This window comes from Ipomoea nil, unplaced genomic scaffold (assembly GCF_001879475.1).
Source record: "Ipomoea nil cultivar Tokyo-kokei standard unplaced genomic scaffold, Asagao_1.1 scaffold1509, whole genome shotgun sequence".
Lineage (NCBI taxonomy): Eukaryota > Viridiplantae > Streptophyta > Magnoliopsida > Solanales > Convolvulaceae > Ipomoea > Ipomoea nil.
The window spans coordinates 1,446,405-1,580,208 of record NW_017617937.1 but is presented as its reverse complement, the minus strand read 5'-3'; the positions used below and the strand labels follow the sequence as shown (position 1 = coordinate 1,580,208).

General features: G+C 33.4%; 12 protein-coding genes, 3 non-coding genes and 1 pseudogene across 22 annotated transcripts; 6 read left to right on the top strand and 10 right to left on the bottom strand.

Annotated features, from left to right (window-relative positions):
* Positions 1-4,986: 4,986 nt before the first annotated feature.
* On the top strand, positions 4,987-5,892 carry LOC109189121 (ethylene-responsive transcription factor RAP2-9-like). The gene has a single exon (XM_019339867.1). The coding sequence runs from the start codon at positions 5,189-5,191 to the stop codon at positions 5,699-5,701; it is 513 nt and encodes a 170-aa protein (XP_019195412.1). The 5' UTR covers positions 4,987-5,188; the 3' UTR covers positions 5,702-5,892.
* A 5,440-nt stretch (positions 5,893-11,332) lies between these two features.
* LOC109189120 (filament-like plant protein 7) lies at positions 11,333-16,520 on the top strand. Of its 3 annotated transcripts, XM_019339866.1 has the most exons (7): positions 11,333-11,469; positions 11,776-11,947; positions 12,599-12,743; positions 12,823-13,625; positions 13,686-15,271; positions 15,352-15,412; positions 15,775-16,520. In XM_019339866.1, exons 2-7 carry the CDS (start codon positions 11,849-11,851, stop codon positions 16,237-16,239), a joined length of 3,159 nt encoding a protein of 1,052 aa, XP_019195411.1. In that variant the 5' UTR covers positions 11,333-11,469; positions 11,776-11,848; the 3' UTR covers positions 16,240-16,520. The 3 variants fall into 3 exon arrangements, with proteins under 3 accessions (XP_019195411.1, XP_019195409.1, XP_019195410.1); XM_019339864.1 differs by having other exon boundaries at positions 12,823-15,271; XM_019339865.1 differs by having other exon boundaries at positions 11,769-11,947; positions 12,823-15,271.
* Positions 16,521-34,160: 17,640 nt separating this feature from the next.
* Positions 34,161-38,891, top strand: LOC109188818 (annotated as a pseudogene).
* A 1,080-nt stretch (positions 38,892-39,971) lies between these two features.
* Positions 39,972-41,428, bottom strand: LOC109189033 (caffeoyl-CoA O-methyltransferase). Its single transcript, XM_019339729.1, has 4 exons — positions 41,257-41,428; positions 41,061-41,140; positions 40,700-40,844; positions 39,972-40,585 (listed from the first exon to the last, which is right to left on the bottom strand). The coding sequence occupies exons 1-4, from the start codon at positions 41,332-41,334 to the stop codon at positions 40,160-40,162; spliced, it is 729 nt and encodes a 242-aa protein (XP_019195274.1). The 5' UTR covers positions 41,335-41,428; the 3' UTR covers positions 39,972-40,159.
* Positions 41,429-46,236: 4,808 nt separating this feature from the next.
* On the bottom strand, positions 46,237-56,240 carry LOC109189027 (DNA polymerase alpha catalytic subunit). Of its 2 annotated transcripts, XM_019339721.1 has the most exons (31): positions 54,939-56,237; positions 54,601-54,771; positions 54,436-54,519; positions 54,249-54,323; positions 53,982-54,046; positions 53,637-53,727; positions 53,359-53,541; positions 52,986-53,149; positions 52,742-52,856; positions 52,214-52,393; positions 52,011-52,124; positions 51,502-51,621; positions 51,083-51,406; positions 50,845-50,937; positions 50,254-50,372; positions 49,758-49,830; positions 49,605-49,661; positions 49,398-49,490; positions 49,159-49,281; positions 48,960-49,057; positions 48,831-48,876; positions 48,418-48,531; positions 48,239-48,322; positions 47,990-48,103; positions 47,816-47,905; positions 47,635-47,711; positions 47,277-47,496; positions 47,100-47,153; positions 46,890-47,009; positions 46,717-46,791; positions 46,237-46,497 (listed from the first exon to the last, which is right to left on the bottom strand). In XM_019339721.1, exons 1-31 carry the CDS (start codon positions 56,103-56,105, stop codon positions 46,348-46,350), a joined length of 4,653 nt encoding a protein of 1,550 aa, XP_019195266.1. In that variant the 5' UTR covers positions 56,106-56,237; the 3' UTR covers positions 46,237-46,347. The 2 variants fall into 2 exon arrangements, with proteins under 2 accessions (XP_019195266.1, XP_019195267.1); XM_019339722.1 differs by lacking the exons at positions 46,237-46,497; positions 46,717-46,791; positions 46,890-47,009; ... (1 more) ...; positions 47,277-47,496; positions 47,635-47,711 and having other exon boundaries at positions 47,825-47,905; positions 48,024-48,103; positions 54,939-56,240.
* Positions 56,241-58,566: 2,326 nt separating this feature from the next.
* Positions 58,567-61,622, bottom strand: LOC109189030 (PI-PLC X domain-containing protein At5g67130-like). The gene is made up of 9 exons (XM_019339725.1): positions 61,462-61,622; positions 61,311-61,391; positions 61,091-61,216; positions 60,868-61,005; positions 60,398-60,496; positions 59,985-60,288; positions 59,353-59,576; positions 59,115-59,201; positions 58,567-58,996 (listed from the first exon to the last, which is right to left on the bottom strand). The coding sequence occupies exons 1-9, from the start codon at positions 61,465-61,467 to the stop codon at positions 58,820-58,822; spliced, it is 1,242 nt and encodes a 413-aa protein (XP_019195270.1). The 5' UTR covers positions 61,468-61,622; the 3' UTR covers positions 58,567-58,819.
* A 4,584-nt stretch (positions 61,623-66,206) lies between these two features.
* LOC109189029 (zeaxanthin epoxidase, chloroplastic-like) lies at positions 66,207-72,568 on the top strand. Its single transcript, XM_019339724.1, has 9 exons — positions 66,207-66,739; positions 67,227-67,389; positions 67,949-68,023; positions 68,432-68,532; positions 68,957-69,284; positions 69,840-69,931; positions 70,953-71,067; positions 71,171-71,274; positions 72,461-72,568. The coding sequence occupies exons 1-9, from the start codon at positions 66,270-66,272 to the stop codon at positions 72,513-72,515; spliced, it is 1,503 nt and encodes a 500-aa protein (XP_019195269.1). The 5' UTR covers positions 66,207-66,269; the 3' UTR covers positions 72,516-72,568.
* Positions 72,569-74,715: 2,147 nt separating this feature from the next.
* LOC109189031 (mitogen-activated protein kinase kinase kinase NPK1-like) lies at positions 74,716-76,119 on the bottom strand. 3 transcript variants are annotated; one of them, XM_019339728.1, is made up of 2 exons: positions 75,180-76,119; positions 74,716-75,146 (listed from the first exon to the last, which is right to left on the bottom strand). In XM_019339728.1, the coding sequence occupies exons 1-2, from the start codon at positions 75,975-75,977 to the stop codon at positions 74,907-74,909; spliced, it is 1,038 nt and encodes a 345-aa protein (XP_019195273.1). In that variant the 5' UTR covers positions 75,978-76,119; the 3' UTR covers positions 74,716-74,906. The 3 variants fall into 3 exon arrangements, with proteins under 3 accessions (XP_019195273.1, XP_019195271.1, XP_019195272.1); XM_019339727.1 differs by having other exon boundaries at positions 74,818-75,156; positions 75,190-76,119; XM_019339726.1 differs by having other exon boundaries at positions 74,716-76,119.
* Positions 76,120-85,031: 8,912 nt separating this feature from the next.
* On the bottom strand, positions 85,032-85,654 carry LOC109189034 (protein RALF-like 34). The gene has a single exon (XM_019339730.1). The coding sequence runs from the start codon at positions 85,568-85,570 to the stop codon at positions 85,175-85,177; it is 396 nt and encodes a 131-aa protein (XP_019195275.1). The 5' UTR covers positions 85,571-85,654; the 3' UTR covers positions 85,032-85,174.
* A 1,458-nt stretch (positions 85,655-87,112) lies between these two features.
* LOC109188834 (uncharacterized mitochondrial protein AtMg00810-like) lies at positions 87,113-90,325 on the top strand. Its single transcript, XM_019339470.1, has 3 exons — positions 87,113-87,749; positions 87,813-87,996; positions 90,292-90,325. Exons 1-3 carry the CDS (start codon positions 87,113-87,115, stop codon positions 90,323-90,325), a joined length of 855 nt encoding a protein of 284 aa, XP_019195015.1.
* A 527-nt stretch (positions 90,326-90,852) lies between these two features.
* Positions 90,853-90,926, bottom strand: TRNAR-UCU. The gene has a single exon. It is a non-coding gene; the product is annotated as a tRNA-Arg (tRNA).
* A 68-nt stretch (positions 90,927-90,994) lies between these two features.
* Positions 90,995-91,067, bottom strand: TRNAR-UCU. Its single transcript has one exon. It is a non-coding gene; the product is annotated as a tRNA-Arg (tRNA).
* A 70-nt stretch (positions 91,068-91,137) lies between these two features.
* TRNAR-UCU lies at positions 91,138-91,210 on the bottom strand. Its single transcript has one exon. It is a non-coding gene; the product is annotated as a tRNA-Arg (tRNA).
* Positions 91,211-94,373: 3,163 nt separating this feature from the next.
* On the top strand, positions 94,374-99,201 carry LOC109189028 (zeaxanthin epoxidase, chloroplastic). Its single transcript, XM_019339723.1, has 16 exons — positions 94,374-95,129; positions 95,959-96,121; positions 96,329-96,403; positions 96,564-96,664; positions 96,758-96,873; positions 97,030-97,241; positions 97,353-97,444; positions 97,524-97,638; positions 97,727-97,830; positions 97,935-97,980; positions 98,083-98,147; positions 98,225-98,314; positions 98,411-98,465; positions 98,552-98,640; positions 98,791-98,878; positions 98,962-99,201. The coding sequence occupies exons 1-16, from the start codon at positions 94,609-94,611 to the stop codon at positions 99,046-99,048; spliced, it is 2,019 nt and encodes a 672-aa protein (XP_019195268.1). The 5' UTR covers positions 94,374-94,608; the 3' UTR covers positions 99,049-99,201.
* A 7,916-nt stretch (positions 99,202-107,117) lies between these two features.
* On the bottom strand, positions 107,118-108,825 carry LOC109188798. Its single transcript, XM_019339423.1, has one exon. It carries the CDS (start codon positions 108,640-108,642, stop codon positions 107,440-107,442), a length of 1,203 nt encoding a protein of 400 aa, XP_019194968.1. The 5' UTR covers positions 108,643-108,825; the 3' UTR covers positions 107,118-107,439.
* Positions 108,826-114,800: 5,975 nt separating this feature from the next.
* On the bottom strand, positions 114,801-119,186 carry LOC109189192 (CLK4-associating serine/arginine rich protein). Of its 3 annotated transcripts, none has more exons than XM_019339981.1 (13): positions 118,788-119,186; positions 118,175-118,213; positions 117,945-118,093; positions 117,662-117,737; positions 117,273-117,561; positions 117,088-117,197; positions 116,910-116,957; positions 116,624-116,827; positions 116,259-116,360; positions 115,992-116,122; positions 115,669-115,807; positions 115,184-115,342; positions 114,801-115,108 (listed from the first exon to the last, which is right to left on the bottom strand). In XM_019339981.1, exons 1-13 carry the CDS (start codon positions 118,982-118,984, stop codon positions 115,084-115,086), a joined length of 1,668 nt encoding a protein of 555 aa, XP_019195526.1. In that variant the 5' UTR covers positions 118,985-119,186; the 3' UTR covers positions 114,801-115,083. The 3 variants fall into 3 exon arrangements, with proteins under 3 accessions (XP_019195526.1, XP_019195527.1, XP_019195528.1); XM_019339982.1 differs by having other exon boundaries at positions 115,184-115,339; XM_019339983.1 differs by having other exon boundaries at positions 116,624-116,821.
* Between the last annotated feature and the right edge of the window lie 14,618 nt (positions 119,187-133,804).

Sequence of the window (133,804 nt, the reverse complement as noted above, 5' to 3'; positions counted from 1 at the left end):
AAAAATTAGAAAAATTGGTATGAAACGGCTGACAGTTACACGTCCAAATGCAACTAACGGAGCAATAGATGCGCTGCGCCGACATATGTATAATTAGGGTCCGCTGTTAACATGTGAACGTATGATTACAAAACTATCTTCTTTGCTTCCACCTCACCATTCATAAAACCCCTAATCATTCTTCATTAGTAGAGGATATTTTGGGAAATAATTTATGAATCAAAAATAAATAAATTAATAAATAATAGATTTTAAGAATTACGACTTACGAGTCAGACAAACGCGTAAACCAATTTGGGTTTGACTTTTCCTTTATCTCCGTAGACAAATATTTCCTCCGTATATTTCCTTTAACAATCAATACATTGTGGATTAGGAAGCACTATATACATTATAGACTTTAATCCAAAATATGTATATAAAATTAAAATATCATATATTTTTAGTTAATAAATTATGTATATTTAATTATTATGTAATTTTTTTTGAATGCAGTTATTATGTAATTTAGTTGATTATAAATTGTGTATAGGTAGTTATATGATCCACAATGCGCATGGTCTATGATTCACGATAAAAATTGGGTTCATTTTGTGTCAAGATTTATTAACGGGGCTTTGATCCACAAAATAAGTTGTTTCATTTTATCTGTCTAATTTGACTAACGAGTCTTAATTAAAATTATTTACAATATAATTTTTTCATTATAAAGTTTAGTATCAGTATATGAAATTTATATATTTAGAATATTATTAAACACAATAAAATAATTTTATAACTAATGAATAATAAATAAAATAAATAAAATGTGAAAGATTGAGAACGTATTTTTTCCACAAATGTATAGGTGTAGACACATATGTAGTGAATTCAAAGGGGTAGCTCAAGTTGTAAAGAAATTTTTTTGTGTGGACGATTATAGGGGTAACTTGAGTTTAATTTTCACAAGTAACGATTCTCCGCGGGCCAGTCTCAATGACCCGGATTGTAGATAGACAGAGAAAAATCTGAAAAATCTCGTTTGAAAAAAAAAAAAAAAAAAAAAAAAAAACAGAAAAAACGACACGTATGTAGTCGCCTAGTCGTGTAGCCAGCAACGAATTTTTTTTTGGCTTTTCTCTTTTGTTAGCTAGCTAATCATACTTTTTGCATTTGATCATGTTGTCTTGTATACTTGTATCACTCTATTATTTATTTTGAATGTTATTTATATGTTAATATTTATAATAATTTAAGGAGTTAATTTCAATTTTAATTCATTGACAATTTTATATATATTGTACTTTGACAAATTCAAAAACTCAATGTACAATAAATAAAAACAATATATATATATATATATATATATATATATATATATATATATATATATATATATATATATATATATATATATATACATATATATATAATCGACCAACTTTTTAATTTTTATTATTTAAAGTGTGTCATGTAAAGACTAAAAGTTACACACTTTTAATAGTTGAAGAACCAAGTATAATATATTTAAATTTGAGTATTAAATGTCCCTAATTAATTGACCATTTTGATCCGTGTAATCAAAAGGATCACACATTTTTAAAATTCTCATAAGGATATTGTTCTCAATTCCCGTCGTTCAGAACCTGACTTTTCAACTCATATTGATGGAATAATCACGGAGCGGATCTTGGAGCGGCGCAATACGGAGCGGGTCGGACCCGGCCTCCGTGGGCAACCCACGACGCGTGGCGAACCACCCCGGGGGTCGGCCCAGCGTGGGGTCGGCTTGCCGTCAAGCCAACCCCCACGGGCTCGGCCTCGGGCCCCATGGGCTCGGCCACGTGGGCTCCGCCGAGCCCGTGGCCGGCACCTTGGCCGAGCTCCGTGCTCGGCCAAGGACCAGGTCCTCGCGTGGAGCGAGTCCCGCGGCTCCTCTCGCGCGACCCGGGCCTGGTCCGGCGGGGGTATAAAAATACCCCACGGTTTCCTATTCAAGCATCTTCTACTTTTCTTACAACACTTGTATTGTTATTACACGTCCCGAACCTCTGTAATAACACTATACACTCAATTAATACAATATTTATCATTTTATTATTCGTTCGTCATATTCGATCATATATACGGGTTGTATAATTCGGACCCCCGGTTCATATAACCCATCACATACATAATTTATGACAAATAGCCCACAACAATGAATCTCGCACCAAACTTATAAACAAAGTCATTAAGTCATTCACCCTGTTCATCTTGTATAACTACACCTCTTCTCATGGAATCACTTAGTTGTCCAAAAGTACCATCATCCACATCAATTTTAACATAGTAGGTGAATGTTTTTTCTAATCAATCAAAACCAATAATTTATGTTGTAAGTAATAATTGAATAAAAAAATATGTTAAATCTCTCAATTCCATTCCTCTATTTACGTAGCTCGAACCAAATATTTTGTTCTAGTTTAAAAAATAACAACAATATTATCATTAAATGAAACCAAAAAAAAAAAAAAAAAAAAAAAAGCCATGAAAGTGAAAGCAATACAAACAGAAGCAGCTAAGAAGAGGAAGAATATATACATACATCTCAATCCTTAATTGATTACAAATTTGAAAGTTTCAAAATTGTGAACATATATGTGGGCGTGTCTGCATGACTGAGTATAAGCAATAAGCAGTTCCAAATAGTAAGTAGGACATGGCAACAATTATGCAAAATCGTGTAAGAAATCTATGTGTCGGTCCATCCGGAGACCGCTATCCCACTATCCCCCGCCTTCATTTACTTACATTTCAAAACAAACAAACCAAAATAAAAAAAAAAGTAAGATTGCAATTAATTATCATAATCCACTTTGGGTATAGTGTATACATGAAGATAATATATATAGAGGATATAGGATTTGAATTAAATAAATATTGTCGGAGAGACGCAGAGAGAACTAATAATCGCTCTTAATCGTCCATCTATGAAGATTTAAAGGCTTTAAAATAAATCGGGAGAGAAAAATACAGTGATTTGTATAAATAACTTAAACTTTAAAGTGCAATTAATAAACTAATAATACCATAGAGTGCGTCCCGAATATGTAAGTGTAGTGAACATATTCACTTTGTAATTATATTCAATACCATATAGTGTTTACAATTGCACTTTATAGTGTTACTAATTACATTTTAAGGTTCGAGTTATTTGTAAATTTGTCACTACATTTTTCAAGAAATGCTTCTATAGCTTTGCTTAATAGCATTTCATATAGTGTTACTAGTTAGTACTTTAAAATTTGAGTTATTTACATAAATGTCACCATATTTTTTTTCTTCTTTAATTGTTACAAATCTATTAGATATTTTCATATTAACGACCTCTCTGTAGTGTTGCTAAATGCATTTTAAAGTTTGAATTATTTATTAAAACACCACTACATTATTCATTCTCATTGCTTCAAAGTCATTAGGTATTTCCAAATAAATTAAATGAATGAGATTGATTTTATTTATTTATTTATTTGAGAACACGTGAAAAATTCTATCAAGCCGATTGAGAGCAATGTCGACTAAAACATAGTAACATTTGTGTAATATAATACCTGATTGTATATGGTAAAATTGAAAATCATTTTTAATAATGACAAGTACAATCCGTAATTAAACTATGGTATTATAGAAAGCTATTTTTATTAATATTGAGTATTTGAGTACAACATATTTTTCCAACCTAGTACTATTAGAAAGTATTTCAATCATATTTATATTGTACCCAATACTATTAAAAATTGTCTCCAATAATACTTGGTATTATTGGAAAACATTTCAATCATGGCTTTCTAATTTATTATATGAATGAAAATGTCACTGGTACTATAATATTTGTATTAAAAAAAATACAATTGAATGTAGTTGGTTATATGTGTCATTATTTGTCATGATTGCCCATGCATTAGTTAATTTCAAATGTAATTATCGAGTAATAATTATATTTTATCTTCGATATTAATAACACTTCTAATTTTAGCCCTTAAATACTAATTTCATATCATATTCATATTCATGAAGTCCTGAGTCAGGTTTAAAAGTAAATTAATGCATTATTAGCGATTAACGTACGTCTTCAATTCCAACTTTGTTTTAGTAATCAGATTTGGACAAGATGCTCACCAACTAAATTCTCACCAAACAATTTATATAGAATTGAAGAACAAATTAATAACATAATAAATCTACCACGAGAGTATAGTTGAACTTTTGGTTGTTCACTTTTGTAAAAAATTATACTCCATATAAAATTAGTAGCGAAGAACTAAATTTGAAATTGTCATTAATAATTGAAAATAAAATTTGATCGAGCTATTATTTAAGGATTAAATGTAGAAATATTCTTCTATTAACAAAAAAAAAATAGGAAATTATTTTTCTATAAATATGGAAAATTAAAAGAATGAAAAACTGAAGAATGAATCAAACTTGTTTACTAAAATTATTTTTAAAACTAAAAAATTTTAAAATTTGGAGAATTCATTTTACTAATTCTCCAAATTGGAGAAATGGAGGAGAAATGGAGAAAGATAGATAAATAGTAGATCCACGCTTCAATGAAACATTGAAGAAATGAAAAACTGGAAAATAAAAACAAAAAATCATCAACAGTAGGTTGGAAAATATAAAATCATTTTTTCTAATGATGCGAAAAACTCACAGTCACCTCTCGAGAGTACGCACTAGATAAAATCTCGCCATTTACAAGGATGTAAACTAACTTATGTTACTCATAACTGGCTCAAATAAAAAAGATTGAAATTTGAACTTGTGCTTTTATAATTACAAGTTTATATAATTAGTTATTTTCACTGGAATTCCCCTATAAAATTCCTTTTTATTACCGAAAAAAGGCGGATTTAAGAAAATTCAAAATAAAATGATTGTAGAGGGAGAAAACTAGAAAAGGAGTTATTTTTGTCTAGGTGCTTTATATATATATATTATTTATTTTTCATTCTCCGCATATAAAACCTGAGTAGCTTAACAAAGAAAATGCGTTAGGGAGCGACAGAAACACTGGAGCTGCTTAACAAAGCCAAAATTTCATGGGTGTTCTTTCTCTCTCTAAAATTCCTCCAATCGTGGCTTTAGATTACAGGGAAAGATAGGATTTAGATACAATCAGTTTATCAGTCGATATATATAGGCAGATTCACAGCGCATAATTATGAATTTGAAGGGCGAGAAGATGGAGATGGAAGGGGAAGTTGTGGGGTCGTGTTGTTCAGAGAAGAGGAAGAACGAGAGACCTTATAAAGGAATCAGGATGAGGAAGTGGGGTAAATGGGTGGCCGAAATCAGGGAGCCGAACAAGCGGTCCAGGATATGGTTAGGATCCTATTCGACGCCGGTAGCGGCGGCGAGAGCCTACGACACCGCCGTCTACTACCTCCGCGGGCCGTCGGCGCGGTTGAACTTCCCGGAGCTGCTGGTTAGCGACGGCGCCGGACTCAGCGACTTGTCCGCCGCTTCGATTCGGAAGAGAGCGGTCGAAGTCGGCGCCAGAGTGGACGCAATCCAAACCTCCCTCGGCGGCCACGACCACCGCCCCTACAAGCAGCGCGACGGCGAGCGTGAAAGCCCTTGCGCGACTCGACTGAAGCCGTGTTGGTTTCAGGAGAAGCCCGACTTGAACGAGAAACCCGAACCCGAAGACCCGGATAGCGGAGATTACTGGTGACTGGTGAGCAATAAATAAATAAATAACAAAAAAAAAATAAAAATTAATTGTACTTTTGTTAGGTTGCGCTGGTAAACAAGCGCCCAGTAGTTTCTTCTTTCATCTGGTAAATTAAACTAGCTAGCCAAGCTACCTTGTTTTATCTTCTTCATTTTATAAATATTATTTACCCTAGTTTTTTACTGTTATAATCTCTTTTTTTCTTCAATTTCCTATATTTATTGTGATATATGAACTGGAATTATTGTTTGCATTAATTTTGATACGAGTAAGCGTGGGCGGTGGTTACCGGACGGTTATTTAGCAGCTCCTCCGTTGTGTATCCGGCGAGGTGGCGGACCCGCCGGAGGGGATGAGGACAGGGGGAACAATGGTGTGCCGCTAAAGTAGGCGCAACTGTTTTTTTTTTTTTTTTTTAAATTTTTATTTAAATAATATTTTAATGAGTGCAAGTGGGATAGTATTTGCTTTCAAGGGCAAAAACGTATATTAGGTTGATAGGATAATTTAGATTAATTCGGAATTATATTTTATTTTGAGAGTAATTTAGAATCTTTTTTTATTTTTTGGTCAAAACCACGAGGTGTGAGCAGGTCCTAACGATATGAGATATCTTTAAGTCTGTACCATACATAGATTAATTTCTGTTCGCATCTAATTAGTCCAATTAAGAGGTAAAATGCTGGTGAGATTGGTAATTATTTCAATCTCAAACAAAGTCTTAATCTCTAATTGGTAATATTTTCAATCTGGAAAGAAAGTTTTAATCTCTATTTCGTAACGATTCAAAGAGAGTGAATAGAACTGCAGCAAAGAATTCTATCATTTTGAAAGTATATATGTAGATCATAGAGACGCGTTTTATGATTTATTTTTTTAATAAAATTTTAGAATAAAATATATCAGACTTAAAATTGGGGTGTAAATTTTTTTGTTGACGAGAAATATTTGTAATTATTATTATTATTGAGAGTATATATTAAATAAATTTTAATTGCGGGAGAGGGTGTCAAATCAAGACCTAAGTCTTTATGATAGTAGAAAACGACGGGCGTATTAATTAAAGAGGAAGGCAGCCACTGAGCAGGCCTGCAGGCATTATGGCTGTTTAACAATCTGGGCTAGTGGATAGTGGATTGGATCTTAGTTTGGAGGGTTATGATTTTTATTTTTATTTTTAAATTAAAAAGTTTTTAGATATTCATGATTGTCTTCATAAGATAGTTGTCGTTGTGTAAAAACGCGAAAGTTATGTCAATAATAATTAGTTAGTTATATGTTATAATAAGAACTCAATTGTAATTTTTTTTTTTTTTTGAAAGACTAATCAGGAACTGATCCTTCCATATTTGGTAGACTATGCAACTTAAATCAACTAATCACTTAAAAGGATTAGTTAGTTGACAAGCGTCTGGTGGTTCGCTCAATTGTTCGACTGGATGGTGTAATGGTGTATTATTAAACAATTATTTATTCAAAAAAAAAAAAAAAACATTAGTTTTTCATCAGCCATCCACCTAAAGGTTGTTCCATCAACCATAATTATAAATACATAGAATAGGAGCGGAGTCAGAAATTTCATCCAATTGCAGGAAGATTTGACGTCTTGACATATATATATATATATATATATATATATATATATATATATATATATATATATATATTCAAGGGGTGAGATGGGGCCGGGGAGGGGGCAACTGCCCCTACTGCCCTATACTGGTTTCGCCCATGATATAGAGCAAATGCCCCAAAATGAGTGGTTAAGGGTGTAGAGCATGATTCTCGTACCTAAAAATAGTGAGTTCGATTCTTGCTAACATACAAGTTGATTGATCAATATGATAATTGGGAGAAACATACGAGCATTACTCTTTTATTATATTTGGTTAACGAAACTTATGAAAAGTTGAAAATGTAAAGGAATGCCATGTTTCATACAAGCATTTATGAAAAACTTAGACAAATATAATGAGACAGACAGATTAAAGTTAATGAATTAATCGTAGACTTAATTGTGATTCTTTGGTTGGTTTTATGGAAATTACCGGCCTCTCAGATTCACAGAATCAAGAAGCTCTCATGAGCTCCCTTCACTGTAAGGGGAATCAAGTTGCCGACAGACAGGCAAATTAAATCTGGGAATTCAAATGCCACACAACATATGATGATGGAGTACTATAATTCCATGACATTATAATTGCCCCACAATATATGTTAATGCATGGCTTTCTTCACCTTAATGAACAACCTACGGGCGCAGGTTTGCTGCCAAACAAATGTGGTCTATTATATTCCGGGAATATTCTCAAATAATAACGATAAATTTTTTTTATCATCCAATTTTTTTTTTTTTTTTTTATACGTAATGTTATGAAATGCCTAAACTTATCCAAATTGACTGGATAATTTGACCATTTCGGGTCAGCAGTCAGCACACCTAATAGGACCAAAAATAGCTAGGCAAAAATTCATTAATTGCAAAACTGTTGCACCCTAATATCGAGTGTCCCATCACTCATATCGTGAAGCTTAATTCCGTGGAAGAAATAAATTGTTAAAAAACGTATGAATTGTTTACAAAGTTATTCAAAATGCTTTCTCTCACAACTATCAACAAAGCAAAATTGTAATTTTATAAACTATTTTTAGATTGATCAACTAGTTAAACTGTTTCTCTGGATAACATTTCATTAATTGCACCGTAATATCGAGATGTAAATTGCTAAACATGTCTCAACAGTTTACACGTTTCTTAAAGTATGTGCATACTCTTGCAACTATCAACTAAACAAAACTATATAAACTCTTTTAATTTTAGATGGAATAAGGGTCAAACAGGTCATCAAACTACACACTAAAATGCAATTAGACCATTGAACTCAAAAAACATGTAATTCGATCCCTAAACTAACCAATTTCATGCCATTACTCCAATTTGCAAGTCTTTCCGGTTTCTAACAGGTCACCTCAAATTTAAAATATTTTTTAAAACTAATTATTTAAAACTTAAAAAAAAAAAAAAGTATCCGGTCACAGAGACGAAGAAACCTTCAATTCCTTGTCTCCGGCATGGAGATTTTTTATTTTTTATTTTAGTTTTAAATAATTATTTTTAAAAAATATTTTAAATTTAGGATGACCTGTTAAAAACTGAAAAACTACAAATTGGACTAATTACATGAAATTAGTTAATTTAGGGACTCAATTGCATGTTTTTTTTTTTAATTCAATGATCTAATTACTTTTTGATGTGTAATTCAAAGATCTATTTGACCCTTATTCCATTTTAAATTGATCAACTAGTTGAGCTGTTTCTCGCAACAATAGTGCATTAATCACATAGGCAAAGGGATTGGCAGCAGTTGGTTGACTAAGACAGGAGGTTGAGGGTGTACATATAGGATACCAAAATTTTTTCCAAAGATGGGTAACCAACCTCCACGACAAAATGGATAAATCAAGTGACTTTGTTGTTTAACAACCTGGTGGCGAATTTACACAGATTCATGCGAGCAACAATGTCTACGCAATGGGTTCCACAACATTATTAAATATTAATGGGAATTAATTAAAAAGCTAAGAAACAACAGTAGACCAAGTGACCAACATAATCTCAGTATCCCACACCACATGTTCATTCCAATTATTGTCAAAAAGTTGGACTTTTTCTCATCTTAGGTCCTCTAATTATTCGTTAGTCTTTAGATATTATCTCCCCCTGTATCAATGGATGATGTAAGTTCCACCAAATGCTTAGCATATCAGTTGATGATTAAGTATAATAAGTAACAACCAACTACTTGTATCAACTTATTTAATTAAACACATGATAAAAATTGTAAGATATACTTAATTTTAATAGCCAATTTTTGTCAACTCATCAAGATACTTGTATTCTTTTAATTAGAAGGAAGTCAGAGAGCACCCTAAAACCTTATATAGTTATTGGTTGTTTAGAATAATTTCAATATAAATTTTCTGTAAAAACAAGTATAATAATAGAATAATTGTGGATCGGAGAATCAAACTTCAGTACAATATGAAAAAATAACTACTATTTATATGATTAATATGATTAATTTAGTCTTGATTCATTTGGTGTTAACTACACACAGACAACACATGTGGTTGATTGACAAGATTTTAGGATCCAACAACAAGGATTGGACTGGCCCTCTTTCTCGGATAAAACACCAGGGCTTATGGGTCGGATCCGGTTCAATAGGCCCATATGGTAAATGGGCAATTATTATAGCAGTTTATATTCACCTATAACTTTTCTCTTGTTGGGTGAAAGTGGTTACAGTTGGGACATTGGACCGGAATGGACATAAAACCCATATTAATTATCTAACGTTATTATTTGTCGCAGTAAACACATTAACTATGTTCAGAACAATTTTACCAACTATTTGGAGCTATGATATATGCATTCAAGTCAATCACTCAATTATAGATTAAATTTATCATATAGTCTAGTGCGCTTCTGAGTTTTTAATGTGTCTAATAAATTAAAATTTACATTTTTGCTAATATTTTTGAAGTATTTTGTATGTCTTATATGTGTAATGAAATATGACATGCTTTGTCACTCAGCTACGTTCTAATACTTGTCTCTAGGGTTTGATGAATGGGTTGGGGTTCGGAGGTAACACCTCCATGGTATAGTATATGAGTAATTTTGTAAATGTACCGTATGTTAGGTTACATACAAATATAATATTTGTAATTCTGAATGAAATTATCATTATAATTAATAATAATAAAAAAAAACTGTTTTGCTCTATTAAATATAGGCACATTATTGAATCACATAAATCTTATGTTATGTTCTTTAATTTCTATAAAAATATTACACTTAATAATTCTTAAAATATTATTACATTTTTGTTATAAAAATGACATATTTGATATTCTTTTAACGTAAACCAATATCACACAAAATTTTTTATATGTATAATTAATATATAATATAGCTGCTAACCATTATTATGTCTCTATTGTTTAATACTGCATTTAATAAGCTTTTAATGAATCAAATCGAGTTAGTGCTTAAGCCTAACACCCGAGTCTCAATTGCCCAACAACTCAATTCCACAATCCACATTATAGGTAAAAAAAATTGAAAAAATAATATTATTTTCTGGCATAATATGAATTTATTATGTTAGATCATTTAATATTGGGATTAAAAAATTGGTAAAATGGAGCTAGCAGACAAAGACACTTCACTCGACTTCGCAATTCACACACGAACCGTGACCTGTCGACGCTGACACTCCCACTCACACTGTCCGTCGGGTCAAAGCAACCCGGGATTCTTTATCAGATCTTACTCTTTACATATAAGTGTTTCAGAAATTCACAATTACTATTTAAAAGTGTGAATAAAGTAAATTATACATTGTGACTTAGTTTAAATAAAATGAAGATAAATCAATTTAAATTATTTATAACTAATTGACAAATTAAGGAATTCAATAAATTTTTTAATTAGAGTCGAACTTATAACATAATTCCGGGTCATCACCGACCCGTGTTGGTTTCAAATCCAGACCCGTTTATTCTCTCTCCTGGCAGTCTTCCACTTTTTACTCTCCCTCCTTCCCCCCGTATGCAACTCCCTTCAACTGTGGGCAAAGCTCAAAGCTTTTTCTCCCTCTCTCTCTCTCTCTCTCTCTTCATTCATAGTGGAGAGAAACTCCGCAACTGATCATTCTCTGCTCATCTTCACCTTCAGCTCAAACTTGCTTTGCCAAATGCTTGTAAGTTGAATCCTATAATGGCAGTATTAAGATATATTTATGTAATGTGTATTTTATTTTTCTTTTGTGTGTGTGTGTGTGTTTAAAATTTGAACTTACAATATCATTACAATGTTTGCCTTCCTTGCTTTCACCAGCAGTTCTCCATCTCTGCATTTAATTTTTTTTTTTTTCTAAAATTTTTAGAATCTTAATATCTGTTTCTTTCTACTGATTTTCCCCCTTCAGTTTAAGTGTATTTCATTATAGATCGATTTTGTTTAACTTCTTTTTTGGTGTGGATTTATATTCGATTGTGGAGTCCAGATAGTGAGCAAACGTACGAGATTTTGGTGAAATGAGAGGGAGAGCGTGTTTTTGAAGTTATCCGGGGGCGGAAATGGATCACAAGTCGTGGCTATGGAAGAAGAAGCCTTCAGAAAAGAATGTAGTTGATGGTGAGACCAGAAGGCTTTCCTTTAGCAGGAATGAAGAGGAGGTAAGCCCCAGGGGTATCCTTTTCTGGTTACTATTCACTTTCAATAATCGTCTTTTTTCAACTGCCAGCTCTGTAGGGTTTTGCTTTGTTTTTATGTCATTGTCATGAATCTAAAGCACAATGGATGCATTTCACATGTTTTTTCATGTTTCTGGTCCCATAGGTTAATGCTTTAATGGGTCCTTGTCATGTTTCCAACCTATCCAAATTGGGGGAGCCACTGGGACTATATCCATTATCCAATCTGGGAATGGCCTTGGAACTATACCCAAACATGGAAAAAAAGGAACTAGTTAGTTTAATGGATGCTGAAGCTTTAGTGGCCATGAGACATTATTGGTTTATTGGATGGTAATCATTAATGTGTGTGGTGTTGCCTCTAATAGGAAGAAGTTGTATAGTGTATAATTGTATATATTTCCCGCTTCAATTGACAGATCTGTGTGTTAAAATTCTGAGTTTTTTTTTGAAAATGTGGATCTGTTTTGGCACCTATTAACCATTCCGACAGGACTAACTGTTTATCCTTTGATTGAGTTGGAAGAGAATTTTCTTAAAAAAAATAAATAAAAATGCACCTATGGATGGAATCAGATCGGGCTATACTCGTTTTTCATGATAGTAAACCGTTCTTATCATCTGTTTCCATAGGTACATATGCTTTTGAATGGTAAAGCAGAATTGGAGAGAGAGATAAAGGATTTGAATGATAAACTTTCTTCTGCTCTCTCCGAGTGTAATGAGAAGGATGATTTTGCACAGAGACAGGCAAACATTGCCCAGGAAGCAATTGCAGGTAACATTTATGCATATGACTTTTTTTTTGGTCAGATGCATCTTCTTGCACTTGTCTTGATCAAAAATGATTTATATAGGTTGGGAGAAGGCAGAGGCAGAAGCAATATTCGTGAAACAAGAACTCGAAAAAGCTCTTTATGAGATAGAAGCTGGCGATGAGAGGTTAGTTAATTTGGATGGAGCGCTAAAGGAATGTATGCAGCAGTTGCGTTCTGTGCGAGGAGAGCAGGAGAAGAGGATCCATGATGCGGTGTTTGAAACATCCAAAGAATTCGAGAAAACAAGGATTGTGTTGGAGGAAAAATTAGCAGAGGCCGGCAACAGGCTTGCAAAATTAGGGGCTGAAAATACTCAACTCAGTAAGGCTCTCTTGGCGAAGGAAAAGGTTATTGAAAATTTAAGTGCTCAAAGGGCTCAGGCAGAAAGAGAATTCAATTCTCTGATGACTAGACTTGACACTTTAGAGAAGGAGAATGCTTCTCTAAAGTATGAGGTTCGTGTCATTGAGAAGGATCTTGAGATCCGAAATGAGGAGCGAGAATTTAATCGTAGAACAGCCGATGCTTCACACAAGCAACACCTGGAGAGTGTAAAAAGAATTGCAAAATTGGAATCTGAATGCCAAAGGCTGCGGCTTCTTGTTAGGAAGAGGTTGCCAGGCCCTGCTGCCATGGCCAAAATGAAGAATGAAGTTGAAATGCTGGGAAGAGATCAAGGTGAAACAAGGAGAAGGAAGTCAAATCCTTCTCCATTTGGCTCAATGGACTTCACAGGAGATGTGGCTCCTGATACACCCAACAAAAAAATCGACTTGCTGACTGAGAAATTGTGCATGATGGAAGAAGAAAATAGGCATCTCAGAGAAGCCCTTGATAGAAAGGCAGATGAATTCCAACTCTCCAAAGATATGTATGCTCATGCTGTTTCCAAATCATCACAGGCTGAAGGGCAGTTCAATAAAATCCCAACAAATTGCTTATCTGTGGAAGCAGAGAAACATCTACAATCTGCCCAAGAACACTCTGTTATGTCATTGTCTGATATGGGCAGCGATGATAAAGCAAGTTGTGCCGAGTCCTGGGCCTCTGCTTTGATATCAGAGCTGGAGCATTTTAAGAATGAGAAGCAGACAGGAACTCCGTCTTATAAAAACATTGGAGCTTCTGACATGAATCTGATGGATGACTTTGTAGAGATGGAAAAGTTAGCTGTGGAGATCGTAGATAACTCTACTGCAACTCGTTCTTCCACTTTACATAAAGATTGTGCAGTTGACGGGGTCCAATCCCAGCCTAGTGGACATTCTGTAGATGCAGCTGACAGAGAGCAAGCTCCAGTGAGTGACTGTCTATTAGAGCATTCGGCATCTACCCAGAATTTTCATTCTGAAGACGTATCAAATAATCATGTTTCTAGTTTACTTGAAGTGCTCCTTGAGCAATCCCGCACAATGCAAAGAAATCCTAATGATATACTAGAAGACATCAAAATTGCTTTGGCACATAAATCTTCTTCAGATCTGAAGTTTCTAGGTGCCAAGGAAAGCTCAATTTATTGTGATACACTGTATCCTCCTCCTAAAGTTGGTGAGTTTGTTTCTTTGGGATCTCCAGATGAGTCTAGAAGGGGAGATTCACCACATAAAGCAACCAGGGATAATTTGTCGGCAGCAAATAAGAGCAACCATGAGATCCAGTCACATATAGGTCCATCAATTACCAAAGTAATTGAAATCATAGAAGGGGTTTTACCGTATAGGGATTCAGAGGCACAAACTGGCTTCACGGTTCGTCATTTCCAGTGGAAAACTTCTGAGCTCTCTGTGATTTTGCGAGAATTTGTCCAAATTTGCCACAACTTATTGGATGGGAATGCTGACTTTGAGAAATTTGCCAAGCAGTTAACTTGTACCTTGGAATGGATTGTCAACCATTGTTTTTCCCTTCAGGATGTTTCAAGCATGAAAGATGCAATCAAAAATCATTTTGACTGGGATGACTTGCAAAGCGAGTGTGAGTTGGAACCTGGGATGATTAATCACATATCAGAAGTAAAGAAAGTTCATGTCTGTGGAGAACCATCACCAGACTTGATAGTTGCTTCTTGTGATCATGAAGGATCTGCACAAGTGAAAGAAATTCCAGTAGTTGTAAATGATGGATGTAGAATATATAATAATGAATTTGCACAAGAGGAAACCATGAAGGAGGATCTAGAAAGGAAACTGCAATCAAAGACTGTTGAGACTGAATCGTTGATGATTCAGCTTCAAGAATCAGAAAACATAATCAAAAGCCTGCGACTAGAAGTAGAAAATCTTAGGGATTTAAAGTTGATGATTGAGGAACAAGCTGAAAAAGACAAGTTTATGAAAGAAGACCTTGAGATGGAGCTCACAGAAACCAAACTGGAATTAAATGAAGCTTGCCAGAAATATTCTGATCTAGAAAAGGAAATGGAGAGCAGAAAAAGCTCATCTAGAGAGCCTGGGTCTGCACATGATGAACTCCAGTTCTATGAAGAAAGGTATGCTCTGTGCTATTATCAAGTTTGAATGCTAATATCCCAGGGGCCTTCATTTTTTCTAAAGCACATAATATTTTCAGCATCTCAAACAAAGAAATTCCTCAGCATGACGTGGACAATGAAGAAAGGATACTCCAACATGTAAGTTCCTCAAGAATCCTGTTGAATTCAAGTTGCAATGCTAGGGAGGCCATTGAATTTCATTCATAAATCATAAGTGATAGATGATATATTTTATACGATTCTCAATCTGTTACAGATTAAATCTTACACAGACTAAAATACATCTTAAAACAGAATCTATCCTCACTCTTTGCTTCAATTTTCACTCAAATTGCTCACAGAGAATGCCTGGACATTGTGATAAGACACTAATTTTTTAAATAAGCTATCAGATGTCTTGTGATGAACCTGTCGTTCTGTATAACATTTTGACATGACGTATTTGTGTATCTAGATTGTAATGTGTTCTGACAATGCATAACTATTGGTTAACTTGGTAGGACCGGGATATCACAGCAGCTTCGGAAAAGTTGGCAGAGTGCCAGGAAACTATTTTAAACCTGGGAAAGCAATTGAAGGCATTGGCTACACCGAGGGATGCAGCCCTTTTTGATAGTGTCATCCCTGTCACCGCCTATAGCAGCACTGATACAGTGACAAATCCTAACAAGAACCTGGGGCGTCGCACATCTCTTCTCGACAAAATGATAGACGAGGACAATGATAGTCGAGGTCGTAAGGCTCCTAGTACCAAGGAACTTATTTTGAATGGCAATCCCCATCCTGCTTCTGGTGTCAACAATGCAATAGAACACCCAGAAGAGGTTAGATCTTCAAACGCAGCAGATGAAGATCTTGTTGCTGTTGGCTCCTTAGCTATTGTTCCCAGTAAGAAAAAGAATGGAGGATTGTTGAAAAAGATATTTTCCAGGAAGAAACATTGTTGCAAAACGACCCTCCCATAAGCCTCAAAGTGGTAAGACTAAGACCAATCATCTGAATGAATCTGAGTGTGCTGACAGAAAATTTAATTTGTTTGACTTTCACTCCTATCTTGCTTGCAGTGGGGAGTAAATTTTGTGTGCCCTTTTCAGCTTTTACCCCCTCCCATAATATTTTGTAAAGTATGTTTATTCTGCTTGTAGCAGTTTCTGCACTCCTTTTGTGTGCATATATGCAGAAACATGTACAAAGATAACTACATTCAGAACCCCGCTTGATAATGAAGTTCAGCTTGTCTCCGTTACTTAAACTGTTGTCCTTGTGCACAGCTAAATTTTACTCTATCATGTAATCATGCACTATAGTGCAGTTTATAATCCATTTGTTAAATGATCAACTTCTTAATTAAAGCACAAGTGCCATTTCACGCATCCTAGCTTGATTATTATACTCTGTCTCTTTTATTGTTAATGGGATTTAATTTCCTGATTGCTGAATTTGATAGGAGTACGTACTTGTGTACATGATTTGTGAATCTTGGCAATGTACTGCACTTATCTCCCATGCATGCAAGTTGAAGGTTACGTTGTTGCTCAAAACAAATTAAAGGATTTAGCAAGATATATTTGATCATTCACTTGCCTAGCTAGTGATTGAAAGAGGATCCAACACTTATATATTTTGAGTACCCGACAGTTCATAAGGGATTAATCTTTACTATTTTTAGAACATCATGGATAGGAGTACAGTTAATGTTTTTGTTATTTAACTTGAGTTGTTTTTTAATTTGGTGCATTAATACAAACGTACTTAACACACAATCAATTAATGCTTTGACTTCAAGACAATAGATGTGGCAATGTAGACCAATTTCATTATTGTATTATGGCCTTGTTGGTAAAGAACGGTTAGTTGTTTGTTGATTGGGTTAATTAGAGGATATAATTAGTTGATAATATTAGCGGATTGTAGAAAGATGTTTAGTAAAATTAGTTGTTAGCTAATTGCTGTTTGGTATAATTTCTTTTCTTAAGTAACTTTTTGAGTTTTATCATTTTAGAGTTACAAAAAGCTAATTAACCAAACATATATATTGATTTTTAACCAAGTCAAATAATTAATAGTGGTCAAATAAGTCAAAATTGATTGATAGGCTAACTATTTTACTATATCTTTTTATTAAATTATCGTGCAATTTATAATAGAATTCACTAATTAACAATCAACTAAGGAAAATAAATAGTTTTTATTAAATTATCGTGCAATATAGGCTCCTAGTACCATAAATAATTAACTAATCACCATATACTTAGTATTATTAATTTTGGTAACAAGTATACTTAGTATATTTCAATATTAGATATTTACACTATAAAAACACTTTATCATATATCTGAACTAGGCTCCTAGTACCATAAATAATTAACTAATCACCATATACTTAGTATTATTAATTTTGGTAACAAGTATACTTAGTATATTTCAATATTAGATATTTACACTATAAAAACACTTTATCATATATCTGAACTATTATATTATTGCCAAGTGCTCAGATAGCATGTAGTGACTCTTGCATATGAAAGGTCATGAGATCGGTACTATCTTTGTGTTTCAACAGGTTGAGAAAGTATAAATGAATAGGTATGTAGTATCTGTTTATATACTTTCTCAATCTACTGAAACACAAAGAACCAGACTTGAACTCACAACCTTTTAAATAGAAGTCTAACCCAAGTACCATTAGACCACATAGTCTTGGTACACAATCAATTCAAATAAACTTCGTGAATCATTCAATTTAAAAAAATATATGTAAAAGGTTTAAATGTCTAATAATTGATTAATTTTTCGTTTTGAACGGCCAATTAGTTATATAAAAATCTAAATTTACTAAAATCTCTTATTATAATAAAGAGAGGGGATTTTGCCAATGAGATTGCCCCATTCTCCCGCTCAGAGTTTTGGAACTTTATTTCCTTTTTCGATTTTTTTAAGGGAAAATGACACTTTTCACCCCTGAGTTATATACTTATAGCATTTTTCCCCTCTGAATTATTGAAGTGACTATTTTTCCCCCTGAAATGTTAAATAGACATATTTACCCTTAAAATAAATATTTCATTTTTTTTCTCCAACAAATTATGACCATAAGTTGGTTCAAACCAAACAAACACTATAGCAACCAAACCGAAATATTCCAATTACAATTTAGAATCGAAACCCGATATTTAGAGTTTATTAAAATCGTGAACCGGAACGGACGGTTCATGTTCCGAACTGAAAAAAATAAAATACATTTATTGTTGAATTTAGACTATTTTAAAATAAAAATAAAAATTTTAAAATAAAGACAGTTCAAAATCGCGAACCGGATCCGAAACCGCCGGTTTACGGTTCAAGATTCAAATTTTTTATACATAATTTTAATAAATTGACATCTAAATATTGGGTTCTAGATCTGAATCATAACCGGAAACTTTTAATTCGGTTGCTTTAGTGTCCGGTTCAGTTCAAACCGAACCGTGGTCATCCCTACGTATACGCAATAATTTGTTGGAGAAGTAAAATAAATAAAATGTTTACTTTAAGGATAGAAATGTCAATTTAATATTTCAAGGAGAAAAAACACCACTTTTAGAATAATTGAGGGAGCTAATGTGCTTACCTAAATAATTGAGGGGGAAAAAATGCTATAAGTATATAACTCAGGGTAAAAAGTGTCATTTTCCCTTTTTTTAATTAAAAATTAATGTCTTTAAAAGTTACTAATTTTCAATGTGGGAGATTTTACTTCCCAATGACAGTGACAGGTAATTAATTGGTTACACTTAACAATGTGTAACTTTTACAAGTTACAATAAAAACAAGTATGCTACAAATTATGTACACCACGAGAAAGCTTACAAAAATATAATAATTACATATTTTTGAAACTCAATTTTTATGAAATACTGGCTATAAATACTAGATGTTTCACCATGGTGAAACGCCACATTTACACTGCAGAACATGAGAAAGATCAAGAAAGAAGAGGTGATATTTTTCTTTCTATTATTTTAAATGAGCTCCATCTCACAAAACTTCCTGTTTTTAAAAATTTATACAGTGACGCTCATTTGAGTTGAGGAAAGGGGAACCGGGAGAGGCAAAGCCCTGCATAGAAAAAACGTTAGAACCCATTTTTTGAAGGGAATCAACAACATACTAAGGATTCTCATATTGATACCTGAAGTCAAGAGGTAATTTACAGTATGCACTTCTCCCATTTTTTACATTTACCATATGATCAAACTTCCTCCATTTTTAATATTTATGCAGTATAGAAGCTCTTCTTAAAAGGGAGGACTGGGAAAGGCAAAGCTTAGTATGGACACACATTTAGAAACACTTTATCGAAGTCTCAACAGCAGCATACCAAGCAACATGTAATCCTGCATTACCAAGGGATTTCTATGCCATTGAGACCCAAAAACATCAAAACAAAAAAAACAAAAAAAGTAGGATCATCATAGCAAAAGCTCTTTTGTCAAACCTGTGGGGAACCAAGGGTTAGATATGAGTAAGAAAATCAAAATACAGAGCACAAAAATGAGTAAAGTTGGAAAAAGGAAGCAATTGTAATCTTGCTCAAGTGGATTATGGTGGAAAAGAAGAGATATTTACATATTCAATATGAGACCTGTTGCCTCAACCAATGTTATGGTTCAGAAAATCCTTCCTTTGGATAATTGAACCACTTCATCACTTACAAAATCATGTAGCTGTGCTACAAACTACACCCCACCAACAATAACAGAACGAAGCATTCTATGCTTCTCTTCATCACTGAGGTTGCAAATTGCAATGTCTTAATCAGAGAAGCTAAACTGGCTGTCACCAAAGTAAATGCAATTTCCAGTGCAAAGAAAAGATACAATGTAACCAATTCTTAGCTCACAAGCAATGCTCATATATTTTGATAAATATAAATGTTGTCATTAAGTTACAACCTGAATGTATTAGAATAGTAACAAGAAATCAAACAGCAAAAGATAAGCACAAGCCGGCTACCCTCTGCGGTAGGGACTAGGGAGCATCACATCTCCAAAGAGACGTAAAATAAAATGTACTCAAGAATATTGCTTGAGATCGAATTCGAATAATACCTCCAACACCGCCCCAACCCAACAGGTAGGACCTCCAGTGGCAAGTCAACGGCACTTTTTGGCCGGCTACGGAACAGTCGTCGCCGGAAAGCTAACACCCCCGAAAGATTTTTCCCGACGTCGACCTTGGTGGACTCACTCCGACGCAACCGGACAAATATCGACCCCCACTCAGCCGAGTCTTCGTCAATCTGCACCAGAAAAAACGGGCCAAGAGAGGACAAACAAATAAACAACGAAATCGAAAGGAGGACGATGTAACCTGTCTAGATCCGGCAGAAACAGCCGCATGCAATAAGAAACGCTCTTTCTATGTGTCTTCCCGGAGAACGAGCGGATGAGAAGATCAGAGGGCGGTCACCCAAGCCTTTAACCAACTGGATGCCATGGATCTCAACACAGGCCGGATCTTCTTCAAACCTCGGCCAGAGGCGATGGACTCAACGCCAGAAATCTCGCCAAGACGATAGGGTGAAGAATTAATAACGATCACACTATTCCTAAAAAAAAAAAAATAACGATTACACTCCTTCAGTCCTTCCCTTATTAATGTTGGAGAGTGTAATCGTTACTTTCTAGAATCTCATGGGCGTTTACTAACTGGAAATTTCTGGGAATTTTCGGAAACTGAAAAATAGAAAACAGAAAACATGTTTATTAACACAGTTTCCATTTTCAAAACTGAAAATAATTTCTGAAAATTTCTAAAAAACTGAAACACACTTAAAAACTGTTTTCAAAATAGAAAACAGAATCATCTATCATCTATTTAGTTATATGTCACTATAATAACCACATTACTATGATTACATTCATTATCATATTATTTTACTTATCACATATATTAGAATTCAAAGTAAAAGTTATATATTCATATACATGTCATTCAAATGTATATATCCAAAAAAAACATTTTAAATATTAGCTCAAAAATATTAATATTATCTAAACTAAATTTTAGGTGAAAACTAAAAAATTAGAAAACAGAAAATAGATAACAGTTTTATGTTAGTAAACAAGTTTTCTAAACAAAAAAACAGAGAATGAAAACTGAAAAATTAAAAAACGAAAACAGAGAATAGTTTTCTGTTAGTAAACGATGTCTAGAAAATCTAATACTTCGTAATTTAGTGTGGGCAAAGCATTTTTCATGGGTTGAATTTACAAGTCAGACATGGTTATTATTATTTTATATATCTAATATCTAATTTATATTTGTAAAATTAATTATGGGAAAATGGCACTTTTTACCCCTGAGTTATATACTTATAGCACTTTTTCCCCCTCAATTATTTAGGTAAGCACATTAGCCCCCTCAATTATTCTAAAAGTGGTGCTTTTTCCCCCCTGATATATTAAATTGACATTTATACCCTTAAAGTAAACATTTTATTTATTTTACTACTCCAACAAATTATTGCGTATACGTAGGGATGACCACGGTTCGATTTGAATTGAACCGGATACTAAAGCAATCGAATTAATAGTTTACGGTTATAATTCAGATCTAGAACCCAATATTTAAATGTCAATTTATTAAAATTATGTATCAAAAAATTGAATCTTGAACCGTGAACCGGCGGTTCCGGATCTGATTCGCGGTTTTGAACCGTCTTTATTTTAAAATTTTATTTTTTATTTTAAAATAGTCTAAATTCAACAATAAATGTATTTTATTTTTTTTCGGAACATGAACCGTCTGTTCCGGTTCACGATTTTAATAAACTCTAAATATCGAATTTCGATTCTAAATTGTAATTGGAATATTTCGGTTTGGTTGCTATAGTGTTTGTTTAGTTTGAACCAAATTATGGTCATAATTTGTTGGAGAAAAAAATAAATTAAATATTTAGTTTAAGGGTAAATATGTCCATTTAACATTTCAGGGGGAAAAACAGCCACTTCAATAACTTAGGGGGAAAAAATGCTATAGGTATATAACTCAGGGGGAAAAAGTGCCATTTTCCCATTAATTATTTTGTAATGATGTAGGTTTAACCATATTAAATAGGGCTAATTTGTAATTATTTTAGGAAATTTTGTATTATAACTATAATAGTTGTTAATTTAATTATAAATAAATATACAATCGAATTTATTATTTGGTTAAAACAGATTGAATGTATGTGAAATTATTATTAGTTGTTCATATTAAATATATCATAATCATAATAATATACTAAATACTGAATTATAATTAAAATAGTTATTAAACGAAAATTTAGTTTTAACAATTGAATAAAAGTGACATCACGCTAGAATTGTATTTTTTATGCAATTACTACACAATTGTTTTTTTAAATTTATGCATCCATAAAATTAGTGGTGAATTATTAATTACTTAACTAAAATAATAATTTTCAAAAAATTATAGTCATTTTATGTATAATTTTAATTATATAATATGATTAATATTAATTTATATGATATGCAATTTATATCAAATTTTTATTCTTTATTCGTATCAAGTATACTGGAATATAATGAAATATAATTTGACTACTTTTGAAATGAATAATTGGTGCTATTTTAATTATTAATGAATATGAATTATAAATTATTTATTTACATTTAGGATTTTCTTTGGGTTATGGCATATAATGCAATAAATGTATTTAAATTTTAAGAGATTTTGATGTTAATATATCTAAAAAAAAAAAAAAACATTATGTGTAATATTTTATATAATTTGATATTAATTGTATATGTTTTATGAAATATTGTTGTGCATCACACGGTGACAATATATTACACATTTATAATAAAAACCTATACTTACAGATATTATTTCATTTACAATAAATATTAATATTAACACATAATTATTCATTTTCACTAAATGTTGTATAATTTTAAGAGAAAATATCATTTTCAGTCCCTTAACTATAATACATGTATCAATTTTAGACCTTGACTATTAAAATTTTCAAATTAATTATATGACTATTTAATTTGTATCACATTTGATTCTTGACTATTAAAATTTTTAAATTAGGTGCATGAATATTTAATATGTATCACATTTGGTGATACCGTTAAATTTTCCGACCAAGTTACCGTTGACTGGCTAATTTATTAAATTTTTATTTTAAAAAGTATTTTAATAAATTTTAAATTAAAAAAAAAAACTAAAATAAAAACGCCGGTCACCCCCACCCTCCTCCTCCGTCTCCGCCAGAGGGCGGAGACGTAGGAGAAGGGGGTTGCCGGCGTTCTCTTCCCCCACTCCCTCATTCTTCGTCTCCGCCGGAGACGTAGGAAGAAAGGAGGGCTCCCTTCCTCCTTCGTTTCCGCCAAAGACGAAAATTTAACGACAGGACCAAATGTGATACATATTGAATAGTCATACACCTAATTTGAAAATGTTAATAGTGAAGGACCAAATGTGATACAAATTGAATAGTCATGCACCTAAATTAAAAATTTTAATAGTCAAGGACTAAAATTGATGTATGTATTATAGTTGGGGGACTAAACATGATATTTTCTCTAATTTTAATTATTTAATATTAATTTATATCAAATTTTTATTTTTAATTCGTATAAAGTATAATGGAATATAATGAACTATAATTTGACTACTTTTGCAATGAATAATTGGTGCTATTTTAATTTTTAATGAATATGAATTATAAATTATTTATTTAAATTTAGGGTTTTCTTTGGGTTATGGCATATAATGCAATAAATGTATTTAAAATTTAAGATATTTTTATGTTAATATATCTAAAAAATAAACATTATGTGTAATATATTACACATTTATAATAAAAACCTATAATTATAGATATTATTTCATGTTTTATAAATATATACGTAATAAATATTAATATTAACAAATAATTATTCACAATGTTGTATAAAAATACTATAATTATAGATATTAATTTAATAAATGTTGTATTAAACTTTTAATTTACTTGCTTTCAAAAAAAAAACTTTTAATTTACTTTTTATTTGTACTAAGAGTTAATACCATTTGAGGTCCTCCGATTATAATAGTTCTGTAGCGTTTAGTCTTAAATTTTTAAATCCAGCATATGATGCTATTTTTTTAAATTGTCATTATTGATTATTTTACAAAAATTGGAGGGAACGATGAATCAATGATAGCTTAAGTGTAGGAAATAATGTGTATACATTCCCATAAATATCATTATCCACCTTAAATTATGAATTCTTATTTTAATTGTAAATATTTATGTTCATAATTTTATGGAAAAATGACACTTTTTCCCCCTATGTTATATGCTTATAGCACTTTTTCCCCCTGAGTTATTCATGCATCCACATTTGCCCCCTCAATTATTATAAAAGTGGCGGTTTTTCCCCCTGATAATATTAAATAGACATTTTTACCCTTAAATACATATTTTATTTATTTCTCTTGTTCAACAAATTATTGTTTATACGTAGGGATGGCCACGGTTCGGTTCGAACTGAACCGAACACTATAGCAATCAAATAAAAAAAAATTCGATTATGATTCATAACATAACCCAATATTTGGGTTTCCGTTTATTAAAATTGTGAAGTGGAAAAAAATAGATTCTGAACCGTGAACCAGAGGTTCAAATCGGAACAACTACTAGCAATAGCTTAAAATTAGAATTATAATATTTGCAAATAGTGTATGTTTTTTTCGCATTTATATTGACTCTCACATATAAGTATATATAATCGCGATTTGGTTTTTATTTTGAATCGTTGTTTCACAATTTCGGATCCAATTTGAACTGTTGGTTCAAACATTATTTTAAAATTTTATTTTTTTATTTTTAAAGTATTCTAAATTCAACAATTAATGTATTTTATTTTTTCAAATTGTGGTTATAATTTGTTGGAGAAGTAAAATAAAGGAAATATTTATTTTAAGGGTAAATATGTCCATTTAATATATCAGGGGGGAAAATTGCCACTTAAATAATATAGGGGGAAAAAGTGCTATAAGTATATAACACAGGGGGAAAAAGTGCCATTTTCCCTAATTTTATTATAGCAAATCAACATATAATTATTAAATAAAAAAAATTTAAAAAATAATCAATTTCATATTGCTTTTTATATATAAAATTTAATAAAATTAATAATTTTTAATAATATAACATGATTTAAATATTTCAAATATTTAATCCGTGCATCGCACGGGTGGCATACTAGTATTCATAGTGGTACATGAACGTACTACCTAAATAACCCGCTATTAGCAAACGGCGAATCACATGTAATTTAAATGGGTAAAATATGATTTTTATGCTTAACTTAATTTTAAATTTTATTAATTAAATTAATTATATTAAATCTTTCGAATACAATTTATCTTTTATATATAATTTATGAATTATTATATAAAAATAAGATTTACTGTCTAAACTTTAAAATAATTACCGTCCCTCGTAAAAAAGCAAAAAACAAAACAAAAAGAAAAAAAAAAAAACAAAAGCAAACATCCTGTTATTCTTATTTCAACTTTCTGCAAATAATTATTCTTTTTATGTGCAATACTATGCTTTTTGTCCTACTAGTATTTGCACCCGTGCGATGCACGGAATGAATATGTTGTAATATATTAAGAATATATGAATCGATATATAATTATTTAAATTAGAACATTAAATATTATATAGCGCACTTAAAGATATGATTTGAATCGTTTATATATTTTGATGTTATCATTGCTTGAATTTGTGCAAATAATTGCTTAAATTAATAGCTAATGTCTAGATGTACGGATGCGGTCCTATAATTTTGAAGATTTTATTTATCATTGTTTAGTATTTTCATACATTAGGTAAATGTGCTCGTTCTCTAACAACTCAGTTATAGAAATGAATTGCTATCCATATTCATTTGTATGGAAGATATATTTTTTTGCCTAGATATATAGCAATTTTTTCATTTAAAAAAAAATAATATCACCGATTATATTTACACATTATTGAAACCTCTTTGTAGACGACATTGGTAGTGACAACACAATCTTGTTCATCTTCGTCTAGAGCTAACATCTTCTCCATCAGGACGGGTTACTTGGGTGAAAATATAGGTAGAATATCACTCAATTAGTTATCCTTTTATATTTTCAGTCAATTCGTAATATCAGATTCATTTTCAGCCAATTATTCTTTTTTATTTTCAATCAATTAGAATATCAAATGCAGTGCTATTTTTACCTAATTTCCGTTCCATTTTTAATTGATGATGTAGATATTATTATTGAAATATTTTCGTTCAATTTTTAATTTACCTTTACTATTGTTTAAAATATGTATTTACTATTGATAATGTAGAATAATATTATTGGAATATTTTCCTCCAATTTTTAATATTCGTTCCATTTTTAATTAAAATGCAATGATCTTACCATTTTTTAGTCAATTATAGATCATTTTTTATTTGCAGTCAATTATTAATATTCATTTCCTTTTATATTTTCAGTCAATTAGTAATATTAGATTCATTTTCAGTTAATTATTCTTTTTTATTTTCCATCAATCAGTCAATTAGAATATAGATGCAGTGATATTTTTACCTAATTTTCGTTCCATTTTAATTTGATGATGTAAAATATTATTAATGAAATATTTTCGTTCCATTTTTTCTTTACTATTTTTTAAAATATGTCTTTACTATTTGATGATGTAAAATATTATTATTAAAATATTTCCTTTTCATTTTTAAATTTCCTTTACTTCAAACCAAAAAAAAAAAAAAAAAAAGACTTTGGACTTCTCAATACTTGCCCACATTGATTTTTTTTTTTTTTTGGTAAACCCAGGGTTTCCACCGTTGGACACAGTGACTAATCCCCTCGCTAAATTGTAAGCACCTCTTTTGGGTGGGACAACTGGCTTAGAGATTTAAGGCTGCTCCATTCCCAAATCCAAGGATCGAACTCTTGATCTTTGGTTAAGGATGGATGAGTCCCTTACACTCAACCACACCCTTCAGGTTACTTGCCTACATTGATGGGCAAGCAATTATGTTTGTAAGAGGAGCATTGCTCCTCTTTCCAAACATTTTCAATGTGAGATCAAAATGATCCCACATCATTTACAAAGGGAGCCCGTGACTCCCTTTTGTCTTCTCCTTATTTTTTTTTTTAAATTTTAATTTTATTTTGTATATCGTTTTGTTTGGATTATTATTATTATTATTATTATTATTAATATTATTATTATTATTAATATTATTATTATTATTATTATTGACAAATTCGTCATTTTAACAATTTATCTTTACTCAAAACACCAAAAATATTATTTAATAACTAAGTAATTTGCTCCAAACTGCTAAAATCTAAAACAACACATATATTTTTAGTTAATATTTCCTAACCCCCAATAATAAATACCAAATAATAAATAAATAAAACTAAAATAAGAAGACAAAGCTAAGGTTTCTTAAATAAGAACCTTTTGACTTCTTAATACTCGCCACATCGATGAGCAAACAATTATGTTTGTACCTCTTATATAGAAGAGCTCAGGAGCTCATCTTTTCAAACATTTTCAATTTGGGATGAAAATGAACCCACATCATTTACAAAGGGAGCATGTGGCTCCCCTTTGCCTTTTTTTTTTTTTTTTTTTTTTTTTTTTTTTTTACTTAGCAATTTGCTCCAAACTGCTAAAAACTAAAACAACACATACATTTTGGGTTAATCTATCCAAACCCCCACTAATAATAAATAAATAAATAAATAAAAACTAAAATAAGAAGACAACGCTAAAACTTCTTAAATAAGAACCTTTTGACTTCTCAATACTTGTCCACATTGATGTGCAAGTAATTATGTTTGTAAGAGGAGTTTTGCTCCTCTTATATAAATAAGCTCTCTCGTTCCAAACATTTTCAATGTGTGATCAAAATTATCCCAGATCATTTACAAAATGAGTCTGTGACTCCTCTTTGTTTTTTCTTGTTTTTTTTTTTTAATTTTAATTTTATTTTGTATATAGTTTTGTTTGGATTATTATTATTATTATTATTATTATTATTATTATTGTTGTTGTTGTTGTTGTTATTGTTATTGTTATTGTTATTGTTATTGTTATTGTTATTGTTATTGTTGTTATTGTTGTTATTGTAATTTGATAATTTGGAGAATTCTCCAAAATTTTAAAAAATTCGCTTGTTTAACATTTTATATTTAATCAAAACATCAAAAATATTATTTAATAACTTAACAATTTGCTCCAAACTGCTAAAAACAACACATATACATTTTGGGTTAATCTTAGCCAAACCCCCTAATAAATTAAAAAAAAAAAAAACTAAAATAAGAAGCCATTAAAATAAGGTTTCTTAAATAAGAGCCTTTTGAAACGTTGGGCTTCAATAGGTTGAGTAAGTCTATATGAACAGATACTACATGTAACACGGTGAATCGAATAGTTATGCTGTGGAACCGTGTCCACTTTGCAAGGTGGACACAGTTCTATGTTCATAATTACTGAACTATATGTTCATAATTATAAAGCTAAATATTCAGAATCTTTGAACTTCATATTCATAATTATTGAACTCTATATTCACAATTACAAAACTCTATATCATAATTACTAAACTATATGTTCATAATTATAAAGCTATATATTCATAATTTTTAAACTTCATATTCACAATTATTGACTCTCTATATTCATAATTACATAACTATATGTTCATAATTATATTCACAACACTATATTCATAATTTTAGAACTATATATTCATAATTTTTGAATTATATATATAATTATGAGCAATTTTAGAACCGTGTCTACCTTGCTAGGTGGACACGATTCCACAACATAATTTGACGTGTCAATAGTACTCAAAAAATAAAATATTTGCCTTTGGACTTCTCAATACTTGTTGATGGACAAATAATTATATTTGTAAGAAGAGCATTGCTCCTCTTATATAGAGGAGAGAGCTCCTTTTCCAAACATTTTCAATGTGGGATCAAAATGATCCAACATTATTTACAAAGGGGAGCCTGGCTCCTTTTTGTTTTTTTTTTTTTTTTTTTTTTTTTAATTTTAATTTTAATTTTATTTTGTATATCGTTTTGTTTGGATGATGATGATGTTTGTATATCGTTTTGTTTGGATATATATATTCATAATTTTTGAATTTCATATTCACAATTATTAAATCTCTATATTCATAATTACATAACTATATGTTTATAATAATGTTCACAACACTATGTTTATAATTATAGAACTATATATTCAAATTATAGAACTATATATTCATAATTATGAACAATTTTTGAACTGTGTCTACTTTGCAAGGTGGACACGGTGCCACATCATAATTTGTCGAGTCAATAATACTAAAAAAAAAGTCTTTGGACTTCTCAATACTGGCCCACATTGATGGGCAAACAATTATATGTTTGTAAAAGGAGCAATGATCCTCTTATATAGAGGAGCTCAAGAGCTCCTCTTTCCAAACATTTTCAATGTGGGATCAAAATGATCCCACATCATTTACAAAGGGGAGTCACCTTTGTCTTCTTCTTATTTTTTTTTTAATTTTAATTTTAATTTGTATATAGTTTTGTTTGGATTATTATTATTATTATTATTATTATTATTATTATTATTATTATTATTATTATTATTATTATTATTATTATTATTATTATTATTTACGAATTAATAGATTTTATTTAATTTCCATTTGAGATTTACTTATCAAATAAGCTTTACTACAAAAGTTTGGGGGGGGGGAGGGGGGGGGGGGTGGGAAATGAATTAGGATGATTTTGTTTTTAATTATATATAGATAAATTGATTCTATTTCATTTTTTAAGCAAAATCTTCCTTAAAGATTAATAGTAAAATAAAGCTAACTTATTAATAATCGATTCTATTACATTTTTTTACGCAGAATTTTTCTTAAAGATTAATAGTAAAATAAGGCTAAATTATTAATAACCAATTCTATTCAATTTTTTATGCAAAATCTTTCCTAAAAAGACTAATAGTATCTTAATGATTCTTTTTCTTATACTGCTTATTGATTCTTTTCTATTTTTCTGAGTGTAGAAAAAATTCACATCCTAACATTTTCTTCCATTCATTTCTATTTTCCCATATTATTATTAATTTCATTCCCAATATTATTCTATATTGTTTTAGCGTACGGCTTCGTTCCATTCATTTCTATTTTTTCATATTATTATTAATTGTTTAGCCGAGAACTTGTAAATGAGGATATTATTTTATTAATTAATATAGAATATAGATTACCAATTAAACTTAAAGTTTTTATTATAATTGAACAATAATATTACCAATTATTATTTGAAGATTTTGTAAAACTGTAAGTAAAATTGTATTACGGATAGGAAAATATATGTACTTTAATTTTAATTTAAATTATTAATAATTAATTCTATTTTATTTTTTAACAAAATCTTCCTTAAAAATTAATAGTAAAATAAAGCTAAATTATTAATAACCGATTCTATTATATTTTTTATGCATAATTTTTCTTAAAGATTAATATAGTAAAATTAAGCTAAATTATTAATAACCGATTTTATTACATTTTTTTACGCATAATTTTTTTATAAAGATTAATAGTAAAATAAGACTAAATTAGTAATAACCAATTCATTTTCTATTTTTTTACGCAAAATCTTCCGTAAAAGATTAATAGTAAAATATCTTAATGATTATTTTCCTTATACTGCTTATTGATTCTTTTTCATTTTTCAGAGTGTAGAAAATATTCACATGAATAATATTTCCTTTCATTATTTTCCATACTTTCATATTATTATTAATTTTCTTTCCAATATTATTATTAATTGTTTGGGGGTACGGCTTCCTTCCATTCTTTTTCATTTTTTCATATTACTATTAATTGTTTAGGCTGGAGCTTGTAAAGGATGATTTTTTTTTATTAATTAATATAGAATATAAATATAGATTAATATAGAATATACATTACCAATTAAAATAAGTTTTTTTTTTAAAAATATTATATTGAACAATAATATTACCAATTATTATTATTATTATTATTATTATTATTATTATTATTATTATTATTATTATTATTGGTTCACATAGTTGAATTATTTGTTTTTTTTATTTAATTATTATAAACATAAATGATATTTTACTAATTAATTTATGATATTTATCAAATTGTATTTTTTAAATATAGTGTTTTATTCATGCATTGCACGGAATTTTATTTTTGTTATTATGAATTTAAAATAAAAATAAAAAAAATAAAAAGATGTTTAAATGTACAATATAATAATATAGTTGGACTTTTATACATTTAGTCAAGTATCTATTTCATAACATACAAAATTAAAATTTAAATTTTGTATGGTTAATATATTCTCTAATCATGTACATATTTAGATAAATTTATAAAAAAAATTCATATAATTAAGTTGATTTATTCCAAATTGTATTTCATATCTATATATGAAATTTAAAAATATGAATAATAAAAACTAAGAGAATTGTACTTAGAAATCAATAAAAAAAATGTAAATTCTAAATTTTGTATGAATAAATAAATATTCTAATTGGACGCATATCCTTATATGATTGTATAATACTTTGTATATACACATAATATTTATTAATATGTATATAGGAAAGTCCTATAATATAATTTCATTAATTATAATTTATATTGATAGATTTATACTTAAAAAATTATATTTAGAAATTTAAAGAGTATATGTATGTATATTTAAAAAAATTATAAATATTTATGTTTTGTTAATTTTAAATTGCATTTCTTTAATTATATTTCAAATTTTATTAATTATAATGTAATGAAATTGTCACGAATATGTCTACGGAAGAAATCATATATTTCTCAATTTCATTAATTATATTAATTATAATTACCAAATATTGTGGCAATTATCACAATAATTTCATTAATTATAAATTTTTTTCTTCCAATATTTAAATACATTAACATAAAATTACCATAATAATAACACAAAAGAAAGAAAGAAAAATTATGAGAATAATATATATATATATATATATATATATATATATATATATATATATATATATATATAATTAAAAGTAAAATCCTCCTAACCAAGTTTATCCCCAAAACTTAGGGGCATATATATATAAATTGCATATTTACCATATATTGCATATTTTGTGTTTATATAGTATAATTTTTGGTATCAAACATTTGAATGGTAATAAACGGGGAAAAATGTCAATATACAAATGATAATTAATTCTTTCATTACTATACTAATTTTAATGGTAATTCATTAATTATTATATTTCACGATGAGTCAGCCTGTTCATGCCCATCATTTTTCAAGAAACATAGAAATGAAATAGTCAATTATTAAAATTGTTTATGATTTCGTTTTTAATTTTTGTCTAAAGTTAAAGATATATATTTTTGGCGATTATAACATTTTGTGTATTAACTAAAAATTTGAAAGTTTTACCTTTTTTGAGATCTCTTACCATTTTATAATTTCAATATTGTGCTATTTTGAACTCATCCATGGTGTATAAATACACTCTATATGATCATACAAAATCCATTGAGGAGACATTTGTACTCAAGAGTAAACTTCTCCTTAAACTAAATTCGGGTGTCAAGAAAATCTCCGTTTTCATTCATAATGATATTCCTATTTCTGAGTCTCTCATCACCGTTCGGTACATCAATGATGTCTGGATTTCTGGGTCTTCCATTGTTCCCTTTGATCCTTATGATTGTGCCTTTGCCAATATTTTTTTATTTGGGTTCAGTACAACGTGGATTTTTTTGAGAGGTTTCTCTAATTAAATTTTTGGTTAAAAATTTATATTTCCTTTGTATTTTATTTTATTACTTTTTTATTTATTTATACTAATATGTGAATGGAGTAACACAAAATCTAAAATTGTATTCGTTATTTATTTCTTCTTTTTAAATAATCATTATTTTTGTGTTTTACAAAAATTTAGAAAAAATCAAATATAGCGAGATTTTTAATAGGTTAAACAAACACTCTACTCAAGTTGTGATATATATATATATATATATATATATATATATATATATATATATATATATATATATATATATATATATATATATATATATATATATATATATATATATAAATTATAAAAATGCTGTAAAATGAACTATGCTTGGTAAAAAAAATCATAGAAACTTGAATGGCATGTACAAATCTCGAAGTCAACATACTAACTCTAAGTTTCAGAAAATCTTACAAAATTATCAAAATTACCGTCTTTATCATCCTCGATCGCATCTCTACAATCTTTCATAAAAACTAAACCAATAGGGTTCTGTTACAAATGCTCTTCCTCCTCAATTTCCTTTTGTTGAAGCAGAGCCTCCTTAAGTATCTTCAAACTCATACCAGATGATATAAACTGCAAAACATATTGAAGTACATGAGAATATAGTTAGAAAAATGTAGAAAATTCATACAAAAAGAAAGCAGAGAGATGAGTCTGGGATTCTTTGATTGAAGAAGCCATTGTATTTATAGGTAGAAAATACTAATTCAAAAGGAAAGTATAATAATTTATTTATTTAAGGAAAAGTATAATAATTTATTTATTTAAGGTAATAACATTATTATTATTATTATTATTATTATTATTATTATTATTATTTATTTATTTATTTATTTATTTTCCATTTGACATTTACTTACCAAATAAGTTTTACTACAAAAGTTTTGGGGGAAAAATTTGTTAGGAGGATTTTACTATAGATAGATTATTACACTCCATTTCCCCTGTTGTCTGTTTCGCGCAAAGTTCAAAGTTCCACGCCGATGGGTGGTTGCATGCAGTGGCTCATCCACATGGTGCTTCATGATTCCTCTCTGTGTTTGGTAAGTTACCGGAATAGGGAGAAGAACAGAGTTCCAATGTTGGTCCGGGATCACAAACTCACAGTACAAAGCTCCATCTTGGTTGAAACCATATGGAATATATTTAGGGTTCGTTCCCTGTTGTGTTTCTGGATTGGGACCTCAGTCACCTCACTAATTTCAATGTTTCTTTGTGACAGGAAGAGTATATGTTGTTTTTAACTGATCAAACACATTTCTATTGTCTTTGCTTTTGAGCATGCATTGTTATGTAATGTAATAGTCTAATTTTCTTCAAAAAACTTGTTGTGTACTGGCCACAAAGAAAAATAAAAGCTACATCTCATTCTCCTTTAGCCTCTCTGATCTATCTCGCGCGGCGCCACCACACCAAAAACTCCAATCTAGGCGTTTCAGATCTGATCGCCTCATTTAATTTCTCTCAGAAACTCTTTATTGGATTGAATTTTATATGACTTGATCTTTAATTCCTTATTCAGAGCATTGTTGCCAGATTGAACTTTTCACCACAGCACATGCTTCATTACTGGCATGTCAAAGCTGGAGGCACCTCCTTCAAATCCCCACTTGGATCCCTCCACTGGCCCTCCGCTAACGGGTTTAGTATGGATACAGTCTTCACCTTTTGTATTTAGTTGTTGATAGTGAAATATCTTCTATAATTGACCTAGACTTATAGTGGCACGGACAATTTTAGGTTGGTGATGGAAGTGCAGATCTGCTCGCAAAGAGGCAGACGGATGCTTTTGATTTGCAAAACAGCATTGGTACTGGCAGTGGAAATAAAATCTGTAGCTCTCAAGAAGATGGTTATGCATCCTCAGATCTACGATCCAGCATTGTTCTCAAGAATGCTGTTTGCCCCATTAAACTCCCAAAATTGGAAAAAATACCTCCATACACTACATGGGCTTTTCTACATAGGTGTGTTATAATATGCGGTGCTTTTTTGTGTTTCAATCTGAACACCTATATCTTGAATGTATTTAGCTCCACTGAAAAAGATATATCCCCTTGCTAAAACAAATATGTTCTTTTTAACTGTAGATGTAATTTAGTAGTAGTCATTCATTACTAGGCTTGCTTGAGTTAGAAGAGATGGTATAATGCCTGTCTATATTGGTTGTGTACTTAGAGTTTTTCAGTCAAGGCCTTAAACTGGTTAGCTGTTAGCCATGGATCCTTCCCAATAGGTTTGTAACTTGCATACATGTTTGTTTAAAACATAGTTGAACCATGATTGCACTCTATATCCCTTTTTGTTATTGCATGAAAAGCACATGAGAGAGCCTGGTTTTTTATTGAATAATTTGTTATTGCCTTTCGTTTTGGACTGAGAAATAATACCCCTCTTACTGGGAATTTTTCAGAAACCAAAAGATGCCTGAGGATCAATCAGTGATAGGCCGCAGAAGAATCTATTATGATATGAATAGTGGTGAAGCCCTAATTTGCAGCGATAGTGATGAAGAAATAATTGAAGAGGAAGGAGAAAATGAGTTTGCAGAGTCTGAAGACTATATTCTGCGGTTTGTTTAATTATGTGCTTGAAATGTTACAGAACTCGATCTATACCCCTAGATATATTTTCTGCTTCTGCCTTAGCAAATACTTTGTATGGTATTTTCTTCTCATTAAAGACTTTGTATGAACTTTCTCCATGTAAAAAATAACAGCATTTTGCTTGACATAAACAAGCATCTGAGCATGCTTTATTGCCATGCCAGGAGTAGACATACAACACCATGTATCTATCATACATTAAACAGTGTCATAATAATTATTTCTTGCTCTTATCCTTTTGATTCACTAGGATGACTATTGAAAAGGTTGGATTGTATGATATGGTGTTGGATTTGTTGGCCAATCATTTCTCTAGAAAACCTAGTGAAGTAAAGGTATAAACTTTTTCTTCTTGATTTTGTAATGTTTTCTTACTCTGTAGTCCTTGTCTAATAAAAACTGGTCACGTTGAGAACTTTAGTCCTCCTGTTTTTATTTTCTCCATTTGATTTATTGCCAGAATTACAGATATAAACTACATCAAACATCTTATACAGGCAAGATATAAAGATCTCATCAAGGAAGGGGCTACTTCTAAGAATGAAAACACTGAAGTCACCATAAATTCATATTTAGACGAAGATCTTGATGCAGCTCTGAGTTCATTTGACAATTTATTTTGCCAGCGATGTTTTGTAAGCAACAAATATTGATGATTTCTTTACTTGCATAGTGGAAAGTGATGATTTCTTTATCCTAAATCTAGTTCTTTTCCATCTGGTTGTAGGTCTTTAATTGTCAATTGCATGGATGCTCACAGGATCTTATTATTCTGAAGCAAATACGTGTGAGGGAGGAACTTTGTGCACACTATACTCCGTGTAATTGTTAACCTCACTGTGGAAAGAAGTGTCCTTGTGTTGTAAAATCAATCTACTGTGAAAAATTCTGTGGGTAGGTGACTACTGCCCATTTTTTAATTTGAACAATTATTGGAATCTGAGGTGGATTAGTCCTTTAAATCCATAACCCAAGCAACACATTTTTTGTTCTCCTGTCCCCCATCCTCTTTTGCTTCCTTTTGTGTTTGTGTTTCTTTTCAAGTTCATCCAGTATCTTTATTAGTGTTAACTGATGGTGTGCAATTGCCTTCTTTTTCTATTGCCTAGATGCCCATTGAATTGCAAGATATGATTTCAAGGTTGTCACTGTACCAAAAATGAGTGTGCAACCAATTATTGTCCATGCTATGCATCTGGAAGAGAATGTGATCCTGATGTTTGTTGCTTTTGTTGGGTCAGGTGAGCTTTCATGGTGATAACATTTCCAATTATGGTATTCGGCTTTTGATTTTTTCCACTTTTAATGTTTGACTTCAAAAGATGTTCCACTTTTGGTCCTTCTGATAGTATTTCTGTGGCATGCCAAATATCTCGTCGGAATGATCAAAAGTGGAACACATTTTAAAGTCAAGTACAAAAAGTAAAATAAAAGTTGAATACAGTAGGTGGGGATGCCACTATAGTGATGGACCAAAATTGGAATAAATTTGCGTAATACTCCTTTCATCCCATAAATTAATACATCCCAAAAGTATGAACTCTGGTATTGCACATCTCTTCAGATTTCTGTTTCAAACTATTTATGCTGGTTTATTTGGCTTTGCAGTTGCGGTGATGGTTCTATTGGGATTCCTCCTGACAAAGTCTCAAACCACAAATGCCAGAATATGAAGTTACTTCTTGGACACCAGCAAAAGGTAATTATGCTTGATATTTGTGCACGCTTAACTAAGCTATTCAAATTAGTATAATGTCATAGTAAACACATTATTTTTTTGAGTACTATTACAGTGTAGTATTTGTTCAATATACTTTCTCAATTTTCTATACTGGAGTATATTTGTTATGTTTCTCTTTGTTTTGTTTCCCTTTTCTCTCAGCCTATTTGCTAGTGTAGTAATCAAGTGAAAAGTTTTCACAATATTGCTTGCATGTTACATTTTGCAGCCTTTTGTCTTCAATTTGTTTTGTTTATTTGTTACATTTTGTATTCTACGTTCAGGTTCTTCTTGGAAGATCTGATATTGCTGGATGGGGAGCTTTCTTAAAGGTAATACGTGAACGTGATTCTCCTGCTTTTTAAATCAAATAGTTGTAATCTTAGATGTGTGTTTGGATGCATGATTCAGAATTGTGTGATTTGTGTCTCAAAGAATGAATTCATTGGGGGGTACACTGGTGAATTAATCTCACACTTTGAAGCTGATAAGCATGGCAAGGTCTATGATCGTCAAAACTGTTCGTTCCTCTTCAATCTAAATGATCAGGTAGGACAAACAACTTGCACCCCACCCACTATATATATATTGACCCCATTCTTTTGTTTGTATATAGCTCGTGATTGATGCTTATAGAAGGGGTAACAAACTGAAGTTCATCAATCATTCTCCTGATCCTAATTGCTTTGCAAAGGTAAACTGCTCCCTTTCTCCGTGTCTGCTTCAGTGTTTTCAACTAATAGTAGCCGGTGGGTCATTTTCGATAGATCATCGTAGTGGGCGGAGATCACAGGCTGGGCATATTTGCGTTAAAAGATATGAATGCTGGAGATGAACTGTTGTATGATTATCAATATGACCCAGACACATGTCCTGCCTGGGCAAAGGATCTGCAATCAAGTTCTAAGAAGCTTACATAACTACACATTCTTTCTATCATTTTTTTCCCTGGACAGAAACATCATTTTCAAAGGAAAATTAGGAGGGACCATCTCATTTTACCATGGACAATGATCCACATTTCAATGAACTTGTATTAGGAGTCAAAATCGTGCAATGTGGATCATTGTTCATGGTATAATTTGTTGCATTATATTATATCATGGATTAAGATTCATTTGTGTTTAGGTGACATGATATGTTATTATTTGTTAATAGATACGGATCAGAGTATAATATAGTCACATGTGAAGTGTGATAGTTTGTTAAAGAGTATTTGTTACTATCAAGTTTACGTAGCGTGGCGTATTGAACCTTGTAATATAACAATTAGTTGTAGCTGCATAACCTATAATTGGGTGTTGGTTTGATAGGTTTAAGGTGCATGTTAGGTTGGGAATTTAACGCTTAGCCTAGCTAAGAGGTAAAGTGGTTGCATTTTGGAAAGACAAATATGATATATTTACGAGAAAACTTTTTTAACTTTATAATATTTATGTCGAGAATCATGTTCATCCACTCAATTATCTTTTCTAATACTATAAAGGTGTGGTTTTGTTTGTTTTTTTTTTTTTTGAAAATCAAAGGACTTTTAACATTAAAGCAAATGTTCAATACATAAAGGTGTGGTTTAGTTGTAGAAAACGAGTATGTATTCATGTTACACATCCATAATCAATTGACATTAAGGAATTTTTTATTTTTTTTTAAAGGAAAAATAACGATTTATTCATTACCACTATTTTTTTTAAATGACATTTTAAAAAATACAGAATAAAATGAGACTTAAAAGTTTGCCATAATTTGCTATAAAAAATTATGGAATTAAATTATTGCATTCTTGGTCTGAGAATCTGCCATAATTTGCTATAAAAAATCATGGAATTAAATTATTGCATTCTTGGCCTGAGAATGTGCCCATAATAGAATGTCATAATTGTTAAGGAAATATTGTACGTCCTATATATATAGAGGCGGGTTCAGGTGCGGCAGTGTCTTACGGTGCGGTTATTTCTTGCGGTGCGGCAACACCAATAGTTCACCAAATATGCACCATCAACGTTAGGAAATACACCACACAAAACAGAGTAAACAGAGCCCTGAATCACCAAACACACACCATTAGGTGTGAGTAAAAACACCATACACTGTTCGGAAATACACCATTGGGGGTGGTGAGTTATATGGTGTGTTTTTTTGAGTCTGTGGTGTATTTTGTGATGTTTTATTACATTTCATTGGGGTGTGTTTTTATTATACTGTTGGTGCATATTGTTAACACTGTTGGTGTATTCTGGAATTTGACCGCACCGCCGCACCGTAAGACCCCGCCGCATATGAGCGCTCTTCTATATATATATATATATATATATATATATATATATATATATATATATATATATATATATATATATATATATATATAATCTTGTGTGTTATTGTTGTTTAGTTTATACTTACTACTATTAAAAAAGAAGGAAAAAAAAAAAAAAGAGTTGGTGACCAATAAAATAAGCAAAATGAAAAATGCAATTTATTCACAAAAGTCAACAATTTTATGGGCTGTTTTTTCAGAACCCCCTCCTCCCTCTAACCAACATTTAAAATATTGAGAATTACAATGGGAAATTCATAAAAACGTTCAAAAAAAAACACCAAAGGGAAATTGTGGTCATCGGCAAGAATGTGTATATATATATTTAGCTGACACGGCGGCAGAGGGTGATCCCATCGCCCACCGGAAGCTGGCAAATCTCAATCCGGTCGTCGGCGGCCAACGCCTTGTTGAGCTCCAACACGAAATCCCGGTAGTACCTGACGTACTTCCTGAGCGGCGCGTCCGGCGGCGCCACCACGGACCCGTTCCACAGGGTGTTGTCGTAGCCGATGAGTCCCCCAACCTTAACCAGATCAATCAACCTCTTGTGGTAGTTAATGTAGTTGTCCTTGTCGGCGTCCACGAAAATGAAATCAAATGTCCCATGATACTTTCCGTCCTCGATCATCTGGTCAAGAACCGGGAGCGCCGGCCCTTCTCTGAAATCAATCTTGTGTGCAACGCCGGCCTTTTCGATCACCGGAAGACCCAAATCGTAGTTTTCCCGGTTAATGTCCATGGCCAAAATCTGCTTGCAGAAACATACAACATTTATTACCCGACTTTATATATAATCTGTGATCATCATATGGATGGATGGTTTGGAGGCGGAAAAGATTGGATTTTGATTTGATTATATTACCTTGCCGTCATCTGGAAGAGCGAGGGCGGTGGCGAGGAGAGAGTAGCCAGTGAAAACGCCAATCTCCATGGTGTTCTTGGCATTGATTAGCTTGAGAAGCATGTTCAAGAATTGCCCTTCATCAGCTGAGGTTGTCATGATGTTCCTGAAATTCATTAATTTATCAGAAACCTTTTATTGGTCTTCTTGATTTCAACTCTGGACAATTTCTTTGTCAGCTAGAGTCACAAAGGGTGGTTTACTTCTTTGTGATTAGAACCACAAGTTGAGGTTTAACCAGTATACACACTCTGGATAGTGACTGCGAGTTTTCTTCATCACTCAAATTTTTATAAAAAAAAATTAGTGATATGATGATTACCATGGGTGTTTTGCTGTTATCTCTCTGAGCTCCTTCATGGATTCTGGCTCTCTTGGGTACACACTTGTTTCAAGAATATACTGAAACAAAACAAACACACATACATTCATTCATCCATTCATACAAATTAAGTAAATTAAACTGGCATATATATATATATATATATATATATATATATATAGATGAGATAGAATACCTGGTAAAGAGCATCACTCTGCAAGAGACTCTTGTGGCCAACTTCTTGGTGTCTGCCAGCATCTCCATCGGTTGCCATTTGGATGGGTTGTGAACTGTGAAGGCCGGCCGCCGGGGAATCGGAGATTGTTGTTGTATAGTAAGCAGATAGGTAGGTAGAATATTGAAGTGATGATGGAAGATGAGTAGTGGTTTAGCAGTATATATAATAGGGAAGGGAAGGGAAGGTGGGAGGAATATAGATAGGTTAGCGTTTGGATTAGTTCTCTGTTCAAAAGTTGGTGACCCGACCTTTTTCCTTCATACACACAACAAACAGGGGGGAAACGTGCAAACTTCGCTTGCGTCAAAATTAGCACAATCACCAAACTCCAATTTTGACTATTTTTTCCCACCAACTCCTTCAAATAAAAAATAAAATTAAAAAAAAGCTTGTCAAGGCTACCAAAAAATGCATTATTTGAGGTGAAGTTCGCCTGCAACCTTAGGTCGGAAAGGATTACGAGAAGATAAATCAGCATAAGTTACATGTAGTTAAACTTGAAACCTCATAGTTACCAAATCAAATACTCGAGCAATTTTATTTCTTTGTTTATTTAATAAAATGTACTTTATTTTGCAAATAATAGTGACCAAATTTCATTAGAAAATGGTAGAAATAATTTATCTCCAACAGTCTTAATAATAGTAGAATTGATTTTCTTATATTGATTGTAACCATGTAACCCCGTGTTCTTGTTAAGGCTATGGATCGGACTCTCAATTTGGTAAGGGAGTTTGAAACCGTTTTTTCTCTTTATATTTGTGATTTGTTCTTTTACTCAGTAATGGTACTTGATGTTTTTTTTTTTTTTTTTTTTAAAAAAAAAAATATTAGTTTTGTATGTGGCGATAATTTGATATTTAAAAAGTGATGAAATTTATCTTTTAATATGAAACACTAATTATCTGTTGAGGGATTGATTGAATTAAGACATTCTAATGTCAATAATTAACGGAATAGTTTAGCTTAAAATGTGGCTCGAGGAATCTAAAGACAATAATTAGCTGGGGGTTGGTGGCATGACAAAATTATGGTAATATTATTGGCAAAACTTGCCCACAAAAGCAAAATCTTTAGTGCCAAGTTTCACACTCTGACCTAACATGATAATAGACGGATAATTTATAATGATTTAAATATTTAACAGTCACTAGTATAAAAAATATCAATAAAATCGAATAATATGCGTCTAAAGTTTAAACTTTGGACTAGTATCTGATACTCATAAAGAGCTCAATCCCCACATTAAATATAACTTTCACATTACAATTGTCGAGTTTCAATCATATGTCTTGCCTAACAACTAGTCAAGTAGTATATTATAATTGGTAAAACTATAAGTATGATTAAGACATAAGAGGAAGATTCATAAGCACATGGTGGCAAAGGCATATTTGAGAGGGTGAGGTCAGGGTTGGTGTGCCAGCGAGACTTTTGGAGGATGCAAATGCATGCATGTTAGTTGACCAGACCCGGCGCTACGTAAAGTGACAAACTGACAACAGTTAATAATAAAATTTTTCGTTTTTGGGTTGATAGTTTCAGCCCATTTCAAATGGGCTTTAAGAGCCCATAATAAAAAATATTTCAAAGTTTACTCCACCTCCTCAGTTGAATTTCAAATCAATGCATATACCTAAGCTTTAAAAAAAAAATAAAAAAAAAAATCAAATAGATCAGTCAGCTGCGCACTAAATTATAATTGGGTCATCGAATTAAAAAAGAATACAATTGGATCTCTGAACAACGTAAATTCATGCAATTCAATCCAAATTGACTTGTGTACCTGAAAGGCGGTTACCGAATTTAAAAATATTTATTAATAATTATAAATATAAAATAAATAAATAAATAAATAAATAAATAAACCTTTGTCTCCGCCGCTTCTTCGTCTCCGGCGGAGACGAAGGGGTGGCGACCAGGGAGACTGTCTGAGACGAAGATCCCTTCGTCTCTACCGGAGACGAAGAAGACTTCTTCGTCTCCGGCGAAGATGACGTACTTTTTTATTTTTATTTTTTAAATTTTAGATGTTTTTATTTAACATTATTTTTTAAAAAATAAATAAATAAATTCGGTAACCGTCTTTACAGGTAAATAGGTCATTTTTGGAATGAATTGCATGAGTTTGCGTTATTCAGAGACTCAATTGCATTCTTTTTTAGTTTGATGGCCTAATTGCAATTGAGTAGCCTATTTGACCCTTATTCTTTAAAAAATAAAATAAAAAAAAATCAATGCATATTCTAATGTGATTCACACTCTAATATAAACTATGTTTTAAGATCCACTTTTAAGGTTAACCTGGAAACAAATTACATCATTAATTGTGATTCACATTCTAATATAAACTATGTTTTAAGATCCACTTTTAAGGTTAACCTGGAAACAAATTACATCATTAATCGTGATTCACATTTTAATATAAACTACTCCGTAGTATTTTCACATGTGCATTACACGAAATGGATTTGATATACTATTTTAAGAATATTTAGATTGATATTATAACAACGAATATTATATAGTGCAATTGACGAAATGTGTTGTATCGATTATGGATTTTTTTTTTTATGTTATCCTTGTTTGAATTTGATCAAATAATTGCACAATTACCTGTGCAATGTACCGATGAATTTTTTTATTATATATATTTATATAATAAAATTAAAACCAAGCATGTAGTGACCTCTCTCATATGAGGTCATGAGATTGAGCCTCAGAGCATCCACATTAGTTGGGAAGAATGTGGGGATAATGTAAGAGTGATTAGGAAAGAGAATGGGGGAGGGGAGAGAAAAAAAAATAGAAAATTGATTTTAAAAAAAAAAATTAATGCTGTCAGGCGCGCCTGACGCACCACCGCCACGTGCCCGGCTTTTGCCCAGGCTGTGCGCGTCTTCTTCTTTTATTTTTTTATTAAATATTTTTGACATTATGCCTTCATTTGCAGGAGAATTATTTTTGAATTATCCCCACCCCACATTAGCTATTAACTCTAGTTGGAAAGAATTCAAACTGAAATAACTCCATATTATCCACTAGTGTGGATGCTCTAGTAGAAGTATTGTTGACCTCTTTGTACTTTAATTGGTTTAGAACTTTACTAAAAATCCTCTTTGTACTTTAATTGGTTTAGAACTTTACTAAAAATCAGAGGTCTGACCGTCTGAGCTACATCGGCTGGAAAAAGAGGAGATATTGAATTGGCGGAACCAGTACTTGTTAAGGGCAGGGCGTGAGGTGCTTCTAAAAACAATGCTCCAAAGTTTACCGAATTATGCTATGAATGTTTTCCTCCTTCCGAAGGGGTTGTGTATTGAGATTGAACGCCTTATGAATTCCTTTTGGTGGGGTTGTGAGCGTAGGGAACGAGGGGGAATAAGGTGGAGTACTTGGGGGGACTTATGTAGGCCAAAGCAACTTGGGGGAATGGGTTTCCGTAGTGTCCGGGAAATGAATATGGCTATGTTGGGAAAGCAAGGGTGGAAGTTTATGACAAACCCAAATGCTTTGGTCACTCGTGTCTTTAAAGCAAAGTATTTCCCGGTTTGCTCTTTCCTTGAAGCATGTTTGGGCTCAAACCCCTCTTTTGTATGGTCTAGTATTTGGGAAACTAGGAGCTTATTGGGTAAGGGAGTGAGGTGGCGAGTTGGAGATGGAAACACTATTCGTGTATGGGGGGACCCTTGTAATCAGGTTCGGGTGTTGAACAAAACCCTGCTGTCCATTCTCTCTTTAGGTTGGGGTCAAAGTCGTGGGATCATGAGCTATTATGTGACATTTTTTTGTGAGCGGGATGTGTATCAAATAATGAGCGTCCCAATTCCTACTTTGAGTGCTCATGATTCTATTTTCTGGAGGGGAGATGAGAGAGGGGAATATTCGGTAAAGAGCGCATATAGGATAGCCTCGGGTGAGATGGGGGAGGCTAGTACGGTGTGGTTGGTTCTGTGGAAATTGAATATCCCACCAAAAATGAAATGTTTTTTCTGGAGCCTATGCACCTTACCGGCTTCCTACAAAAGATGCTTTGTCAGCCAAAAGGGTTCCTTGTGATCTTGTGTGTCCTCTATGTGGCCTGGAAAACGAAAGTATTATTCATCTCTTTGCTAACTGTGTCTTTGCTCGTTAGTGTTGGCATGTTGTCAATGACCAATGGGCTCTATCTTATGCTGATACGCTTGAGGGGTGGCTCGAGGAAATGTGGACGAGTCTGGCCAAGAAAACGCTTGAACGAGTCGTACCGATATGCTATGCGCTTTGGGAGAACAGGAACTCAATGGTTTGGCAACAACAAATGATACCTCCAGTAGCTTTGGTACAGCAAACTATGTCTTTCCTATCCAACTGGAAGGATGTCCGCAAGCACCCAAACAGTCCCTCTCAAAGCACGATGGCCACTGCAGATCACCTACTCCCCCAGGGGGCTGTGCGAATTTCTGTTGATGCTGCCTTAGTGTGATAATATATGCTAAGGACGGTCTGTATGTTGTGCGCGAAGCTGAAGCGTTAGCCGCTCGAGAAACTCTTAGCTGGTTAAAGGAACATGGATGGCAGCGATTTGTGCTTGAGACGGATGCCCAAACAGTAACGAGAGCCGCCAATGCTGGTCCAACAAAGACGCCGTTTGGATTCATTGTTGAAGAGATCTGCACTTTGCTTCGTCTTATGCCCTTTACGGTATTTCATTTTGTGCCTCGAGCCCATAATATGATTCACTCTTTAGCTAAACATGCTTTACCGTATAAGGGGATGACGTGTTTGAATCTTTTGACTATGTTCCCCGCTTTATTTCTACTCATTGTGTTTGAACTGGGATTTTTTAATATATTCTGATTGTTTTTGGGTTTCAAAAAAAAAAAAAAAAAAAAAAAAAAAAAAGGTGTAAACCCATGAATCAAGCACACCCTTAGTTAAAATGTATCTACTCTAAGGTAATAAAAAAAATTGCAATTCTTATGATTAGTTTTTGTTGAGCCAAGGTAACCATTTAATATGGAGGTGTTACAAACGTCAATATATATATACATGCACACTATACACAGATCAAATATCCACCGTCAAGCTCTTCAGCTGCACCCATCCATAAGCGCACCTGTCGCGCAACTTCTCCACTGTAGATGCTGCTACCTCAACCAGAGGCCGGATATTAGCTACTTCCTTCTCCACTTGCATTTTCATGTTAATATCCACCACCTGCATCTCCACATACCATCCACATTAATATTTAATCATCTGACTATCACTCATTTTCAATTAGTCATCAACTTTTAAAGCTACAAAATTTAATATTTAAGTATTGAATCATTTCTAATTGTAATTCATCGTTAGCTTTTCCCTCTCTGTGTGAATCGTTAAAATATGACAAAATTTGATACTTTAAAAGTAAAAGACTAAATTAGAAAGGAGTAAGACCTTATTGATGCATCGCTCAGTGTCCAAAATGTGGCAGAAATATGAAAGCTGTTTGTACAGATCACCTTCTGTATACTGGGAAGCAATGCATTTTACATATTTCATCAGTAATGGTAGATTGGTAGGGGCATTCAAAATGAAAGCTTGATAGTAAATAAGGTTTCCAAGAATACCTTTCTTAGGAGATGCCCTTCGCAACGAGGATAGTTTGGACAAACAGTTCCAGGCTCTGAGCCGCCAATTACACGCAGGTTCAGGCTGCGGCTAGTGTAGTTGCAGGTTTCATCGTCGCACTGATATAATTCAGTGTTAGGATGGATTGCTACCTTCAAATGGCAATTTTAATATAAAGATTGAATTTTTTTAAGGTAGAAAGTGCATACCAACATTATTCCTTTGTAATATGTTGAAACAAACCTCTCAGCTTGCCTCTTCACCTGCCAGAATCAAGTAAATAAAGAAACTCATGCCCACATTTCTTAGCAGTGGAGTAGTGTAGTCCAGTGTATGTCCGTTTCTGAGTTTTTTATAGGGAGGGGAGTGCAGTAAAAGATTTTTACCTGGTTTGCTAATAAAGCAGACGACAGTTTACCCACAGCAGCCTCCTCTGGGCATTTAGGGCAGGTTAATTTGTGCCAAAACTCAATGGAGGGTCTTTCTGCTTGCGGGTCTGTTGGCTTCTGACTTATGGACGAACATATGGAGTTAAATATGGGCGGACATTCAAGGGAAGAAGAGCAGCCAGGGCATGCCAAGACCAACGGTTCACAACCTCGATATCTGCAAGTTTGATCATGAAAGGCATGTGTCAATACTTGCACCAAAACAATTTTCTTTGTTCAACTAAAAAATCGTATAGAAATGTTCATGCTGTCTGTTGAGTTGCATAAAATACTTTGTAGGCAATAAATTGATTACCTTTCCTCATCATCTACTGCACTCAAGAGTGAACTTGAAGGATCATCTTTGACATCATTGCTTGATTTGTTTTGGAACTGAAAAAGATCCCACAAGTTATGATATAGTATAAGTGGAAAACAAATACAGAAATGATAACAAGCCATAAACCAATGGTTTTGGAAGAAAAATAGTGATTTACCTTGGATGGATCAAGACCTAAGCAATCAGCCAAATGAGCAGGGCTGGTTCCCTGAACTGATGCACAGAGACGTGATACCACAGGATGTATCTGCAATATTGACGGTTTCAGTATGGAAACCAGGAGAATGCATTATGTAAAGAACCAAGTGAAATGCCTCATTAGTATAAACACCTGTTGTGCAAGGTAATAATCAATGTCAACTATCCATTTCTCATTGTCATTCTTCAGCTCATCAGGATGCCTTGCCCGCTGAGCAATCCCCACAGAGCTACCCGAATGATTTCCCTATTGACATAAAGTAGAAGCCAACATTCAAGAATTGTACATAACAGGAATCCAACAAAGCTGGAGTTCACTGTAAATGGCACTGACAAGAAAAAATATAGGAAAAAAGGATAACAGCAGTTGCGTGTGGCAAACCTGCTCACAGCAGATGATATATGGTACAGTATCACCAGCAGAGCAGCCAGTAATATAACCACTTTTCTTCAACCTAAGTGCTACCTATAGACAATACAAGAAAGAAAATGTATAAAATTGAAAGTCAGGCTATATGTATGAAAAGTCTTGGAAAAATAGATAGGCATTAACAGACTTACTTCAACATGAGGTTGATTCTTTGAATCAGGATATGCTTCAGGTGGTTTAGTTAATGATTTGGTGATTATATACTTCTCCAGTTCTATTTGCCCATTCCTCATATCCTCTTGTACCTGAAATGCAAGTACTGAATCTATTAGATTTAATATTACAAAGCCTGGCCATTACGCCAAAATAGAAATGGACTATAGGCCTCCCTGATGCTGGAATTTGGTAAAGTGACCTATTAAAACAGTTAAATGGGACAAATAAAATGTGGGTGGAGTACAAGTTTCCACTAATCATTGCCATATTCATCTTCTCATGAGATTTTGTTTGTTGGAACAAGATTTAGACCGAATAATGCAAAAACTTGTAATTACAACTTAGAGAATCCCCGTGTTTAATTCTGATATTTCACATACAACATTACCTTAATTAAAGCATTATGAATTGACTCAACAACATCTTCACAAGATCTGCAAGCAGTAAATCACCAGATCATCTTTTGTAACTGAAGACTGAAAGACAGAAGAGTTCAGTAGTTCACAAAGATATGTACCCTCCAGATAGTATTTGACTGAGACAGAAGTCTCCCAATTCCTTTGATAGCAAGCTCCAGTCACGACGAACCATATCAAGACCTTTCTTTTCAATTACCTGTGGATGGCATAGCAATATAGTGACAAGCTGGTAGTTGTAATTAATTCCAACAAGCATAGTGTTAACTTAATAAAAATGTATTCAAGTATAATTGCTACCTCATAAGGTGTTCCATCCTTAAATTGTACTTTTACAGCAGCATATTTCTTTTTCTTGAGTAGCAGCATCCTTTTGTACAAACCATCAAGATCAATTTCCAAACATTTATATTTCTTGTTAACCTACAAAAGAAAAGTGATTCACATATCACAAAAAGGCTGAGAACAAATTTAAACAAAAACCCAAATTTACCAAGAAAATGAATGTCATCTCAAAAATCAAGACTAACAGAACATGCCTTTTCAATGACTTTCCTTGCTATTGATTTTGCTTTTGGAATATCATCAAGCCCACTATTAATCATAATTGAATCTGTATCACCGTAAATAACCTGAACAATTGGAAAAAACAAAACAAAACAAAAAAAAAAAAAAAAAAAAAAAAAAGATGTTCAGGGAATAATGCTAACAGAATTTTTATTTTTTTTTAAACCACTAAATGTTACCTCTAAGTTCAGTATATTCTGGACAAGGTCAACCGTACTCTGCAGTATCTCTCTTCCCTACAGAAAAGCAGGGTCAGTCAACCTCACAGACAGCAATATTTACTACTGGAATATATAAGCAAATAGAAGGTTGGCAAAGCACATATTTCTTGCCTGTTGTGTTATCATCTCTGCTAGAGGCTTAGCATAAAATCTAGAATTGGAGAACCCAAGGCAACCATACATGCTGCATCAGAAATGGTTAAGTCAGAGAACTGAAACTCCAAGACAACTATGATGGCAAGTGAACTAAGCATTAAACAAATAATTCACTCTAAGGATAAATTTCAATTTGGTTCGTTGAGCATGATTTGTGTTAGGATTGTGAGATTAGGCTTGGAAAGTCTTGGTCTCAAATTCATAGGGAAGGTTTGGCTTAAATGTATAGTTAGTTTACATACTTGCATAGGTAGAATTGAGTTGTTTTTTTATTTCTTAAAACTAGAAGGAACTTCAGATAATTTATTAATCCAGTTCTCAAATCATACTGAATAACTGATTTATTATGTCATTGGACTCCTGCTCAAAATTTGAGCTCGAATCAAAACACAGCTCAAATAAAGCCTAAAGATGAGAGGTTAACCTTGAGGCAAAATGACCAGACAAATACCTGTTTGCTGTCAATTTGAGTGCTTGTTGTTGTATGTCAAACCGCTGGGCTTGAAGGCCTGATGCTGTTTTCAATGATGCTTTTGCCTGTCTTCTCCTCTCAACTAAGTTTTTAAGCAACTAAATACATGCAGAAAAAAGGTTCAGAAAGAGAAAGAAGGAAACCTTTTTTTTCAACAAAATACTCAAGAATGAAGTAGAACAGGGTTTTCTTTAATATTTTGGTGGGATGGTACATTATCCAAATCACAGGTTATACACATTACAAGATATGACCAAATCTACACCAAAATCAGTAGATCACCCCTAAGGTTTCCTTTAGGTGCAGCAAAATAAAGACAATCTTGAAATGCATGTTTATTGCAAAAAGTTCAATAATATTTAGTCCTTGCTCACACACTTGTTTAGAGTTTCCAGTATTACATATGATATCAGACAGTCGGTGCACATACACATCACATCATTAGACTCCATAAAAGAAATAACTCAAATCACACAGATATCTTCAATAAAGGACTTTGGTATCATATTTTTCAGATTCAAATCTCCATTTCTCAAGTATAAATACCAATAGCAATACCAGGTGCTTTACCTTTGGTAGGACTCCAGTTTCTTTACTGGATGGTAAAGAAGGAACCAATCCATCATGAGATCTTTCAACAGTGGTGAAACAAATATTGTATTCCTGAAAGAAAAGAGAGTGAGATTCTTACACCACCTTTTCAACCAGGGAATGGAGATCCAGGAGTACTTATCTTTTCAGAAGAAAAGAGATTAGGAGGGATTAAATAGAGAAATGGGGTGGGGGAGACCAATGAATATAAGGTTACCTGAATAATAGATGGGTACAGACTGTTGAAGTCCAGTAACAATATGTATTTATCGTATAACCCTCGTTTTGGCTCCAAAACCAAACCTCCTGAGTAGGCAGGTCCCTTTTTGGTTTTCCCAGTCTCAATCTCTGGGGGCTCATTTCCAAAACTTGGGTCCTCAATGTTGATTTCATCAGTTTCTATTCCATCACCACCATGGTTTTGTTTACGCTTTGTCAACTTTAATTCCTTTGTTTTAGAATAAAACTTGTCTGGCACTATGAATTTCTTACTGTGGAATTCATGCAACAATAAATATTCCACTCTTTGGGCCCTAGCCCCCTGAAATTTTATAAATATTTGTTAATTAACTATGATGTATACATGGATGTTCATTTGAGAAGAGCTACAGTTGAAAGGGTGATACAATGATTCACCTGGAGAGTTTTACACCAAAGGTTACCACTAATATTAGTTAGCTGACGAGTGAGTGGAAGAACACTCAAATGAAACATGAGTTCCATTGACAGCCATGCATCTGTTTCTCCATATTCAATCTGCAAAATCACATAAGCTGTAAGGCACAATGAAATTCTCAGCAAAAAGTTATATTATTATGACAAAATTGAGCATTCTAAATAGAAAACATCCGGCTCATCCCTGTGACATGAAACTAGATACGTACTCCACTATCTCAGTTAAAGGGCTACTTCATGCATAATACTTCAAATTCTCAAAATTAATAGGCTCCTTATACTTGTTAACACTATCACCAGGGACCTCATGCAATAGTGAGCAACATTAAAAGCTAGCCTACAAATTAGGCAATCAAGAGATGGTCCAAGTAGGCTCACTTTTCTCTCTCTTGATAATGCAGTCAAACAAGATCTCTTGTGCTGATTCAGAAAGATAACCACAAATGCATCAAACAGAAATGAGAACTCACTAGTTTCATAAGCGAGTCAGAAGCCTGAAACATTTGAGGAACATCATGTGGAGAAATTTCCTTGCGATCTTTATTTAGCAGATTCTTTGTGAGATGTGTCAAGGAATAGCTAACCTGAAAGCAAGTATTATATAATAGTTACACACTATAATAAATATCAAAACATAGCAAGAAACAAATAATTTAGTTTATAGAAATCCTACCTCTCTTAATAAGTCACGAGAACATAAAAATGTATCACACAGGATACGCCCTGAAATACAAGACATGATCCCTGGACTTGCTCCAGAGCCAAAAATGTTACTTCCTTTAGTAAGCTTAGGCATGGCAGAACGTTTAAGACGGCCAACTTTTGACCACATGTTGCTTGGTACTCTGCATGCCTGCATGATAATGTAAGAAATTCTGAGCATCCTAGCATAACGCTTTGGAAAGATCCATAAATATACAATGGTAAAAATATGCCTGCAATAGCATCAGCCCCTTTAATTAGATAACATCAGACTTTGGAAAAGGTTTAAAGTGTGTCAAAGCATTTTTGTCATGGGTGACAGACAATGCACCAATGGCCCCATGCATCAATAAACAATTTGGAACAGAATCCATTTCGTGAGTAAAAAGGAAATTTTTTTGAAAATGAAATACTCTTGTTTTTTCTTGCAATCAAACCTTATCTATTTATAACAGGAATCAGTATGCAGTAAATTTGAGCATTTAAGGCATACACAAACCTGAACTCTATGAAGCAGTACATCCAGATCAAACCCAGATATATTGTGCCCAACAAGCACATCACTATCCAATTTGTGTAACTCAATCATCAAACGGTTCAACAAAGCTCTTTCACTGGTATTTCAAAGAGAATCCATAGTCAAGAACTTAAATTACAACAGCAGGAAAGACTAGAGAGAATATGGAAACATAGATATAAAAGCTTGTCAATAGAAAATAATTCTATCTGTAGGCTGAACTTGCCTGCTTTCAAAACTAATAATATTAGTTCCAGCTTTTGTATTTCTATCTGTTGCTTCCTTGGTAAATCCCATTGGAAATATGCTTCCCTCGAGCTTCCGCACAACAGTAAAATGAGAAAGCATCCCCAGTCTTGTTAATTCAGAGGTTAAAGTTGGAGCATCAATCTGAAAGGGATATGGTGAATGCATTCAGTTGCCTTTAGCAAAATTCAACTTAATTCTTACAGTTTGCAGTAAACCGCAGAAGTGGTTATGACCTATGTACTAGCACTACTATGCAAACATAAATTATAAGTGGGGAAAAAACAAAAATATGTAGCTAGTTTGATTCATCATAATCAGAAGAAGCAAGTAACAAGTAAAATAGATTGTACCTTGGCCTTGTGACAACAGACAACAGATGCAGATACAATTTCATTGACATTTTGTTTTTCATTGATAACAGTCTTCACATTTATTGCTGCAACAACCACTGGAGGAATCTCTGGAATGTTCTCTTTGAGGACTTGGATGTCCTTTGGACTATCCAAAGTAACCTCAAATTTACACCAGCTTACCTGTGCAGATTGTAAAACATATATTTACTTATATAGCCTGTGAAAACTACAATTCAATAACATAAATGGGGGATAAGTAGCTTTTGAGGCCTCACACGTTGAGGGGTTGGACAGCTAGCAAACTTTGAAATTGATAACCAGGAAGGACCCTTGATTTCCCTCTTCACAAGAAAGAGCTCGAGTGCACTGCAAATAGTGAAAATACATTGGAGTCAAGCAGCAGAGGATAGTCGACACACATACAGAACATTTTACAGATACAGGCATTCATTCCTAATCTGGGAGCAGATAAACAATCCAAATTTCAAGGCAAGAAATTTTTATAGCATACTTTGCATATCAATCTTTTCCAAAGATTAATGCAGGCATGAGATGCTAGAATAAAGAGAGATGCTGATAGAAAAGTTTCAATCTCTGGCATATTTGCACAAACCAAGTACCTGCTATGGGTGCCAAGTAAAGCACAAAAGTTTTCTCCCTTGAGATCTGGTGGAAGTGGTGGGTCCTGGAATAAGAAAGTTCAAATATGGTCATGCATACCCGAACATAACTACTGCTAACTACTAGAAAAGCCAGACTTTGTCAATTTCTTTTGAGATTTGTCAGAACTAAGAGCAGGCTTCATTGTTTTAAATCAAGCCAAGTTCTGCTCTGATAACCACTGAAAAATATAGCAAATATAGCAAATATGAGACTTATATATATACCTTGAATGGATAGTTAATCTTAAGGACATAATTCTCCCCGTGAGGTATGTCAGACCTTTCAAATGCATAATTTCGCTGCAAAATGATAGTAGTAGAACAAAGTAAATAGCCAGCAAAACACTACAACAGGATGAGGATATTGTAATTGTCACAAAGTATCAGATTTGCAAGTTGTGTCCTCAAAAACCTTAACAGGTGCCATGCTAAAACTCGAGACATTGCGTTCCACCAACTGTTTCGTCAATTCTGTTTTCAGTTCTGATGCCATCTCCTAACAGCAAGAAAATATACAATTAGCAAGAAGTACAAGAACTGAGCATACAAGGAAAAGCATGTCATTTGATGTAATTACATGAAGCTGGCTACGAAAAGTGGCAGCAGAAATTTGAGATTCTTTAACATCGCTCTCTAGCTTCAAGATTGCATCTTTGGGAAATAAAGTGCTACTTGGGATTGCATAAACACATCTATGCATGTTCCTTACAATCACACAACAACTGTGATATCTACCTCCTGCTTTAACCTGAAAAACAATGACAGTTCAGATGTCAGCTACCAAGATACTAAGTTTGTATGGAAAATATCATAACCTAATTTAGTAACAAAATAATATAGCCATCAATTATTCAGGAGTAAACCACTGCAAAATGTGGAGTTGCTTCCAAAGCAAAAAGGAAGTCTCAAATGTACCTTCCCAAATAGATAAAGAATGCCTGAATTGGCTCCATAAAGCTCCTCATAAGCATCAAGTATGAAGAAAGGAAATGATCCATCAGATTCCAATTCCAAGTCTGAGGTTTCTTCAGCATTGACATGATTTAACCCAGAGCACTTTCCGGAACTCCTCACTGCTTGCCACTCTACGTTTGCACTTAAAGCAGAATCACTTTCCGCTTTAATTTTTGCATTGAGTGTAAACACCTTATCCTCCTGCATTGGATCTACCTTCACTTCAGCTTCACTTAACACATTCTCGTTGTCCCCAATTCCATTCACTGCAAAGTCACATGTTTCTACTCCTTTCTTCTCTTTCAAGTCGACATCGGAAGTGCTTACATTCTCAATTTTCTCCGGCAGAGTTTTTGGGTCACCCAAATGGGTGTTTTGCACATCATTCATCATAGACTCGCCAATTCTAACGCTCTCAACAATTGGCTGAACTTTCCTAGCTTCATCATTCACAATCGAATTTACACTGTCTATGATCGGCTTCTCAATTTTGGTAGGCAAAGGATTTGTATTCACTTTAATTGAACTAGCCGAATTCAAAGATAAAATAGAACTTCCCCTCCGTCTTTTTTCCCTATCAGCCTCGTCAGGAGCAAATTCAGCTATTACATCATCTACAATGCTATCACATGACAAATTTTTCGATGCATCATCTCTACTTTTCTTAAAAACTGAAGAAGTAAACATATTCGAAATCCGTTGCCTACCCATCAACGCTGCGGCAGCTGACAGTGCGGCCGATGGCTTTTTCGTAGGCTGCTCCTTCTTCTCTGATGTCTTCTTCTTCTTCCGCCTTTCTGTCTCTCCTTCGGAATCGTCAGAAGATTCAGGGAGCCCAGCAATAGACCAGTCCTCTTCCTGACCTTCATCCCCGTACCCTAGGCCATTATCATCGACGATGAACCCCCGAGCCTCTTCGCCCCGCTTCGCAACTAGGGCTTTGTACTCATCATCGTCAACTACGTCGTAGATCGGGTCCTCCATTTTGACTTGGAGCTCGACAGCCTCTCGGGAGCAGCGTTCGCCATTACGGATTGCTCTGAGACGCTCCAGCGCGCTAGCCCTCGCCGTCCCATTGCTTCCCCGGCTCCTCCGCCTTCCGGCTACAACTGAAGGATCGTCCGACATTCTCTCTCCCTCTCTCTAAACGCTTTGGGGCAATTTTCCACCTCGCTATTCCAAAAGCTCAGTCTCCAGATCTGAGTAGCAGAAATGTGGAATTGGCGGGCTAATGTAATGGCGGGAAGAAGTATTTTGGCGCCAAATGACGAAGCCCTAGCCCCCGCGTCGTAGTTCAAATTATTAATGGTTTATCAATTAAAATGCGCTCCCAAAATAATAATAATTGTAGTTGTCTATTACGGACTAATGTAAACTCAAATATTTATTAGTCTGATGATGAGAACGGTATAAATTGTATTAGATAAATAGTGATTTGTACAGATTGAGAGAAAATCATAGAAATATTAGGATTAGGAGTTATATGACTCAAATACAAAGAGTCTTAATACTCCCCTCAAACATATTTAATTGTTTCAATCCCAATAAAGAAATGAGGTTCACTAAAATCTCTAATCTTAAACGCAGCAGATAGCTCTTTTATCAAACGAATCACAAGATCATAATCACTTCCCATCACAAGTATATCATCAACATAGATAATATATATATATATATATATATATATATATATATATATATATATATATATATATATACACATACATACATTAGCAGAGTCCTGTGAATAGTATAATCGAGACATATCTGTTTTTTATGCTTGAAACCAACAAAAAGTAAAAACGTTTGAAAACAATTAAACCAAGCTATATGAGCCTGTTTTAAGCCATACAAAGAACGCTTAAGCAAGCAAACATGATTGGGTGAGTATCAATATAACCAGGTAGTTGTTTCAAATAAACAGTTCCAGACAAATTTCCATTTAATAAAGCATTATGAACATCAAGTTGTCTGATAACCCAACCTGAAGATAAAGCCAAAGAAAGAAGCGACTTGACAGTAGTGGATTTTACCACTGGACTGAGCGTATCAGAGAAATCCTGTACATGGACCTGGTTGAATCTTTTTGCTACCAATCTTGGCATGTGTCTCTCAATAGAACCATCTGCCTTTCGTTTAGTGCGGAATACCCACTTATATCCGATAACAGTCATATATGCCCGAGAGTGTACAAGACACCACGTTTGATTTTGTAGAAGAATATTGAATTCCTGGTCCATAGTCTGATAGTCTCATGCCACTCTAGATATTTTATTGCCCGAGTGTAACAAACAAGATATGGGGGACAAATCTGAGCACTCAAAGTTGTGGTGGTGCCTGAGATCTACTGCGAGTCTCCATAGTGTGTGTCGGAGTGGTAGATTTTACTGGCTTTCCTCGCGAACACCCCCTGGTCGAGTGACGACAGTATCTGAAGTGCGTCAATCTGCTGCCCAGTAGTACCTGTGGGCAGGTATGGCGGGAGTTCGCCTCCCGCGTGATGGTCCCGTGCGGTACTCGCGGGCTGGTCTGGTAGGAGCTCCCCTCCCGCCAGTTATTATTGCGGATGCGCCGACAGACTATGTTGTATGATGGATTCTGCCCATGGAGTGATTTGAGGAGCATGTGGTGGCTGCAAAACATTCCTAGTAGTTTGTAAGTCAATGCACCTATAATCCCGAAATGACTCAGGATAATGTAGAAAGACACACATAGAAGATCTATAGGACATTTTATGACAATTATTTGACCGTAAATAAAGAAAATTTCGACACCCGAAAACACGAAGAAAATAGTAGGATGGAGAAGATTTATACAAAATATTTTACACAAAAATTAAAGAAAATGTTCTACACGCAAATTAAAAGCAAATTCTAGAGTTTATAATTCACAAATAAATTGAATTTCAATATCCAACTAAAAATTCATTTGATCAATTTGTTTACAAATCATATTTGTATTGAAAAGTTTAACTTATTAACCCCATTATTGGACTTTTTATTATAATCAACATTTTCCGGTTTCGCGTGGATTACGCATGAACTCACCCCTAAACCTATAATGATGTAAAATGAATTAATTTAGTGTTGAGACTCATCAATATTAAATTGTACATTTATACATGCACTGAGCACATTTCAAACTCAAACCTCTAAGAACAATCTCGATAATTGAAATTTTTTCTTCAATTCTTTTTTGTGCTTGAATGGTTGTTATTTTTCCTTTTTGAGTTTTTGCGCGCCTTCTACACACCAATAGACACATAAAAGGATATGGTTCATTTTTTTTTTTTTTCTTTACTCTATTTCCTTCTCTATTTCCTTATTGACAGTATTGATATTAAATTTTTTTAGCAAAAATTAATATTGTTGGAGTTACTCTTATGAGAAAGGAAAAAAAAATTCCATATATCATATTTAAGGTATTCTAAAATTATCAAAATATTCAAACTTTTTTGGGTATCTAATACCATGTAGTTTCAACTAAATTAATGTTAGTCGATATACTAACACTAAATTAAATATTACCAAGAAAATCACATTATACAATTTAATCATGTCTAGTTAAACAAACCCAACATATAAAATGAACCAAAAAGAAAGATAATGTCACAACAAGATCTAAAAAAGTATATCACTTCCACTATCAATACTTAATATGTACTGTTTCTAATTATATTCAATACATTACACAGGCCATAAACATACAACAGTGAGTTTGTGAGAACAACAAAAATCTAACAAGTGAATACCAAAGAATGTGTGACTTTCCTGCTTTGATGCAGCTCAACGTGTATAACTGTATAGACTTCCATGGTTGGTGGCAAGTAAAACCACTGCAATTTACGACCCCAGTAAGAGAGTTACAGCGAAAATCGTCACAATCAACCACTGAAGCTGCAGCGATCTGCATATTGGAGAATCGTTGATGGGATTTGTCGATGTTGATTCAGGCGTTAACTGTGCCGGTGGGGGAGGAAAGAGCTCAGGCATTTCACATGTGGTAGATGAACCATTTGACTGTTTACAATGGACAAAATTCACGTCAATACTGAAAGATGTGTTTCGTTTCAACTAAAAGTTTAAGCTGATAGTAGAATTGCGCATTTATTATGATCAACAAGGTGTATTAACAAACCTTGCAATATGCAATACTCTCACAGTTACAAGTCAAACGGCCATTTACTCGATCCACAGCTTCTGCCACACCACCACCATCATTCCTCTGCAAAAGTATGGATATAACATTAGGGAAAGTTTTTCTTTTTTTCGGGTTTTTTCTTACCCTCGATAGCCACAAATAACATCATACTCGTTCCTGAGAAAAGTCACCCAACAAAGAAAAGGAAGAGCATGCACTTCTATTGGCCTTATACCATGTAAAAATCGACTGCAACGAAATTTGGCCAACGGTTTCCAGCTGCTTCATAACAGATATCCATCGTACTAAGTAGTGCAGCAGAATTGTCAACACATGATGCTGTCACATTGGGGTTGTCTGGAAAATAGTTCTGAAGAACCAATGATATTGTTTGTGTATTCATAGGAAGCGATTCGGAACGGCTTGGACAGGAACCGGATCGCATTCCATCGTTTCCATCTGCAATGCATACAAATATGGTGTTAAAACGTCAAAAAACCAAATAGTAATTAGCATTAGAAGCTCGATCTACATGCTTGAAATGTGCATATACCTTCGTCTAAAATGGCAATCATAAAAATGTATATCAATCATATAAAAAGAGAGTTCAAACTAGGACATTGTTTGCCCACATTCCCCCAAAGAATTTGCCTAGACAGGCATTTGAGAAACCACGGCTGGAAATTATGGAATTTCCGACCACCTGAAAGTGATCTTAAATCAAGTCGAAAGCCTTGTTCCGACCACTTTTGGTATCCGGAAAAAACCTTTATTGCTATTTCCGACCACTCAAGAACACTTTCAGGTGGTCAGAAATTCCATAATTTCCAGTAGTGAAGCAAAATGTTATATTGGCGTGAAACTCACACTGGTTTTCCACTACGTATCTCCATTCGTAAGCAATACCCTCAGAAACCTCCTTAGCCTCTTTAGATGTAAAGACCACGAGCCGCTGATTCTGCTCGACCATATCATCCACCAAAGGCCAATCCTCGCCCTTTTGGGGCATTTGAGACACTGGAAACCAGTACTCGCTAAGACCAGACGCATCAAAAACCTTTGTCAATCCTTGTGGAGATGTCACATAGTCCTCGATGAAGATAGTGACAATTTCAGACGGGTTTTCTTCAAGAAACACTTGAATTTCTTTCAGCACGATAATAGCAGGTTGCTGGAATGAACAAGGTAAGAACGAAAGAACAAGGAAAAGGCAATGAGAAAAACATTTGTTCGTTTGTATTTCGGTAAATAAATGCTACTAAGACCATCAACAAACTTACAAATGATGTAACGTTGAGGCATTTCCCTCCAAATGAGTGACACAACCAGATGTCATCGTTGAAGTCGTACATATCAAGCATAAGTCCTCGAACCCCATTCTACAAACGCAAAAAAATGGAGCACTTCAGTTAAGTGGCATTTTTTCTTCAAAATAAAATATGATAGTATAGTATAATTTAGATGTTAGATAACAATATAACATAAACAAATTTGAAACCACCCCTTCCCCTTCCCCCTCCTTATATCCCACAAACACTAGATAAAGGAGTGTTTAGTAAATAGTTGTTAGCTAATTGGGCTAGTAGGTTTGATTAGTTGATAACATTAGCTGATTGTAGAAAGATATTTGGTAAATTAATTATTAGTAATGTTGAAAAAATCATTGACGGACCAAGTTGATAACACAAATCTCATCAAATCCAAGTAAACACCTTAAATAAGATATTATATGAATTAAATATTGACGGACCTCGAGCTGAGCGGTGACGGTATCCTCTTGGTTGGTCGGAGTAATAATATCAGACCCGAGCTCTGACTTCGACCCGGACAACGCGAACGAATTGTGAGTCGTCAACCATGAATACTTGTTGAATGGCAGCCCTTTGACCTTTTCAACCCAAACCCAGAAGAAAAATCAAATCAAAATCCCAGAAAATGGAAGAAATTTAACCCAAAAAAAAAAAAAAAACTACCTTTGAGGTGGGATTGGTGGGTTGAACGCGAGAGCATCTGGGACGGGTATTTCCATTTGCAGGGCAGGTGGAACAGATAAAGCCTTCATTGCAGTTATTGCTTGAAGTCGAACACGTTTCTCCAATCTGGTATATATTCCAAAAGCAAAAAAATATTAATCTCGCCTCAATTTCGGCAGGAATTGCATGGGGAACAGAAAGAAAGGAAATTTAAAGAGACCGTGAGAGAAGAAGATGATCGGAGTAAAGAAACGGCGATGAAGGGGAGAAGTTCTATCAGAACAAAAATGGCCGCCTGCCCCTGCAACCAATTTTGTTATGAGTTGAGAGGAAAGAAAAAGAAACAGCGAGAAAGAGAATTGCATGCCTACCTGCATAACTTATTACGCTCTCTCGCACCCTCTGCACGAATAAAGAGAGAAAGATACGTAAATGCGAATTTTGGTTCCTGTCTCTGTTTTCGCCTAAAATTGGATTCTCGTACCTCTCAATTCTCATCAAGAAAATATTTACTTTTGGGATGAAATGTTTGACTATGTATGGGGAAGGATGTTTGAATGAAACTACTTATTATCACCCTCTCTTACACAATAAACTTATATTCTTCCTCCAAATAGTGTGCATAGTGAACCATCAAGTTAAATACGTACCGATAATCATAAATTTATATTCAGATTTTAAAATTAATGAATCATAATTTTCGTGTTAAAAAGTTATGAATTTGATTTCTATTATATTCTCTTAATCGATTTTGTTGTACAAGATACCTCTCTTGTATGATGAGACGTTGCACACAATACATCTTGCATGTAAAATGTGAAATTAATGTGCACCATTGAATAGTAGTGGTATTTATATTATGTGAGAAATGTTGCACATGATACTTTTCCTATATTAAGACTTTGGAAGGAAGGCCTATGACTATATGACACATATCATTAAATAGTGAATGTGGATTTACCATGCTATTAACGAACCAAACTAAAAGTCGATTAAATCCAACCCAAGTTTGACTAAATGAATCTTATCTCACCAAATATATTTATACAAATAATGATGACTAAAATATAACACAATGAGTCAAGACCTTGTGGTCTAATTATTATTGTTCACACAAGTTGTATGGACTATATTTTGTATATTATAAAATAATGTACATTTAGTACACAAATAATGTACTTTGTTTTCAGAAAAAATATATTATTATATATAATGTTCATTCAGTATACAAATAATGTATTTTTAGTACATTAAAAATGTACTTTCTTTTATGGTCTATACAATATTATGTGGACCATGGTCTATACAATAATTTGTCTTATGGGTCTAATGGCACCAAGTTGGACTCCCATATAGAAGGTGTTTCGAGCCTCAGTAGAAGCAGTATTGACTATTTGTGCTTCAGTAAGTTGAGAAAGTAGTTATGAACAGATAGTGCATCCAATGAGAACGTGAGAACAAACGTGTGCATCCATATAATATTTTGTAATGGTCTATATTAGATTAAGTGTATATTTTGTAGTGGTCTAGATTAGATTAAGTGTGTGCGAATGCGAATTAAATGTGTTCAAACACACTTAATCGCGTTTGCACACATTTAATTCGCGTTCGCACACACTTAATCTAATCTAGACCATTAAAAAATATTAATTAGATGAATGCACACGATTTGTTCTCACATTCTCACTTAAGCAAGTGTTCTCATATTATCCTAAATCTATATCTATAACTATATCTATATCTATACATCTATATATATAACACAATGAGAACATTAAAAATGGTATAATATGTTATATTTAATTTATTGTTTGAACATTCAAGAATTATAACTATTCGCCTCTTTTGAACAGATCAACTCTTATGTGTTAGTTGTGAATTGAGCCTTCAAATTTTTACTATTCCACCATCTTATTGCTACTAGAGATTTTCTCTAACGTCATACTATCTAAAAAATAATTATTATATTTAAGATATTTTGCTCATTAGACTATTTATTTCTTTTCCATTTGTCTAAAACTCACCAAATAATAAAGGAATGTTTCGCAAATAGTTGTTAATTGATAGTTATTAGTTGATTAGGTTAGTGAGTTTGACTAGTTGATAGCATTAGTGGATTGTAGAAAGATGTTTGAAAAATTAACTCTTAGCTGATAACTGCTACATATAAAATGACTTTATCAAAAAGTGTATCGAAACAACTGTTTTGAACATCTTTTCAAATTTTAGTGTTTTGTACAATAAAAATTGTTACAAAAACTATTTAATCAAAACTGACTGATAGACAAACTATAATTTTCTTGCCACGGGTACAGACTATAGTGGAGTGAGAGTGATACACATCAGATTATTACTTTTTCCTGTTAAAGCACAAAAAATCAACATCACCTCTACTGAGGCTCGATCTCATGACATCTCATATGAAAGATTCACTATATGCTTTCTGAGCACAAAATGCTTGACAGATTATTAATTAGTTGCGAGAAAGTAAAATGTTTAGAGGCTCCATAGGATTCGTAATAAACAATGCAATAGAGAGTTATGCTATGATTAGGACATCTATGTGAGTCAACCAAACACCATGATTCCCATAGTGTGTAAACTCATGAACCAAACACACTCTTAATAATTATTTGCTAACAACTTTTTAAAATACAATTATAGAATTTAATTACCCATTCAATTAAAAACTCTATTCCCTAATTAAAAATAGGCATCATTCCATCTTATTGGTAATTGATTTAATTTTTAAGTTTGGATTAGTGCTTTTAGATTTGTTGTTTGTTCATATTAGTGCTTTGGATGTCATTGTATTAGAATCAATTGTCTTAATTTTTTTTTTTGTATTTTTAAAACATTTATTCATTTTATAGGGTTATACATAACCAAACATCAATATTGGTAATCATTTAAATTCTACCATACTACCAAACATGCAAAATATTTTTATCAAAACCAATTACCATTGCCAACTATGTATTTAATTATCATTCTGATTTCGTTTCCCTTTGTGCGAACCAAACATACCCTAAGGGGGCGTTTGGTTCGGGTCATCTTAGATTACCTAGGTAATCTGGGTCTGGTAATGTTATATTGGTTCAAGTTATGAGATTACCAGGTAATGTCATATTACCTCAAAGCTGATGTGGCGGTAATGTGATTACCTCCATTTTTTTAGGTAATCTTAGATTACCTTGAATTATTCCAACTTTGCCCTTGTTAACTAATAATAATAATAATAATAATAATAATAATAATAATAATAATAATATAATAATAATAATAATAATAATAATAATAATGAAATTAATATATATTTATATAATCAAATACACATATGTGTATATTTATATATTTAATTTTTTTAATATTTAAGCTTTGATATATACATTCATAGATATAAATAAATACACGGACATTATATATATATATATATATATATATATATATATATATATATATATATATATATATATATATATATATATATATTACTGAGGACATTATTGTAAATTGATTCATATAATCTAAAATATAACCCTGAACCAAACAAGGTAATATTATATTACACCATCCAAACCAAACACATAAGATAATCTTACATTCCCAAAATCTCACATTACCTTACAGGAGGTAATCCTATTACCTGGGGTAATCCAAGATTTCGTGAACCAAACGCCCCCTAAGAGTCAACAGAAAAAATGATTAAGGCAACGTAACCTCTCATCTCTCGTGTGATGGCGGTAGTTTCAGTGTTAATCTAACAACGTAACAACTCTTGTTAAGACTCATCTTCTTCCAAAAGGTTGAATTCTCAACCCTAAAAGTGTTAAGACTCATCTTGTTTTGAGGCTTGAGTGATATGGATGTCATGATTATTACGAATTATAATTTTTTTTCTATATGCAATGGGAGAGGAAAAGTAAAAGAGAATAAAAAACTAAAAACATTGGTATAGTAGATGATAAGTTTCACTTAAAATTTTCTTTCAACGGTAATGTGAGAGTTTGATTGCTGTCACGAATATTAAAGGTTTGGATTGAGAGTCTTTTTACGCATAAATATATAATTTGACATTAAATTTTGAAATTAATTTGACTTTATTTATCTCCTCATAAATCATGACTTGGAATATATATATTTAAAAAAAAAAAAAAAGAGAAAAGAAAAAGATAAGACTTTAGGCCGATAATTTACAACAACGTGATCAATGAGCAAAACTCCCGTGACGGGACGTCAAAAACATTTTCAGTATGTTATTGACTATTGAGCAGTACTTTTTGTCTGTAGCTGTCAAATTATTGTGTGGATCGTGGTTCACATAGTTATGTGGATCGTTGTTTAAAATGATGTTGATAAATTTTATGAGTTTGAATAATGTACGTTACGAGTTAGAATAATGTATTTTATGTGTTAGAATAATATACATCATGTGTTAGAATAATGTACTTTATGTGTTAAAATAATGTACATTATGTGTGAGAATAATGAAACTTTTGGAGTAAGATAATATACTTTATGAGTTAGGATAATGTACATTATGAGTTATAAAAATATATATTATAGTGGATTGCGTGAAAAAAATTACACAAAATAATGTCATTTTTGAACCGTGATCCACACAGTTATTGTCCGTAGCCATACACGATATGGTTATATATCGCTTTGACACGTCAATTTTTTGTATCAGATCACTATTTTTTTTTATAACTCAATATTTTCAATTTTGCTGGATTGTATATTGAATCTCATTAAACATGTCACAGATCAATGAAAAGGTAAATTGAGTTAATCTAATTTCAAGACTCAATGCGCAGAAGAACCCAATCCAAGCCTAATATACCAATGTTCTCGATAATAACCAAACTTCCACAATACCGCAATAAGCAAGTATTAATTGATACTTTTAATCCATTAGACGTGGAATTCAGTCATTAGATGATTATTCAAGAAAAAAATTATGCTTTTAGTATTTGAGTAATATGGTAAATGTAATTCATAATTAACATGGACTGCAATAATATCTTTTAATTAGTCACAAATATGGCTTATTTAATTTTTCTTGGATGCTATTATTTTGGACGAAAACCTAAAAAAAGTATTCTTGAACTCACTGACCCTCAGAGCATTTATACACGGGAAAGATCGAAACTTGGGCTTTCTTTTTTCCAGGAAAAAAATGAATTCATCTGTGTTGTACACTTCAATTCATACCCCAAGTGCATTGTTTTGGAGAACCCAGTTTCCTTTTTTGGTGCATAGAGAATCCGAAGCAGAGTTTTGTTCTTGTTTGCGCAGTGGCTGCAGTTTGAGAAGCCATGAAAATGGGCTGACAAGAGTGAAGGCTTCTTCTGGGGACTCTAAAGCTGCATCAAAGAGGAAGCTGAAGATACTGGTGGCTGGTGGGGGGGTTGGAGGTCTGGTTTTCGCGTTGGCGGCGAAGAAGAAGGGGTTTGAGGTGGTGGTTTTTGAGAAGGATTTGAGTGCTATCAGAGGGGAGGGTGAGTTCCGAGGTCCAATTCAGCTACAGAGCAATGCTTTGGCTGCTTTGGAGGCCATTGATATGGACGTTGCTGAGGAGATCATCACTGCTGGCTGCATCACTGGTGACAGAGTTAATGGTTTGGTTGATGGCGTTTCTGGAAACTGGTGAGCTGATTAGACGACTTGTTTACACCTTTAGATTTTCTGTGCTTTTTCTGCAACACAAAATAGTTATTACAAGTTTAACTCTTTTTCAGCTGGTTTATTATTTTTATAGGCGTGTTTAGTAAATGGCGGTTAGCTAGAGCTGATAGCTGATTGGGTTAATTAGGAGTATAACTAGTTGATAACATTAGCTGATTATAGAAAAGTACTTGGTAAATTAGTTGTTAGCTGCTTGGTATAATTATTTTTTTTCAAAAAGCTAATTGAAAAAGTTGCTTTGAGAAGCTTTTTTTTTTTTAATTTTAGCATTTTAAAATTACAGAAAGCTAATTAACCAATTAATAGTGGTCAAATAAGTAAAAAATCAACTAACTATTTTATCAAACATGGCCATAGTCTTTACTAGTTAGGATCAGAAAATGACAAAGATACATAATGATTGTGGATTTTTCTCGTTAAACATATTATAATGATTGTTGTTTATCAGGTATGTGAAGCTTGATATATTCAGTCCTGCAGCCGAACGGGGACTTCCAGTGACAAGAGTTATCAGCCGCATGGCTTTGCAACAGATCTTCGCATGTGCCATAGGAGAGGATACTATCATGAATACAAGTAATGTGGTCAACTTCAAGGATGAAGGAAATAAGGTACCATCAAACTTTAATTAAATATAAAACATTTGTCTCTCCAAACCATTGCGAAATATTATAACACTTTAACAAAAATTGTCTCTATCAACACTTTTTATATGCATACTATTTTGTATTTTGAATATTTTTGTTGCAGATTGAAATTTTTTGGAAGTATATTAATTTATAAGTGATTTTTTTTTAACTCTCAATAATTTGTTAGGTTTATTTATTAATGTTTGTATATAGTAAGAATATGTTAGATATTTAAAAAAAAAAAAAAAATCTTAGGAAAGCTCAATCGAACCAAACATCTTATTTAATTTTCTAGATAATTTAATTCTTTTTTTTTTTTATAGTAACATCAAACATGTTAATTAATTTTTTCCGTAAAATTATTCTCATCAAATGCATTCATTGAAAATATTTTCTTAAAAATTTAATTGATAAGAAAGTACCTCTCTTAAAAATTTTCTTTGAGTGATCGAGCTAGTTTCATGTCTCACGAATTTTTATCCATGAAGCAATGAGATTTTACCTTTTTCTTCAATCGAGTTTAATTTCATTTGTTGTTTAGGTTACTGTTGTTCTTGAGAATGGGCAGCAACACGAAGGTGATCTTCTAGTTGGTGCTGATGGAATATGGTCTAAGGTATTGTATCTTTCACCGATTTTTTTTTTTTTTTTTATGACAAAATTTACAATCATTAATATAATTGACCAATTCAAGATAAAAAGTCAATATATAATTTTCTTATGGAGTCAAACTCGGGAGTGGATTGCCCAACATTATGTGAAATTATACTATAGACCACGAATAAATGTTCATTTTTAGTATATTGAAGATTCATTTTTAATATACTGAAAGTTATTTTTTGTTGTAATATAAAGATGAACATTCAGTACACAAAAAATGAAGATTCAGTATACTAATAATAAACCTTATATTAATGGTCCAAAGTATAATGATTGATTTTGTAATTATTAAGTCAACTGTGAGACTAATTCGGTTCGATTATCCCGTTTCACTGAATTTCTTGATTGTACAAATTAATACTAGGTGAGAGCTAATCTGTTTGGGCATAAGGACGCCACTTACTCAGGCTATACATGTTACACCGGAATCACAGATTTTGTTCCTGCTGATATTCAAACTGTGGGGTACATTCTGATCTCCTTACTGTAACATTCTCTCCTCATTTCTTTTGTTAGTTTTATTTAGTCACCCGTAATCTTTTATACGTCATGAAACCAAATATAATACCTAATTTACCAAATATCTTTTTACAATCAATTAATTTATGTTATCAACTAGTCAAACTTACAAACCCAATGATTCCCGGTATCAATTTATGTTGTGTCAACACGTGTACCTTGAGACATGTCGTGTGTCCAGTCATGTCAACTTATTACAAATTTGTATTTGTGTTTGTGTATAGCCTAAACTTTTTAATTCCTTACCTAGCCAGATCAAGAAAATATATAGACACCAACATGTGCTGCATGAAACACGAATTGTCATCATGTCTAGTTTTCTTAAGTAATTTTGGGGAAAAAAAGGTTAATTTAAATTTATCTTGTGAAGGTACCGAGTGTTTCTAGGCCACAAACAATATTTTGTTTCTTGCGATGTGGGTGGAGGGAAAATGCAGTGGTATGCTTTTCACTATGAACCAGCTGGTGGTGTAGATTTGGCAAATGGTAAAAAAGAAAGATTGCTAAAAATGTTCGAAGGTTGGTGTGACAATGTCATAAATTTATTAGTTGTTACGGATGAAGATGCTATTTTTCGACGCGACATTTATGATAGAACACCATCCTTGACTTGGAGCAAGGGTCGTGTTACCTTACTTGGGGACTCAATCCATGCGGTGCAGCCAAATTTGGGTCAAGGTGGATGCATGGCCGTAGAGGTAATAAGTCCATATATAACTTCGTTTTATCTTATGCTGATATGATATATCCTCTTCCTTTAGTTATTTAGTTTCTTGGATCAATTCATGCACAATTGTTATGCTGTGGAACTGTGTCCACCTGGACACGATTCTATGTTCATAATTACTGAACTGTATGTTCATAATTATAAAGTTATATATATTCATAATTATTGAACTCTATATTCATATTTACAGAATTCAATGTTCATAATTACTGAATTATATATTCATAATTTTTGAACTTCATATTCACAATTATTGAATCTCTATATTCATAATTACAAAACTATATGTTCATAATTATATTCACAACTCTATGTTCATAATTATAGAACTATACGTTCATACTTTTTGAACTATATATTCATAATTATGAACATTTTTGGAACCGTGTCCACCCTGCAAGGTGGACACGGTTCCCACAACAACATAATTTGCCATTCACGCATGCCTCTTGTTGGGCTAGATTTTGATTAGAGAAGTAGTGAATTGAAGGGGTTTTAAACTTTAGTCTGTATAATTAAATTGCAGGATGGGTATCAACTAGCTCTTGAGCTTGACAAAGCTTGGAGGCAAAGTGTTGAGTCAGGAATTCCTATAGATATCACCTCTTCATTAAAAAGGTAAATTAGATTTCCTAATTTTGTTGACTATATATACATATAGAGAGAGAGAAAGAGATGTGAGTTCAAATGAGAACAACCCTTCAGGTAAAAAGTGAAGACAGATCACAGTGTATATTAGAGTTTATTAATAATTGAGGGTTTTATTAAAAAAAAAATACGGGATTAATTTTGACTTGTTTGACTTGGTTAAACCATGAGTATTTGGTTAATAGGCTATGTTTGGAAACCCGGAAAATGACTTCTGAAAGTCATTTTCCGAGTTTTTGGTGTTTGGCTACACCTGGAAAATTCAGTCAACGGAAAACATTTTCCGTTGACTGGGGAAAATGAGCCCAATTTGGCGGAAAATGACTTCCGCCAAATTTGGGCGGAAGTCGTTTTCCGCCTTTCTCTTTCGTTATTTTTTTTTTTTTTTTTTTTTTTTTAAAATCTGGCGGAACCCAAGCCGGAAACCATGGCTATGGTTTCTGGCGGAACCCAAGCCGGAAACCATGGCTATGGTTTTCGGCGAACCCAACTGGGTTCCGCCGGAAACCATAGCTATGGTTTCCGGCGAACCCAGTTGGGTTCCACCGGAAGCCAATTTTTTTTTTTTTTTTTTTTTGTTTTAAAAATATAAAATGAATTTTTAATTCAAAATAAAATATTTAATTATACTATTCTACTCATTTTTCAGAAAATGAACCAAACACACCAAAACAGTTTTCCAAATGCAACCAAACACTGGAATAGGAAAATGTTTTCTGGAAAATGACTCATTTTCCAGAAACCATTTTCCAGAAGTCATTTTCCTGCTTTCCAAACGGACCCTAAATGCTAAAATTCAAAAAGCTGTTCAAAACAAATATATACCCAAATGTCATTTTGCATGTAATCAGCTATTAACATAACTAACACCTAATTAATTTACCAAACATGCATATTTCTACAACTAGCTATCAACTAGTCAAACTGATTAACCTTTATTTGTCAAACACCCCAAATATATAATTTCTCCTTCTCTTCGTGTTTTCCCCAGTTATGAAAAAGCAAGAAGACTGAGAGTTGGAATCATTCATGGGGTGGCCCGAATGGCTGCAATTATGGCAACAATTTACAAGACATACTTAGATGTAGGACATGGTTCATTATCGGTACGAAATCCTTCACCTTTCTTCTTCAATTCTTTTATATTCTTATAGTTTTTTTAATAGGGAGTTTTCATGCACTTATAATGAACTATTGTTTGTCTTGCAGTTCTTAACCAACTTTAGAATACCACATCCTGGAACAGTTGGTGGGAGATTTTTTTTAGACATTGCGATGCCTTTATTGCTTAATTGGATCCTAGTAGGCAATGGGTAGGATCTATATATGAATATCTTGGTATTTTAAAGTCTCAATTTGCATTAACAAAGACTAGGGAAAGAATGAAAGATTGATGGCCTTAATGGTGTGGTCACTGGTCAATTACGTATAGATAGAGTATATGACTATCATATATATTTGAATGGTAATGATGATACGATACCACGTCAGCTCCACAAAAGATTGTGGAGTGGTACTTAAGTTGGTGTCAAACTTCTACTCATGAGCTTGCTTTTGTGGTGCAGTTAAGGTCTTGGCTTGAGTACCATTATTGTCAACATACATCCTTTTGTCAAACTCTTGTTTGTGGTTTATAGATTATTACGCATGAATTGCATTTTTTAGTCCAATTATTCCATGCTAGTCATTTAAGGTTTTTTTTTTTTTTTTTTTTTGGTTTTGTTTTGTTTTGTTTTGTTTTTTTTGTTTTGTTTTGTTTTGTTTTGTTGTTGTTGTTATTGTTCTAGTATTCCTTCTAAATTTCCAAATAAGTTGCAATTTTAGTCGTAGGAGCAATAGAGGTGGGATCGGAAAAGGTGGGTCCCTTATCAAGGCGTCATAGGTTAACCCAATGAGCTTATTTTTTTATTGGATTGATTTTTTTAGAATTTTAGCTCTGCAATTTTTAGGACTTATTGGGCCAGCCCATTGGTTCAGGGCTAAATTGACATCCCTAGTCGTAGCACTTACAACTTGGCCTAATTTGGGTTTGCCTAATTGTCCTAGCCTGACTTGTTTAGTAAAAAAGCTAGATCTAAGCTTATATGATTAGGGCATGTCATGTGTGTGTATAAATTGAAGAAGGTATAAGAAGGTATGAATAAAAAAAAAAATTATGAAATACTGAAGTACTAAGTAAGTAAATTATTAATGTAGTTTAATGATTCTATTGTTTCATAGACTAAATTTGCAACTTATTTAAAAATTTATGGGGTATCGTAAACTTAATGACAATAATTGATGGACTAAAATGATTATTATCATATAATAATTAAGAGATTAAAAATGTAATTTCACCTACTTGGATGTAACACCACTAAGCATATTTTAATGCATAGTGGGTTACGTTGTTAGCTTTCTCCAATCTCCGTACAGTGCCATATGATATATACTTACACTTCTAGTAGAGAAATTATTGACTTTTTTTTTTTTTTTTTTTTTTTTGTCAATCATTTGCAGAACAAAACTTGAAGGCAGGTCGCCGCATTGCAGGTTGTCTGATAAGGTATGTTGAATAGCAACTAAATACTTTGATTTACAAAAGACCTGCTGTCGCTATTGAGGGTGCAGTGGCTCACACCAGTCTAGCTAGGTTGCCCTGGGCAGTTTTTACGGAGAGTTAATTCAATTTGAAAGTTTGTAATTATCAAACTAGTTGTCTAATCAACTTAGTTGAGATTGTCTGGACAAACTAAATACTTATCACCTTGTTAAAAGTATGAACTAGATTTTGTGTCTATTCAAAAAGGTTATAATAGGGGTAACCCCATCCAAATTGGCTAACTACTGTTAAGAACTTCTTGATTTGACCATGTTAGCTATGGCAACCTAAGCTAGGTACTAGGGTTTATTTGATCTTGTGATTTGATAGCATTACTATTACCATTTTAAATCAAAGGTCACAAGTTCGAATGGTAAAAAAAAAAAAAAAAGAAGTATCAATTTAGGAAAATTATGATGTGGAATCGTGAACTGTTCATAATTATGAATATATAACTAAAAAATTATGAACATATAGTTCTGTAATTATGAATATAGAGATTCAATAATTGTGAATATGAAGTTCTAAAATTATGAATATATAGCTTTATAATTATAAACATATAGTCGTTCAGTAATTATAAACATAAAATCATGTCCACCTTGCAAGGTGGGTATGGTTCCACCGCATAACGATTGATCAATTTACACTGGCTGGCTTTCAATTCAGTTGAAAAAGGGTGAATAGGGCCTAACATTGTAAATATGAATCCCGGCCCATTAGGCACTTGCAACTTGCACTTTACTGTGCTTTGGTTGTGGACAGTGGCAATTGGATGACACATCTGGAACATTCAACGACAGCAACATTGAGAGTTGAGACCAGATCGGAACCTACGGAATTCCCAAGTTGATCATCAATCAACTTGCTGCATTGCTCATGGGGTAATAACTCCCCCTACTTGAACGTCAATTTGTCAACGTTATTGTTTCTACCCAAACAAGACTTTTACTAGTCTCATAACTCATAATTGCTTCCCCTCAAGATTGTTTCAAGAAGCTTTTGGTCAAACAACTCAACACCAAATTAGTAAAACACACAATATTACTAACAAGCTTTTGGTCTCTAAGACTTTGGCTAGCCTTAGAGCATCTTCAATAATAGTGTTTTTTTTTTTTTTTTTTTGGTGTGGTTTTTGAGGCACTAATTAGGAGAGAGAGGAGGGAGAGAAAAGGAAAAAGAGAGAAAAAAAAAATTAAAAAAACAGGTCAGACGCAAAAAAATAAAAATAAAAAATGGGCGTGCCCGCGTGCACTGCACGTGCTCGTCTGGGCATGGTCTGTGCAGGCCACGCACGCTGGTGCGCCTCTCTTTTCTCTTTTCTCTCCCCTAGCTCCCACAAAAAAATCATTATTGTAGGAAGACCCAAATCTTCTCTCTCCTCCACACAAGTCATGTTCTTTTCAAAAATTATGAAAAAAACCACATATGAAGATGCTCGTAGTTTACAAATTCAGACTATGAAACTTTCCTAAATCAAGTTTGGTTTTTCTTTCTAAAACATGAAATCTTTTTTTTTTTTAAGAAGATGAAATCCAAACAAATTTAGTAACAGATCTTCTAATATCTCAGAATGTCCTTTTAAATCTTATTGTGCCCGATAATCCTTTGGCATTTCCATGATTGATCGACTACTTCACCCCTGTTTGGGCGGACTGAGTACACTTAAAAAAAAAGTTGATGTGTTGAAGGAAAGAAGAGAGAGGGTTGTGGTTGTTAGGTTATTTAAAAGATTTTGTCAGAATTTTAGAGAATTTTGGAGAATTTTTGAGGGTTTTTTTTCATCCATTTCTCTTTCCTAATCACACTTAATTTAGGAATCCATCAAAACAAGGTATATTCCGTAATGCTCTGTATAATTCTATAAGTACATGCACCGCAAATCTTTAAAAAAGAAAAACAACATATAAAAGACAGCGCCGTTATTTAACGGGAGTTGCAACTTTTACCGAAAGGGAAGTACTCGTTATCTCTTCACTTATCTGCTTACGAGTTGCAACCCCCCTTTCCAATGATATTTTTATTGGTGTTTGAGCCGTGATTTTATGGTCGTTGCAACTTGCAATAATAAGAGTGGTTTTCTGAATGTCATCCTCACTTCATCACCCCAACATTATTAAAAAAAAAAAAAAAAAAAGAAATCATAGAAATTGCCTAGATTGCAAGTCTCATGTTTCCCAAGAATTCGATTCATTCACTTCTGTCATCATTAAACTAACATTGTACAGTTGGAACTTTGGGGATTCCCAAAGTATATTCCCCTCATATTTACATCAAAGATTTAAAAATTTCTCCAATTAATAAGCGAAATGCTAATACAATTGGAATAATTGGTGAAAAAAATTTTAATCTCCACCAATGGGATCACCTAATGCTTACCCACCCGTCAGCAACTTCAGACCAATTGGGTGAGTGGTCACTGAATAGTCCCCGCAGCCTTGTCGCCGGCGAAGATGGCCGGGAATATTCTGATTCCGGCAAGGATGTAATTGAGCATGTAACGGAGGATTGCCGGGACTCTGTTTCCGACGTCCAATCCGGGAAATCGAACGGGCATCGAGGGGAAGTGAAGGGAACCGGAGATTTGTCTTTCAATGTAACAGTGTCGGCGGCGCAGAATTCTTCGCCGTCATTCTCGGCGGCGGCCACGAAAGGATGATTTAGAAGCATCTCCGCCGTCCATCTTTTCCTCGGGTCCTTGAGAAAACACTTCCCCAGAAAATCTTGACCTTCCGATGACAACTCCCCCGGAATTTCAGGGACTTCTTCGCCGACCCCGATTCTCATAAGCAGCGCCGCCACGTTAGAGCAATTCCACGCCGGCGCTCCGGTAGCCATCTCCGCCACCACGCACCCAAGTGCCCATATATCCGCCGCCGGCCCCTGCTCGCCGCTGGCCACCATTTCCGGCGACATGTACATTGGCGTACCCCTCAACTCACACCCTAAACTCTCCCCTCCTCCTCCATATCTCTTAGCCAATCCAAAATCCGCAATCCTAATCCGACCATCCTCGCCCAACAGAATATTATCAAGCTTAACGTCACAGTGAACATAACCCGTTTCATGAATAAACCTCAGCCCGCGAAGCAGAGCCTTGGTATACCTGCGAGTCTCAAATTCCGGCAACCTATAATCCCCCGAATCCTTAATCTTATCCCCTAATGATCCCCGAGAAGCGAATTCCAACAGCACATTGTAGATCTTCTCGCCCTTCTCGAAACTATAACTGTCTCCGAAGCACCGAACAATCTCCGGGCAACCCTGAAGCTCATCCAGTATCCGTTTCTCGTTCAACAGGGAAGCCGCGCGCGACGCCGAGCAAGACTTGACCACCATCGCCGGCGAAAATCCGACGCCGCCATTTCTCGCCGTGGCCATGCTTACTTTCCCGAAACTCCCGTGCCCTACCGTCTGACCACGAACCCAATCCATGGAAAATGATCGATCGATCTGTTAAGGCAAAACCCTAACACTTAATAGGTTTCTTGTGAAGAAAGAATTAGAGAGACGGGGAAGAAGAAGAAACAGAGGATATTTTTTACTTGGAGATCACGACTAACAATGACTTATAGCACAGAGCCACTGGGGTATATATTGGGGTGGAGAATCTAATTTCTAAATTTCCAATTTTTTGTTTTAGGAAAGTACTAAAGAAAAATTTGCATACACGGTGACGCCAAGTCGCGAACGTGCGTGTGAGAATTTAGCAGCGGTCGTAGGAGCACGTGATAAGGAAAGGCATGTTTATTTTGATTTTGATTTTGATTTTGTTTTCATAATTTGGAGTCAAATAGCGTAGTCCACCAGTTTTTTTAAAAAACGTGGTGGTGGGTTCATACCCAAAATTACAAAGATATTTCTTCATATTTTCAATTACTTCTTTTGTAGTTTTGTATGTGAAGGATACTCTGATAGGATACCCAGTCATGTATATAATTAGGTAATCAGGATGTACAGTTCGACTACTTGCTTAGAGAGCAGACGGACTCTAATAGTCTAGCCCCGGTTCACTTATGTACTTTGTTGGCCGGCTTGGTTGAGCAACTAGATTAGGCAGTACAAGGGGTCCCGATTGAGTGCTGTGCTCAGAGGCGATGACCGAAGATTTGGCTCAATTTTGGCGCAGAATTTTACTTTTATCATATTAGGAAGTTGACCTAGCAGTGTGAAAGCTTTTCTAAATTCAATTTTATTAGTTTCTTACTTTCTTTCTTCTTTCCTTTTTCAAGACCCATATATCTTGTATAAATACCTCATGCATGGGATCACATCGTAAAGGGTTCTAGATTGAATACAATTACAATTACTCTATCAATTTTTTCTCTTAAATTTTTCTTAGCATTTTACGGTAGTGTTGGCTCACTGTCCGGCTACCTCGTGACTGTAAAACCAACTGTATGATTTAAGAGATCTTATAAAAAATTTATCAACTCATAATTTTATAACACAAAATAGCAATTGCATCAATATATACACACAGGGTGCGACAATGACAATCCGCTCTACAAGTATTTATATGAACCATTTTTTTGTAACGATGAAACCTCGCAATTATTACATGAAGGTGTGTACCAGATAAATTCAATCGTTATATAATAATTCATAAATCGCATAAATGATGCAAATTCCACTAAAAAGACACATTTGCGACAGACTCAACTATATTTTAAACAATAGGGATGACTTTGACAACTCCTCCAAATTATCTCCGGCCAATAGATCGAACGTACCAAATACTTTTCCATTTAACTATCTTTTGAACAGGCCAATAATATTTTGACCCATTGGCTTCAAGAAGTCCTCATCAAAGGAGAAACTAAGGGACCCCCCAAGTTGGAAGGGGAAAAAAGAGCGGTGATAAATGAATTGTATACATAACATAAGCCAATATGTCACCATTAAATATGCAGGCACGGACTACACATAGTTAATAATTAATGATGCGAGTGGAGACTGCGGCTGATGGACCGGTCCAAGAGTTGCGGCACTATCATTGGCTTATGCAAAGCCATGATTTTTAGCCACACGCCCCTCCTCATGGTGCCTGCATATATGCGCCCCGCCGGCCGGTGGCTAGTGCCTAGGGCAAATTATAATGTGGACAGCGGTCCAGAATGCATTGTGGTTCAGGCATCAAATATGTACTGTAAATTGCAGTTTTATTTCAACCCAACTACAATATATCATTTTGATATAAATACTGTTTAGGTGGACAATATACACTCAAATATATGAAATTGTTATTCAGTTTCATTTTTTATACACTGCAGGTTCATATCAACACAATTACAGTTTCATTTCAATTTAATTGCAGTTTCATTTGATAATATGATAAAAATAATACGTGAGACAGTGTCAGTTTAGATACACTATAATGTTTGTCGTTTTGGACCATGGTCCGCAGTATAATTGCTGTATTGCCTAGTGGCTACCATTGGTGGTTTAATTTCATGGTTATCCAGTTTGACTTTGCAATTTTGTAATCGAGTATTATATGTGCTGGATGGGAGATTGCTAATTGATTGCACAAAAAGTGGTGTGCCAACGTAAGACAATAGATTGGAATAAAATAAAGTATGGTCAAACTGGATGGATAGATGCATGGAATTGAAGTTTCTTTAATTTAACTGCAATGGAAATGATGTTCATTTGAGCCATTTCACACCTGCAAAGGGTCACCCTTGATCATGTCAAATGTGTTCTTTGGAGGAGAATTATTGCTCTACAGGAGAAGTAATCGGGGAGAGTGTGATTGTCGAGTTAATGCAAGATAATTGACCTAAGTCATTCCAACACACAATTTCGAATCAAATTTTCCCCAAATCTCTTTTTTAAGATTTTTTAGTCCTATAGGTTATTTGGTGGTCTATTGCCCTATTGGGGAGTGGATCGATACTCCATAATAATCCGTATAAGGAGGGATATGTGAAAGGGGGACACAATCAGTGGATCAAAAGGCAAATTGATGAGGCACAGAATATGAAAAGAGAAGATTCATGTAATTGTGTGAAATAAAAGAAATCCCACATTTTACTTTCTTCAAGTAAAAGTAAAGCAATGAAGACCAGGATCTGCCCCCACTGTAGCAACGGAGAATGCAATTAAAGACTGGGTTTGATTTATTGTGAATGAAACTAAAGAAATTAACTATTACTTAACTAAATAAACTATAAACATTTATAACATTAGGATAGCGTTATTAAGCCAACATGTGGCTAGGATAATATTCAATTATTCTTTGTTCTATTTATGCTCCTATAGACTAGTTATGATTGAATAGTGGTCACAACTTTTCACTATTTGCTCTTCTTTTATGTACTATATATATTACATATATATGCTATATTTCACATCAATAATCACAACTGATTAATGCTCACATAGCCTTTACATGGTATCAGAGCCAACTATATCCTACGAAAGTTATTATTATTTTTTTTATCCCTTTCTTCGTATCATCGTGACGGAAGTTGGGTACTTATGTAATGTATAGAAAAGTGACCGTGAAATTAACATGTATCCATAACAACATATACTTGATCTTATGGTTTGGGATGTGCAAATTTGGGTTAACTGACTAAACCGAAGAATTTCGGTTAATGGTTAAAGATTTTGTAAAATTTCAGTTTACGATTAATTTGGTTTGAAACTATTAAATTAACCGAATGGTTAATCAAAATTTTAAATATATAAATAAATACATAATGTAAAATCTCTAAAATTAAAATGAAATCCCTATGGATTAGGGATGTTTTGTCTTTGAATTTTGGATTGAAATTATGGATTTATTATTACAGATATTGAAGTAATTGAATTTATTATCTATATATTATTATATGTGTGTATCATCAAAATAGTGACTAGAACTGAATCCGTGATATTAAACAAATTTGTTAATGTTAAGAATAACTTTATCCTTTCTCGATTAAAATATAGTATTCGAAGGTGTCAAACAAAAGACTAGCACTACTTTTGGATGGAGCAAGTAGATGCTGGCATATAATATAATACTAATTTATGGACAAGTTGAAGAGTAGGATACTGTGAACTGTGAAGTTGGAAAAGGTGTTAATTAATGTGAGGAATAAATTAAAGATTCCTCAACTTTGCGGCGCACAGGCAAACGCAGCTGAACACCCACAAGGCCACAATCACTTCCGCAAACTCTGCCTGCCCTTTCAATCCCTAATTGCGCTGCCGATTTGGGGAAGTGAAATGCAATCCAATATATAATAGATGAAAGATTGCACAGAATGCTAGGGTTATTTTATATCCCTTCTAGCTGCCCATTAAATAATCACCCAATTTTTGTCCCGCAAATCAGCATAAATATCAATTACTTGTAATATGATCAGTCGATCAATTTATGAATAATTAATAAATATAAAAATATTATTGTGATTATCATGTTGGGAGATATGAACCATAATAGGTCTCCCAACACGACAATATATAAGGTCGGATCAAGTCTAAGAGGGCAAAGGAGATTGGGATGGGACATTGGCCAGACATGTAAGGGAGGCCAACAACTCCACTCCCCTACCTTCCCCATTCACCCATCAAGAGTGAACAATCTCCATCAATCATATGGCTAACTCTCACCCTTTTTCCTACATAAAAGAAGTAAATTGTGTTGTACTAAGAACACCTTTTTCCTACATAGAAGAAGTAAATTGTGTTGTACTAAGAACATATTAGTGACAACGGGAAGGAAGAGACTTGGCCGATTATCCCTCCATCCCTTTAGAGACCACATGAGAAGTACGTAAACCGCATACATTAAGAAGACTTTGTGCAATGGGCTCGACCGAGATGGTGATATTGTGACATAAAAATCATGTTTCACACACTCAGACACCCTTTTAATGACAATCAATGTTCTTAGAGCATCCCAAAAAGGGAACTTTGGACTAGATTTTAAGAAATGTGGGGTGAGGTGGAGGAAAGAGAGGGAAGAGAGAGAGAGAAATGGGAGTTGGTCATGCAAAAAATGGGGATTTTGCAGGTGAGTGGGTCCCACCAATGGAAAAGGAGAGTTGCGCCTCACGCATCGCGCCCACCTGGGCGCGTAATTCTTTTATTTATTTTTTTATTTTCAAATTTTAGTTTTGTTTTGTTTTGTTATTCTTTTTTCTCTGCTTCCATTTTCGTTTTTCTAATCACACCTGTAAAATCTCCTCAAAATCTTCACACTATTGAGGATGCCCTTACCAATTAAATTACTTTAACTTTTTTTTTTCAAGGGTTACTATTATTTTGGTTTATGAGAAAACTTGTAGCTGCTACTTAAATGTGCATTATGCGTGAAACATGCATTGTGATTCTAGTCGACAAAAGACCACGAGTAGGTAAACTAGTTTGAATTACACATAAGTGACAAGTTCAAATCGAAAATGTCAATAAACGGTTCTCACCCGGGGTTAAATTAACTATATTGTCAGGCTATTATTATTGAATATACTCTCAGACACATTTTTCTTATTTAAGAGATTTTCTATTCAATTATCACCTTTTATTTTGCCCCATCACTCGCAAACTATGGTTTCCCATAGTAATAACACCTTTCATTTTGCAACGGGATTTGCCCTCTTTGTTAGCCATATCTAATTAGATTCATAAAAGAGTTAATTATATGTTTTGTAGTAGATTTATATATGAGATCATTTTTTTTCAAAACATTTACTTTTGGTCATAGTATTATTGTGGCATGATCATTTTTTGTTCTTTATCAACAAATAATTTAAATTTCGTTAAATATAAAGATATCGTGGTCTTTAATTATTAATTTTTTTCAAAAAAATATATAAAAAAATAGTGGCTCAACCGATTTTTTATAAAAAAAAATTAAAATATCCTTATATTTAACTGTATTTCTACTATTTTGTTGACGAATGACAAAAAATAATCATGCCACAATAATACTATAATCAAATGAGGATGTTCTGATAAAAAAAAAACAAAAAGTAAACATATACTAATAAATCAATGACAAAAAATAGAATTAACTCTACATAGAAATAAGCAAATCCTTTTCCTTTTTTTTTTTTTTTATTCCAAGGGAAATTGAAAACAATATATAAGGTAGTAAAGTTAGTGATGAACTTATTACTTACTGTACAAAAAAAGAGAGAAAACATGTAGTCCCAAAATGAACCAAACGTGAACTGCAACAGGGCAAGTGCATTGAAGCAATTCAAAAGGGAGTTGGTACGGCCGGTACACTGTACAGTATTTTATTACAACAGAGCCAAAGAGCGGTTTAGATGCTTTGAACCGCCACAACCGGTACCCCACGACAGGTCAAAACCCCATCGCCATCACCCCACGTGAGAGGCAACGATCCTGGTTTTCTTTATGAACCGGCCCGCATCTGGTCGGCCGTAGGAGCTACCTGCTCCGGTCCAACCGGTCATTACTTGTGTGCGACTCACCTTCCTCGAATCTGTAGTTTGGTGGCGGGCCATTGTTGAACCCTTGAACGGGTTCGTTTGGACCCGGCCTAGCTAGACCGCCCCTTTTCAGACACCCTTCTTTGATTGAGCCTTCTCACCATAACCTACCCGTTACACCTAGAATTTGTTTTAAAATGCAATGACATTACATGATTATTATTAAAATATAACGGGAATATCTATGGTGTTGTTCCACACCATCAATTTTATATAGGTTGATTTTATGACTTATACAGTTTATCGTCAATCAATTTAATTGACTGAAAAAAAATACTTCGTAACAAATTTGTTAGAAAAAACTTAAAATGGTTGTAGAAAAGTGTTTATTGCTTTCAGTAAAATTAGAATTAAACTTTACGAGCATAGCAAAATTTAGAATTAAATTTTACTTTTGGTCACAATATAGACTACAAAATAATAATTTTATATCATCCATAAATTCAACACTGTTTTACATTCATCCAACATGTTTAAAATGGCCATAGCCATAGTAGAGTTTTTTGGAATTTGTGTATATCAAAAATTAAACGTGTCAAATTAAAAGTCATAACTAAACTTATTAATTGGAACTATGCTGAAAATCCAAATGTAAATATGTCAAATTGAAATTAGTCAAAAGTAAAAGTCATAAATAAACTTAAAAATTGTCACTATATTCCAAAGACTAAAAATCAAGACCATTCATAGAATTTTTTTTTAGTATTATTGACTTTATTATAAGATAGTATGTGTGCAATCCTAAGAGTCAATATCTTACAATCGAGATTAGATCATATGACCTTCCCTCAACGAGAGTCACAGAGGTGTCATTGAGCACAAGGTACTTGGCATAATTCATAAAGTTTTAAACACCAAACTTCTTACTACTATTATGTTTACTATTCTTTGTTCAAACCAACACTCTATTCTTTTCTTGTTTTTGTTAATATTTTTAAATTTAATTTTATTATGTTTAATAGTTCTTTTAATGTTGTTCATAAATATATAAAATTTATATACCAACACTATTTTTTAAAGAGAAATACTACTATACTAATACTAATTGAATTGTTAATAGATTTAATCGAATTTCGTTAATTAAATCAGACATATAAAATGAGAATAATGAAGTGTATATATAGCCTTTTAAGGGGAATCTTAGATCTTTTTGGGCCTGGCTATTTTTATGGATCTTCATATAGGCCTCAATTTCTCCCTCTATATTGCACTCTAGTTTTTGCGGGCTAAGATCTGTGTCATCTTTCCTTATTTACAATACGGAGAACTAATAAGCTTAATAGCCAAATATTGGCCCATACTTGATTAACTTTTTTTTTTTTTTTTTTTTTTTTTAAATAAAAGTTAAATAAACTCTTGAATTATTTATTAGGGTTTTTCTAATTCTCTCTCGTCGCTGGTATTCTATACAGCCGTCCGATTGTTTTCCTCTGGTGTCATCTCCACAGTCAGCATCCGCCTTCATCGTTTTCTCATCCATCTCTACCGCTACCGGTCGTTACTCTCTTATTTTCGCAATGCTGTTTCTTTTTGCTTTGTTTTACAGGTTTTAATTTTGTCTGCAGTTTCTGTGTTTTTCCTCTCGCTGTTTTGACGAGTTTCTTCATCTCGTTTACTTGGCGAGTTCTTTTTCATAAAGTGTGAAATGATAAAACTGGTCATGGCGTATGTAAATCTCATCCTGGTGACAAACATAACAATGAAAAAAAGACTTTTCTGAACTATGATATATAGTTCAGCTCGATGGAGATATTGTCAATTGATAGAAAAATGAAAATAGATACCCAGGTGGTGTTCAAGACTATTCAACTAGTGTTGGTCTTGGATATGTTTGACTAAATCATTAAAGAACTTTAAGTTCTTCCAAAAAATTCAGCTTCAAATTTGTAAAATGGTCTGCGAATCAAGTTTTTCCTAGTGTTGCCAGGGAAGTTGTTTCTATGTCTGACTGTAAGGAATGTTGGACCATTCCATGGATTGTTATTATAAACGTTTCAGCCTATGATTAATGTATTAGCTTCTTTATTTTCAAAATAAAAAATAAAAAAATTGAACTATTTATGAAAGTGTAATTAAACTCTCGAATTAAAAGAAATTTTCAATTAGATACCTGAACTTAGAATAAAATACAATTAACTCCATTTAACATCTCATTGCAGGTAACTTCCAAATTAGGTGATTGGAATGTTACATCTATATGTTTTGATGACTTGGACGCCCAAATAATAATAATATAATATATTAAAATTAATTAGCTATCAATAGTTTCTCATGTGAAGCAAAACATGGATTTCGATTATACATGTCGATCTACAAAATTCTCAAAGCCTGTTCGTTCCTAGCCACAACTTTTTTTTTTTTTTTTTCCAAGTTTGAAAAGGCAATGACAAGAAACACATTTGACAAATGAGCTTTGCCTATTTTTATCCAACTTTCAAATACCTCATATTTTTGTCAAACTTCTTTATTTTTACCTATTTCAATATTTGACCCATAATAAGCTAATAGTGATACACCAACCAACTATCATGAATTATAAAACGCCATTCAAAGAATTGTATGACTAACAAGATAATCATCTAATTACTCAATTTATCGTGTTTTACATGTTATGTTTATTATTCATTAGTCAATCAAACTCTTTTTTTTTTCTTTATTTATTTTTTTAGTATTTTTTTGTGTGTGTTTAATAGTGATGTAATCTATAATTATATATAAATTTTATATACTAATACTAAAATAACATTATAAAAATTAAATTAAAAATGACTTCAGTCAAATCTCATTACTTGAATCATATACATAAAATGAGACAGAAGATGGGTGTCTAAGATAACACATTTGCCAATAATTATATATATATATATATATATATATATATATATATATATATATATATATATATACCATTTACCATGGCCTACCAAGTGTTTTTTCTTTCTTCTATCATCATACTAAATAAGGCAACTATATTACCAAGCAACTAAACATTTGCAATAACCTAGTTAAGTTTATCCATAATTAATTTGATAAACACAAATCGAATATTAATTAAGAATAATGTTTTAACAGTGGACCAGCAGGCAATGAGTCTGCAAAATTTTCAAAGAAATTAAAAAGCACGCAGATTACATATACATGCAACCCATATAACGTAACGTACTGTAGTTATACAGGTGTTCACCTCCGGCAGCGCGTGATGGCGGAGCAACCTCGGAAGTAAGGGCGGACGGGGCCGGTAGCCAGGTGGCAGTTGTGGGTGTAGTAAGACCTGCCGGAACGGGGAGGGCAAGGGATCCGGTTGGCCGAGAGTGCGCCGTAGGAGATGTAGTACCTCATTGTGCGCCAGAAGAGAGATCTCCGGCTACCCGCCGCCGCTGCCGCGGATTCTTCTCCTTCCAGCTCCTCCTCTTCAGCATCGCCGAAGTCGCCGCCGTACAATGACATCCCCATTGGCATCTCCGTTCTTTCGCCGACGACTTTCACGGCGGATTCTTCAACTTGGGCTCCTACGCTTGCGTTGTTGGTGACAAGAAGCAAGAAGACGACGAAGAAGAAGGGTTTTGGAGCATCCATGGCATGTGAGAGTGTCTATCAGACTATGAAAGGGGAGAGAGAATGTATGAAGGAAGTAATAATAAAAGTGGGTACGTACGTAACAGTTCTTTAATGAACCGGAGCTGCCCTTTTTTTGTTTTTAGTGAAAAACAAAACGATTTCATTAAATCAAATCAAAGAGTATAACACATTACAAATGATAAAAGGAGGGTGTGTAAATCATTCCGAGCAATACTTTGCCAACAGATAATTGCCTGTTTCGCAGATTGTTTAGTGAAAGATAAAAACAAAAGTTTCTTTGAGTTAGGGAGAAAGTCTGCAATCACTACACAAATATTATTCTGAGTGAAGTTCGGTTTATAATTTTACTGTACAAGTAAACAAGGGAGGAGCGCGTGGTGTACAAATGGATCTATCTCACACCGTTGTGTTTCTTATAAATAGAATGCCAACACCTATTCTTAATAATATTTCTCCATACCAAATGTTATTCCATAAAGTCCCTAGTTATGATAAAATAAAATGTTTTGGGTGCCTATGTTATCCATGGCTTCGACCTTATGCTTCTTCGAAATTAAAACCACGGTCGGCACCATGTGTGTTTATTGGTTATTCTGTTTCTCAATCTGCATATAAGTGTCTAGAGCCAATTACAAATCGTATTTATATTTCATGCCATGTCACATTTGTTGAGTCTGAATTCCCTTACAAGAAAATACTTATGTCCCATGCAAATAACCAGTTTCTTGCAGCTTCCTCCAGTAGCACACAAATTTTTATTCCACATAATCTCCCTGCGATACAGACCTCAACTTCTGTTCCATCTACTCCTGCTAATTGTGATATAGAATCCCACAATAACTCAGTTGCGCCTGTGAGTCCAATAATTTTACAGGATAATATTCCATCAACTGGGGATCATGCACACTCTGAATCTGCATCTTCCCGAGATCATGTACAATCGGGTTCCTCATCGACTGAGTCTGCGGATTCTGTTCCTGGCATGCCTCAGGTGAGTAATCTGTCAGTCGAGGCTGCTCCTGGTTCATCCCAAATCAGTGACCAACCGACAGCATCCACTCGAACCGTGTCGCATGCCAGTGATCGTCCAAAAAGAACCCGACGGCCTAATCCGAAATATTTTAATGATGCATTTGTTAATGTGACTTCGGCTCACTCTATGCCTAGTGCAGTCGAACCATCTACGGTTGCGCAGGCTCTGAAGCAACCACTTTGGCGTAAGGCAATGGAGGTTGAATTTACAGCGTTGATCCATAATCGAACATGGGAGCTGGTGCCGAATGTTGGATAGAAAATTATTGGATGTAAATGGGTGTTTCGGGTCAAACGGCATGCTGACGGTACTATTGACAAGTTCAAGGCTCGTTTAGTCGCTAAGGGGTTTTTACAGGAGTCTGGCTATGATTACTTTGAGACCTTCAGTCCGGTTATGAAACCAGTAACTATCCGGGTTGTTCTGACAATTGCATTGTCTCGAGGGTGGTCCACACGGCAGCTTGACATGCCTTTTTAAATGGGACGTTAAGTGAAGAGGTCTTTATGGAGCAACCTCCGGGGTTTATTGACTCTACTCAGCCTAACTACATTTGCAAGTTAAAAAAGGCCTTGTATGGCCTGAAGCAAGCTCCGCGAGCTTGGTACCTGGAGTTATCATATTTTCTGATCAATTTTGGCTTTAAGAAAACCATCAGTGATGCTTCTTTGTTTGTGTATGCTGCTCGTGGAATGCTTGTTTATTTTATGGTTTACGTGGATGATATAATTGTCACTGGAAACAATGATGTTTTTCTTGACCGATTCATAAAATTATTATCACAAAAATTTGCTTTGAAGGACTTAGGCACACTACACCATTTTCTTGGTGTTGAGGTTGTACCTATTTCTGGTGGTTATTTTCTTTCCCAGAGTAGGTACGTTGCAGATATTCTGGCTCGATATAACATGGATGGCGCAAAGCCTGTTTCTACTCCGATGTCTACTATGACGTCCGTGTCTATTCACGAGGGGGAACCTGTGGTTGATGTGACTGATTTTCGTAGGTTGATTGGAATGCTGCAGTACCTATCGGTCACTAGACCTGACGTTGCTTATGTTGTTAATTCCTTATCGCAATGCATGCACTCGCCAAAGGCATATCATTGGGGTGTCGTTAAACGGTTACTTCGGTATATGAAAGGTACTTTATTTCATGGTTTATTATTATGTGCGTGCCCCAGTTTGTTGCTGACAGCCTTTTCAGACTCTGATTGGGGTGGTAGTAGAGATGATGGTCGTTCTACCACTGGTTTTGTTATTTGTCTTGGTTCAAATGTTGTCTCGTGGAAGTCTGTTCGTCAGAAAACTGTCTCACGGTCTTCAACCGATGCTGAGTATCGTGCTTTGGCGAGTTCGGCTGCTGAGGTAATCTGGGTACAGAATCTTTTGTCTGAGCTGGGTATAGTATTACCGCATTCACCACTGTTGTATTGCGATAATATGGGAGCCACGTATGTTGCAAAGAACCCGGTGTTCCATTCGAGGATGAAGCATCTTGCGCTGGACTATTTTTTTGTTCGAGAGCGTGTCATGGACGGCACTTTGGGTGTTCGTCATATTAGCTCAAAGGATCAGATTGCTGACGTACTTACCAAACCGCTAGGTCGTGACTTCGTTTTGCGGTTTCGTTCCAAGATTGGAGTTTCCGACGGCTCCTCCATCTTGCGGGGGCGTGTTAAGGATTAATGATTTAATGTATTATTAAATTTTGTTGCTTAGTTTCATCCTGTATAATAGTTCCTTATTGTTTGTTTTGTTACCTACTTTATCTCTCTGTACTTGTATAAATAGCTTACTGCTCTAGCTTAATAATACAAGCCTTTTCACAATCTCTACATCATGGTGGTCTATAATAGACCACGGAGGGATATCAGAAAAGTGTTATATGAGATTGAGCGTGGGGTCTTCAAGATTCGAAGGTCTCCATGATGAACATGTTAATGTTACAACAGGGTTTATATGACTAAAAAAACTAATTATGACCTTAAAGCAATAGATAATAATATACCACCTTTGAATTGGTAATAGTGATCAATTTTTGTCTCTTTAGTAACCTCAATCAAGAGTTTAGATTTAATATGACCTCAGGTTTATTAAATGGTTGAACTTGAACAACTTAAGTATATCAAAAACTATTCATTCATGCCAATAAAACATTAGTAATAACCCTAACAGTAATTTAATTATTTAAATTAAGATGCATAATGGAAGTTGTTGTACTCATAAGTACAAGTGGGGACAAAGAGTGAGATGCATGATGCATAATAAGTGGTAAAAGGTGGTTGGTTTCCAGCTAGGCATGTTATGACACATTGTTTGGTTTGGTGCTCTCATTTATATTGGAGTTGCGGACCATTATTGTACCCCCTCAGTCCTGTCACTCGTTTTTTTTTTTTTTTTTTTTGGTTAAATAAATTTGAACCCTACTAGTCTGATCCACTCTCTGTAGAGCTGTCAATACGAGTCAAGCGGACATATACGAACTGACCAGCCTCGAGTTTATCCATAAACAGACTGAATTGGCCTATTTTTACAAAAGTTGAGAAAATCTCAACACAATCCATAGTTGGACGGGCTAACGAACTAGCTCGTCAGCCCATACTAAAATTTTTAAAAATATTTATTAAAATTTAGAATTACTAAATGGCTTAAAAGCCTTAAATGCACACTATCACACTTACAAATTGTAATTTTGTAAAATAATAATATTGTTGTAAATTTTAATGATTGTGGACATTATGTAGTAACCTAATATTCTAATTTATACCAAAATAATAATATAATAATTTATATCAATTATCAAACAAAATTAGTAGTTTTGAGGAAACAAAATTAGTAGTTAGTACATTAAATTAATAAATTCTACACAAATTAAATATTTACACAATTGAACAAAAATGACAAAATTAGTACATAAACAATTAAGATATGGATGTCCCATTCCTTCCAAGTTTCAACACAACATAAAACATTCAATTCAAATTTTAAAGCTTTCAACGTACACAATCATACAATACTCAACAATCAACATTCAAAGTTTTAAAGTTCCACTTAATCAAAAGTCCAAAACAAGCCAAACACTCAAACATAATTTAGATCCAAAAGTCCATAAACATTAGTAACTACAATTCAACAAAACAATTCTTCATTCGCATTCATCATTTCCCAATAGTAAAACTAACAATAAATCGATAATTGAATATACAAATCTTAAAAATTTAAACTCTAAAATACCTTTAAACTTGAAAGTACAATCAACATTCCCAAAAACATTAGAAGCGTTGTTATCAATTGATTCATCGATATCAATATCTTCATCATCTCCATAAATTTATAAAATAAATCATTAGAAATGTAATTCATATTAACTAATAAATAAGGATTAAATAATAATAATACATTAATACCTTCATACGCAAATCCTTGCAACCAATATTGCGAGAGCAAATGAATGCTTGAACATTTTTTGAGAGGAGGGAGCATCTATACTTGGTCAAAACTATTGAGCCAATGCTAAATGAACTTTCACTAGCAATTGTAGTGATTGGAGTACTCAATACATTACAAGCGGTCATTTTGGATCGACATGAAAGTCTAACTTGATGTTCTTTCCAATGTTGTAAAAACATCTAAGTTCATGTGAGACTTAGGGTCTAGCTCCCCTCTTCTAAATATATATCTAGCTCAAATTTTTTAATAGCACAATCATTTCACTAAAAAAAAAAAAAAAATCAGTATACTCCTATACAATTGCACAAGTCACAATTAAAACACAAAAGCATATTCAATAAAATTTAAAATACTTACACCAAAGTAATTGATTTGACGTGCTTAAACATGTGAAGAAGATGCATTCATTGACATACTTGAAGTTGTAGTTGAACTTGCCTCATAGTAAAAAAATAGCTCATATATCTTATTCTTTACCACATCCAAATTATGAACATAATAGTTTATGAGTTGGTTGAGTCCATCCCACATATCATTTATTGACTTGTAAAATGAACATAATAGTTCTTAAATTTTTGTCAAAATTTACTAAGTGCAATCTCAATGTCACATTTGTTAAACCTGGTCCACGGTGCCACAATTTGTCGTCTTGCTTGCTTGATATAGGCTGGGGCTTCGATTACGGCATTGTTGGGCTGGGTTGGCTGAAATTTTAGAGGTGTTATTTTCAACAGAGACAAAGGCCCAAAAACAAACAAATAGTGGGGTAGAACAGGCTTGGGAAAACAAAAAATCACGCCCAGTGAGACTCGAACCCACAATTCACTTGATTAGAAGTCAAGCGCCTTATCCATTAGGCCATGGGCGCTGATTGATAACTTTAGCAAACAAAAATTTATATCTTAAAATATATGTATTTGGCAGCAAAAAAGGTAACACGCCCAGTGGGACTCGAACCCACAATCGCTTGATTAGAAGTCAAGCGCCTTATCCATTAGGCCATGGGCGCTGATTGATAATTTTAGCAAACAAAATTTTATATCTTAAAATATATGTAAGTTTGGCAGCAAAAAAGGTAACACGCCCAGTGGGACTCGAACCCACAATCGCTTGATTAGAAGTCAAGCGCCTTATCCATTAGGCCATGGGCGCTGATTGTTTATGCTTAGCAAACAAATGTTATTTATCATTGTAATATTGTATTAGGTTTGATAAAGTATAGATAAATGATTAATTTAATATTTATATTATAAAGTTTTTTAATAAAAAATATTATAAGTCATCTATAATTTTTTTCCTAATTAAATATATTTCATGTGATGGAGGAATGTGGTATGAGCCTAGAGTTAATAAGGTCGGGAAGTGGAGATTGATTAGTAGCTATCGACCGTGATTTGGGGTGAGATACCTAGGGTGGTCTTGCCCCTAGTCCAATCGACTAGTCACTAGCCAAGCTTAGTGAAGCATAGTTGACCTTGACCGATCACAGTCGATCGCAAGAAAGTTGGAAAGGGACATTTGGCAATTGATGGGTTTTTGAGTTTTGTTTTGTAATGTGGTATGCAGTTAGTGACTTAGCGGGATACTCTAGCGACTAACAAGAACATGTGTGTGTTTGGAACCTCGTAAGCATCATGGTCCATTAATTAGCCATGACTTGCAACCTCACAAACAATATAAAAGGGATGGTCTTCTCAATTTAATACTCGTCACCTTTACTTATAATAGTTATTCATAAATTAGTCTTTTTCATATAACTTCTTCATTGGTTAGATCGTTAGAGAAATGTATAAGGCATTCAACTAGTTGGCTTTAACATTTCAACGATTGAGTATGTTTGTACTCAATTATTCTTATCTGGTTTGAATGTAGCCCAATTGCAATATTTAAATGGTTTGGCCTTGCAAATATAATATTATCCTTTTTGTCATAATTTCTCAACATTTTCAAATTTATGGTTAATCGAATCCATCAAAACCGTCACTATGTATTAAATAAAAAAATAAAAAAAACAAAAAAAAAAAAACCAAAATCTATAAAAGCAAGAAATTACATTATACTCGCATGGGTAGCTCAACTGGTTATAGAGGTGAAACTTTGAAAGAATGATCAAAGATCGAGTCTCACCAGCGGTAGTGTGGGAGCAACCTCTCAAAGTGAGGGGGGCTCCTTGTGCGCAGTGAGCACCGGTCTAGCCTCTGTGGTTCATGTTCTGTCGGGTCGGGGTGTGAAGAGCCCTTCTGTGGTTCATGTTCTGTCGGGTCGGGGTATGGAGAGCCCTTAGGGTTGGGGTTCAGCCTTTTGGAAGAAGAAATTACATTATTGATGCTGCGTGTCTACTTAAGGTCCACAGGGTAATTTAGGAGAATCCAAGATATTTCCATCACCTTAATTTGCTTATTTGCCACTAATTTGGGTTGCTACTATTCTTTTTCTCCACCAATAAAAAAGACCATATTTTTTATTAACAGATTCTAGGCAGCACTAATCTGAAAAAGAAATGGAAGACAATGATGTGATCAGTTTCACTGGGAATAATGTCTCAGTTACACAAAAATACAAAAATATGAAAAAGAGAAATTTTCCGAGTAATATTGTTGAATGGTTTAATATTACTGGCTGAATTTGTGCCAGGTCATGCTGCCTGATAATTGAGTGGCAACAATAAATTTGATCCCAAAATTTTGAAGCCACAGCACACTGTCCATTTGACATAAGATGTTAGCTAGGTAAGAGATTTTTGCAATTGTTATGCCATGGACCCGTGTCGACCTTGTAAGGTGGAAGCAAAACGACATCGTTTGAATTAAAAAAAAAAAATTACTTCATTCTTTGTCGTTAACTTGCCGTGTGTCTTCATAATTTATTTATCTATATTCATAATTTTTGAACTCTATATTCACAATTTTAGAATTGAAAATTCACAATTTTAGATCTCAATATACAAAATTACAGAACTCAATATTCACAATTACAAAACTTTATACAATTACATAACTTTATATTCACAATTACAGAACTTTATATTCAACAGTATAACACAATTTTTAAACTATATATTCACAAAAAAAAATAAAAAAAATCATTGACTGAGAAAACAGTGCCACTGACGACACAATTATTCCAGACGCGGATTTTGGACCCGAGTCTACAATATAATTTGTCAAATTTTTGTAATGCTTTTATTCCTTTTATTCTTTTAAGATGGGTCAAGGCAACCTGGGTCAGCACCCAAGGCCAGCTCCATGGTTGGCCTTGAGGCCTCAAGTCCGAGCCTAGCTAGCACTCGACCTTAGATGGCTATGGCTCAGTCTCGGGACTGAGCATAACGGGCAGACTTGATCAAAGAGTCCTAATTGCTCACTATTTTTTCAGAGAATAATTACGAGATGAAGTTGACACACACACAGATATATGTATATTTTATTGTCTTTATTGTAATCTTAACACTTTACAATAAATACTTTTTGTATCTATTATCTAAATGTGTGCTCCAAACAACTCTTTACGTCATAGAAACCGCAAACCCGCACTATAATTATATATATGCATTATTTAAGTTTTAATGCGGTTTACCACTTTACCAGTGATAGATGGCAATTGCACCATTTGCAATTTGCACTATGAATATTTTATCATATCCGTTTGGCAAATGGCAACCCCCAACTCCACCAAGTTTTATAAATAACAAAAATACCCAATCACACCACGAAGCAATATACCAGCAAATTATTGAGAAATTAGAGTCACAGCCGAACATAATTACATATGTTACATATGGGATAAAGAATTATGTCGATTTTCTGCATTAAAAAGACTTATGTGACGATTTGATTACCGACTAAATCAATTGTGTCACATATCAAACTCTTAAGACTTAATCATATATTATTCTTTATAATTTATCATTAAAAAATTAATTGAGTTATATGTGTAGATTAAATTTTGATTTTTAATAATATTTAGTTGTGGCATATACACCTAGTTTAATCCGTTTTACCTTCACTACGGTCTCTTTCCTTCATGTGCTCTTTCTCTTTTCTTATGGCCACTGCCGTTTCCGTTTCCCTTTTAAATTATTGATTTTTGTATATTATAAAACAAATAATGCATTATCATATGCCACAAACAACGACCACAAGTAAACTCCATGAATGAACAAATATCTTCCAGCATTTTTTTTTTCCTTTTTTTTTTTTTTTTTTTTTTTTTTTTCAAATTTGTGAGCTGAGTTAAACCAGGGGATCAACATGCGCTTGCCACCTGGCCATGGAATCTCCACCATTGGCGCAGCATCCACCACCGATGTCCGATGGATTGCTTAACCCACCTTCTCTCTCATAACTCTGCCCCACTTCCCCTCCTTTCCCAGTTTCTTCTCATTCATTACCAGATTACCTTAATAAACCCAAATTCAAGACACAGTACTATGAGTCCCAAATTCCAATTCCTAGTCACCTGTCTCTGATTGGATTCTTTAATTTAGTGACTCTCAGAGCATTTATACCCGGGAAAGATCGAAACTTGGGGGGTTTCTTTCTCCAGGGAAAATGAGTTCATCTGTGCTGTACAGTTCAATTCATACCTCAAGTGTATTGTTTTCAAGAACCCAGTTTCCATTTTTGGTGCATAGAGAATTTGCAGCAGAGTTTTGTCCTTCTGTGCACGGTGGGTGCTGTTTAAGAACCCAAGAAACTGGGCATGCAAAGAGGGTGGCGAGAGTGAAGGCTACACTGGCTGCCGAGCCGGCAAAGGTGGCGACTTCCGGCGTGGCTGATGGGGATTCTAAAGCATCAAAGAGGAATCTGAAGATACTGGTGGCCGGCGGTGGGATTGGAGGTCTGGTTTTCGCGTTGGCGGCGAAGAAGAAGGGGTTTGAGGTGGTGGTTTTTGAGAAGGATTTGAGTGCTATCAGAGGGGAGGGTCAGTACAGAGGTCCAATTCAGATACAGAGCAATGCTTTGGCTGCTTTGGAGGCCATTGATATGGATGTTGCTGAGGAGGTTATGAGTGCTGGCTGCATCACTGGTGACAGAATTAATGGTTTGGTTGATGGTGTTTCTGGGAATTGGTGAGCTTCTTTACTTCATTTCTCCCATATTTCTAAGTTCAGTTAGTCCATCAATTTCATGGAGGATCAAGTAAACATGGCAAACTCAGCTAAATTGGTTAGTTTGTCAACTGGATAACCATAAGGTTATAAGTTTGCGCCTTCTTGATTCGAGTCTGTTAGTTAGGAATGAGCAACTAGACTAGTATGTCAGTCGCTTATGGGAGGCGCTGATATTCGAACCCCATGACAACTAAAAGCCTAAGCTGATAGTTGGATTGCACGTTAATGGCTATATGCTCAACAACCAGGATGAGCTATGGATTTTGAACTTTCATTATGGTTTAGTGGATTCACTGCTTGGCTGTAAATCTATTTAATCTTCAAGTTCCAAACTGTGGAAGCAAAATCAAAACTTTTTTAAATCTTAGGAGTTAGGGGTGCTGCTTCCTCTATTGGAAGTTTCTGCTTTAACCCTCTAGGAGAATTAGCCATTGAACTTAGCAAATAAAGAAGAAAGTTTAAACCCCAAGTAATTCCTCTCTAGGCAGAGCCAATGCTTAGGAAACTCATGTCTTCCATTACATTAATTGAAGACTTGCTGGGAAAAGAATATGAAGCTATGATTCCAATTAAGAATTCGGTATGCATCTTGTTAGGTTAGAAGACGATTGTCAATTGCATGAATCGTTTCAATGGTTAGGAAGCTTTCGTGGAATTTTGATTAGAAAGCTGAAGGGGTAGACTGTGTTTAGTGTTAACAGCTTAATTACTACCTCTAGGGCTTTGTTAGTGGAACGAGAATTTTCTATGTTTTCTCCAACACGAAATGATAATAGTTGTTTATCAGGTATTGCAAGTTCGATACATTCACTCCTGCAGCACAACGGGGACTTCCAGTAACAAGAGTTATTAGCCGCATGACTTTGCAACAGATCCTTGCATGTGCCGTTGGGGAGGAAATTATCATGAATGAAAGTAATGTGGTCGACTTCAAGGATGAAGGAAATAAGGTATAATGGGATTTGAACTTTAAATTACTTGCCCACAAAAGGCGAAATCCCTCCCCACGAGGCCCCCACGCCCCGGGCTGTCAGGATTTAAATTTTTATTCAAATTACTCATAGGAGTCGAGAGATATGAATTTTTGTCATGTTCAGTTTTGGGGTTTAATTTAATTTGTTGCCATTCTTCTGCAATTTGCTGCTCTATGAATTTAGGTTACCGTTATTCTTGAGAATGGGCAGAAACACGAAGGTGATCTTCTAGTTGGTGCTGACGGAATACGGTCTAAGGTACCCTTTACAATAGTCTCCTCTTTCGTTGCTCCCCTTTTCAACTAGGGTTTCCTACTCCATTCCCTTTCTTGGTAGAGAACATATTTCGAAAATTTTCCGTTTATTTTTTATTGGGAAGAAAGATATGCTGCTCTTAAAACACCGGGTCTGATCACAGGTGAGAACTAATTTATTCGGGCACAAGGATGCCACGTACTCGGGCTATACTTGTTACACGGGAATTGCAGATTTTGTTCCTGCTGATATCGAGACTGTGGGGTAAATTATCCTTACTTTAACATTCTCTTCTGCATTTCTTTTTGTTAGTTCTATAGTGTTTTCGATGCTGATGCATTGTTTTGTTTTCTCAAGGTACCGAGTATTTCTGGGCCACAAACAATATTTTGTTTCTTCGGATGTGGGTGGAGGAAAAATGCAGTGGTATGCTTTTTACAATGAACCGGCTGGTGGTGAAGATGCACCAAACGGTAATCTCCAAAGATTTTCTTTTTTCAGCTAGAATGATTCAAGTTATACCGAAATGTATTAAGTTCAAGCGTTTCCTTGCAATATGCTTTTTGTTAGAACATATATCGATCGCTTCATAGGGGACAATGACATATTCGACGATTTTGATAATCCAGGTAAAAAAGAGAGATTGCTAAAAATATTTGAAGGTTGGTGCGACAATGTCATAGATTTATTGCTTGCTACGGATGAAGATGCAATTCTTCGGCGTGACATTTACGATAGAACGCCGTCCTTGACTTGGGGCAAGGGTCGTGTTACCTTACTCGGGGATTCGATCCATGCTATGCAGCCAAATTTGGGTCAAGGGGGATGCATGGCCATAGAGGTATAACTTTATTTTATATTATACTCTCCTTTCTCTCTTCGGGAGTTTGATAAAGTTAACCGGGGAATACGGGTTTCTCTTATTAGTCAAGTTTACTCGGTATAATTGCAGGATGGGTATCAACTAGCTCTTGAGCTTGACAAAGCTTGGAGGCAAAGTGTCGAGTCGGGAGCCCCTATAGATATCACATCTTCGTTAAAAAGGTAAATTAGAACAATGAAACAATTTTTGAAAAGAGAGTGACAACATATAATTTCTCCCGCTCTTTTGTCTTTTCCCCAGTTACGAGAAAGAGAGAAGACTGAGAGTCGGAATCATCCACGGGCTGGCCCGAATGGCTGCATTGATGGCAGCAACTTATAAGGCATATTTAGGCGTAGGACTCGGTCCATTATCGGTATGAAATTATGCACCTTTCTTCTTCCTTTCTATTCTTGAATCGGGAGTTTTCGTGCACTTGTGATGAACTATTGTTTTTCTTGCAGTTCTTAACCCAATTTAGGATACCACATCCCGGAAGAGTTGGTGGGAGATTTTTTATAGACCTCGCGATGCCTTTAATGCTTAGTTGGGTCCTAGGAGGCAATGGGTAGGATCTATGAACCCTTTCTGAGCATTAAATATTATACAGTTGCTATCCTTAAACTTCTCGTAGCAAAAAAAAAAAATTATTTATTTTTTAATCATTTGCAGAGAAAAACTTGAAGGCAGGCCGAAGCAGTGCAGATTGTCTGATAAGGTAAGTTGATTAGCAAGCTAAAATACTCGTCGTGTGTTCAATAAGGTTATGACGGTATTTTCACTACTCGAGACTCATGCTATGGATTTTGAATTAATGAAGGCTAATGATCAGCTGCGGAAATGGTTTGACGATGACGATGCATTGGAGCGTGCCATGAATGGAGAGTGAGTATAAAATTAAACACTGTTATTCTCGATATATCTATTGCTTTGTGGAGTGGTATAACCCCTGCGTTTTTTAGATGGTTTTTATCTCCACTCAAGAATGCAACAAGTACTGCTTCAGAACCCATTTTGTTACGCAGAGACGAAAAAACGCCCTGCATAGTTGGGTACGACTTGATCCTTTTTCTTAAACTCGAATCTTAGTCTCGTGATTGGTTACATTGCCTCGACAAGGCCAGTGATTTGTTTCTCGTTTTGTTTAGGTCTGTGCCACATCCAAACTTCCCGGGAACATCAGTAGTCGTGTCTTCACCCGAGGTAAGACCCGAGGTTTTTGGGACTTCAGACAAAGAATGTCTCGTTGAAGACACAGATGTATGATTTTGTTGTCTTGTTGCTTTTAGGTGTCCGAACTGCATGCTCGAATAAGCTATAAAGATGGCGCTTTCTTCGTGACTGATTTGCGTAGTAAACATGGTACTTGGATCACCGAGTAAGTTGCCATGAACTCTCTGATCTCCTCCTCGTTCTCTCTGTTGCATAAATGTGCAATCCAACTATTAGCTTAGGCTTTTAGTTGAGAGATGGATCACATGCTTCAATTGCAACGACAGAGCAGTAACAATTGTTTCTTCTTCTGCAGCAACGAGGGCAGGCGCTATCGGGTGTCCCCGAACTTTCCAACCCGTTTTCATCCTTCAGACATCGTCGAATTCGGGTCTGATCGCAAGGTGAGATTGTAGTTATATATTGTCCTGCAAGTAATTTCATATGATCTGCAGCTTGAATATTTCCATTTGGGAGCATTTTGCAGGCGGCCTTCCACGTGAAGGTGAAGGTGATGAAATTTCCGCCATTTTCCGGCGGGAAGGGAGAGATGGAAGTTTTGCAGGCAGCGTAGGCATTCTCAAGAAAACCGAATTGGTCTAATATGCGAAGAAACACATAGAAATTGTACAGGATTTATCCATGGCAGCTGAGCCCTGTAAAGCTGCTGCATTTTGTACCATGTATAGATTTACTGTAATTCAGAACAAGAAATCACTAGAAATGCGAAAGTTATATACAACAGATTCCCTATGTTCCCGTGTTAGGAATATCTATTATTAGGAACAAGTGCTTACTATTACGCTATGCTAAAAGTTATAGCTCGAATAAGTAACCTGACTCACCATTTTTCATTACACTCAATTTATTGCTTATAACTGAGAGACTACAAATAGAAACGGTTATAACTCAAGGACTCACCATTTTTCATTACACTCAGTTTATTGCTTATAATTGAGAGACTACAAATAGAAACGGTCATAATTCATGGACTGAGTCATCGTTATCATTATAACTCAAGGATAAACTATTGTGTTCCGTTTAATTTTTAATTTTAGTTCCTGAGTAATGATTTACAATTAATTTTTTTTGTCAATTTTGACGATAAGAGACTAAATACGCCACTTTACTTATAACTGAGGGACTAGATACGGTAATAACTTAGGGATTGAGTCATCACTATCATTATAATTCGGACGAAACTCACCATTTTCCCTCAATAATAATAATAATAAAATCATGATAAAACCCAATCTGTGAAATTTAGTCCAAATCAAACTGGATTTGAAAATCAAGTTTCATGTGAGAACCAAATTCGTTCTATGATGATTTAAGTGCGACAAGATCGATGTGAACTTAGCTTGAATGGTGTTTGTAAGTTCTTGAGAATTGAGTGGACGTGGTGGAGTGATGTCAGGGAAGGGCACGTGCGAGAGGCGTAACAGGTGGGGGAAGATGGTGGCGGACGGTGGGCGGCGAATGTGAATGGCGGTGGAGACACGTGATGCGATGCTCCAACGTTGAGAGTTCACGATCCAGGCAGTACTGGAGGACTGTTGAGAGTGACGGTTGGAGTGTTTAATAATGTTGAATACCTAAGACTAGGGGTGACCACATTTCGTGTTGGACCGACCTCTCTTATCGTAGAATCTAGCTTAGATCGTGTCCATGATGGAGCCACGATTCCATCTAGGGGTGTAATTGAGAAATCGAGTTGGGTATGTCGGTTTGAGTTTTAATATTTTGAGTATGAATTTGCCTCGATTTAAATTTTATGTATTTGAACTTGGAACAGAATAATTGGGAATGATATTATTATTGATCAATCCATGATGATAGAAAGTACAAGGAAGATATGTATTTACAAAGATACAAATAGTCCTAGTTAGGATAGAAATAGTAAATGATAATACTCTTAATAATATAGGGAGAGAGAATGAATTTTAGTGTGTCTAGAAATCTAGACTACAAGTCTTAATAGCCCCCTTAAGCTTGAGGTTCTCTAGAGAGAACATTGGGCTTGTTCCTTAGATCAATGAATCTTGTTGTGGTTAGTGACTTGGTGAATATGTTTGCTAGTTGTCTTTTGTGGAAATGGAGTTCACTTTTATTTCTTTTGATGTCACTTTGCCACGAACAAAATGATAGTCAATTTCAACATGTTTGGTTCGTGCATGAAACACATTATTCACACACAAGTAGGTAGCACCAATATTGTCACATCAAAGTTAAGTGGTTTTTGCATGGTAAGACCAAACTCTTTAATTAAAGCAACTAACCATTTGACTTGTGTTAAGACATCGGCTATGGCCTTGTAAGTTGAGGGAACATGAGGTGGAAGATATAGAAGTGTTTCTAATACTAGAAATATTCAAACATGTACCATTACCGGTTTGAAGAGTGCTGTTGCTGGTGTAGTTTTTCACTTGTTGTAGGGAATACGAGTCTAGAGTGGCATGATGTGTAGCTCCAGTGCCAGGAACCCAATTTAGAGATAACGAAGTAGTGGCTAAATCATCTGCACATGTCAGATTTGCCTTAGGAACAGGAGCACATGAGTAACTTTCGTAACACTATAGAGCAGTATAACAAAGATTGTTGCAGATCTAACACTTTGGAACATAAACACGACCGTGTCCACGACCACTACCTCCTTTATTTCCACGCCCACGGACAGTGCTAAGTAAAGTTTTGCTGCTGCGGAGCGGCAATGGTTGGTCCTCGTGCAACAAGCTAGTATTAATGGCTGGGTTGGATAGCAGCTAAAGAGACGTCATCGACATAGATAAACTGATGTGCAGTGATGTAATCATTTAGTTGATCAATGGTGACAAGTTCCTTGGTAGTCAACGATGAAACCATCGCACAATACTCAGGTCGGAGGCCCTTGAACAGATAGAGATTTTGTTCATCTAATCCAATTGGTTAGCTTCGGCAAGTAATCCAATTAAAACATTGAGTTTGTTAAGATACTCACTCGTTTTGGAGTCTCCCTAGCACAAAAACTGTAGCTGACTAAAGAGACTCAAAGAATGTGCTTGAGAGGAGGACCTAGAGGCATCTTCAATAGCTAACCAATTGGACTTTGGTATTTGAGGTTGAGTTTGAACTCAACTTGATAATTGATAATACTAATACACAGATCAATAAGGAAACCTATTGCTAAGCCTGACCCATATAGCTGTCGGGAAGCTCTCTTAAGTCTCCTTTCTCACTGCTCCAAAAGTCCCTTCCGTCATTGCCGTCGCTTCTACTTATAGTCGTAAAGAAAGGACATGACCCGGGCCACTGGCATGTTGGCCACGTTGCATATACGTGTCTTCAATTAAGAGTGATCTCTTTGGCTTCCGCCTTCGCCGACATGTGGCAAGATACCAACGCGTAACCATACAAATAAATAAGGGCAATCAATCGGAGTTTACATTTGATCGGGCGGCCGTTCGGGCAAATAAGAGTCGGTCGGAGAAAGGCACCGAGCCAAGTACGATGAGCTTGGGCGAAGAGGCTCAGGGACTTGACAGTCGGTAAGTAAAGCCGACCCCGGGAGGGTGACCCATATTACCTATCAATAATAATTAAATTAAATTTAAATATTCATCTAATCGAGTCCCATTAACTTAGGTCACTTACACCCCTAAGTCGATCTAAAGAAATTCTCACATTCATTTCTAACAAAGTCTAAATTAAAACTCGATAGCCAACTTTATTTAAAACAATTAATTGAGCTAAGGTCTTTGAAACATAAAATTACAATTAAACATAAAATAATTTAGAAATTTAGGCATTTTGTAAGTAAATTATTAATGCAATTATAAGGTATATATATATATATATATATATATATATATATATATATATATATATATATATATAGAGAGAGAGAGAGAGAGAGAGAGAGAGAGAGAGGGTATGTCAAGATCTCTAAATTACAGGTATTTTGAATAAAAATCATCAAGACTATGTGGTCTAATGGTATCCGGGTTGGACTTCCATTTGAAAGATTATGAATTTGAGCAAAGTATATGAACTACATTGTAATAGAGCAAGTAGCATAAAAAAAAAAAAAAAAGGGAAATATTTAATAATAAGCAATTCCTGTCTTTGTTTCTCATCTCGATCTCCGCTTTTCCAATCTGTCGGAATTTAAATAAATTATGGTTTTCGTTGTTTAATTATTGCTTTGAACGGGTTCCCTTTTTAGAACAAATAAAGAAGAGTTATTTCCTTGTCAAACAGCTTTTTTATTTTCTTCTGCAGAGTGGATTAGAATGTGGAAAGCAATTCAAAAGTTTATAATTGATGAGAAGTTAAATTTTTAAAAATATAAATAATTAAAAGAGGCACGCATTTCATCATGGACTACCCTTTGGTAAACTTTAAAAACAGTTGAAAGAATACTAAAGCTGGCATTAAAATCCATTGGTAATATAAAATAAAGTAAATTACCTACCCAAAAGGGTGGTTGAGTGTAAAGCGCAATCTCATTTTTAAAGATTATGAATTTGATTTTTACCAACACTCTATCACTATCAGTCAGGTAATACGTGGTTGATGGTTCAAAATTTGAACGAAATAGTATCTACAAAGAACTAAAATATGTATAAATTTGATAGTTAAAAACATTATTAGACAAAAATATGAATCGTTTGGTCAAAATACTAAATTTACTATAAGTGAGAGATCATTTCGATAATTTATCCTATAAAATATTTTGAGCAATCTTCCACTAATAAACCAGAGATAGTCATAATTATGGTACAATTTTTCAAGTTCACACCAACATTAATATAAAATCGTAGATTCAATTCTCTTTGTTTTTATTGAGTGATGAGGAAAATGCATAACCATTATCGTGAGTATGCACTTAGTAAACTTCATTCCTATGTAATATGAAACTATCTATATATAAGATTCATTTCTTATTAAAAGAAGATATGAAATTGATCTAATAGTGGTACAGGAACGGTGAAATCTTCAAAATCATAGGTTTTTTTTTTCCTCAGAAATGCCATAACATTAAATAAAAAAATAAAAATAAAAATAAAAACAAACGCAATTATTGCATACCAAACAAGACCTATGTGTTGGAAGACAGAATAGCCGAAGAAAATTAAATGATGGAAAAAGAGAATGCTTGGTTCCCTAGGCTCTACAATCCTTACTGCCAAAAAAAAAAAAAAAAAAAAAAGGGCAAAGCAAAAATCTTAATTATATATGATTAAGTGTTGAATAACCCAGCGTTAACTAAACAGTAAACAGTTAATGAGGTCATAAAAGTGGGCAAAAATCAGAAAAGTAATCGTACTAAACATGATTAATGTTGCACTTGGATGCTCCAGAACCGGGCCTACGTGTCGTACCATGTCGCAAATTGTCCGTTCCTCGGAAGGTGATGGTGGAAGACACACTGGATAGACCGTTATGTTTGACAACCAATTCTTATATTTTGGACCAGGCTCCAATCATGTATATGATGAAGTCGGTCTTGTGGTTATGTTTGGTAAACCTACTTGAAAATATATCTGAAAGTTGAAAAGATATAAGTTAGTTGTTGAAAACTGAAGAGTTGTTAAAACTAGCTGTTATGTTTGAAAGTGTTTGATAAAATTAACTTTTTGATTAGTTGATAAATGTAAAAAGATAAAAAATGACATCTTCATAAAATTTAAATTTTTTTTGAATGCTCATAAAATTTAAATTAGTTTGTTTACATATTAGAATTTAACATTTTGTCTTTAAAAAAATTAACATTTTAAAATAAAACTATTAACATAATCATGATTTAACATCTCAAAATGAAGTAACAATATCGTTACGAATCTCTTTCATATAATAATAATAATAATAATAATAATAATAATAATAATAATAATAATAATAATAATAATAATAATATTTGCAGTGAAAGTTGCGGATAAAGGAGAAGAGAAAAGAGTTTTAATTAAGAAAGGTAAAAGATGTCATTTCTTTAAAATAGTAAGGACAGAGATGAAAAAAAAAAAGTTAGGAAGCTACTAACTTATTTTGAAATGCTACCTTCCAAAATAAGCTCGTATTTTAAGTTACGAGCTTATTTTGGGAACATTACCAAACAGAGCTTATAGCTTATTAGTAGTTTAAAATAAGTTATAAGCTCATAAATAAGTTCTGCACCTCTATATATACAGTTAATATATTATGTACGTTCAATTTATTCATAGATATATTATCTATTAATAGAAGATACATAATATGTTTACTATAACTACATAATTTGAATGTTGTTTTGGATTGGGATACACAATATAAGGTAAATCTAGTCTTTAGTATATGCAGAGGCTTAGCTTAATAGTTCAATAGGCAATATTTGAGGCAAATTATGATGTGCATCCGTATGCACCATGCATGGTGCATACGGATGCAAAAACGATGTCATTTTATTAAAAACGCGCGTCTCTCTTTTAAAAAAAATCAGGTTCGATTCCCAGCAACAACATATGAACTAAAATTTCAGAACCGATGAACTATAATTCCAGAATCTATGAACTAAAATTTCAGAATCTAATATATGAACTAAAAATTCCAGAATGAATGAACTAAAATTCCATAATCTATGAACTAAAATTTCAGAATCGATGAACTACAATTCCAGAATCGATGAACTATAATTCTAGAATCAATGAACTAAAATTCCATAATCTATGAACTAAAATTCCAGAATGAATGAACAACATAATGCTGTTGCTGGGAATCGAACCTGAATTTTTTTTTTTTAAGGGGAGACGAGTGTTTTTAATAAAACGACGTCGTTTTTGCATCCGTATGCACCATGCATGGTGCATACGGATGCACAGCATAACTACTCAATATTTGAGAGAAGAGACCAATGTTCAAACATTGACGGTGACAGTATGGGAATTATGTTCAAAGTGGACAGATTGTGTACACTGTGCATCGACATTTGACCATGTTTACTGAGTCATTGTGAGTCACCGGGATTTACATCCTCAAAAATACTCGGCCAGACTGGAATGTTGGACCAACATTAGAACTTTTATGATTAGAGATTCAACCTTTTGGGAGGAGTGTTTAGTATAGTTTGCATTTGACAACGGTTTGGAAATGAGCAACGATTTAGGAAACGGACCGGACAATGCTTAAAGTTGGTTGTAGTAATTAAATCTCGTAACAACCGGACCGTAATACCCCGGGGTGATATATGCCACTTTATTGCTTTTTAATTTATTAATATTTATGGAAAGTTGACCAAATCGTGAAGTCTCCGATCCATTACTAAGCACCGTTGTACGCCATCGCTATCCCCCGGGAAGATGAAAACGAGAAGAGAAATGGAATGTGCATGTCTTGGCAAATGTCAATAATGTATATTGTATTTATACAATACACTACTAGTGGGGCATGTAATCATTTGCTCAAGCCCAAGTAGGAGGTGTGTTGTTGTAAAGAAACACACAAGTTTGTTAGAGTTACTAAGTTAGTGAAATTATATTGAAGCAAGGACTTTAATGGAATTATATTGACGCAAGACTAGTGATAAGGTATGACTCTATTACAATGTAGTAAAAAGTCAATGTCCTCACACTGAGGTTTAAATTTGAGATCTCTCATATGAGGAGCCACAGTTATGTTGTTCGACTATAAGACTATTGACCTCTCATGTGAAATCATGGTAATTCAATTGAATACAGAAGTTAAACTTTTGCTTAATTATGGCGCTGTAAGGTATCTATGTCATACACAAAAACGTTTGAAATACAAGGACAAGGTTGGATACACGCCAGTGCAAAATGAACATCGTACATGGAAGTAGAGGAAGGTTCTGAGGTTTCCGTATGAAATGCACAAAATAAAGCCGGAAACCGAAGTAACACCTCGTTGTTGTGTAAGTTGAACGTAGTAGGGAGTGTTTGGGTATCAGACTACCAGGTTCTCATTGTGGAGCATATCTACCCTATCTTATCCCCCACCTCGTCTTTATACCCTTTTCAAATTCCAAAGAATGACAATACATTATTCATACAACTCCCCCTATCATCTCTCTCTTTCTCATTTGTCTCTTCTCCAAACACGCCCTTCTCAAAGAATGGAAAAACATTTTCCCTTTCTGTCTTTCAAGTTTCAATCCCTCCGCCTCCCGGAATGCCGAAACTATAACGCCGTCAACGTCTGAGTATTTGCATTTCAGTCCTCCAATTTCATACTTATTTCAAAAGTGATCCGTTGTTCCCCTTTAATTACTCTCTCAGCACCGCTCACTTATGTATGAAGCAATTACCCTGTCCCCACTCCCACCACCCTCACCGCATGCTATTTCCCATTCCATAACCGAAACCTAATTTATCATTCCATATGAAATTTTTTTCGTGTTTGGTTTTATATTACGTTAATGACTTTGTAATCCAGTGACATAGACGGACTTTCTCAAATGAAAATCATGAATTTGAGCCCCAGTGAAAAAGTAACAGAGTCAGTAATAGTCAATGACCTTCTAATCTAGTGGCATCAAGTTACTCTTCATATAGGAAGTTGTGCATTTAAGTCTCAGTGTAACAGAGTCAGATACTACAGAATTCATAACAGAATCAGTAATATTAAAAAAAAAAAAAAAAAGAAGAGAATTGGTAGTACTTAAAAAATATCACATAATCTACAAGATTAGCTGTAATTTATAACACAGATAACTTTTATGAGTACAGATTTCTTTGTTCTTCATACAGTATATATACTACTAATTGAGTAATTGGTGTCATTTTCACAGTACATAAACTCTTTCTTTTTTTTTTTTTCTACCATTCTATCTTTTCCTTTTTCTTTTTTTTTTGATCTAAAATCTAGTTTTACCCAAAAGGATTAAAAGGCAAACCGGATGTTTCGAGAATCTGCTTAAAAGAACCAGCAAGCAAGGAAAGAATCTCGATGTTTGCCGGTACCCGGTTAAAATGCGCGTTGTAGGGGAAACGGAAGGTTATGAGGATGACCGGGAAACCGACTCAGCCAATTTTCCGATTCTCTCCACCAACTCCGGCGTCAAATTTTTGGCCGGCTTTCTCTCTTTCTCTGCCCGGAAATCGAATCCTAATGCGTACGAAACATCTTCGGAGCTCCACCCGGCTTTCCGGAGCGAATCCGAGAACCGATCCGCTTTGACGAGGAGTGCATCGCGAACCGCTTGATTGTCCAGCAGGATCATCTCGCCGTCGAAGAATCCGGACGCGGACACGTGTAGGATCTCGGAAACGTCGGACTCGCCCCACCCGCCTTTTCGCAGGGCCGACCCGATTTTGTGTATGTACTCTTCCACCCACTTGGGCGTTTCGGACCTCGGCATTTCGAAGTAGCGTTCCGGGGAAGACGAAGATGACGACCAGGAATTGGAGCTCCGTCTCCGCTTATCTACGACGGCATCGCTCCAGAACTCCACCCATCGCGGCGTCCGCCCGCCGGCGAGAGCGTCGAGGCTCCTCCTCGAGAAATTGGACGACGAGCCGGCGGATTTCTCGCTGATTGAGCGTTGTTTGGAGAGGATCTTAGGGCCGGAAGCACGGAACAGGGAGGATTCACGATCGAAGAAATCCGATAGATCGAAACCGCAGCAGAAGAGCAAATTCTCGTCGACGTAGAAAATAGGGTTCCCGGCTAAGGAAGGATTGCAGGGAATGTAGCAATGGTTAAAAATGGGAATCAGAAGCGGCGCTCTCTTCAGAGCATTCCTAGCGATTTTCAGCGCCTTTTCCGGCTCGGACGGGCGCGGGCCCCATGACTTGGACCAGAGAGCATTCCTGGCAATATGGAAAGAGATAGCGGCGATGGGAAGATCAATGGAAGCTCGTAGCTGGAGGCGGGCCGGGCCGGCGGAGCGCCAGTCAGGGAATCCAGGCCCGAGCGGCAAACCGGCGGAGAGGATCGCTTTAAGGTCCGGCGGAAAGGAGAAGCCAAACTCAGCTTCCGCCCGAGCGAATTCAGCGTCCGACAACCCAACCTCCACTCGTACGCCGGAATTCTTAAGGTGGGCGACGACTTTATCAGCCAGTGAGGTGAAAGAGAGGAGACTATTACGAGCTGGAACAGGGGTAGAAGGGGTATTAGCCGCAGCCCGGGCGGAGAGGCGGCGGAGGCCGGCTATGTGAGCCGGGTTAAGACCGGCCATTCTCCGGTCAACGTCGACCATTGCGGCAGAGGGAAGCAGAAACTGCAGTGTTGTTTGATACAAACTACAAAGAGAGATTGAAAGCAAAAGGTCTGAAGAAAGGCGTGAAATGAAAGAGAGAGCGATATGTGAAAAGGCGGAAAAGGATAGAAATGACTTTGGAACGCAAACAATGGCAGTCTATTTATTTGTATTTTATAGAAAGTGTTTTTTATTTTTGGTAGTGTGGGGACCATTACCAGATTTTCACATTTTTTTTCTATTATTTTAATACTACATTATTTATACTCCCTAACAATTTACAAATAATACACCCACGTTGTATTTTATGTGTTCAATTCGATTAATTTGACTGAGATTATTTATAATTTAATTTTTTATAATATTAAATTTAAAATTAGTATGTAAAATTTATATATGTTGAAATTACATTAAAAGTACTATTAAACATAGAAAAAAATTAAAAATTATAATTAAATACTAATGAAAACAAATAAAGAAAAAGTGTTGATTTGACCAATAAATAATATATATGATAAATAAAATGAGACAGAATACTATTTAAAATTACAATCAAATTTAAAGCATTTTAAAGAAAAAAAAAGTATTATTATTGCTCTGAAATAACTGAGTTAATAGAGTATTATTTTTTATCAAAATGTCACTTTCTTGGTTAAATTTGTCGCATAGTGATTATATTACACAATAAAATAGAGTTACCTTGTATACATTCTTCTCTTGTAAAGGCTATTGAATTATTAACAAATAATATATTCAATTATATTGTTGAAAGAATCAAACTTCATATCAATGAACTAAAAAAAAAAAAAAAAAAAAAAAAACATAGAGTAATATAGAATTAATAAGTGTAGACAATATTTTTTTATGCGAGTAGTTAAGTAGTATAGATAAATCCAAGAATTTTATTAACTAGCCGACCTATGCTTGCGTGATTATTGTCATTATAACTGTGTGATATATTAACACGCAAAGTAATTGATCGGTCACTACGTACTACTTAGACAAATTATGATTCACACAGTGTTATGTGGATCATAACAAAAAAATATATTTTTAATATACTAAATGTACATTTTTATGTACTGAATATACAATATACAATATAACGTATGCTCAGTACAAAAAAAAAAAAAAAAAAAAAAAAAAAAAAAAAAAAAAAGTATCTCCCCTAAATATAATGTACATTATTTTTGTATTGAATATACATTATTTTACATACAAAATATGGTCCACACAACAATGATTGTTCTACACTACTACTTGGCTACCAATTAAAAGCAGCATGTAAATAATTTGCAAGATGTTGTATTGACATAAACTATATCGCATTCTGTTCACTAGTACTCTTTACATTATTGCATTTTTTGACATAATTATTCGTCCTTCCTATTTAATTTATATTCATAAATCTTATAAATACTAATCCCACCTCCGATCTAATTTGCACTATCATTAATAAATCTAAACTTTAAATGAAATGATTAGTCTTTCCTACTGGATCGACAGTTGGCACTTGGCAGATACAATGTTGTATTGGTGGATGGCTAATGCGAGTACGTGGATAACTACTTGCGGTTACACCTTACGTCTAAAATGCCTTTTCACGAGAAAAAAAACAGTAAAAAATTTCACATGAAAATTAGGTGACCGATCATCCGATCTGCTGGCCGGCACGGGTTCATCATGATCGCCATCGCCGCCGCCGATCGCGGCCCATGCACGGCAGCTTCCTGACAGATTGGCCGCCGACAGACGACGACGCAAAAATTATGTTCAAAATCTTACCGTTAATTGAGATTATAATAAGACGGAGAATTAGCGACAATATAAAAAGATGGTAGTCGCAATTTCTAGCCGTTATTGTGTCAGTTTATGCAGTATGACACATATTTTGGGCGAAGATCTGTACTACTTCGCTATATAGAAGATGGGTTTGATTATATTAATTTGACTTATAGCCCACCTCACCACGTGCTTGTGACTTTAAAATTCGTTCCCCAAAAAAAAAAAAAAAAACTATAGTATTATACTGCCATTCTGCCATGCCATGGCCCATATTTAATTTTTGCTTTATAATCTTAGTTATATGATTAGATATTTCAAACATTTTGAAAGTTTCCATGGGGTTGCAGTACAAAATTTCAAACTATGGTAATCACATTTTTTATTGCAATACAAAATTTCAAATTATACTTCTAAATCACAAATTTGATTTCTGACAACATCAAGGGTCTTGATATATGTTAAAATTTGATCAAATAATCTGATTGAAATAATAGTCACTTAATATATTGTGTTCAATTATATATTATAATGAGTATAATTCACTAACAGATGCATTTATGTCTTTTTAACATATAATCTAGATAGAACTAGGAAGAGAGGCTAGGGTGCATGGAATTGCAATGGGATCACAATCAATCAAGAGTTAAGGTGGAATCAGCACAAACTTCTCAATTGGTATTTCGGTAATAGATTTAAAATAAGATTATAGGCGGGAGACAGAGTTGATGGAGAAAGACGAAAGGCTACACATACTAAGTTGTTGCACCATGGTGCTCTCAGGAAAAAAAAAAAAAAAAAAAAAAAAAAAAGAAGTCGCACCATGGCCAATGAAAGTCCAAGATATGTCTCTAAGATGTCACGAAGATGGATCTGCAATTGTGGGGGACAATCCATTCCCTCTACTACGTACAATTGTACAAATACCAATTAAATGCAAGTTGATGAACCAAACCAGCTTTCATTGACATGGAGAAATATTAGTGGGGATGCAAATAATATAATTAGGATTTCAACGAATTGAAGTACGCTCTATTAATTTAATTATTTAAGGCACCATATATAGTACAAACACATAGGTATAACTCATTGTATTAAATATTATCAACACATATTGATAAACTAGTTGGTGTTGTACTAATTGTACCTAATACAGTTATATTTCATACTATCAGCATGATATATAACACTAGGTACTATCAGCACCGCTACTAAATGTTGGTATCATGATAGTATTCAATACAATTAAGAGATCATACAACCATTATTAGATTAAGTTGGTCATACAGTTTGCTTGGTAACCACAATATTGCAAATTTGACTTTCTTAAAAACTGTCTTTTGACCTTCTTAACTTTTTTTTTTTGAAAATTTTGACCTTCTTAACTTAAATGAGTCAAATACTTAAACTGGTTTACCTCCTTATGGTCCTTTACATGTTAGGATCATAAGGTGAGCTTTAATCAAAATGCACATTTGAAGAATCCCTATCTATGTTTTTTATCAAATGCAACACGATAGGTCGATAACGGAACATCCACTTTAGAATTTTTCTTATATTAGATTAGTTTTGCCAAACACATTATATTCAGATGGCATGTAATGACCTCTCCCATGTGGGAGGTCATGGGATCGAGTCTTGGTTTTGAATAGATACTACAATGTAATAGCATTCAAAAAAAAAAAAAAAAAGTTTTCCAAACATGCAAAAAATGGTCTCCTAGACGTTAATCTCCGTAGTTAATACTTAGTGGGCACTGCCATTCTTGTCCTCCCACATATCTAACACATAACATCAAACTTCCTAATTAATCCCATGATTAGTCAACTTATCACTTAATTAAACCTCTCTTCTACACAAACTCTTGTTTCCCTCCCACCAACTAAGACAGTGATTGTTCCACCATAAGCTGCTTTCATTTCCTAATAATCCACATTAAATATAACTAATTAATTATCAATTTCTCACATGTTTGGCCGGTAAACTCTTAATTACACTCCATCCGTCGTTATATGTTTAGAGAAATTTCCAGTTTATGTTCTACTAGCTTCCGCCGCATCACTTTCACAAGATTGAAATGGCAAATTAAAAGAGAAGCCCCACATGGCTAAGTTTTTTTTTTTTTTTTTTTTTTTTTTTTAGTACTATTGACCTTGTTACATGTAGTATATGTTCATATATACTAAGTCTGACTCCTATCGAAGCTTAACGAGTCAATATCATCTCCACTGAGGCTCAAACCCATGACCTCACATTTGAGAGGATCATCTCATGCCGCTTGACCACAAGGTCTTTGGCCCCACATGGCTAAGCTTAGTTGGTCCAATCAATCATAAGTATGTCTTTTTTCAGTGACAGTGTGGACAAATCGAGGAGATGAAAATCCCTCTGTACAGAATGTACAAGTAAGATTGAGCGTAAGCTGAGATTCTTAATGTATTATAAAAATGGTAAAAGAGAAAAGAGAATTAAAGCGGATGTGAAATTGGGGTGATTAAATTAGTGTGTGAAAATGATGAATTAATAGTGACGGCATGCATGCATGTTGTCGACAATATTCAAATGAAGCCACTTGACCTATAATAAAATATATATAGCTCCAACGTAATTATATGAGAGAATCGCATGTCTACTAGAAAACAATTATTTTGCTAGGGTACGACTTATGATTTGCAAGAGGGAAGGGGAGAGAGAAGACTCTAAGCTCAAAAGATGGCTTAAACTTAAATTAAACTAATCCCAGAGAGATTCACCAACCCATGTGCTAATCAATTAATATTCTTTTAATTAGAATCGCATTTATTTAATTGTATATTGTATATTCGATTAGAGAAGAATCACATTTATTTAATTGTATATTGTATATTCGATTAAAGGTTTAATTCTCATCTCGTACATCTATAAATATTCAATTATGTACAACCTTGATGATATATTATTATAATTGGTGTTATAGGTTTACTGATACCTTATATATATATATATATATATATATATATATATATATATATATATATATATATATATGAAAGGGATCAGGTGCGGGAAGGAGTTCCCACACGGTTGTGCGTAGGAACACACCTTAGTATTAATTTGTCACACTTTAAGTACACAACTCACGCACAAAACTCAGGCACCACACACCTAAGGTTTTAAAAATGGTTCACTATAAGTTTCACATAACGCACTTTAAGCATACAAATCACACACATTAAGGAAGAAAACAACGCACATTAAGAAGGAAACTCACGCACTTAAATTTCAACAACTACTCACATTAAACACAAACCCATGCACCTCACAAAACTCACGCATCTTAAGTAAAAAACTCACGCACCTTAAACACAAAACTAACGCACATTAAGTTTCAACAACTACTAACATTAAGTACAAAACACACACACCTTAAAGCACAAAACTCACATACATTAAGCACAAGACTCACGCACATTAATCACCGCACAACCGCACGGGAACTTAATTATATATATATGGTAATTGTATTCTTTATACTCATTATTTTATAAAAGTAGGAGCAGCCCTATTAGAGAAGAGGAGAAGAATATAGAATATTAGGTTAGTAAGACTAATAATGGAGTTTAAGGCCTAGGTAAGGTCGTTTCGAGAAATGCAGATTACTTTTATTGTTCATTACTAGCTTAGCTTCCATGTCGAGTTTTAATTAGTAGCTATTAGGAATATTATGAAATGGTTTAACATGTACAAGTAGATAAATAATTAAAGAGGACTTATCCTTTGATATTGGATTAATATGATCTGGTTATGAAAATAATGAATTTTTTCTATACCAATTGGAACTACTTCAGATATCATCAGGATCTCATTATACTAGTAATTACTAAAAACAAAAAAACAAAAAAACAAAACAAAACAAAACAAATTTGGTGATACAAGGACTCAGGGGTGTGCACTAAAATGACTAAATAAACCCCGCCTTATGATTTTAACTAACAAAGAACCATAATGAGATAAACTAATTTAGGTTGTCCATAATTAGGCAGCTCAAACCAAGAAAGTCAACAAATAGTATTATTGATACCTACACCTATAGTGATAGCCTGATTATTATCCAATATAACAAATATACAGGAAATAAAATCACTAAAAAAATTCACGAATATTTCAACAAATAACAATTAATTGGTTGGTGAAGACTGAAGACGTAACAAGACCGTAATCAATATAAGAAATTTGAACCAAACCAAGTGGCTGTCAATGTCAAGGCTCAGAAGCACATCACATATCACATATGCAGATATAGGTGGAACCCAATTTTGGAGAGTCAAGGGAACAAATAAAAGCCATCAGACAAGGGGATGGGGAGTCATTGTAATATTCTACTTGGAAATGACAGATGAAATCTTAATCTTAAAGTAAAATAAGTAGCATAGCCTGGTAATTGAACTTTTGTTCTGGAAATATATCCATCCTTCTTATGTGCTCCTACACATGATGACTAATTTTGCATACTACACATAATTTTGCATTCCAGTAGACTACACAACAAAAATACTAGAATAAAACAGAGGTTTTCATGCCATCAACACCTTCCCTCAGTAAAAACCTACCTGATGCCAAGATCAAGACTATAGTTTGCACCCAGCGTACGCTCTTTTATTTGCTGCTTTGCTGCAACTATTAATATCTTGACCTTCTTCTAGCCCTGCAATATTTTCAGTCTAATAAGTCAGCTGGCACCACAGATGTCAAACAGAAAACAGACCTCAAGAAACTTTACCGAGGTGAACGAGATCGAGAGACAGAACGGGAATGTGAGTGTGAACTGGAGTGTGAACGTGAGGGAGACCTTGAGTGTGAGTGAGAGCGAGAGTGGTGTCTTCGGGAACTCCTGCCTCTGCTAGGGCTACGACTGCGACTGCGACTGCGTCGGTATCTTCTGCACAAGTGGAAGGAGTAAAAGCCTCAAACACAACTAACATTGGCACTGTATAAACAAACTAGATATAGTCAAAACCAAGACAGGTAGAAATCATGCCATAACATTAATCAGGTTTGTGCTATGCAAACCATGGTTACTGATGTCAAATGCAGGTGGGTTCTTTTATGTATGGGAAAAAAAAGGGTCAAAGAAATAGAACAAATAAAAGGGACACTGAACAATATTTAGGACAGCCTAAAGGTAAAATGAACCTTCATTTCTTTTTTTGGAGGTCCCAAATGCAACCTTCACCGGTTAAGCTGTTAACTTATTTCATTTACTACCTTGGAGGGGACCGACTGTAACTTCTACTACGGCTTCGATAGCGATGTCGACTTAATCTATTTGTTTCTGCAAGTTTTTCAAGCCTCAGTTTTTCTTGTTCTCGCTTCTTAGCCATTTCAACAGCTGTATCTTTCTTGACTGCAAAAGGCAAAAGTAGTATTCATAACATATATAGAACCACCACGCTCAATTATGTGAAAATCAACTAAGGATGAAGAGAGGGAAGATCCTTAATCTTGTTAGTGTGATCACAAATGGCAGCAAATATTAATATTTAATAGATGAAGTGCTTCTCCTGAGATGAATATTAAAATAATTGTACTTTGTTTATTCAGTTGTTTGCTCATGATTCGCTTGAGCCTCTCCTGAGGAGTTTCCTTCTTTTCTCCCTGCTGTTTAGAGAGGCTTGAGCCAGGAGTTGCCTTGCTTAATTTTGCTACAGCTGAGGTTGTGCTGTTAATAGAAATAAAAAGCAACAAAAACATGTCAACCAAGAAGGAATACTAATCTACTCATGAAGGAAAAGCATATTATCAGCTGCAGAGACAGCAATCAAGAAAACTTTTAGGCAGATGTAAAAAAAAAATACCTTGCTGGTGTTTTCTGTAATTTGGCATTCTTTTCCTTGTCAACAGAAACCCCCGATGCAGGATCTACATGAAGAGCTTCAAGAATGCGACCAGACGATGGCCTGCAGAAAACATAAGCATTAGACAAATCTGATCTCAATCCAGGTGGCAAGTTGGATGCAACATTATTAAGTCCAATTCATTGAAAATCAAGCTTCAGAACGGAGGTTTCCTTCTCTCTTCCCCGTGGAAGTTATGATAATCCTAATCGTGATATACTAAACCACATTAAGTTTGGATCAGGTAACATAAAGGGTGATAATCTGCAGCAGAGTAAAGACTGTCCAATCTAGCTTTGCAAGAATGAAAGGTCGAGTGCTCCGACCGGTTTAGTGAATCAGCTTGAGATGGAGGGCTCCGAGGTGGAGAATATCCTTCAAACTTTGGCTCATTATCGTCATCTGAACCTCCAAACTCAGTTATGTATTCTATCTTTGGGGCCCTGCCCTGCTCAACATCATCATAATGTGTTCCACGAGCATGGCGCCTGGAGTGTGATGGAGACCATGATCGAGACTTTGACCTGGATCTATCAAAATGGGGAAATATTCAGTAAAAATCCAGCCAGAATCCCAATTAAAGGCAGATAAAAACAGAGTAGAGATGACCACCTTCTAGAGCGTGAGTAAGCTTCATATGTTGGACTTCGTCTTGACTCGCTACATAATACATGACAAAAAAAAATAATAATAATAATATTAGAACACCTAAATAATGAATTAATCCCCACATTCTTATGTTTAAGTAATTTAATCTGGTGAACCCAAAGGGGAAACCCATGACAACTACCGATAGGGATCATGATGAGAAAGTCTAGTCCCAGTAAAACGAGCAGCTTCTCTTTCCCTTTCTCTTTCTAACTGTGATGCCTTTCTTCTTTCTTTTCTACTCAGTTTCCTCTGTAAAACACCAAGTGGTTATTAGTACTCCCCAAAAATAGAAATAATTTCAGCCAATATTTTCAACACACTTACAATGGCTGGATCCCCCTTTATAACTTCTTTTTGTCTCCTTTCCTCCTCTTTTGCCTTTTTATCCATGTAAACAAGCCAGCCATATCTCTTCACTCCAAATTCTTTTGCAACTGACTCCATTGCTTCATCGTTGCTATCATCACTATTAAAATCCTCCTCTTCCTCCTCTTCATCATCACCATCTTCCTCAGCATCTGAATAATGAGTCTCATCTTTTATTTCACCATCATAAGAGAAACCCACTTGGGAATAAGATCCCTTGCTTGTTGAAGGCTGTGTTACTTGAGGTCTATCATATATTTATAATAACAACCAAGCAAAAAAAGATTTGTGTTAAATAACATTTTTCATAAAATGAGACATAAAATTTAAAGGTGTCACTGCAAAACCTGTCTGCGCCAAATAGAGCAGCAGTCTTAGCCTCCATCTCTTGGTTTACATGTTGCAACCCCTCTTCATCATTAACTGTAAAGTGATAATTTCAGCTTTTGCAGGGGTTCACGGAGAGAAAATTCCAAACAAAGATGCATGGTTACTGTTCTCTCTAAAGGAAGATGCATGTTATGGATTGTTTTTTGAATGTCATGTAGGTGACTCATTAAGCAAAACATAGGTAATTCATCATTCAAGAGTAAATGAAAATGGTAGTCAGAAAACCAAAAAAGTACCGACATCCTCTACGCCGATGCTTAATTAAGTCCCGATAACGCTCAAAATTAACAAACTCTTCTAGTTCTTCTTCCTCTTCAGTTCTTTGTGGAGCCCGAAAATGTCGGGAACTGGTATCCCGGATGAAATCAAGAAGAGCACGCCCATCAAATCTGTCAAGAGAATAATCCATCAGTAGAATATATCCATGCACCCCCTTTCTACATGATTGTAAATTATGGCTCAAGTAGTACCTGTCTATCAGAATATCCTGCTTGCCATTCCAAGGTATCCTAAAGCAGAGGATGAAAAAGTAAGATCAAACTATGCAGTAAATTCCAGGCAAGTAAGTTGTGGTTAGTTCAAGTAAAATGATTACTACACCCCAAAAAACTTAAGTAGAAGAATCAAGAATTTCCACACTGCGAGTTAAACAATTTATAAAGAATGAAATGGTGATAATCCTTGCATAAAGCATTCTCTTTGATGCCACAATTTTCAAAAAATTGGTGGAATATTATCAAGTTCTTATCTAGCATTTCCAAATTCCTGTATTTGAGTCCAGCATTCCTTTGACATTTGGACAAATTTCAGTTTCTACTAAATTAGGCCAATATTCATCACTTGATTGCAATCTATAACAACAGAAGACAATGTATCCTGTTGATATCAAATTCTCTTGACGTAGATACAAATTCCGTAAGATCATTTTAGCAACCAAGCTACAATTTCAGAACGAAAATTATATTCCTAATTATCAACTCGTGCCAATAGCCCAATACAATTTAGAAGGATTACGAAAATTTAAAAACAGACATTAATGGAAACTAAAAGCTGCTAGTTAGAAAATTTAGCGAGAATTCATACAGTCCTTGCTGATCCTCCGTAGCTTGATAAACAGCATCATCGCGGTGGATGCGACAGCGGGAGCCGATGGCCTGGATGGATTGCTGAGGGTCGCCGCGCCGCTTGGCCAGGTAGATGGCTCGCCGCTGCGCTCTCTTCCGAGCGGCGTCCATCATGTCGTGGACTTTCCTCTCCGACCTCCGTGCTTCGTGCCACATCTTTCCTCAGATTTTCGAATCGTAAAAATTTTCCAGATTTCGTTAGATTTGATGCTTGTATTCGCGAAAGAGAAACAGGGCAGGGAGATTCATCAATGGAACTCCTGACAACCTCGACCCGAACCCTCTCGGGGAGTGATCCTAATAGCTTCTGCTATCAACATTCAACAGAACACATCCACATTGTGGAAAATTTTGCACGGAATACCTCGGATACCTCCTGCGTTTCTTATTCTTGGGCCTGCACTGGCCCATCTAGAAAAATAAAATGGTTTCGAACCTATGCTTATTTAGCCAACAGGCCCAGCCCATACTGTGTTGGCAAATTGTGATGCGCAAATTATGGTCCACACAGTGTTATGTGGACCATAATAAAAAGTACATTATTTTTGTACTGAATGTACATTATTTTTGTAATGAATGTACATTATACAATATAATGTACACTCAGTGCAAAAATAATGTACATCCCCTGAATACAATGTACATTATTTTTGTGCTGAATGTACATTATTTTTGTACTGAATGTACATTATTTTATAATATACAAAATATGGTCCAAACAACTTGTATGGACCATGGTCCACACAATAATAATTGATTATGATGTGCAACTGTGTGCAGGCAAATTATATCGTGCACGTGGTGCATAATTGATTATGCACCGCGCATCAAAACGACGTCGTTTGATTTAATGAAAAGAAACGGGATCCATTTCGAGCCGTTCCGCACCATTTCGCAAAAAATAACTCTATTCTTCAGTTTCATTTTGTATACACTGCAGTTTCAGATCAACACAATTACAGTTTAATTTCTATATAACTACAGTTTCATTCGATATTTATACACTCAAATATGTGAAAATGTTATTTAATTTTATTTTATATACACTATAATTTCATTAAAACACAAGTACATGATCATTTCGATATAACTACAGATTCATTGCACAATATACACTCAAATATGTGAAATGTTATTCAGTTTCATTTTATATACACTGCAGTTTCATTTCACCACAACTACGGTATCATTTTGATATAACTGCAGTTTCATTTGATAACATATAAAATAATACGTGAGTCAGTGTCGATTTATATACACTGTAGTTTCAATTAGTAATTAACACACCAAAAAATGTGTGCTTCGTTAACAGTAACAGCGCGCCGTTTATTTACTTAAAGAAACTGTGCCGTTTTAACCGCAATACACATGCACAACGATCCACGATATAACGACTGGACTTAAGGTGCAGTAAGTACTAAATAGTACTCCGTAATATTATTTGTTTAAAAATCTAATATATGATTTAACACATTATATTAGAATAAATTTTGTTAAAGTTGATAATAAAAAAAAAAAATTAAACTAAACCCACCACGAAACTAGTTAAATAGGGGAGAAATTGACAATTAATATGGTCAAATATTAAAAATATACACCTAGAATACATGTAAAAGTAGGGTGAGCAAAAAATGAAGACCGATCGAAAAATCAACGACCGATAACTGAATCGATCGAAATTTTCGGTTTTCGGTCGGTTATCGATTATGATCTTAAAAAAAATTTGGTCATTTTGATTTTTTGATCGATTATCGGTTTTGGGCCGAAAAACCGAGGTCAAACCCATACATTTTAATAATACCTTATAAGCTCAAATACTCATTTATATAAATATATTAGTTTGCTTTTAACCCCTAAGTCCAAATTGAAAGTGCCCAACACAGTGAACACACATTGATATAGAAAATAATCTAATTCCCTTAACCGCTTAGTAGTTAGTGACTCAGTAGTTGCTTACTGCATAACTTCTAAATAATTAAAATAAATTACTTACTGCTTAGTGAGTTAGTGTAGGCTGTGTAGTAGATTGCTTCATCACATATATAGTGAATTTATGGATTGTTAAACATTTGATTTTTATTACTTTGTACATTGGCAGTGAGCAGTGAGCTCATTTGGACTTTGGAGCATATTTTAAATTATGAAGTATTAGTTTGTTAGACTTGTGATTTTTATTACTTATGGATATTTGATTTTGAATCTTTATGTGATTGAATGTTTTAACTAGTAATGTGTTTTCAGTGTTAAAATTTTTGAGTTTAGGCTAATATTTTAAAGAAATTACAGCTCGTTCGGTAATAAAGTTCGGTTAAAAATAACCAATCATAACCGACCGAAAATTTTGGTTTTCGGTCGGTTCGGTTATGAGTATTGCATCGGTTATTTCGGTCGGTTACGCAAGGGATACTTTTTTTTCGGTTATTAACCGAAACCGATCGATGCTAACCCCTATGTAAAAGCAAGTCCAATAGAAATTTTTTGGATGATTTTTTTTCAAATTTAGTAACTAGGATGAGATTTTTCAAGGGTTGGGATAATGTTTTTCAAACAAATTTCTTTTGCAAATGTAGAATTTTTGTATGACTCATTAAATGTGAATAAAGTATAATAGGGTGTTCTGGTGTGCGTTTTGTATACCTGTCATGCCCAGCTTAGCGCTTAAATCTTCATTTTTATTTTTACTAGTATTTGCGTCCGTGCGATGCACGAAATAGATTTGTTATAATATATTAAAAATATTTAGATTGATATATAATTATTTAAATTAGAACATCAAATATTATATAGTGCAACTGAAGATATGGTTTGGATTATTTATGTATTTTGATGTTATCATTGTTTGAATTTGAGCAAATAATTGCTCAAATTAATAGTTAATGTGTAGATGTACGCATGCTGTGCTGTAACTTTGAAGATTTTATTTATCATTGTTTAGCATTTTTTTTATAAATTAGACAAATGTGTTCGCTCTCTAACAACTCAGTTATAGGAATGAATTGCTATCTTAATTCATTTGTATGCAATATTTTTTTGTCTATATATATATAGGAATTTTGTCATTTAAACAAAACATAATATCAACGATTGTATTTATACATTATTGAAACCTCTTTGTAGACGATATTGGTACCCAACGCAATCGTGTCCATAATCGTATAGAGCTAACACATTCAGTCCATCAGGATAGGTGACTCGGGTGAAAATATATAATGGTAGAGTATTAGTCAATTAGCGGTCATTTTATATTTTAAGTCAATTAGTAATATCAAATTCATTTTCAGCAAATTATTCTTTTATATTTTTAGTCAATTAGTCAATTAGAATATCATATGCAGTGACATTTTTACCTAATTTTCGTTCCATTTTTAATTGATGATGTATAATATTATTATTAAAATATTTCCATTCCATTTTTAATTTATCTTTAATATTTTTTAAAATATGCATTTACTATTTATGATGTAGAATTATTATTGAAATATTTTCGTCAAATTTTAGTTTCCGTTCCATTTTTAATTAAAATGTAATGATCTAACCATTTATTTTTTCATATTAATCAATTATGGATCATTTTTTATTTGCAGCAAATAGTATTCATTTCTTTTTATATTTTCAGTCAATTTGTAATGTCATATTCATTTTCAGCCAATTATTCTTTTTTATTTTCAGTCAATTAGCCAATTAGAATATCAGATGCAGACATGCAGTGATATTTTTACCTAATTTTTGTTATATTTTTAATTGATGATGTAGGACATTATTATTAAAATATTTCCGCTTCATTTTTAATTTTCGTTACATTTTTAATTTACCTTTAGTATTGCTTAAAATATGTCTTTACTTTTGATGATGTAGAATATTATTATTTAAATATTTCCTTTTCATTTTTAATTTACTTTTACTTGATGATATAGAATATTATTATTAAAATATTTTCGTTCCATTTTTAATTTTCATTTCATTGTTTAAAATTGTGAAAGATTTATGACATAATTGTGATTTGATGTATTATACTGTATAATATTATTGTGAAAAATTAAAATGCAATGATTTAACAATTTTTAGCCAATTATGGATCATTTTTTATTTTCAGTCAATTATTAATATTAATTTCCTTTTCCAATTAAACTAACTTCAATTCTTTTTTTTTTTCATTTTTAATTTTCAGTGAATTATTAATATACATTTCTTTTTCCAATTTACCTAATTTCCATTCCATTTGTAATCGATGATGTAGAATATTATTATGAAATATTTATGTTCTTTTTTTAAAATCTTTTTTTAATTTACCTTTACTATTTACTATTGTTTGGACACGAAATCAAGTAAATAGAATTTTGTTTTTAATTATAGTATAGATTTGACCGTGAGGTTGTAGCATATATATATATATATATATATATATATATATATATATATATATATATATATATATATATATATATATATATATATATGAATTGGTTATATTATAAAATTGTTTAAATTAGTTATATATGTATTATGTTAGTACGTGAAAGCATTGAATATGGAAACAATATTACCAAGATTTTAGTTAATTTCTATTTTACATTCGCTTACAAAATAAGTTGTATTAAATTAGTTGGTGATAAACATTCACAAATTATACATGGTAATAACATACATAATATTACCAATTATGCTATTATGCTATTATGTTATTACCTAATTAATTAATGTCTTTTCTACACGATATTATAACTACGTAAAAAAATATGGAGAATTTGCAAACAATAATAATGTTACCAAAAATATTATTATATTATAGAATATAACTAATATGTCTTTTCTATATGGTATTATGTTATTACGTGAATATGGAAACAATATTACCAAGATTTTAGTTAACTTCCATTTTACATTTGCTTACAAAATAAACTTTATTAAATTCGTTGGTGAAAATACAGCTACGCATGAAATATGAATTCAATCTAAAAACGGCATTGTATGTGCACATGCACACATGTTGAAGGCTCAAAAGAATTTTCCAAAAATGTAAAAAAAGATTTACTAAAGATAAGTACAGTTTCAACTAATATATACTTTACCAATAATATTAATTCCTATTTTCTACTATATTATACTTCTATATACTATGATATGTGAAGTATTTATTTTTTAAGTTATACGAAACAAACTCTAATTATAGAGATGAAAATTGTAGTGTGGGGCTCTTAATTGTTTTCACCACTTCAAGGATGATGAGTTTTGTTCATATGAAGATAAGTAGTGCTGATGTAGGTTGATTATTTATAATATATCTTGAAGTAAAATTTGAGCTCTAAGATCATATAGGGCACTCTTTGATCTTAAATCAATAAATAATCAGTTATATACACATTTAGCAGTACCAATATTATTACTAATACTTTATATATATCTGCAGTATTGAACATTTAATAATGTGAGATAAGAAAATTCAATAATCAGTTAAATGATGTCTTTATTTGGATGCTCTGAGACTATTACAATGCTCAATCACTTTGCAAACATGTACAACTTTGACTTTATTTTATACTTTAGATTATACTTTGCTTATCCTTTGAATTTTAATGTATTATTTTAAGCTAATTTATTTATTAACATAAAAAAATATATTTTAAAGTGTGACAATTTATACTAATAAATAATTCTAAAAAGTGGCAAAAGATGATTAGAAAATTTGATGCCACTGCATCAATTTAAAAAACAAAATGTTTTATTGCTACTGTTTACCTCAATCATCTCATAAATATCAATAATGTTTCTTAGAGGGGTCTAATCAACACATAAACTAAAAACAAAAAAATGACAATCATAAACAAAATATGTGAAAAAATAAATGATAAAAAATATTATGATAATGATTAAGACAGAATAAATTTACCTTTCCATAAAATCACAAAACTCTGGACATAACCGGCTAATAAAAAAGAACATTCATTACCTGTCCTTATTCAAACACTTTCAAATATAAAGAAAAATTAAAACACTTGTGTTTATAGATTAACTCTTCGTATCATTCTTAACTCTACACAATTGCATAAGAACAACCATAGGATTTGCAAGGTTAGAATTAAAAAAAGGTTTCAACTCTTGGTATATGTTGATCTCACACTGTAGCCTTCAATTGATTGTCTCTATAAACAAATAAACAACTTAATAAAAAATACATATACAAAATACAATAAAAATAACAAAATTATATAATTTACTTTGTATCCACGTACAATTAGAAAATCAATAAGTTAAGAAGGCTTCCCTGCAATGATCTTATCCAATGGGGAGTATATCTCAATGACCCTACCAATAACGTCAAACATGTTAATAAAAAAAAATCAAATATAGATTAATATTGTAAATGAAACTTACCAACGAACTGTTTATCATCTACAAACTTCAAAGATGAAAATTATTTCAATAAATAAATTTGTCTAGGAAAGTTGTCATTTTTTTTTATTCTTTAACCAAAGTAGCATAGTTGAATTACAACATAAAATAATGAGTGCATTTTTTGTAAATATAGAAATTACTTGTCACCATAAAATTTTTAATGGCATAACTTTTTATTCTTTGAAAAGCTTACAGTACTTACGAACATGCTCCCTTGGTATTTGAGCATGAAGTTCCCTACAATAAAGTAAAAAAAAAAGTGTTATTTTGCAATTTATTTTTGCAATATAGGAAGCAACTTTGTAATGCATCTTTTTCCCAATTTTATATACAACACGAGTTCTAGAAAAAAAAAAAAAAAAAAAAAAAAAAGCAAAATCGAAAAAAAATACCATTTGATCGTGAAATATGCACTCTCTAGATTTTATAGAATTAATCTCCTTTCTCTATGAGACTTCATATAGGTGCACACCAATCACCATCTAATTGCTCTGAAAGTCTTCAATGGAGAAATATTCTGTGCAAGAATAAACATTGGAGTCGTAGAAAAAAACAAAATTGAAAAAAAAAATAATACCTTTTGATCGTGAAACATACACTCTGTAGATTTTATGGAATCACTCCCCTTTGACTTTAGTTTATTTAATTTTATTTTTATTTTTTTATAAAACTTAAGAGTTTTGTTAGAGATTGAAAAAAAAATGTAATTGCATCGTTAAACTTAGTTGTGTGCTTATTACTATTGTACCATTAAATTAAGTTATGTGCTTATTAATATTCTTTTTTGAAAGATGTATATATTGTTCAAATATATTGTTGCATGTACAGAGATTCGAATTAACAATTTCATACTTAAGAATTCAAACTCTTTTTAATTGAGTCAAGACATTTTAATTTTTGTTACATATAAGTCGAATGGGATAAAAATAAACATATAAAATGTATGATGTGATTTGTATTAAAAAGTGCCTTTTAAACTATAATAATGTACACATGTATTCCACAAATAAAATATATATATGGGTGATTGTGAAAACATAAATAAAAAATTGAACTATTACATCAACAGTCAATCTTGAGGGTCTTTACAATTAACAGAGAAATGGAATGAAAATTGAAAAGTAAATAATTAGTATAGGGAATTAAAGTATAGAAGACTACTTTGTCCATTAGAGGGAACCGACGGGTGTACTTCAAATTGTGTATGCTGAACACCACGAAAGCAATGCAAATGGGAGGATTAAAGTATGATCAGGATTTGGTGCCCCTTTAAGCATTTTATAATTGAATTAACAATAGTAATTTAAAGGCCAGGCCAATGTCATACATGTAGGCTGTAGCAATTGAAGCTAGGAGGCTAGGATTGATTATTAAGCAAATTCAGCAGGATAGTGGGTATGTGGATTACTCGAAAATATCGGGTGTAGTGTGAAAAAAGAAAAACAAAACAAAACAATAATAGTGTTTGATTTATGAATTTAGCTATCAGGAATAAGAAAATCAAAGTCATTGTTATTATTTGGTTGACATGTTTCTAGAGCATTACAATGGGATTTGATTACATCCTTAATTAGAAAACTCATTTTTTAATAAAATAAGGATTTCATTCAATTATTCGCCATCCTAATTGGCAATTTGGATTAGTGCTTTTAGATTATTATTTTTTTTTATTCATATTTCTGCTTTGAATATCTTTATATTAGAATAAATTGTCATGATTTTTTGTTCTTGTATTTTTAAAACATTTATTCCCACGATCATACATAACCAAACAATAGTATTTGTAATCATTTTTCACCCTATTATCAAACATGTAAAATACTTTCACCAAAACTCATTATCATTACCAAGTATTCGATTCTCATTCCGATTTCGATTCCCATGTGCGAACCAAACATACCATATTATCATTTTCTTTTTTATATAATCATTAAAACACCTTGAATTATTAACAAATATATGCATACAAGCTAGTTTACATGCGACAATAAATCTATAACCATTTGGACAACTTGAAATTTACCTCCTTTCATGTATTTTAGGCGAGTTCATGACATCTAGAATATATAGTATGACAATGACAAAGAACATGTGTGTATATGTATGTATATGTATGAGTCCGTGGCCAATAAAAAAAAAAAAAAGTGTCAGAGTAAGGATCTGAGAGTGAATTGGGTCTAAGAAATCATCTTGGTGGCCTAAATTGGACACAGAAGTATAGTTAGATGGCTAAAGTGTAAATATCGATGGATGTGGCTGGTCTAAAGTGCTCCAATGCGAAAAGTTTGAGGGCCAAAGTGTGGTAAGGGGTGCTATACTGTAAAACTTAGGAAAGAGGAGTGCATAGAGACTGCTTGGCAAAATGGGGAGAAAATAATGTCAATTTTGGTGAGCAAGAAAGGTGAAGCCGTTTAGCTTGATACCAAATTAAAACATATGTTCCATCTCAACTAAAAGCTTAAGCTGATAGTTGGATTGCACATTAATGATTATATGTTTAACAGGGTATTAGTAAAAAACACGAGACCAATTTTATAATTATTAAAAACTTTTACGAGTGAAGTTCATTTTATAATTATTGAAAACTTGAAAGTTTAGTAATGATAATATCTTAATATTTGATTTCATAAAATAAAAGGTATGAATGTGTCCATACTTTTTACATGGAATGTATTTTCACCTGAGCCCTTCATTATATGTGGGTGTAGACAAATCAAATTTTTGCCCACTTGACCTCAAGGGGAGCGTTATGTCATGGACTCAGTTCCAAAACGACGCAGTTTGCGCATGTGAAAATAAAGGTGTTGTTAGTGGCACCGTTTCCGTAGCTAATGATTTTTTTTAATTAATAAAAATAACTTATCGAGTGAATATTCAGTTCTTTAATTGTGAATATAGAGTTCTACAATTGTAAATATTGAGTTTTATAATTTTGTATATTTAGATCTAAAATTGTGAATATATAGTTCTAAAATATAATTGTGAATATAGAGTTCAAAAATTGTGAATATAAAACAAATTCTGAAGACAAACGGTAAGGAAAGAAACAATTTTTTTTTTTAAAATCAGACGGAGTCGTTTTGAAGCAAAACGATATTTGTTTTAAAACAAAACGCTGTCGTTTTGAATCCGGGTCCACATCATAATTTGCCACCTCAAGGTTATGCAATGGATTTTGGACTTTTTCATTTGCCACGGTTGCTTTTAAAAAAAGTTATTAATTAATTAAAATGTTGGTTTTATTGTAGGCTAGCTTGGTTGGCCAATCTCCTTAACTTGTACGCCCATCTCATGGATTAAAAGTTGAGTTGGTATATGAAGACCACAACAATATAATATACCTTGATTACCCCCCCCCCCCCCCCCTCCCCCCCCAAAAAAAAAAAAGAAAAAAAGAAAGAATTTCTAGAACGGCAAGGAAGAAAATCTCTAGAATTTAACTATTAAATACTGTACAAATAAAGTACCGGATTCCAACATGCAATTATTCCCACAGTCCCGTCAAGGTGAAGCATGGGAATTAGAAAGCGTTAGGTGAGAGATTATTAAAATATTAATAATAACGTAGAAAAATGCTGGTTCGTAATCTAGTTTTTTCAACCAAAGAGAAAAAAAAAAAAAATGAAATCCACGCGTCGGAAGCTTCCCATAAAGAGCTGTCCGCTTCCGCACTTCCTTCCGCCCAGTAATGGAATTTGTAAAGACAGCAAAGTGAATGGAAGGGGCGGTGACTAAACGACGAAGCCGTGTTCCGCATCAACTCTCTACTTGTACTTATCCCTAATCCCTTTCACACCCTAATAATCACTTTTTCTTCTTCTCCTAAATGCTATCTACTGAACTAAGTCCATACGAATTAAATTAATAACTTCTCACTTTTAAATATTATCCACGTTAAATACATACACCTTGTATTTAAATGACACTGACTTTTATTGAAGGAAGATCACATGATCGAATCCTGGTAGTATGTATTAACTCTTTAGACTGCAGTAATTAGAGAAAGTATAGACAGATATTACATTATAATAGAGTCAATAGTATTAAAAAAAACATAACTATCGTTTACCGGTCACATAAAAATAAAATATATCACGATGATTAGACACCTCCAGTTAAATTAGTCAAATTAATATTATTTTTAATCATTTATCAACTATGATCACAAAATCAGATTTATTTTGTGCACGTATTCTAATAATAACTACATGTTTCTACATTACTAAAAAAAATATTCACTTCCAACGGTTAGGTAAATGTTAGAATCCTGCAACATATAATATAAATATTGGGCATTTGGGCTCTTATATATGGATTAGCGTTGGGTCTTGGAGCTTATAGATTTGATCTACTACCTTGTCATAAACTTTGAAGATTGAGTCATGGGGTCATGATGCAATTCGTCAAAGTTGGGAAATTTTTTTTTTTAATGTTACTAGCTCTATTACATTGTAGTATCTGTTCATATACTTTCTCAACCTACTGAAACACAAAGAGCTAATAACGCCTTCACTGGGATTGAACTCACAACCTTCCTAATGGAAGTCCAACCCGAGTACCATTAGACCACATAGTCCTGGTCAAAATTGAGATATTTAATTAGCTTATTAATTAAAAAAAAAACATGAAAAATGAATCAATAGAAGAACAAAAAAAATATAAGATACGAAACACATGGTGTCAAATATTTATAAATATGAATTAATTAGTTCCTAGTTTTTAAGAATATTTTTAAAATTTTCAAAATTAATTAAAAACGTTTATGAACTTTTCATAAATTTGTGGAAGCTAAGGAACACAAAAACATTACAACATTATAGTTAAAAAAAAAAAAAACTGATATATTAACCAAATTGTTTGTCCTATAACGTAGCTATGATCCCTCATCCTTGCTTTTAAAAAAAAAGGCAAAAACTCCAATCTTATGAAACAGTGTCATGTATTATTATTAATGAGACTAGTCAGGTCAAAATGAAAATGTAATATTTATACTGAAAAATGTAATACTAATAAGAAGTAATCGTGTTTGTTACTTACGAGAAACATACAAGTGTACTTGTAGACAAAAATAATAGCAAAATGACAATCATATTGAGCAATTATACCGTGGATTAGGATTTACCTTGCATTGTAGATTCTGGTCTAAAAATAATTTTCAGATTATGTATCTATAGTTTGACACATTTTGTACATTCAATTGATAGTTTCTGTACCTGTAGTTATCAAGTTATTTGTTTATATGTACAGAAACTATTAGTTGTAGGTACATAATGTGTTAGAAGGTACACATTTTTTGTACAAGAATTCACATTGTAATATGAATCTTGGTACATGGTGTGACAATTGGTCATATTGAAATGTTAATGTTGTGTTTATTAAACTTTTTCAATTTTTCATTATTATTCATTCTTGTTTTTAAATTGAAAAAAAAAATTGTATAACGTTTGTTTTTGTTTTGTTTTGTTTTTTGTTTTTTTGGGAATTAATGTATAACGTCTTTTATATTTTTGTTTTCATTTATTTAGAAAATAGAGGATTTATATGGTTAGTAAACACATTATAAATTTTAGTGTCAGGCCTCTTATTTATGCATGTAGTTGTGTATATGTGACAAGGATTCAACTTATATTATCATTGAACGTATAGACAATAACTTGAAATTGAACCTTTAAATATGGTCTCATTTAATTGATTATAAAATATCTTATAAATCCAACAATATTAAAAATCTTTTTTTTGTCAAAATAAATGGTGTCAAATATGTTTTTTTTTTTTTTTCCAACATAGACTGGTATGTACAAATAAGCCACTGAACTATTTGAGAAAAAGCAATCAAGCCATCAAACTCAAATAACCCCAAATAAATCATTGAACCTGAAAAAAAGAGCAATTAACATTTTTAACAGGTTAACTCCAAATTTTTACTGACTAGATTGCCAAATGTTTATTTTATTTACATTTTTTTATTATTATAATCCATCTACATAGTAATATATTTTAAAGTAATTATAATCAAAGTAGTTTTGTCTTGTCTAGATTTAATTTATTTATTTATTATTATTTTTTAAAACAAAAAATCTAGTGACAAAATAATAATAAATAAACAAATCAAATCTCGACAAGATAAAACTATTTTGATTATAATTATTTTAAAATATAATACTATCCAAGTGGATAATATTAATAAAAAAATAATAAACGTAAATAAAATAAACATTTGGCAATCCAATCAGCAAAAACTTGGAGTTAACCTATAAAAAATGTTAATTGCTCTTTTTTTCAAGGTTCAGTGGCTTATTTGCTCTTTTTTTTCCGAGTTTAATGGCTTATTTGATGGTTATTTGAGTTCGATGACTTAATTGTTGTTTCCCAAATAGTTCAGTGACTTATTTATACTTTATCCCTAATAATATTAGATTTTCCCATACAAAAACAATTAAGAAAATCTCAAAATAACTATTAAAAAAAAGTAATAAATAAAAAAGAGTTTTGAAATAAAATTCGCGAGAAACAAATAAAATTTAAGATAATTCCATTCATAAAATTCGTACAATATATTAATTGATTAATTATTGCACTGTTTTTTTTTTTTTTTTGGATGACACATGAAAATTCACCGTCATTATGACATTATTTGAAAATGTGTAGGGGTAAACTCCGTTTTTATGTAATAACTTACGTTAGGTTTACGACCAAAGCAATCAAGGGCAATCCAACACAACCACTTCAATTACTCGGAAAATAGAAAAAAACCTATACAGGTAGTTCAGTTGGTTATTGGGTGCAGATTGTGAGCAAGAATGCATAATCGAATCCTGATCGCCGCAATGTTGGAGTTACGCCTAATACAAACACTAGTCTTTTCACCTAATAAGTAGTTGAGTCATATGATTTATTATCTTCACAAGTCTTATTAGACAACAAGTCGATATCAGGTCTAACCACTTGATCTAAGGGGGGTGTATTCAATCATAACTTTCATAGAGTTTTAAAGACTTTTATGAACTTTAAAAGTTTGGAGGTATTCAATTCAAACTTTTAGAGAGTCTTTAAAAGTCAGGCGGTATTCAATCAAGATTTTTAAAGAGTCTTTAAAAGTCCTGTGGTATTCGATTAAGACTTTTAGAGAGTCTTTAAAAGTCATGTGATATTCAAAAAGTTATAAACTTTTGTAGACTTTTTAATTTTAGAACTTTTGTAGACTTTCGTAGACTTTTCCTTCTCAAATATAAATAGTTGAAATCCAACCATCAACCCCAAGATTTCAAATTTTTCTTTCTAACAATTTTGAATGTTTTCTCTCTATTTAAACTCTATTGTTTCTTCCTATTTTAACTTTATAAACCTATCTAATTTTAATAAAATAATTTTTTTCTTCATTATCATATATTTTCCTCATACCTAAACTCTACATATTTTTCTCTCTCCTAAACTTTACAATCTTACTCTGAAAATTTGAAATAATATTAGTTTTACTTCATTATTGCTTGTTTATATTGATTTTTTATATGAATTTTTTTATCCCTAACTTTCTCTAATTCTCCCTAAATACATGAACAAAGCAAATTTTTCATCATCAAATTTTATTCATAATATTCATATAAATACTTATATATATATTTTTTGATTTTTATTCTTTTTATGTTTATATTTGAAATATATATTTTTCATTTATTTTTAACAACAGGTTACTACAAATAGCGAACTACTGTTTGCAATAACAATTTGGAGTTGTAAACAGTAGTACCTTGTTGTTGTTCGCAGTCTCAAATTGCTATTGCAAATAATAGTTCTTTGTGTGATGCCTATCAATATATCAAGTATAATTATAATTATAATTATATATATATATATATATATATATTATTAATATTATTTTTTTATTTTTTTTATTTTATGCAACTTGTAATTATATTTTTAAATATTTTATTTTATCAATTCTTTTATTATAAATTTTATTGTTCAATACTATGGATAAAAATTAAAAATAATAATGCTAAGAATGTTGATATGGGTGAAGAACTATATAATAAGAAGAATTTTATGATATATTATAAATGTTTTGTAAGAAAAAATTATAAATGATCAGAATCAAATTCATTAAAAGTTTGTAAGGATGTATACAATTTAGAATTTCAATGACTTTTGTAGACTTTTTAAAATAAGAAAGTTGATAAAAGTCTATAAATGTTTTTTATATAGACTTTTATAGAGTCTTATAAAGGTTTAAAAAGTTTTGAACGACTCTATAAAAGTCAATCAAAATTTATTAAAATCTATCATTTTAAGAGTCTTTAAAACTCTACAAAAGTCATGATTGAATACACCCCCTAAGTTACAGTTCAATTCCTTAACCCATTAACTCGCACATAAGAAATAAACGGCATAAAGAGACTATGTACAATGAATTTTTTTGATCAAATGTGTCAATAAAAATTAAAAACCAAACTTATAAATTTCTTAATTCTTATATACAATAATGGAGCTCCACCAATGGGCTATATCTATTTTGGAATAAAATACGGAGAGACAATACTTGGTAAAAAGAGTAAATAAAATTGAATATTTCCATGTTTTGGGCAG

Coding starts and splice junctions, on each gene's coding strand:
- LOC109189121 (XM_019339867.1), top strand. CDS start 5,189: ATGAATTTGAAGGGCGAGAAGATGGAGATGGAAGGGGAAGTTGTGGGG.
- LOC109189120 (XM_019339864.1), top strand. CDS start 11,849: ATGGATCACAAGTCGTGGCTATGGAAGAAGAAGCCTTCAGAAAAGAAT. Junction 15,272..15,351: donor CTCCAGTTCTATGAAGAAAG/GTATGCTCTGTG, acceptor TAATATTTTCAG/CATCTCAAACAAAGAAATTC. Junction 15,413..15,774: donor AAGAAAGGATACTCCAACAT/GTAAGTTCCTCA, acceptor TTAACTTGGTAG/GACCGGGATATCACAGCAGC.
- LOC109189033 (XM_019339729.1), bottom strand. CDS start 41,334: ATGGCAACCGATGGAGATGCTGGCAGACACCAAGAAGTTGGCCACAAG. Junction 41,141..41,256: donor AGAGTGATGCTCTTTACCAG/GTATTCTATCTC, acceptor GTTTTGTTTCAG/TATATTCTTGAAACAAGTGT. Junction 40,586..40,699: donor CTCTTCCAGATGACGGCAAG/GTAATATAATCA, acceptor TTCTGCAAGCAG/ATTTTGGCCATGGACATTAA.
- LOC109189027 (XM_019339721.1), bottom strand. CDS start 56,105: ATGTCGGACGATCCTTCAGTTGTAGCCGGAAGGCGGAGGAGCCGGGGA. Junction 50,373..50,844: donor AAACTGGAGTCCTACCAAAG/GTAAAGCACCTG, acceptor GCATGTATTTAG/TTGCTTAAAAACTTAGTTGA. Junction 48,323..48,417: donor AGAATCAACCTCATGTTGAA/GTAAGTCTGTTA, acceptor TATTGTCTATAG/GTAGCACTTAGGTTGAAGAA.
- LOC109189030 (XM_019339725.1), bottom strand. Junction 60,497..60,867: donor CCGTCACCGCTCAGCTCGAG/GTCCGTCAATAT, acceptor TTGCGTTTGTAG/AATGGGGTTCGAGGACTTAT. Junction 58,997..59,114: donor AGAGTATTGCATATTGCAAG/GTTTGTTAATAC, acceptor CATTGTAAACAG/TCAAATGGTTCATCTACCAC.
- LOC109189029 (XM_019339724.1), top strand. CDS start 66,270: ATGAATTCATCTGTGTTGTACACTTCAATTCATACCCCAAGTGCATTG. Junction 68,024..68,431: donor CTGATGGAATATGGTCTAAG/GTATTGTATCTT, acceptor AATTAATACTAG/GTGAGAGCTAATCTGTTTGG. Junction 69,285..69,839: donor GTGGATGCATGGCCGTAGAG/GTAATAAGTCCA, acceptor ATTAAATTGCAG/GATGGGTATCAACTAGCTCT.
- LOC109189031 (XM_019339726.1), bottom strand. CDS start 75,977: ATGGATTGGGTTCGTGGTCAGACGGTAGGGCACGGGAGTTTCGGGAAA.
- LOC109189034 (XM_019339730.1), bottom strand. CDS start 85,570: ATGGATGCTCCAAAACCCTTCTTCTTCGTCGTCTTCTTGCTTCTTGTC.
- LOC109188834 (XM_019339470.1), top strand. CDS start 87,113: ATGGAGCAACCTCCGGGGTTTATTGACTCTACTCAGCCTAACTACATT. Junction 87,750..87,812: donor GTTACTTCGGTATATGAAAG/GTACTTTATTTC, acceptor CAGCCTTTTCAG/ACTCTGATTGGGGTGGTAGT. Junction 87,997..90,291: donor ATCTGGGTACAGAATCTTTT/GTCTGAGCTGGG, acceptor ATATATATCTAG/CTCAAATTTTTTAATAGCAC.
- LOC109189028 (XM_019339723.1), top strand. CDS start 94,609: ATGAGTTCATCTGTGCTGTACAGTTCAATTCATACCTCAAGTGTATTG. Junction 97,242..97,352: donor GGGGATGCATGGCCATAGAG/GTATAACTTTAT, acceptor GTATAATTGCAG/GATGGGTATCAACTAGCTCT. Junction 97,831..97,934: donor TGGGTCCTAGGAGGCAATGG/GTAGGATCTATG, acceptor AATCATTTGCAG/AGAAAAACTTGAAGGCAGGC.
- LOC109188798 (XM_019339423.1), bottom strand. CDS start 108,642: ATGGTCGACGTTGACCGGAGAATGGCCGGTCTTAACCCGGCTCACATA.
- LOC109189192 (XM_019339981.1), bottom strand. CDS start 118,984: ATGTGGCACGAAGCACGGAGGTCGGAGAGGAAAGTCCACGACATGATG. Junction 118,214..118,787: donor ACGGAGGATCAGCAAGGACT/GTATGAATTCTC, acceptor CCTCTGCTTTAG/GATACCTTGGAATGGCAAGC. Junction 117,562..117,661: donor GCTCTATTTGGCGCAGACAG/GTTTTGCAGTGA, acceptor AATATATGATAG/ACCTCAAGTAACACAGCCTT.